The sequence below is a fragment of the Hemitrygon akajei genome, unplaced genomic scaffold, assembly GCF_048418815.1.
Source record: "Hemitrygon akajei unplaced genomic scaffold, sHemAka1.3 Scf000079, whole genome shotgun sequence".
Classification (NCBI taxonomy): Eukaryota; Metazoa; Chordata; class Chondrichthyes; order Myliobatiformes; family Dasyatidae; genus Hemitrygon; species Hemitrygon akajei.
In genome coordinates, this window is record NW_027331965.1 from 3,793,800 (window position 1) to 3,937,978 (window position 144,179).

A 144,179-nucleotide genomic window follows, 5' to 3' on the forward strand; every position below is an offset into this window, starting at 1 on the left:
GGAGTCGAAAGTGAAGATTGGAAATAGACCGTACCGTCTGATCTGCCTACTCTGCCTAGTTACGTCCGCCCTCATCGTGACAGTGGCCGGTCTCTCGATCTATGGTGAGTGGAACGGTCTCCGGAGGGAGTCAGACCGTAAATAAAGAGAGTGGAATATATTGAGTTTGTAAGACACAACAGTGAAACCAACACCTCCTTACCGTAACAACGATGGAAGAGGGCGGCATACATTAAGATTAGGAAGCAAGGATTAGATGGGTTTATTGCGGAACATAGGGTAGCAAGAAAAGAGATGAAGAAGAGGCTGTGGACAGAAAGAAGGAAGCATCAGAACGCCTTGGTGAGTAGGATAAAGGAAAGCCCCAAGACATTCTTCAATTATGTGAAGAACAAAAGGATGACAGTAGTGAATGAAGGACTGATTACAGATACAGGTGGGAAGATGTGCCTGGAGACTGTGGAAGTTAGCGAGGTCCTCAATGAATACTTCTCTTCAGTATTCACCACTGAGAGGGAACTTGATAACTGTGAGCACAATATGAGGGAGTTTGATGTTCTGGAGCATGTTGATATTAAGGAAGAGGAGCTGTTGTATTTGTTAAAATATATTAGGACTGATAAGTCCCCGGGGCCTGAAGGAATATTCCCCAGGGTGTTTCACTAGGGGAGAGAATAGATTGCTGAGCCTCTGGCTAGGATCATTATGTCATCATTGTCCACGGGAACGGTACGGGAGGATTGTGGGGAGACCAATATTGTCCTCTTGTTCAAATAAGGTAGTTGGGATGGTCCGAGTAATTATAGCTCCGTGAGCCTTAAGTCTGTTTTGGGAAAGCTGTTGGAAAACATTGTTAGAGATAGGACTAATGGGTATTTAGAGAATCATGGTCTGATCAGGGACAGTAAGCATGGCTTTGTGAAGGGCAGATCGTATCTTACAAGCCCGATAGCGTTCTTTGAGGAGGTGACCAGGCATATAGATGAGGGTAGTGCAGTGGATATGATCTACATGGATTTTAGTAAGGCATTTGACAAGGTTCCACGCTGGCTTACCTGCAGAAGGCAAAGTGTCGTGGTGGAGTGAGTACATTCGGATTGGAGGGCCGTGACTAGTGGTGTTCCAGAAGGACCGGTTCTGGTACCTCTGCATTTCGTGATGTTATTAAAGACATGTATTTGGGGGTAGAAGGGCGAGTTGCAAGTTTGCAGACGACACAAAGGTTGGTGGTGTTGTGGATAGTGTAGAGGATTGTCGAGGATTGCAGGGAGACATTGATAGGATGCAGAAGTGAGCTGAGAAGTGGCAGATAGAGTTCAACCCGGAGAAGTGTGCGGTGGTACACTTTGGAAGGACAAACTCCAAGGCAGAGTACAAAATAAATGGTAGGATACCATTTGTGTGGAGGAACAGGGGGATCTTGGGGATCATGTCCACAGATCCCTGAAAGTTGCCTCACAGGTAGATAGGGTAGTTAGGTACGCTTATGGTTGTTAGGTTTCATAAGTCGAGGGATAGAGTTTAAGAGTCGCGAGGTAATGATGCAGCTTCATAATCCTATGGTTCGGCCACACTTGGAGTACTGGTGCCCAGTTCTGATCTCCTCACTGTAGGAAGGCTGTGGAAGCGACAGAAAGGTTACAGAGGAGATTTACCGGGATGGTTCCTGGTTTAGAGAGTATGCATTATGATCAGAGATTAAGGGAGCTCGGGCTTTACTCTTTGAAGAGAAGGAGGATGAGATGAGACATGATAGAGGTATACAAGATAATAAGAGGAATAGATAGAGTGGACCGCCAGCGTCTCTTCCCCAGGGCAGCACTACATGTTCTCACAAGAGAACATGGCTTTAAGGTAAGGGGTGGGATGGTCAAGAGGGATATTAGAGGGAGGTTTTTTTAATCAGAGAGTGGTTGGCGCGTAGAATGCACTTCCTGAATCAGTGGTGGTGGCAGATACACAAGTGATATTTAAGAGTATACTAGACAGGTATATGGAGGAGTTTAAGGTGGTGGGTTATATGGGAGGCAGCTTTTAAGTGGTCGGCACAACATTGTGGGCCGAAGAGCCGGAAATGTGTTGTAATATTCTATGTTCTGTAACACGGACACACCCCAATCCGTAATAAAAACACGGCCTTTATCATAACACAATCAGGACTCATGCTGACACCGACACGCCATTCACCATAACAGCAACAATGCTGTTACCGTAGCACGATCACGACCTTCAACGAGACGCAGATGCACTCCTGACCGCGACACTGACACGACCATCGCCGTGACTCACATGTGGCTGTCACACTGACCGCAACGTACCCCTCACTGTAGTATCGATGTGCCCCTGACCATGTCACTGATAAACTCCTGAAGCGAAACCGACACACACCTCACAGTGACACCGACACGCTCTTCACCGTGACACTGAGGTACCGTACACCGTGACACCTTCACACTCCTCAGCGTTATCCGCTCTGCACCGCATCGTGACAAAGACTCACACGTCACTGTAACACCACTTACCGAGACAGTATCACCCTTCAACATTACGCCGATGCACCGCTTACTGAGGCAATTACCCTCAGCTCACCCTGACGCAGGCAAACCCCTCACCAGATACCGACAGCTAAATTCCCAATGACATCGACATAGAACTCTCCGTTGCACCGGCACACGCCTCAGCGTGTCACTCTCACACAGACCGTGGCCATGACATTTCTCTCACCGTGGCACTGACATACCCTTCACTTTGCGACCAGCACACTCCACGCCATGACACCGTGACACGTCATTGTGAAACGGTACACCTCCCGCCGGGGCGCAGAATCTCCTATGACAGTGACACCGACACATTTCTCACAGCAACTCGGACATACCCCGCACGATACTGACGCAGACCCCCATGGTAACAGCAAAATCTACTACTGGACGTTGATTATTCCCCGTAGCGTGGCACAAACACGCCCCTCAAGGTGGCGCCGACGCCTGTCACTGTGTCCACAGGAAATCGTTCACTGTGTCACCCTTCAGCGTGACACTGACACAACACTCTCTGTGAACGGTTCGGTAGCGTGACGCTAAATCACGTAAAGGCTAACCATTCTTCACCATCTCTCTCAGTATCACAGATCCGTCAGTCTAAGATCACCTCCGACCGAAACTACCATGAGTTGAACTCAACCCTTCAGTCCAAGCTTTCTGCGCTCAACTCTAATCTGTTCGTTCTTAAACGACAGTTCACTGAGATGGAAACGAAGTACAGATCTGTCAACCAAACCAAGGCTCAAATCTGTGAATTGTTGACCAGCAGAAGAGGTGAGGCATCATCCCCCTCTTTCACCCACTCCTCATCACAGGGCTGGCATGGAGAGAGGAAGCGCCACTCAGTGCTTGACATCGGGAGTGTGTGAAGGGATGGTATGGAGGGTGATTCACTCTGTGTTTGAGCCGGTGAGTGTGTGATGGGCTGCGTGGAGGAAGTTTCACTCTGTTTCTGACCCCGGGAGTGTGTGATGGGGCTGGGTGGAGGAAGTTTCACTCTGTCACTGAGTCAAGCAGAATGAGATGGGACGTTGTGGAGGTGGATTCACTCTGTGTCTGACTACGGGATTGTGAGACGTAACATTACAGCTTCACTCTATGTCTCACTCCGGGAATGTCTGATGGGACAGTATGGATCCAGATTCATTCTGTCTCACTCCGGGAATATCTGATGGCACAGTATGGATCCAGTTTCACTCTTTGTCTGACAGCGGGATAGTGTGATGGGACGTTGCCCAGAGAGGTTCACCCCATCTGTGACCCCTAAAGTGTGTTATGGCACCGTGGAGAAAGTGTTTCACTTTAAATCCGTGAGTGTGTGACGGGACGGTGCAGCTTGGGCCTCACTCTCTGTCTGAATCCGGGAGTGAGTGATGGGATCGTGGAGAGACAGCTTCAGTCTGTGTCTGATTCCTGGACTGAGTGATGGGACGGTTCAGAGAAAGCTACACTCTGTGACTCGGCAGGAAGTGTGTGATGGGACGTTAGGAGGGAGATTCACACTGTGTTAGACTCGGAAGTGTGTGATGGGTCCGTGTGGAGGCAGCTTCCCTGTATGTCTATCACTTTGCTGTGTGGTGCGTTGAGAATCACTCTCCCTCTGACATTTGTCGTGTGTGCTGAGGGAGTTTATTTCCGTGTCTGACCGCTGGAGTGTGTGATGGGGCCGTGGGGAGATTAACAGTGCATCTGACCAAGGCTGTGTGTGACTGGGCTTTGTGGAAAGATCTACATTCTGTTCTCTTACCCAGGGAGTTTTCTCTCCCCTGCAGTTTATTATGGACTGGCTAGCATCGATTAAAACCCATAGTCAGGAGATGTGGCGTTTCACTTGGATAGAGGAGTATATATAATGTTCCGGGTGACCCAGTTCTGTTCTGTTGAACTGATTCAATTTGGACTCCGGAACAATTATGTTGAGTTTGTAAACATTTTGTGTAATAAAGCCACTATTTTCTCACCTTTACCTACTCTCCCAGTTTTATGGTAACCCTGGTTCTTCACAGTTGTGATCTAGTGGAGGGAGCATCACTCCGGGCCTGACTGTAGAAATGTCAGATGGGGTTGAGTGGAGGGAGCATCACTATGTCTCGGTCGCGGGGATTTTGTGATGGAAAATTATTTACCCTGTGCCTAAAGCAACGGGTATGTGCTGGGACTGCTTTTTCAGATCCTCACTCTGTGTCTGATCCCGGGAACTTCTCTGCATGCCTGATATCGGGTTTTCTGATGGGACAAGGCAGAGGGAGATTCACTGTGTCTCAGACCTCAGTTCTGCTTACGAAAAGTGGCCCACTAGGCACTCGCATTCCACGCCCGGCTCCATGCCAGCGAGCCGGGCTTCTTACCCATTTAAAGTTTGAGAATAGGTTGAGATCGTTTCGGCCCCACGGCCTCTAGTCATTCGCTTTACCAGATAAAACTGCGGGTCCTCTCGTCATTCGCTTTACCAGATAACACAGAACTTCTCCGTCCTGCTATCTATATCAACCAACGCCTTTTGTGGGGTCTGATGAGCGTCGGCATCGGGCGCCTTAACCCAGCGTTCGGTTCCTCCCGCAGCGCCAGTTCTGCTTACCAAAAGTGGCCCACAAGGCACTCGCATTCCACGCCCGGCTCCAAGCCAGCGAGCCGGGCTTCCTACCCATTTAAAGTTTGAGAATAGGGTGAGATCGATTCGGCCCCACGGCCTCTAGTCATTCGTTTTACCTGATAACACAGAACTTCTCTGTGCAAATGAACCAAACCATGCGTGATAGGATGGTGTGGAGGGAGATTGACTCTGTGACTGAACCCGGGAGTGTGTGATGAGACGGTGTGGAGGGGGATTCCCTCTGTGTCTGACACCGTGAGTGTGTGATGGGACGGTGTGGAGGGAGATTCACTCTGTGTCTGACCCCGGGAGTGTGTGATCCGATGGTGCGGAGAGAAATTCACTCTATCTCTGATCTTGGGAAAATATGAGGCAGTGAGGAGGGTACTTCACACTGGGGCAGTGTGGAGGGTAATTCACTGGGCGCTTAAACACCCCCCAACCCACCGGGTGTTGCGATGTATAAGTACGGATGGATCTTCACTGTTACTTATTCCTGATTTCCAGAGCAAACCTGTCCCAAGGACTGGATCACTAACAAAGATCGGTGTTATTACGTATCCACGTTTGGAACATCTTTGAACACATCAATGCAGGAATGCTCAAACCGGAATTCAAGGCTCTTAGAAATCAATTCAAAGAATGAAATGGTAGGTCTCACACCTCGAGAAGATCCCACAGTAACAAAGGAGTCATCACACTCTCCCGGGGTCAGACACAGAGTGAATCTCCCTTCAAACCGTCTCATCACACAATCCTGGGGTTAAACACACAGTGAATCACCCTCCACACCGTCTCATCACACAATACTGGGAATCTCCCTCTGCACCGTCCGATCTCACACTCTCGTAGTCAGATACAAAACGAAGCACCCTCCGCACCGTCCCACAACTCACTCCTGTTGTAATAAACTGAGAGTGACTCCATCAATGGTTTTCAAAACTCGGCAATAATGAAATAAATTTAATTTCACAGAACTTTATAGCCCCCTTTCTTGTCGACCGAAACCGTGCATACTGGATTGGAAAATGCGAAGACGGGTGAGATTTTGACTGATCTGGATGAAGAAACATGGGGAATGATAGTGGACGTAATATACCTGGGCTTTCAGAATGTCTTTGATAATGTCCCACAAAGGAGATTAGTGGGCAAAGTTAGAGCACGTGGTATTGGGAGTAGGGTACTGATATGGATAGAACATTGGTTGGCAGACAGGAGACAAAGTGTTTGGATTAACGGATCCTTTTCAGAATTGCAGGCAGTGAGTAACAGTGTACCTCAAGACTCGGTCCTGGGACTGCAGCGATTTACAATAGACAATAAACAATAGACAACAGGTGCAGGAGTAGGCCATTCGGCCCTTCGAGCCAGCACAGCCATTCAATGTGATCATAGCTGATCATTCACAATCAGTACCCCGTTCCTGCCCTCTCCCCATATTTCTCGACTCCGCTATCTTAAAGAGCTCTATCTAACTCTTTCTTGAAAGCATCCAGAGAATTGGTCTCCACTGCCTTCTGAGGCACAGCATTCCACAGATCCACAACTCTCAGGGTGAAAGAGTTTTTCCTCCAATCTGTTATAAGATTATTAAGGGATTGGACACGCTAGAGGCAGGAAACATGTCCCCGATGTTGGGGGAGTCCATAACCAGAGGCCACAGTTTAAGAATAAGGGGTAGGCCATTTAGAATGGAGTTGAGGAAAAACTTTTCCAACTAGAGAGTTGTGGATCTAGGAATGCTCTGCCTCAGAAGGCAGTGGAGGCCAATTATCTGTATGCTTTCAAAGACTTATGTAGAGCTCTTAAATATAGCGGAGAAGGCAGGAACGGGTTACTGATTGTGGATGATCAGCCATGATCACAGTGAATGGCGGTGCTGGCTCGAAGGTCTGAATGACCTACTCCTGCACCTTTTGTCTTTTGTCTATTGACGTAGAGTTGACGGGAGAAAATGGGACTAGTTTACGGACTGAAGGAGGTTTGAGGGAACAGGGAGGGGGATTGGGAATTGTCTGTAGACTGTTCGAACTTGTCGGGAGGTGATGGTACAATGATAATTTTTTGGGGACCGACACATGTCTGCCGGTGAAGGACAGGGCAGGGTAATAGATTAATTTGCGGACTGTAACGGGGCTGTGGGAAGGACCAGTACCCTGGGATTAGTTTGGTGACCGACGCAGGGCAGTAGTGAGAGCGCGATGCAGTGGAATTAGTTTGAATTCTGGCACGAAGCTGTGGGGAGGTGGAGCGGCAATGGGATTAATTTGGGCACAGACACATGACGAGAGTGGGCCTATTATAGAGTTCATTTCGTGTCTGCCACAAGTCTGTGGGGAGAGGGTGGGACACTGTTATTTTTTGGGGAATGAAACAGATTTGTGGGCGGGGGAGCGTACGTCAGTTGGATTCGTATGAGGACTGAAACAGGACTGTGAAGAGAAAGTGGGTCAGTGAGATTAGTCTGGCAATAGACCGGAGGCTGCGAGGGGTCCCTAGTGTTGTGGCATTAGTTTAGAGACTAACACGGGGCTGTGGGGAACGAGTGTGTTAGTGTGATTATGTTGGGAACGGTCTCAGGACTGAGGACACTCTTCCTCTCTCCCTTTTTACACCGACTCTCTTGTCCTTTGCTCTGCCGCCTCAATTACACACATTCTGTCTACCCCCTGCCATATCCCGTACGTTCTCTACGCCCCTCTGCGTCTCCGTGAAACTGTCTTCCCGCTAAACCATATAAGCATATAGCCATTTAACAACTACAGCACGGAAATAGGCCATCTCGACCCTTCTAATCCGTGCCGAACGCTAACTCACACCTAGTCCAAATGGCCCGCACTCAGCCCATAACGTTTCATACATTTTCTGTCTATATACCTATCCAATTTTAATTTAAGTGACAATACCGAACCTGCCTCTACCACTTCTACTGGAAGCTCGTTCCACACAGCTGCCACTGTATTAGTACAGAAATTCCCCCTCGTGTTACCCTTACACATTTACCCCCTACCTCTCAACTCATGTCCTCTTGTTTGAATCTCTCCTACTCTCAATGGAAAAAAGCCTATCCACGTCAACTCTATCTATCCCCCTCATAATTTTAAATACCTCTGTCAATTCCCCCCTCAACCTTCTACGCTCCAAAGAATAAAGACCTAACTTGTTCAACATTTCCCTGTAACTTATGTGCAGAAACACAGGTAACATTCTGGTAAATCTAACAAATTTTCTCTGTACTTTTGTTGACATCTTTCCTAAAATTCGGTGAGTAGAACTGTACATAATACTCCAAATTCGGCCTTACCAATGCCTTGTACAATTTTAACATTACATCCCAAATCCTATACTTAATGCTCTGAATTACAAAGGCCAGCATACCAAAAGCTTTCTTCACCACCCTATCCACATGAGATTCCATCTTCAGTGAACTATGCACCATTATTCCTACAACACACACAAAATGCTGGTGGAACCCAACAGGCCAGGGAGCATCTGCAGGAGAAGCACTGTCGATGTTTCGTGCCGAGACCCTTCATCAGTATGTTTCCTTTCAGTTTGTCTTGACGAAACGTCTCGGCCTGACACGTCAACAGTGCTTCTTCTAAAGATGCTGCCTGGCCTGCTGTGTTCCACTAGCATCTTGTGTGTGTTGCTTGAATTTCCAGGATCTGCAGAGTTCCTCGTGTTTAACCATTAATCCTAGATCACTCTATTCTACTGCATTCTTCAATTCCCTACCATTTACCATGTATGTCCTATTTGGATAATTCCTACCAAAATGTAGCACCTCACACTTATCAGCATTAAACACCATCTGCCATATAACCATATAACCACATAACAATTACAGCACGGAAACAAGCCATCTCGGCCCTTCAAGTCAGTGCCGACGCTTACACTTACCTAGTCCCACTGGCCCACACTCAGCCCATAACCCTTCATTCCTTTCCTGTCCATATACCTATTCAATTTTACATTAAATGACAATACCGAACGTGTCTCTACCACTTCTACTGGAAGCTCATTCCGCACAGCTACCACTCTCTGAGTAAAGATATTCCCCCTTGTGTTACCACTAAACTTCTGCCCCCCTAAATCTCAACTCACGTCCTCTTGTTTGAATCTCCCCTACCCTCAGTGGAAAAAGCCTACACACGTCAACTTTATCTATCCTCCTCATAATCTTAAATATCTATATCAAGTCCCCCCTCAACCTTATACGCTCCAAAGAATAAAGACCTAATTTTCTCACCCTTTCCGTGTAACTTAGATGCTGAAACCCAGGTAACATTCTAGTAAATCTCTGTACTCTCTCTATTTTGTTGATATTTTTCCTATACTTCGGTGACCCGAACTGTACACAATACTCCAGATTGAGCCTTACCAATGTCTTGTACAATTTTAACATTACATCCCAACTCCGAAACTCAATGCTCTGATTTATAAAGGCCAACATACCAAAAGATCTCTGCACCGCCCTATCTGCATGAGATTCCATCTTCAGGGAACTATGCACCATTATTCTTAGATTACACTGTTCTACTGCATTCCTCAACACCCTACCATTTACCATGTATGTCCTATTTGGATTATTCATACCAAAATGTAGCACCTCACATTTATCAGCATTGAATTCCATCTGCTATCGTTCAGCCCACTCTTGCTACTGGCCTAAATCTCTCTATAAGCTTTGAAAACCTACTTCATTATCCACAACGCCACCTACCTTAGTATCATCTACATGCTTACTAATCTAATTTACCACCCCATCATCCAGATCATTAATGTATATGAAAACAACATTGGACCCAGTACAAATCCCTGTGGCACACCACTAGTCACCGGCCTCCCTGACAAACTGTTATCCACCACTACTCTCTGGCATCTCCCATCCAGCCACTGTTGAATCCATTTTACGACTTCAATATTAATACCTAACGATTGAACGTTTCTAACAAACCTTCCGTGCGGAACCTTGTCAAAGGCCTTACTGAAGTCCATATAGACAACATCCACTGCTTTACCGTCGTCAACTTTCCTCGTAACCTCTTCAAAAAATTCAATGAGATTTGTCAAACATGACCTTCCACGCACAAATCTATGCTGACTGTTCTGAATCAGACCCTGTTTAGCCAGATAATCATATATACCATCTCTTAGAATAATTTCCATTAACTTTCTCCCCACTGACGTCAAACTGACAGGCGTATAATTGCTAGGTTTAATGAGGTTAATCGCTGTTTTATCTGTATTGAAACTTTTTAACCCTCTTTGATAGAAAAGCGGCCTCTGGTCTCCTGTATCACGTGACCTCTGGAACTCCCGTCTGCACTCGTTGCACACCGAAAGGAATGAATTATCCTTGCAATCGTGATCGCAGATTCATCTGCGAGAGGTCTGCACCTTTGTGCCCGGCTATAGCTGAAAACCTCCAGGGTCTTTGTTAACAGCCCATGGGGGCGTCTGAATTACGTCTCTATTATCTCGTTCTTTTCCTTATCTCTCTTCCACTCTCCCTCCATCCATCATTCCGAATTCCCACCTCACCCTCACTACACCTCCCTGCTACTCCATTCTCCAGATAACGACAAACATCTACCATCAATCCCCTTCTTGTCATTCCGCCTTCCCTCCCCGCACTTTCCCAATCACCCCAGCTCTCTCTCCACCCCTCTCCGCCCACTATTTCCTCGCACTTTCTCCGCCCGCTCTTTCTCCGCTCTCTCTACCCACCATTTTACCCTTTCTCCTTCTTTCTCCCCTACCCCACTCAGACTCTCCTCTCCCCGTTCTCTCTACACACTCCGTCTCCCTGACCTCTCTCTCTCTTTCTCCTTCTCACCCACTCTCAACACCGCCCTGAACCGTCTGGTATTCGATACCCCGCAACCTAGGTAAAAGTCTGTGTGCGTGCTCTCTGACTCTGCCTCTCCTGGGTTTCTGCAACGCTGTAAGTTTAGATCTACGCTCCTGGGAATAAAGTACCAACCTTCCCTCCCTCTCTCCATAACTCAGACCCTGGAGTCGCTGCAATATCCCCGTAAATCTCCCTCTGGGATCTTTCCAGCTCAGTGGCATTTTTCCTGGAACAGAGTGCGGCCTCACTGACGTATTGAACCACTGCAACGCGAGCTCCCGACTCCTTCACTCAGTGCCCTGAGTAGTGACGGCCAGCGTGCAAATCGTCCAGTCCACCCCGTGGGATGTTTTCCACCGGAATCGCTATTTGCTTTATTATCTGAAACTAATACGGCCTAGAATCTGTGCTTTTTGCTGCATCCGTGCGGCGTAATTTAAAATTAATGTAAATTAGACATATTAATGAATACCGCAAACACGCCGCTCATTTGTTCAAAGATAACAATTAATGTAAAATGCAAGAAATTAATAAATACAGCAAAAATGTCGAGTTAGTGCGTTCAAATATGTGATGGTGTAGAGGAAGAAGCTGTTCCTGAATGGTTGTGTGAGGGGGTTTTAGACTCCTGTGACTCCTCTCTGATGTAGTAACGAGCAGAGAGCCTCTCCAGTCTGGTGAGGGTCCTCCGGGATGGATACCGCCTTCTCGAGGCGTCGTCTTATGAAAATGTCCGCAATAGTGGGAGGGGTGAGACGGTCAGAGTGTTGGCTATAACCCTCTGAGGCCTCTTGCGATTCTGTTCGTTTAGCCTCCCCACCAGGAGGCGATCCGACGAGACAGAATTATCTCCATCGTACATCGAATGAAATTTCCCCATCTTCAATGACAGCTCTCATCTGTCAAACTCCTAACGCTGTGCTCCCTTCTGTAACGAGACAGCTATGGATGGTGTTGAACACAAATGCAGAGTGAAGTCCGGAACTGACTCAGACTCGAAATAAAGTCGACGGCAAGAAACCAATCGAAGGACAGCACAGACAGTGGTACTGGAAACGCAACTCTTGCGATTGAGCACTGAGTGCTCAGCTAGTGCCCTTTAACGATAGACTTCCATAGCAACGTCTGGAGTTAATACTTGCATCGACTCGAAGTAAACTAGACGGCACCAAACCAATCGAAGGACATCACACACAGTAGGACTGGAAACGCAACTCCTCCGGTTGAGCACTGAACACTCTGCAAATCTCTGGTGAGACCGCGCTTAGAGTATTGTGTTCAATTCCGGTCACCTCGTCATAGGAAGGATGGGAAGCTATGGAGAGGGTGCAGAGGAGATTTACCAGGATGTTGCCAGGTTTGGAGAACAAGTCATATGAAGGAAGGTTTGCAGAGCTGGGTCTAAAAAATTATGAGAGATATAAATAGGGTGGATAGTCAGTACCTGTTTCCCAAGGCACCAATAGCAAACACCGGAAGGCATATGTACAAAATTAAGGGAGGGAAGTTTAAGGGAGACGTCAGGGGTACGTTTTTTACACAGAGGGTTGTGGGTGCCGGGAATGACTTGCTCGGGATGGTGGTGGAAGCTAAAACATTAGGCGCATTTAAGAGCCTCTTGGACAAGTACATAGAATAAAGAAAAATGGAGGGTTATGGGGTAGTGTGGGTTTAGTACTTTTTTTTAAGGATTATATGGGTCAGCACAACATGGAGGGCTGAATGTCCTGTACTGTGCTATTGTGTTCTCTGGTTCAGTGGTTCTATGGAGTGCTCAACAAGAGGCCTTTAAGTACAGACTTCCAATGCAGGAATGTGTCAGGGAATAATTGCCAGTCTGAGTCCAAGAAGGAAAGTGACGTCACCGTTCTCTGGGAAATGGAGTTGCGGGAACTTGCCTGCCTGCCCTGTTCGGTCGAACACATAACACCTTCGTGTTTGCATGACCGTGCAGGGCCCAATGTAGACCCTCTGATTTACTGACAGCCAGGAACCCAGGAACTTCAAATGATTACATACGTCGTAGCAGCCTCATTAGACCATCGAATTTGCTCCCCATTTCATCATCGCTGATCCATTTCCCTCTCAGCCCTAAATCTCTTGGCATCTCCCTGTCTCCGTTCATCCCCTGACTAATCAGGAATCTATCAAACTCTGCCTTCAATATACCCAAATGGCCGGGTCTCTACGGCGGCCTGCGACATTCAATCCGGCAGATTCACCACGCGTTGGCTGAGAAAATTCCTCCTCATTTCCTTTCTGAAAGATATCCCTCTATTCTCAGGCTGTGTCCCCTGGTTCGAGACTCCCCTCCAATAGGGAACATTCTCTTCACATCCATTCTGTTATAGGCTTTCTCTATCCTTGAAATGTCAATAAAGTCACCCCTCATTCATCTGAATTCCAGCGAGTACAGGCCCCGGAGCATCACACCGCCGTCATATGACAAGCCGTCCAATCCGGGAATCATTTTCCTGAACCTCCTTTGAATACTTTCCCATATGAGCACACATTTAGTTCGATAAGGGACCCAAACTGCTCATAAATCTCCAAATGTGTCCTCAGAGTTCCTTATTGAGACAGAAAACTCCATCCTTGCTTTTAGATTCTAGTTCTCTCGAAATTAATGTGTGGGGGTAAACTACATATGAGATCTGACCGCGAGTGCGTGACGGGACGAGGAGAAAGTAGTTTCACTGTGTGTCTGTACCAGGGAGAGTCTGATGGGACCGTGTGGAGAGGTGTCTGACCACGGGAGTGTGTTGTGGAGAGCGTGACTCATTACCTGATTCGGGGAATGTGTGATGGGATAGTATGAAGGAAGCCCCGCTCTGGGTCTGACTGACGGAGTGCTGGACTCATATAATCTTGGCGTTGGGACAGACTCTGATCAGAGATTGGGAGCGGGGGAAATGAGTGCACTAGAAACCAGCGCCTCGCGTTTCTTTGAACAACAATTAGGGTATCAGAGGTGGAGAGACCCGATGCGATAGCGCAAGGTACCACGAATTCAATAAAACCGTAAAACAAACGACACTTCGTTAAACTTCACTCTTTATTCATAGCATGATATGGGGGGAGTTACAGACTGATCTCCCAAAGAGACAGTCCAGACACTGCCCACCCCCGAACACAATTCTACACAATTTATAACATTGATCATTACAGGAAATATTATAATTACGCGAGTTAATACAGTTTTGGAACAGTTTCGATCGCATGCCAAGATACAATTAGATATAAAATAATTTTTGGTTTGCTATTATTATTTTTGCTAAGGCCAGCCTGGTTACAACTTAACTCGCTGATATTGGCACCTCCCCCGACACTTCCCCCTTCTCTCGAACGTTCTGTCCCGTAGTTATACCTTGAGATGCCCCTTCTATCAATCTATACCCATATTTACTTATGCTCAGCACTTTTAGAGAACAATGCCTAGTGCGTCACCTGTTGCCGGGCAGAGTTTCTTTCTGACTGGTCAGTCACATAAGGTACCTATAAGACAATTGATCATAAACTAATCATACCCCTTAATCCATTCCTCCATCTACCGATCCCTCTACCTAAGTTTACCTTTCCCTTCATCATTCCCCCTTTTAGCATTCCATGATACCAACTGCACGGGCGTCGAAAAGGACATCAGCATCAGCCTCTCCGTGACAATTCTGCAGCCAGTATTTAGGCAGATCATTATCACGCTACGCACAAAAATTATAACAATGAAAATAATCAGCCCGTTCAGTAGATAAGCCCCACAAGATACTCCTAGCAACCATCCCAACCAGCCCTCTCCTGTCTGTGGACCTTGCCTGAAGTCATCCAGTTGTTTCTTAATAGACTGAATAGCCTGAGTTACATTTTCGGACTCATCAGTAACATGGGTAATGTATTTGTCTCCGACTATGGCGCAAACCCCTCCCTGCTGGGCCAGCTGGTAATGCATAGCATACCTGGTTTGCTCTGCACAGAGTCGTAACTCCACCATTTCCCTGTTAACAGCCTGCAGGCCTTCCACCGTACACTTTCCCAATGCCGTTAGCCCACAAATGAGGTAGTAACGTTTCTATGCAGCTGTGACTCCCGCCGAACCCCCTAGAGAGAGAGTGTGTACAGGAACCCATAGCCCAGAGAAGAGCCCAGAGTAACAGAATTCCTCCAGTCAGCACATAATTCCTTACTCACAGCTCGAGCTATCAGTCGTCGCCAAATGTGACCCTTCTGGGGGCAGAGTGTGGTCCAATGGTTCCTACCGCAAAGAGGGTAGGTAGAGTGGTGTGGCCGTAGTATAGGTGCCGTTAAACAGGAACACACATCCTGTCATGGCCCGGTAGCTGAATTCTCACGGATTAATTTCTGATCACACATGAGCTCTCCTTGGGATACAGGGATGCGTATTCAAAAGTCTCTGAACCAGCTGACATGAGTCCCATTACAATATCCACACACATACTGAATTCCCCAAGTGAGGGGCACACATTGTTCTTGGATACATTTGCAAGAGAAGATTCCCTTGTCTATCTTACATCGGCGGTCCAAACAATGTCTCTCCAGGTAAGGTGTTTCCCGGGGTACCCTGGCGGAAAAGCATCCCCATCCCTTCCCCGTGAAACAGGAGGGATAATACTTGGTGCTTTTACAGAGTGAACTAGGTACTCACTCTACCCTGCCCCCCGTGACACGCCGTTCACGAGTCCCGAAACACTCAGGGGACCCGGTATTGTCAGCACCTACGCCCATTTTCTTAATGAAGTATCCCCCAGCCCCTCTACGAAACTTTTCCTCTATCCTTTCCATTCTGCCCTTGATCTATCCTCCACTATTAAGTTATCCTTAGCCCAGGTTAGCCCTGATGGGCTAGCTACAAGCGGTGCTTCTACAGATTATACCGAATGGCATCACGCAGTACGGTTACGGTGCAGACGTTTATGTGTTTGATCAAGCAAGTTGTCCTCTAAGGAATCAGTTGCAACAGACAATAAATAAATGAGTTCATACATAGTTAATTGCGGCCAGGGAGCCATCTTTTACAGTCCCTGAGATGTATCCATCGTTCCTGGCCTTGTACTTTAACTACCGTCGGTGTTTGCAATATCATCTGGAATGGTCCTTTCCACCAGGGCCCAATCCCTGATCAGTACCGTATCTCCAATTTTCAGCTCCGGCCACTCCGCTCCTTGCCCTCCGGAACACTGAAGGGTATTCTTTACCTGGGAGTGGAGAAACTTTAGAGAGGACGTTAATTGGTGAAAGTACTTCTGCACTTTATCCCCCATGACATTAATGTCAGCATCCCATGGGTTCCATCCAGGACGCCCATAAACTATTTCAGCTGCAGATACCCCTGTAGTGGAATGTGGGATCATTCTCATAGGGTATGAAGCTAACGGAAGGACCTTCAGCCTGCTCAGTCCGGTTTCGGACATTAACTTAGTCAGTTTATTCTTCAGGGAGCCGTTAGCCGGATCCACTATTCCTGCAGCCTTCGGGTGGTAGGACAGTGAAACTGCTGTTCAATGTGCAGCATCTCGCATAGCTGTTTATTTATTTGCCCCAGAACATGAGGGTCATTGTCCGAACTTATCTGTCTGGGTACCCCAATTCCTGGTATAATTTCTGTAAGTGACAACCTTACCACCGTGGATGCTTTATTATTGGTGGTCGGAAAGGCTTCAATCCGTCTACTGAACACATCTACAATCACTAAACAGTACTTAAGACAGTCTACACTGCTCAATTAAATCAGTAATTATGACAGTTTACACGCGGTGATTCAATAAAATCAAGCTGAATGCATTCAAAAGCACCACTTGGCAAGGGAGGGGGGGCGGTTTCCTGGGGCACATTTTACTCCCTTTCCCGCGTGTGTCTTTTGGCGGATCAAACAGGCTTGTATCTTTGCCGTGGCCGCCTCCTCCAGCCTTGGGTGCCACCAGGTGCGGAGCAAAATATTACCCATTCCCTCCTTGCCAAGGGTGGTGTGTCCGTACACAGGCAATCAATAAGCAGCGGTAACAAAGCATCAGGGATACAAACTTGGCCATCTGGGGTCTGCCAGAGGCCGGTGGACACCGAATGCGCACATCCGTGTGTCTTCCAGGGTTGCTTTTTCTGAATCAGGGGCGTCCCCCTGGAGCTTTCGAACTGTAGCCCTGCCTGGAGTGTCCGGCACTGGTGGCTATTAAGTCGTGGTGAAAGCTAATCACTCAGCAGTGGAAACTATGGTAGTCCCCTCCTGTGCAGCCTGTTTAGCTGCCAAGTCGGCCCTGTTGTTGCCTTTAGTCACTGCAGAGTCGTCTATTAGGTTACCCAAACATTTAATAACGGCCAATTTTTCGGAGAGGAGTATAGCCTGGAGGAGATTCTTTACATACGTGGCATTCTGGATGGGGGTCCCACAGGAGGTGAAATATCTTCGGCTGTGCCCAGAGTTGTCCAAAATCAAGGGCCACCCCCAAAACGTGTAGCGAGAGTCTGTATAAACATTGGCCCCTTTGTCCTTAGCTAAAATACAGGCGCGAGTGAGAGCAAAGAAGTTTGCTTTTTGGGCAGAGTCTGGGGGCTGGGGAGCGCCACCTTCGAGCTGGGAGGGTTGCCGGCTACGGCACATCCGCAGAGGCATTCCCCGGTCCCAGAAACTGTGGAGCTGCCATCCACGTAAAGGGTAAACTTTGCCTCTGAAACAGGTTGCATCTGAGAGGTCAGGGCATGGTCGTGACGAAATCTGAAGGACTATTCCAAAGTGGACTGTTCCAATAAAAGAATAAAAGTGTGTGTGAGAGAGAGAGAGAGAGAGAGAGAGAGAGAGAGAGAGAGAGATGAGAGAGAGAGAGAGAGAGAGAGAGAGAGAGAGAGAGAGAGAGAGAGAGAGAGAGAGAGAGAGAGAGAGAGAGAGAGAGAGAGAGAGAGAGAGAGAGAGGGAGAGAGAGAGAGAGAGAGAGAGAGAGAGAGAGAGAGAGAGAGAGAGAGAGAGAGAGAGAGAGAGAGAACAGCTTGTGTACTAATTCAGCAGCAGGGATGAGAGAGAGAGTCTGTGAGTTGCCTTTCGAAACTGAAAGGCGGAGCTAAATGACGGACAGCTGGTGGTCCGCACTGCTGAAATATATACAAGCTGATTTGACTTTTCAGTCAGACACACAAGACACACAGGAGACACACAACTCCAGAGGCATGGGGGACACTGGTGGGCTTTGTGTGCCCACAACAGGTGTGGGGATGTTTGCTCACACTGTGGACAAAGGAGTGTCCGGTGGAACGCTATCGGTGTGTACAACCCTGGTCTGGGTTGACAGCGTTACCGTGGAAGACCGGCATCCCCCTTCCTATCGTCACAAGTTAGTGACTTTTAAATCAGTGGAGGATCGGCACCGGCACTGGAACATAAATCAACACTCTATCCCCCTCTCCCCAACTCTACTCAAACCAAATTCCAGAACTGAACTGATTACTTACTATCCCACCCGTAAGACTGTATCAGCTAACCATCTGAGCTGGAGAAGCTTGGAAACTTTATCTACTCACCTATATATGCATATACTCTGCTAGTCTGCTTTCCTTATCTTGTTTGATATTACCTTACTCACGTAGTTACTAATAACATAGAGTTTATAAACGGAAGACTCAGACTCCATGTGTGTCCATTTCTGCTGGTTCTTTTTAACCCGTTACGGGGTACGGAACACACGCGCATTCTGACCTGTTGCATCGGCGCCTAGCGTGGATGCTGCACCGCACGAGGGCGCCAGAGGCCAGAGAAGGGTGTGGACACCACCGGCTCCATCACGGGCACAAACCCTCCCCAGCATCGAGGGCAGCGGTGAGAAGGCGGGATCCATCACTGAGGCCGATCACCCGGGAACGGGCGCCCTATTATTCATTTCCATCATCAGAGAAGAGGCGCGCGAGCCTGCAAACTCAATGACCCAGGAACAGCTGCTTCCCCCCCACCAGCATATTTCTGAACGTATGAGTACCGCCTCGACAGTTTTGCAGCATTTATTATCTTTTTGCATCCTACATTAATTTTCCATTCTTGCGACGTACAGATCCTGCAAAGATACAAATCTCAGGGCGGATAAGTCACGGATAATGAGTCAGCTGGTAAACTTGCGAAAACACTGATTTGATGCTGGGAGAAGGAGGGAAGAAAGTGTGGGGAAGAAAAATGGGGATGAAATAGAGGGAGATGACAGGAGTGGAGTTGAGGAGACGAGTTTGGAGATTTGAGCGTAAATAGAGAGTGAGATGCCGAGTAAGAGTAAGAGAGAGGAGAGTAGGGTAGAGGCGAGGGGCAGAGTGGATGGGTTTGTCGGAGTCGGGGAGAGCGCTGGAATTGGGGTAATGTCCTTGGATTTACGTCAGCTCCACGGGCTGTTGACAGAGATCCCGGATCTTCACAGGAATATCCAGACACAAAGATGCAGACTTCTCACAGATGAAACGGTGCTCATCATTATTACAACTTCGAAACCAAGATTTACATTCACCGCATTCGAACTTTCCAGTGTTCACCTTGTACACGACGTTCGAGGCCGCTTCCCTGTCAAGGAGGGATAAATATTTTCAAACGGGACAACACAACTCCAGCAGACAGTCCTGTGTCAGTGCACAAAATATTCCAATGACTCAATCTCTACTCACCGACAGGCGACAGTCCCCAAAATAATCCCCCTGACTCAGTCTCCCCTCACCGACCGGTGTCAGTCCCCAAAATACTCCCACTGAATTAGTCCTCTCCTCACCGACCGGTGTCAGTCCCGAAAATACTCCCACTGGCTCACTCTCTCCTCACCGACCGGTGTCAGTCCCCAAAATACTCCCACTGACGCAATCTCTCCTCACCGACAGGAGTCAGTCCCCAAAATACACCCACTGACACAATCTCTCCTCACCGATCGGTGTCAGTCCTCAAAGTACACCCACTGACACAATCTCTCCTCACCGACCGGTGTCAGTCCCCAAAATACTCCCCCTGACTCAGTCTCTCCTCACCGACCGGTGTCGGTCCCCAGAAATACTCCCACTGACTCAATCTCTCCTCACCGACCGGTGTCGGTCCCCAAAATAATCCCACTGACTCAATCTCTCCTCACCGAAAGGTGTCGGTCACCAAAATAATCCCACTGACTCAATCTCTCCTCACCGACCGGTGTCAGTCACCAAAATACTCCCACTGACTCAATCTCTCCTCACCGACCGGTGTCAGTCCCCAAAATACTCCCCCTGACTCCCACTCTGCTCACCGACCAGTGTCAGTCCCCAAAATACTCCCCCTTACTCAGTCTCTCCTCACCGACCGTTCAGTCCCCAAAATAGTCCCCCTGACTCAGTCTCTCCTCACCGACCGGTGTCAGTCCCCAAAATACTCACCCTGACTCAGTCTCTCCTCACCGACCGGTGTCAGTCCCCAAAATACTCGCCCTGACTCAATCTCTCCTCACCGACCGGTGTCTGTCCCCAAAATACTCCCACTGACTCAATCTCTCCTCACCGACCGGTGTCAGTCCCCAAAATACTCCCACTGACGCAATCTCTCCTCAGCGACAGGTGTCAGTCCCCAAAATACACCCACTGACTCAATCTCTCCTCACCGACCGGTGTCAGTCCCCAAAATACTCCCCCTGACTCCCTCTCTGCTCACCGACCAGTGTCAGTCCCCAAAATACTCCCCCTGACTCAGCCTCTCCTCACCGACCGGTGTCAGTCCCCAAACTACTCCCACTGACGCAATCTCTCCTCACCGACCGGTGTCAGTCCCCAAAATACACCCACTGACCCAATCTCTCCTCACCGACCGGTGTCAGTCACCAAAATACTCCCCCTGACTCAGTCTCTCCTCACCGACCGGTGTCGGTCCCCAAAAGTACTCCCACTGACTCAATCTCTCCTCACCGACCAGTGACGGTCCCCAAAATAATCCCACTGACTCAATCTCTCCTCACCGACCGGTGTCCGTCCCCAAAATACTCCCACTGACTCAATCTCTCCTCACCGACCAGTGTCAGTCCCCAAAATACTCCCACTGACTCCCTCTCTGCTCACCGACCAGTGTCAGTCCCCAAAATCCTCCCACTGATTCAGTCTCTCCTCACCGACCGGTGTCAGTACCCAAAATACTCCCCCTGACTCAATCTCTCCTCACCGACCGGTGTCGGTCCCCAAAATACTCCCCCTGACTCAATCTCTCCTCACCGACCGGTGTCTGTCCCCAACATACTCCCACTGACTCAATCTCTCCTCACCGATCGGTGTCAGTCCACAAAATACTCCCACTGACTCAATCTCTCCTCTCCGACCGGTGTCGGTCCCCAAAATACTCCCACTGACTCAATCTCTCCTCACCGACCGGTGTCTGTCCCCAAAATACTCCCACTGACTCATTCTCTCCTCACCGATGTGTGTCAGTCCCCAAAATACTCCCCCTGACTCCCTCTCTGCTCACCGACCAGTGTCAGTCCCCAAAATACTCCCCCTTACTCAGTCTCTCCTCACCGACCGTTCAGTCCCCAAAATAGTCCCCCTGACTCAGTCTCTCCTCACCGACCGGTTTCAGTCCCCAAAATACTCCCCCTGACTCAGTCTCTCCTCACCGACCGGTGTCAGTCCCCAAAATACTCGCCCTGACTCAATCTCTCCTCACCGACCGGTGTCAGTCCCCCAAAATACTCCCACTGACGCAATCTCTCCTCACCGACAGGTGTCAGTCCCAAAAATACACCCACTGACTCAATCTCTCCTCACCGACCGGTGTCAGTCCCCAAAATACTCCCCCTGACTCCCTCTCTGCTCACCGACCAGTGTCAGTCCCCAAAATACTCCCCCTGACTCAGTCTCTCCTCACCGACCGGTGTCAGTCCCCAAACTACTCCCACTGACGCAATCTCTCCTCACCGACCGGTGTCAGTCCCCAAAATACACCCACTGACCCAATCTCTCCTCACCGACCGGTGTCAGTTGCCAAAATACTCCCCCTGACTCAGTCTCTCCTCACCGACCGGTGTCGGTCCCCAAAATACTCCCCCTGACTCAATCTCTCCTCACCGACCGGTGTCTGTCCCCAACATACTCCCACTGACTCAATCTCTCCTCACCGTTCGGTGTCAGTCCACAAAATACTCCCACTGACTCAATCTCTCCTCTCCGACCGGTGTCGGTCCCCAAAATACTCCCACTGACTCAATCTCTCCTCACCGACCGGTGTCGGTCCCCAATATACTCCCACTGACTCAATCTCTCCTCACCGACCGTGTCAGTCCCCAAAATACTCCCCCTGACTCCCTCTCTGCTCACCGACCAGTGTCAGTCCCCAAAATACTCCACCTTACTCAGTCTCTCCTCACCGACCGGTGTCAGTCCCCAAAATACTCCCCCTGACTCAGTCTCTCCTCACCGACCGGTGTCAGTCCTCAAAATACTCCCACAGACACAATCTCTACTCACCGACCGGTGTCAGTCCCCAAAATACTCCCCCTGACTCAGTCTCTCCTCACCGACCGGTGTCCGTCCCCAAAATACTCCCACTGACTCAATCTCTCCTCACCGACCGGTGTCAGTCCCCAGAATACTCCCCCTGACTCCCTCTCTGCCAACCGACCGGTGTCAGTCCCCAAAATACTCGCCCTGACTCAATCTCTCCTCACCGACCGGTGTCTGTCCCCAAAATACTCCCACTGACTCAATCTCTCCTCACCGACCGGTGACAGTCCCCAAAATACTCCCACTGACGCGATCTCTCCTCACCGACAGGTGTCAGTCCCCAAAATACACCCACTGACTCAATCTCTCCTCACCGACCGGTGTCAGACCCCAAAATACTCCCCCTGACTCCCTCTCTGCTCACCGACGATTGTCAGTCCCCAAAATACTCCCCCTGACTCAGTCTCTCCTCACCGACCGGTGTCAGTCCCCAAACTACTCCCACTGACGCAATCTCTCCTCACCGACCGGTGTCAGTCCCCAAAATACACCCACTGACCCAATCTCTCCTCACCGACCGGTGTCAGTCCCCAAAATACTCCCCCTGACTCAGTCTCTCCTCACCGACCGGTGTCGGTCCCCAAAAATACTCCCACTGACACAATCTCTCCTCACCGACCATTGTCGGTCCCCAAAATAATCCCACTGACTCAATCTCTCCTCACCGACCGGTGACCGTCCCCAAAATACTCCCACAGACTCAATCTCTCCTCACCGACCAGTGTCCGTCCCCAAAATACTCCCACTGACTCAATCTCTCCTCACCGACCAGTGTCAGTCCCCAAAATACTCCCCCTGACTCCCTCTCTGCTCACCGACCAGTGTCAGTCCACAAAATCCTCCCACTGACACAGTCTCTCCTCACCGACCGGTGTCAGTCCCCAAAATACTCCCCCTGACTCAATCTCTCCTCACCGACCGGTGTCGGTCCCCAAAATACTCCCCCTGACTCAATCTCTCCTCACCGACCGGTGTCTGTCCCCAACATACTCCCACTGACTCAATCTCTCCTCACCGATCGGTGTCAGTCCCCAAAATACTCCCACTGACTCAATCTCTCCTCTCCGACCGGTGTCGGTCCCCAAAATACTCCCACTGACTCAATCTCTCCTCACCGACCGGTGTCGGTCCCCAATATACTCCCAGTGACTCAATCTCTCCTCACCGACCGTGTCAGTCCCCAAAATACTCCCCCTGACTCCCTCTCTGCTCACCGACCAGTGTCAGTCCCCAAAATACTCCCCCTTACTCAGACTCTCCTCACCGACCGGTGTCCGTCCTCAAAATACTCCCCCTGACTCAGTCTCTCCTCACCGACCGGTGTCTGTCCCCAAAATACTCCCCCTGACTCAATCTCTCCTCACCGACCGGTGTCTGTCCCCAAAATACTCCCACTGACTCAATCTCTCCTCACCGGCAGGTGTCAGTCCCCAAAATACACCCACTGACCCAATCTCTCCTCACCGACCGGTGTCAGTCCTCAAAATACTCCCACAGACACAATCTCTACTCACCGACCGGTGTCAGTCCCCAAAATACTCCCCCTGACTCAGTCTCTCCTCACCGACCGGTGTCCGTCCCCAAAATAATCCCACTGACTCAATCTCTCCTCACCGACCGGTGTCAGTCCCCAAAATACTCCCCCTGACTCCCTCTCTGCTCACCGACCAGTTTCAGTCCTCAAAATACTCCCACTGACTCAATCTCTCCTTACCGACCGGTGTCAGTCCCCAAAATATTCCCCCTGACTCAGTCTCTCCTCACCGACCGGTATCAGTCCCCAAAATACTCCCCCTGACTCAATCTCTCCTCACCGACCGTTGTCTGTCCCCAAAATACTCCCACCACTCCCTCTCTGCTCACCGACCAGTGTCAGTCCCCAAAATACTCCCCCTTACTCAGTCTCTCCTCACCGACCGTTCAGTCCCCAAAATAGTCCCCCTGACTCAGTCTCTCCTCACCGACCGGTGTCAGTCCCCAAAATACTCCCCCTGACTCAGTCTCTCCTCACCGACCGGTGTATGTCCCCAAAATACTCGCCCTGACTCAATCTCTCCTCACCGACCGGTGTCTGTCCCCAAAATACTCCCACTGACTCAATCTCTCCTCACCGACCGGTGTCAGTCCCCAAAATACTCCCACTGACGCAATCTCTCCTCACCGACAGGTGTCAGTCCCCAAAATACACCCACTGACTCAATCTCTCCTCACCGACCGGTGGCAGTCCCCAAAATACTCCCCCTGACTCCCTCTCTGCTCACCGACCAGTGTCAGTCCCCAAAATACTCCCCCTGACTCAGTCTCTCCTCACCGACCGGTGTCAGTCCCCAAACTACTCCCACTGACGCAATCTCTCCTCACCGACCGGTGTCAGTCCCCAAAATACACCCACTGACCCAATCTCTCCTCACCGACCGGTGTCAGTCCCCAAAATACTCCCCCTGACTCAGTCTCTCCTCACCGACCGGTGTCGTTCCCCAAAAATACTCCCACTGACTCAATCTCTCCTCACCGACCAGTGTCGGTCCCCAAAATAATCCCACTGACTCAATCTCTCCTCACCGACCGGTGTCCGTCCCCAAAATACTCCCACTGACTCAATCTCTCCTCACCGACCAGTGTCAGTCCCCAAAATACTCCCACTGACTCCCTCTCTGCTCACCGACCAGTGTCAGTCCCCAAAATCCTCCCACTGATTCAGTCTCTCCTCACGGACCGGTGTCAGTACCCAAAATACTCCCCCTGACTCAATCTCTCCTCACCTACCGGTGTCGGTCCCCAAAATACTCCCCCTGACTCAATCTCTCCTCACCGACCGGTGTCTGTCCCCAACATACTCCCACTGACTCAATCTCTCCTCACCGATCGGTGTCAGTCCACAAAATACTCCCACTGACTCAATCTCTCCTCTCCGACCGGTGTCGGTCCCCAAAATACTCCCACTGACTCAATCTCTCCTCACCGACCGGTGTCGGTCCCCAATATACTCCCACTGACTCAATCTCTCCTCACCGACCGTGTCAGTCCCCAAAATACTCCCCCTGACTCCCTCTCTGCTCACCGACCAGTGTCAGTCCCCAAAATACTCCACCTTACTCAGTCTCTCCTCACCGACCGGTGTCAGTCCCCAAAATACTCCCCCTGACTCAGTCTCTCCTCACCGACCGGTGTCTGTCCCCAAAATACTCCCCCTGACTCAATCTCTCCTCACCGGCAGGTGTCAGCCCCCAAAATACACCCACTGGCCCAATCTCTCCTCACCGACCGGTGTCAGTCCCCAAAATACTCCCACTGACTCAATCTCTCCTCACCGACCGGTGACAGTCCCCAAAATACTCCCACTGACGCAATCTCTCCTCACCGACCGGTGTCAGTCCCCAAAATACTCCCCCTGAATCCCTCTCTGCTCACCGACCAGTGTCAGTCCCCAAAATACTCCCCCTGACTCAGTCTCTCCTCACCGACCGGTGTCAGTCCCCAAACTACTCCCACTGACGCAATCTCTCCTCACCGACCGGTGTCAGTCCCCAAAATACACCCACTGACCCAATCTCTCCTCACCGACCGGTGTCAGTCCCCAAAATACTCCCCCTGACTCAGTGTCTCCTCACCGACCGGTGTCGGTCCCCAAAAATACTCCCACTGACTCAATCTCTCCTCACCGACCATTGTCGGTCCCCAAAATAATCCCACTGACTCAATCTCTCCTCACCGACCGGTGTCCGTCCCCAAAATACTCGCACTGACTCAATCTCTCCTCACCGACCAGTGTCAGTCCCCAAAATACTCCCCCTGACTCCCTCTCTGCTCACCGACCAGTGTCAGTCCACAAAATCCTCCCACTGACTCAGTCTCTCCTCACCGACCGGTGTCAGTCCCCAAAATACTCCCCCTGACTCAATCTCTCCTCACCGACCGGTGTCGGTCCCCAAAATACTCCCCCTGACTCAATCTCTCCTCACCGACCGGTGTCTGTCCCCAACATACTCCCACTGACTCAATCTCTCCTCACCGATCGGTGTCAGTCCACAAAATACTCCCACTGACTCAATCTCTCCTCTCCGACCTGTGTCGGTCCCCAAAATACTCCCACTGACTCAATCTCTCCTCACCGACCGGTGTCGGTCCCCAATATACTCCCACTGACTCAATCTCTCCTCACCGACCGTGTCAGTCCCCAAAATACTCCCCCTGACTCCCTCTCTGCTCACCGACCAGTGTCAGTCCCCAAAATACTCCCCCTTACTCAGACTCTCCTCACCGACCGGTGTCAGTCCACAAAATTCTCCCCCTGACTCAGTCTCTCCTCACCGACCGGTGTCTGTCCCCAAAATACTCCCCCTGACTCAATCTCTCCTCACCGACCGGTGTCTGTCCCCAAAATACTCCCACTGACTCAATCTCTCCACACCGGCAGGTGTCAGTCCCCAAAACACACCCACTGACCCAATCTCTCCTCACCGACCGGTGTCAGTCCTCAAAATACTCCCACTGACTCAATCTCTCCACACCGGCAGGTGTCAGTCCCCAAAATACACCCACTGACCCAATCTCTCCTCACCGACCGGTGTCAGTCCCCACAATACTCCCACTGACTCAATCTCTCCTCACCGACCGGTGTCAGTCCCCAAAATACTCCCCCTGACTCCCTCTCTGCTGACCGACCAATTTCAGTCCTCAAAATACTCCACCTTACTCAGTCTCTCCTCACCGACCGGTGTCAGTCCCCAAAATATTCCCCCTGACTCAGTCTCTCCTCACCGACCGGTATCAGTCCCCAAAATACTCCCCCTGACTCAATCTCTCCTCACCGACCGTTGTCTGTCCCCAAAATACTCCCACTGACTCAATCTCTCCTCACCGACCGGTGTCAGTCCCCAAAATACTCCCACTGACACAATCTCTCCTCACCGACCGGTGTCTGTCCCCAAAATACTCCCACTGACTCAATCTCTCCTCACCGACAGGTGTCAGTCCCCAAAATACACCCACTGACTCAATCTCTCCTCACCGACCGGTGTCGGTCCCCAAAATACTCCCACTGACTCAATCTCTCCTCACCGACCGGTGTCCGTCCCCAAAATACTCCCACTGACCCAATCTCTCCTCACCGACCGGTGTCAGTCCTCAAAATACTCCCACTGACACAATCTCTCCTCACCGACCGGTGTCGGTCCCCAAAATACTCCCACTGACTCAGTCTCTCCTCACCGACCGGTGTCAGTCCCCAAAATAGTCCCCCTGACTCAATCTGTCCTCACCGACCGCTGTCGTTCGCCAAAATACTCCCACTGACTCAATCTCTCCTCACCTACCGATGTCAGTTTACAAAGTACTCCCAACTGACCTTCTCTCTCCCCACATACCTGTTCCAGTTTCTAAAATAGTCTCACTGACCCATTCTCCGTGACCCTGTGTCAGTCCCCGAATGATCCTTTGCCCAACTTTCTACCCTCAGGGCATTTTCAGTCCCCAAAATAATCCCACGATCACACTTTCTCCCCACAGTTCCCTGTCACACCCCAACTTACTCCCAGAGCCACAGCCTCTCCCCACTGTCCAATGACAGTCCCCAACATACTCCCAAAGACCTCTTCACTCCCCATGGAAACTGGTCAGTCCCCAAAGATGTCCTGTTGCTTCAATCTCTTCACAGCCCGGTCTCTTTCCCCAAAATACTCTCACTTCCTACTCTCACCCATCAGCCCTGTGCCTGTCCCCAATATAATCTCACTGTCCAACCTTCTTCCTGCAGACCTGTGTCATTCACCAAAACACTTTCGCTTTCCACTCTCTTCCCACAGTCCATGTCAGCCCACAAATTAAACCAACTGTCCGCTCTCTATAAAGGGACCGTGTTGGTCACAAACTAATCGCATTGCCTAATCTCACCCCACAGACTCGTGTCAGTCGAAAATTAATCGCAGTACCCCATTCCCTGTCCACAGTGCCCAAATACTCCCACCGACATATTTTCTCCCCACTGACCTACAGAACACAGTCGGCGAAACACTCCCCCTTTCCATATTCTTCACACAGTCTGCGCCGGTCAACAAATTAATCGCACTGCCCAGTCTCTTCCTACGGGGATACCAGGCCACAGAATACTCCTACTGCCTTACTCTCTCCCCATAGACCCGTTTCTGTCCCTAAAATATCCGCAGTGACCCACCTCTCACCACTGAATTGAGGCAGCACCCAAAAGCTCCCCTTAACCAGCCTCCCCCACAGACATGTGTCTGTCCTCAAAATTAATCCCACTGTCCAATCTCTTTCGAGAAACAGTCATGACCCCAAATCTCACCCCGCTTTGCATGTTCCAATCCAGTATGAACCGTCTTGTCCGCGGACACGGTTGTTAAAAAAATTCTGTGAAATTAATTTGCAATCATTAATGATAGAATTCGATCACAATGTAAGGAGCGTCACTCCGTGTCTGACCGCGGGAGACTGTGATCGGACGGTGTCGAGGGAACTTCACTCTGTGTCTGACCCCGGGAGTGTGAGATAGGACGGTGTGGAGTAAGATTCACTCTGTTTCTGACCACAAGAGTGTGTGATGGGACCGTGGGGAGGGAGCTTCACTCTGTGTCTGACCCAGGGACTGTGTGTTGGGACGGTGTGGAGGAAGATTCAATCTGATCTGGATATATTATCTGTCCATCTGACACATACCTCTTCCTCGTCTGAATTTATTTCAAGAAGTTTTGAATCAGCGATGGAACAGAGTTGCTTCGCCCACTCGTAAGAACTTTTAAACGAGGAAATCAAATAACACAGGTCTTCATTTCTGATCCAATCCTTGGAACATGTTTGCTCTGGAAATCAAAAACAAGAACAGTGAATTGCTCATTACATCCGCTGAGTGTCAGATGCAGAAAGAGAAGCCCTCCACACAGTCCCATCACATACTCCCGGGGTCAGACACAGAGTGAATCTCCCTCCACACGGTCCCATCACACACACCAGGGGTCAGACACAGAGTGAATCTCCCTCCACACCGTCCCATCACACACTCCCGGGGTTAGACACAGAGTGAATCTCCCTCCACACCGTCCCATCACACAATCACGGGGTCAGACACAGAGTGAATCTCCCTCCACACCGTCCCATCACACACCACCGGTGTCAGACACAGCGTGAAGCTCCCTCCACACAGTCCCATCAAACAGTCTCGGGGTCAGACACAGCGCGAAGCTCCCACAACACTGTTACATCACTCATTTTGGGGATTAGAGCTTCTTCGCTCGTCCTGTGAACGCCTGTGGCGCCGCAATAACGCACTCCCGGGTTCAGACAGTAGGTTCCTTGACGCACTGCCAGCGTTCGGACACCAGGTGTCACTCTCGCCGCACGTCTCAGCACACATTCCTGAGAGCAGCCGGAGACTACACCCTCCCCTCCCTCTCTGCCTTCTGATTAGGTGCGGCGAAATTTGTGATATTACCTCACCATTTCTTCTGCTCAGCAGTTGGCAGATTTCAGTCTTGGTTTGGTTGAGATTTTTGCACTTCATTTAGAGGTCATTGAATTTGCCTCGGAGATCAGTTTCCGTTTGATGCTGATCAGAGAGATCAGAGCTCAGGACGGAGAGGATGTTTTCCAGGACCAACAATTTGTTTTCAAGGATGGAGCGCTTGCTTTCGAGGACAAACAATTTGTTTATGAGGATGGAGACGTTGTTGTTGAGGGCCGAAACATTCCTGAGACAGGTCCTTGGATCCAGTCGGGAATCTCGGATTTCCTGGTTTTAAGGGTTGAGTTCAGCTCGTGGAGTTGCAGTTGATGCTGAGTCCTGTCCATATCCTGATATTTTTCCAAAAGACTCTGGTCCTTTTTGAATGGAGGCGATCAGACGCTGACGGATTGGTAACACTGAGAGAGATGGTGAAGGGGGTGTCGGAGTCACGGAGAATAGTGTTTTGGTGCTACAGTGAGCGGTGTGTCGGTATCACGTTGAGGGATGTGAGTGGGAATAACAGGATCCTTTTCTGGTCGGCTGCCAGTGACTGGTGGTGTTCCCCAGGAGTCGGTGTTGTCACCGCTTCTGTTTAAGCTGAATAGCAATGATTTAATGATGCAATCACAAGATCACAGGACAAAAGAGCAGAAATAGGCAATTCGGCTCACTGAGTGTGCTCTGCCACTCCACCATGAGATAAACCATTCTCCCGTCTAGTTAAATTTTCCGGCTTTTTCCCCATATCACCTGATACACGGACTAATTAGATACCTATCAATTTCCTCCTTAAACAGCTTAAATGATTGGGCATCCACAGCTGTATGTGGCAACGAATTCCACAAATCCACGACCCTCTGGCTAAAGGAAATTCTCAACAACTCTGTTTTAGTTAGGTACCCTCTATTTCTAAGACGGTGGCCTCTTGTCTTGGCCTCAACCACCAAGGGAAACAGCCTTTCCACATCTACTCTGTCCAACCCTTTCAACATTCATTTTTTCTTGTAGATATTTCATCTAATTCTGCTCTACCGTCCCTCTACCTAGCTTACTTTTCCAAACAACTTGAGCCAGTTCCTCTCTCATACCACTGTAATTTCCTTTGTTCCACTGTAATATCGATACAGCTGATACCAGCTTCTCCTGCGCAAAATTGAAACTTCACTCAGTCAGATTATGATCACTACTTCCAAGGGGTCCCATTACCTCTAGTTTCCTAATCACCTCAGGCTCATTACACAGCACCCAACCCAAAACAGCCGATCCTCTGGTGAACTTATGGTCAAGCTGCACCAAAAAGCCATCCCATAAGAATTCTACAAAATCCCTCTCCTGAGACCCAGTACCTTCCTGACTTTCCCAATCCACTTTCATATTAAAATCCCCCATGATTATCTTGATATTTATCTTCTGACACTTTTTTTTCCAATTTCCGGCTGTAAATTGTACTCCACATTCCGGCTGCTGTTTGGAGGACTGGATATAACGGCTATTAGTGTATTTTTACCCTTGCCATCTCTAATCTCGACGCATAAGGATTCTACCCTTTCTGAACCTATAGTCCTTCTTTCTAGTGATTTGATACCTTTGCTTACTATCAGCGTCACGCCACCCCCTTACCGACTTCCTATCTTCCCTATACACTGTGTATCCTTGGATATTCAGCTCCTAATCACACCCATCATTTAGCCATGACTCGGTGACGGCCACAATGTCTTATCTTTTAACCGGTAGCTGTACAACAAGATCGTTCACTTTATTTCTAATGCTGTGTGCATTTAAGTACAGTACATTTAGATCAGTATCTGTTACCGACTTTGCTATATTTCTATCGCACAGCAAATTCTCCTGTCTATTCACCTGCCTGTCCTTCTTCCCATCTTTGCTGCACAGTATCTTTGACTTATTTCTATTTTCCTCTTCTTCGACCCTAACACGCTGGTTTTCTTCCCCTTGCCAGGTTAGTTTAAACCCTCCCTAACCGCTATATGAAACAATCCCGCCAGGATATTAGTACCGTTTGAGTTCAGGTGTAACCCATCGTTTCTGTATAAGTCATACCACCCCCAAAATAGATCCCAATGATCCAAGAATTTGAAGCCCTGCCCCCTGCACCAGTAACTTAGCCACACATTCATCTGCTTAATTCTGCTATTGTTACAATCATTAGCGCGTGGCTCAGACAGTAATCCTGAGATTATTACTCTGGAGGTCCGGCCTTTCAATTTTCTTACTAGCTCCCAGGAATCATCCTTCAGCACATCCTCTCTTTTTCTGTCTAAGTCCTTGGTAGCAAAATGTATCAAGACTCCTGGCTGCTCGCCCTCTCTCCTCTGAATACTCTGGACCCGATCTGAGTCATCCCGTACCCTGGCACCAGAGAGGTAACACACCATCCGTGTATCCATGTCCGGCTCGCAGAATCTCTTGTCTGTTCCCCTCACTATTGAATTCTCTATAACTACTGAATTTCTCCTCGCTCTCTTGATCACTGCACTGGGCAGATTGCCAGAGTCCGGTTCGCGTTGATTTTCCTCTGTTAAGTCAACCTCTCCAACAGTATATAAAATGATATATCGATTTCTGAGGGGGGGGGGGCTGTCACAGTGTAACGAGTCCACTATCTCTCTATAGGTATTATCAATCACCTCCTCACTTCCCCTAATTAGCTGAAGACCATCAAGTTGCAGCTCCAGATCCCTAACACTGTCCTTAAGGAGCATCATCTCAATGCACCTGGTGCAGATGAAATCCTTGCAGAGTCTGGGAGTCTCCCAGGGTCCCCGCATCTGGCACTCCATGCACAACACTAATCCCTGATGCATACCTCTAATGCTACTGTTATTGCTAAATATAATTTATTAATAACGATCGCAGGAAGTCTTTTCCCGTTTTCGCCTAACCCCGTTGAGCGAAAGCCCTATCACTCTGCACCCTCCCACTCCACGTCGCGCACCAACACTGCCCGCTGGATATAACGATGTTCTTTTTAAGACTTCCGCTCTCTGAGTTCACGCGCCTGCGCAGTCGTGCCTCTTTTAACCCAAGTAGTTAAAAAAATTCTGATTTTCTCCCGAAAAACGGCTACTTACCCTGCTGCCTGCTTGCTGTGAATCGAAAACAAAACGTTGAAGATCGCTTCCCTTTTTAAAACTTCCGCGCTCTGATGCGCTTGCGCAGTCGTACCTCTTTTACCCCAAGTAGTTAAAAGTAATATCCTTCAACTTGACTGCCAAAGGAACCTCACGTCTTCTCTTAGCCCTCCTGATTTATTTCTTAGGTATTTTCTTGCACTTTTTATACTCCTCAAGCACCTTATTTGCTGCCTGTTGCCTAGACCTGTCATAGATGGCTCTCTTCTTCTATATCAGATTTCCAATGTTCCTCGAAAACCAAGGTTCTTTATTCTTATTCATTTTGCCTTTAACCCTGACAGGAACATACTTACACCACACTCTCAAAATTTCTGCTTTGAAGGACTCCCACTTGCTAATCACATATCTGCCAGAGAACAACCTGTCCCAATCCACGCTCTTTAGATCCTGTCTCATTTCTTCAAATTTGGCCTTTTTCCAGTTTAGTACCTCCGCCCGAGGACGAGATCTATCTTTATTCATGATCAAGTTGAAACTAACGGCGTTATCATCACCATACACAAAGTGCTCCCCTACACACACTTCCGTCACTTGTCTTAAATTGTTTCCAAATGGGAGTCCTAATGTTGCTTCCTCTCTAGTTGGTACCTTTACATATTGATTTAGAAAACTTTCCTGAACACATTTTACAAACTCTAACCCGTCTATACCTTTAACTGAATGGGAGTGCCAATCAATATGTGGGAAATTAAAATTCCCTCCTATCAAAAATTTATGTTTCCTGCAGTTGTCTGCTATCTCTCTGCTGATTTGCTCCACCAGTTTTCGCTGACTTATGGTGGTCTATAATACAATCCCATTAATGTGGTCATACCTTTCCTGTTTCTCAGCTCAGCTCCAACCAAATGGCCTCGGTAGACAAGCCCACTAATGTCCTGCCTGAGCACTGCTGTAACATTCTCCCTCTCCAGCAATGCCATCACCCCTCCCTTCATCTCTCTGCGTCTATCAAGTCTGAAACATCGGAACTCTGGAATATTAAGCTGTCTGTCCTGCCACTCCTGTTGCCAAGTTTCACTAATGTCTACAATGTCATAATTGCATGTGTCAATCCACGCCCTCAGCTCGTCAGCCTTCCCCACAATACTCCTCGCATTGAAATAGACACACCTCAGAAGCTTATTACCACCACACACAACCCTTCTATTTGGGAATTTGCATGAACATTTAACATCATTTATTTTCACCACCCCTCCACTATCTGCTCTGCCATTCTGGTTCCCATCCTCCTGCAAATCTCGTTTAACCTCCCCCACCCCCCTCCAATAGCTGGCAAAGCCCCCTGCAAGTATATTGGATACCCCTGTAGTTTAGATTTAACACCTCTCTCTTCTGCGTACCACCTGCAGCAGAAGAGGTCCCAATGATCCAAAAATCTGAAATTCTGCTCCCTACTCCAGTTCTTCAGCCGCGTGCTCATCTTCCAGAGCATCACGGGCACGTGACGCAGGTAGCAATCCTGAGATGATTGCACTCAAGGTCCTGATTTTAACTTGCTACCAAGCTCTCTATACTCATTCTTCAGGACCTCATCAATCTTTCTTCCTACGTCATTGGTACCGATGAGAACCATGATGTATAGCTGCTCACCCTCCCACATCACAATGCTGTGCACGAGATCACAGACATCCCTGACCTTGGCACCCGGGAGGCAACAAACCATCCGGGAGTCTCTGTCGCGACCACAGAACCTTCTGTCTGTACCTCTGACTATCGAGTCCTCTATCACTACCGCTCTACCTTTTTTTCCACCCTCCCTTCTATACCCCAAAATACTCGCACTTCCCACTCTCACCCCACAGATCAATTTAAGTCCCCAAGGTAAACCCACTATCTGACTCTCTCCACACAACACCTGTCGGTCCCAAAAATACTCGCACTTTTCTCTCTCTCACCACAGCCGCGTGTCAGTCTCCAAAGTATTTCCACTGCCCAACCTTCTCCCTAAAGACCTGTGTTAATTCAACTGCACCCTCTCTACCAACAGCCCGTCTAGTTTCCCAAACTAATCCAATTGCTCACCTCCCCCAACAGATCTATGTGTCCCAAATTTTTCCCAGTGCCGCACTCCTTCCCAACAATGTCCGTTCCCAAAATACTCCCACTGACGCATTTTCTCCCCAGAGACCTGCGTCAGTCCCCAAGCCAATCCAACTGCCCATGCACTTGCCCGCAGACCTTTCTCTGTCTCAAAAAACGTCCCCAATTCCCAAACTGTCCACTCAGTCCTCTGCAGTCCGCAAAATAATACCACAGCACACAACATTGCTGCAGTCTGTGTCAGCCCCAAACAAAAGTCAGTGCCCACTCACTTCACGCAACTTGGATCAATCTCCAAACTAATCCCACGACCCACTCTCTTCTCAAAAAGTTGTTGGGCTCCAAATCTCACTTGGATTTGCAAGTTGCAATCCAGTACGAATTGCCATGGTCGCGGACAGATTTGTTAACAAAATTCTGTGAAATTAAATTGCTATCATTAATGATTGAGTTCGAGCAAGATATACTGAACAACATTTTATTTCTGACCCCGGGAGTGTGTGATGGTACACTGACAGAGTGAAGCATCTTCCACAACATCCTTTTACTTTCATTTAAAGTAAAATTGGATAGGCATATGGACAGGAAAGGAATGGACGGTTATGGGCTGAGTGCAGGTCGGTGGGAGTAGGTGAGAGTAAGCGTTCGGCACGGAATAGAAGGGCCGAGACGGCCTGTGGATTTAAACTCCACTGCGGATCTTTCTATTTCTGGACTTCTTGGATCTGCAATCCCTAGTCGTTTGCCTAGACTAATTGTTAATCCTCTTATTAGACACACTCTGAGAATATGGGCCTAGTTTAGAAAATGTTATGGTCTTCATGCTTTCTCCCTTTCTAGTCCTATCTTGCATAATCATCTTTTCTTTCCTTCTGTGCAAGATTTAACATTTCATGATTTGTATAGAATTGACATTAGGCATTTTGAAGATCTTTTCATTGATAATCGATTCGAAACTTTCCAACATCTTTCTACAATATTCAATCTACCTACTGCCCACTTCTTTAGACACCTTCAAATTAGACATTTCATTAATCCTTTGTTATCCAATTTTCCTGCGATGCCTGAAAAAAACGTTGTGGACCTTTCTCTTTCTATTAATCCATTGGGTAAAGGCTTAATACATTTCATTCGTGATAAATTAGTGCCCCGACGGTGTGCCCCTTTTAGTAAAATTACATTGGATTGAGAACATGACTTAAATGTTTTAAGTTTAATCTGATGCAGATTGGAACTCAATTCTCAGGTCAGTTAATTCAACTTCTCTTTGTGCTCGCACTGTCTTTTACAGTTTAAGATTGTACATAGGGTTCACATGTCCAAATCTAAATTGTCCCGATTTTACCCTAACATTAGTCCTGTTTGTGATAAGTGTAAAGGTGGCGAGGCTTTTCGTATCCATATGTACTGGGCCTGTCCTAGTCTGGAGAATTTTTCCAGAGAGGTTTTCTTAACCTTATCACATATTCTGATTTGCCGGTTAGAAACTAATCCTCTGATTAGACGAAGGGTCTCGGCCCTAAACGTCGACAGTCCTTCTCCTTATAGATGCTGCCTGGCATGCTGTGTTCCACCAGCATTTTGTGTGTGTTGTTATGTATCCAAGCTCTCAGTTCATCACCTTTGTTCCTGATGCTTCTTGTATTGAAGTACACGCACTTTAGCCCTTCTACCTTACTCGCTTTACACCCTTTATTCTGCTTCTCTTTACTCAAAGCCTCTTTATATATTAGATCTGGCTTTATTCCATGTACTATACTTGCAGTTCTCGCATGACCTTTATCCTCCTCCAACTCTCTATCTGCTCTAACACTTTGGTTCCGCTCCCCCCTATAAATCTAGTTTAAACACCCCCAGCTGCACTAGCAAACATTCCCGCAGGGATACTAGTCCCCTTCCAGTTCAGCTGCAACTCGTCCCGTCGGAATAGGTCCCACCTTCCCTGGAAGAAGGCCTGTTATCCAGAAAAATGAAGCTCTCCATCCTGCACCAACTCCTTAGCCAGGTATTTAGCTGCATTATCTTCCTATTTCTAGTCTTACTAGCACGTGGCACTGGTAGCAATCCTGGGATTCAAACCCTGCCGGTCCTGTCCTTCAACTTTCCACCTAACTCCCTAAACTCTCTTTGGATGACCTCATCCTTCTTCCTATCCACGTCATTGGTCCCTACATGGACCACGACATGTGGTTGCTCACCCTCCCTCCTGAAAATACTGGGAACTCGATCGGAGATATCGCGGATCATGCCACCAGGGAAGCAACAGTCCATCTGAAATTTTTGATCTCTCCCACAGAGTCTCTTATCTGCCCATCCTAATTATTGAATTTCCTATCACCACTGCTCTCAGCAATTCCCTCCTTCCCTTCTGAGCTCAGGGTCCAATCTCGTTGCCAGAGACGTGAGCACTGCAACGTGTCCCTGGTAGGTTAAACCCACCAACAGTTGTCTAAAATGGTATACTTATTGTTGATGGGACTGGCCACAGGGGTGCTCTGCTCTTCCTGTCTATTCCCCTTCCCTCTCCTGACAGTCACCTAGCTAACTCTCTCCTGACTCCTAGGGGTGACTATCTCCCTGAAATTCCTGTCTATTTCTGCCTCGGTCTTACGAATAATCCGAAGTTGATGCAGCTCCAGCTCTAGTTCCCGAACACAGTTTGTCAGGAGCTGCAGCTGGATGCACCTTTTGCAGGTGTAGTCATCAGGGACTATTGTGTTTGCCCTGACTTCCCATATCACGCAAACGGAGCACTCGACTGCCCTAACTGCTGCCTCCATTACCTACTTGTAAGGTAATTAAATTAATTAAAGGAGCTTACCCGGCCTTACCTCTCTGGGACCAAGCTCGTCCTCAGTCTCCGCTCCCCGAAGCCTCTACAGCCAAAGTCTTCCTACTCTCTCTCCCACTACTCTGTCGCTCGCTCCGTTAATCTGTTCACTTGTTAAACTCTCCCGCTGTCTCAGAGGCCGATCTTCACGCGTTTGCGCAGACGTGCCCCATCCACACTGCCGAAGAAATGACATCCCCTCTCAATCTGCTCGCATTATAAACTCTCCCGCTGTCTCAGAGGGAGAGTGATTCTCCCTCTACAGCTTCTCAACACATCCCAGAGCAAAGTGTCAGACACAGAGGGAAGCTGTCTCCACACAGTGCCATCACAAATTCTCGAGTTTAAGACAATGTAATTTCCCTTTTTACATCTCATCACGCACTCCCGGAGTCAGGCACGGAGTGAAACTCCAGCCACACCGACCCATCACACACTCTCGGAATCATACACAGACTGAAGCTGTCTCTCCACGAACCCATCACACACTCATGGATTCAAACACAGAGTGATTCCCCCTCTGCAACCTCCCATCACTCACTCCCGGAGTCAGACACGGAGTGAAACTCCAGCCACAACGACCCATCACACACTCCCGGAATCATACACAGACTGAAGCTGCCTCTCCACGAACCCATCACACACTCCAGGATTCAAACACAGAGTGATTCCCCCTCTGCAACCTCCCATCACTCAGTCCCGGAGTCAGACACGGAGTGAAACTCCAGCCACAACGACCCATCACACACTCCCGGAATCATACACAGACTGAAGCTGTCTCTCCACGAACCCATCACACACTCATGGATTCAAACACAGAGTGATTCCCCATCTGCAACCTCCCATCACTCACTCCCGGAGTCAGACACAGACTTAAGCTCTCTCTCTCGACCAACCCATCGCACAGTCTAGATCAGACATAGAGTGAAGCCCCCACTGCACCGTCCCGTCACACACTCCCGGAAACCGAGTGGAACTCTCTCTCCACCGTGCCATAACACACTTCAGGGGTCAAACATGAAGTAAATTTCTCTGTGCACTGTCCCATCACACAATCGTGCTATCAGACACAGAGTGAATCCAACTCCACAACTTCCCATCACACACTCCTGGATTCAGTGATAGATTGAGACTTCCTCCACGCAACTCAGTCACACACTCACCGGGTCAAACACAGACTGAATCACCCTCCATACCATCTCTTCACACATTCAACACAGAGTGACTCTTCCCCTCACTATTCCTGCCCTGTGATGAGGAGCGGGTTAAAGAGGGGGATGATGCCTCACCTCTTCAGCTGGTCAACAATTCACAGAACTGGTGACGAAGATCGTTGTGCATTTGTTTAAGAATGGACAGATTAGATTTGATCGCAGAGAAATTCTTGAGACAGGATCTCCGGGAGAGATTCAGGTGGGAATTCTCCGATATAACCATATAAATATATAACAATCACAGCACGGAAACAGGCCATTCCGGCCCTCCTAGTCCGTGCCGAACTCTTAATCTCACCTAGTCCCACCTACCCGCACTCAGCCCATAACCCTCCACTCTTTTCCTGTCCATATACCTATCCAATTTTACCTTAAATGACACAAGTGAACTGGCCACTAATACTTCTACAGGAAGCTCATTCCACACAGCTATCACACTCTGAGTAAAGAAATACCCCCTCGTGTTCCCCTTAAACTTTTGCCCCCTAACTCTCAAATCATGTCCTCTCGTTTGAATCTCCCCTACTCTCAATGGAAACAGCCTATTCACGTCAACTCTATCTATCCCTCTCAAAATTTTAAATACCTCGATCAAATCCCCCCTCAACCTTCTACGCTCCAATGAATAGAGACCTAACTTGTTCAACCTTTCTCTGTAACTTAAGTGCTGAAACCCAGGTAACATCCTAGTAAATCGTCTCTGCACTCTCTCTAATTAATTGATATCTTTCCTATAATTCGGTGACCAGAACTGTACACAATATTCCAAATTTGGCCTTACCAATGCCTTGTACAATTTTAACATCACATCCCAACTTCTGTACTCAATGCTGTGATTTATAAAGGCCAGTGTTCCAAAAGCCTTCTTCACCACCCTAACTACATGAGACTCCACCTTCAGGGAACTATGCACTGTTATTCCTAGATCTCTCTGTTCCACTGCATTCCTCAATGCCCTACCATTTACCCTGTATGTTCTATTTGGATTATTCCTGCCAAAATGTAGAACCTCACACTTCTCAGCATTAAACCCCATCTGCCAACGTTCAGCCCATTCTTCTAACCGGCATAAATCTCCCTGCAAGCTTTGAAAACCCACCTCATTATCCACAACACCTCCTACCTTAGTATCATCGGCATACTTACTAATCCAATTTACCACCCCATCATCCAGATCATTTATGTATATTACAAACAACATTGGGCCCAAAACAGATCCCTGAGGCACCCCGCTAGTCACCGGCCTCCATCCCGATAAACAACTAACCACCACTACTCTCTGGCATCTCCCATCTAGCCACTGTTGAATCCATTTTATTACTCCAGCATTAATACCTAACGACTGAACCTTCTTAACTAAACTTCCATGTGGAACTTTGTCAAAGGCCTTGCTGAAGTCCATATAGACTACATCCACTGGCTTACCCTCGTCAACATTCCTCGTAACTTCTTCAGAAAATTCAATAAGGTTTGTCAAACATGACCTTCCACGCACAAATCCATGCTGGCTACTCCTAATCAGATCCTGTCTATCCAGATAATTATGAATACTATCTCTAAGAATACTTTCCATTAATTTACCCACCACTGATGTCAAACTGACAGGTCTATAATTGCCAGGCTTACTTCGAGAACCCTTTTTAAACAATGGGACCACATGAGCAATACGCCAATCCCTCGGCACAATCCCCGTTTCCAATGACATCTGAAAGATTTCCGTCAGAGCTCCTGCAATCTCTACACAAACTTCCCTCAAGGTCCTGGGGAATATCCTGTCAGGACCCGGAGATTTATCCTCTTTTAAATCTCTTAAAAGCGCCAGTACTTCCACCTCTTTAATTGTCATAGGTTCCATAACTTCCTTACTTGTTTCCCACACCTTACACCATTCAATATCCTTCGCCTTAGTGAATACCGAAGAGAAGAAATCATTCAAAATCTCTCCCATCTCCCTCGGCTCCACACATAGCTGACCACCCTGATTCTCTAAGGGACCAATTTTATCCCTCACTATCCTCTTGCTTTTAATATAACTGCAGAAGCCTTTCGGATTTACTTCCACCTTATTTGCCAAACCAAACTCGTAACTTCTTTTAGCTTTTCTAATCTCTTTCTTAAGTTTCCTTTTACATTCTTTATATTCCTCGAGCAATTCCTTTACTCCATGCTGCCTATATCTATTGTAGACATCCCTCTTTTTCCGAACCAAGTTTCTAATATCCCTTGAAAACCATGGCGCTTTCAAACCTTTAACCTTTCCTTTCAACCTAACAGGAACATAAAGATTCTGTACCCTCATAATTTCACCCTTAAATGACCTCCATTTCTCTATTACATCCTTCCCATAAAACAACTTGACCCAATCCACTCTCTCTAAATCCCTGCGCATCTCCTCAAACAATTATTGTGGATTCAAGGGTTGAGTTTAACTCATGGACTTGCAGTCGACATTGGCGTTGTGTCCTGTTCATTTCTTCCCGAAGGAGCTGGTAGTTTGGGTCGGAGGTGATCTCTGACAGACGAATCTGTGCTACTGTGAGAGATGGTGAATGATGTTTAGCGTTTGCAGTGACACGTGAGTCAGCGTCACGCTGCCCAACGGGTCACAGAGAGTGTTGTGTCAGTGTCACGGTGAAGGATTCAGTGATAGAGTGAAACTTCTTCCATGCTGTCCCATCACACTCACCGGGTCAAACACAGAGTGAATGATCCTCCACACCATCTCATCACACACTCCCGATGTCAAGCACAGAGTGACGCTGTCTCTCTCCATGCCTGCCCTGTGATGAGGAGCGGGTGAAAGAGGGGGACGATGCCTCACCTCGTCTGCTGGTCAATAATTCACAGATTTGAGCCTTGGTTTCGTTGACAGATCTGTACTTCGTTTCCATCTCAGTGAACTGGTTACGAAGATCGCTGTTCATTCGTTTAAGAGACTGAGGAATCTGTGATACTGAGAGAGATGGTGATGGATGTTTAGCATTTACAGTGACACGTGAGTCAGCGTCACGTTGCCGAACGGGTCACAGAGAGTGTTGTGCCAGTGTCACGGTGAAGGGTGTCACAGTGAAGGATGTTCCTGTGGCACAGTGGGAGGAATTGGCGCCACCCTGAGGGGCGTGTCTCTGTCACTCTGAGGGGTACATCAATGTCCCGGCGAAGGTTATGTTGATGTTACAGTGGGGGTCTGCGTCAGTATTGTGAGGAGCATGTCAGAGTTGCTGTGAGGAACGTGTCGGTGTCACTGTGATAGGAGTTTCCGTGCCCCGGCGAGAGTCGTGCCGATTCACAATGAAGTGTACTTCCGTGTCACCTCTCCCGAATGTGATCAATTAAGTTGGAGCCATGGGCGTGGGGAGGCTTACCCGAGAGTTATGATACACAGGATCCACGGGGAATTGGCCGTCTGGATTCAGAGTTTCTTATTTTTTGATGTCACGGTGTGGACGTAACGGTGTTATGGTGGGAGCTGTGTCCCTGTCAAGGTGAGTGTAGTATCAGCTTCACCCTGAGGGTCGTGTCAGTGTCACGCTGAGGTAAGTGTCGGTGTCACGGCGCGTTACGTGTCAGTGTCATGGTGAGGTACTTGTTGTCACAGGTTGAGCGGCGAGTCCGTGTCACTGTGAGGTTTTACATTCATGTTTCATTCCACACTATTAGTTTACGGTCTGACTCCAACCGCAGTCCATTCGACTCACCATGTATCGACAGCGCGACCATTGTCACGAAGAGGACGAACGTAACTAGGCAGAGTAGCCAGATCTTACGGTCCGGTCTATTTCCGATGTTCTCGTTCGGCTCCTGTTTATGCGGACCTGTGGAGAGATCATTAAAATAAACAGAAGGAGAAGATGGTGAGAGTGAGAGGGCAGCGATGGGGGGGGGGGGTGTGAGAGAATGGGCTAAAGGAAACGAGAAGAGAAAGGAGAGAAGGAATGGCCGCGTTAGGAGAGGAAGCAATGTTTTGAGTAAATGTTGAGTGGGATGTGTGAGAGAGACAGAGAAAGAGTGGGGAAGAGAGGGGGAGTGAGGGGAGAAAAAGTGGGAGAGAGAGAGGGTAGAGACAATGGAGCGAGAGATGCTGGTGCGAAAGAGCGGAATGAGAGATTGTCACGGATTTATTATTTTTCGGAGCTGTATTATTTTTCGCCCGTTTTGTACCATTTCCACGCATGAGATAAATGACGGTCTTGTGAGCAGAAACATGTTGTGGGGATTTTCGTGGACTCCATTGTGTTTCTTTGTTTTGTGGCTGCTGGCAAGGAGAAGGGCAGCACGGACACGTGATGGTTAGCGCAGCGCTTTACAGCACCAGCGACATGGGTTCAATTCCCGCCGCTGCCTGCAAGGAGTTTCCAATTTCTCGAGCGAGTGGATTTCATCCGGGTGCTCTGGTTTCCTCCCGCAGTCCAAAGACATACTACTGGGGTATGGATCATTTGTAAATCTGGTTGGAAAATGGCAAACGGAGTTTAGCTCAGCAAGTCTCCCCTCTTCACGCCACCGATGTTGTCCAAGGGAAGGGCAAGAGCCGATACAGCTTGGCACCAGTGTCGTCGCAGGAGTTGCCAGATCGGGGTTGAAGGCAACATCGGACTGTCTTAGGGACTCCAGCTCCGGATTTGTCCCCAGGGTTTACTCCCGAAGCCTTTCCCATGATTTGAAGTCAGAGTGTTCCCTCTCTGGATGGACAGCCTTCCCAGGCTGACGAGCTCAATCTACCCGAAGCGCTGGTGTTAAGGCGTCAGGACCCGCCATCACCGCTTCTCCTGTGGGTTAGTGTGTGGTATTTTCCTTTGGGGCGATAAATGTGAAGGGACAGGAGACAGTTAACGACAGAACCCTTAACTGTCGACAGGGAAAGGGATCTCGGGTTGATCACGCTGTTCAATGGAGAGATAAAGAGTTGACTGCAGACGGGCCTTTGACAAAGTCTCTCTCATGGGAGATCCATTCACAAGATTGTGATGACCGGGATTCACAGTGAATTGGGAATTGAGTTTCCGCATTTCGCCTACCAAGGTGCAGCATTTTACGTTTATCCGGGTTAAACACCATCTGCCATTCCTCCATTCCGTAACAGAAACCGATCCATGTCCTACGGAATTCTCTGCAGGTCCTCTAAACGAACCCAACACCCATCAATGTATCATCCGCAAACATAGCAAACAACCCATCTACATTCTCATCCAGATCGTTCATATACATATATAACCATAAAACAATTACGATAACGAGACAGGCCATCTCGGCTCTTCTACTCCGTTCCGAACGCTTACTCTCACGTGTTCACTCAGCCCATATCCCTCCATCCCTTCCCTGTCCACATACCGATCCACTTTACTTCAAATGGCGACATCGAACCTGCTTCCACCACTTCCACTGGAAGCTCGTTCCGCACAGCGACCACTTTCTGTGTGAAAATGTCCCCTCTAAACTTTTGCTCCTTAACTCTCAACTCATGTCCTCTTGTTTGATTCTCCCCTGCTCCCAATTAAAAAATAAACCTATCCACGTCATCTCTATCTATACCTCTGGTAATTTTAAATACCCCTATCAAACCCCCTCAACCTTCTACGATCCAAAGAATAAAGGCCTAACTTGTTCAAACTTTCTTTGTAACTTAGGTGCTGAAACCCAAGTAACATTCTCGTAAATCTCCTCTGTACCCTCTCGATTTTGTTGACATCCTTCCTATAGTTCGGTGACCAGAACTGTGCACAATACTCGAACTTTGTCCTCACCAATGCCTTGTACAATTCTAACATTACATCCCAACTCCTTTACTCAATGCTCTGATTTATAAAGGCCAGCATACAAAAAGCTTTCTTCACCACCCTTTCCACATGAGATTCAACCTTCAGGGAACTGTGCACCATTATTCCTAGATCACTCTGTTCTACTGCATTCCTCAAAGCCCTACCATTTACCAGGTATGTCCTATTTTGATTAGACCTATCAAAATTTAGCACCTCAAACCTATCAGTATTAAACTCCATCTGCTATCTTTCAGCACGCATTTCTAACTGGCCTAAATCTCCCTGCAAGCTTTGAAAACCTGCTTCACTATCCACAACGCCACCAATCTTAGTATCGTTTGCATACTTACTAATCCAATTTACCACCCCATCATCCAGATCATTAATGTATATGAGAAGCAACATTGGACCCAATACAGATCCCTGAGGCACACCACTAGTTACCGGCCTCCAACCTGACAAACATTTATCCACCACTACTCTCTGGCATCTCCCATCCAGCCACCGTTGAATGCATTTTACTGCTTCAATATTAATACCTAACAGTTGAACCTTCGTAACTAAGCTTCCGTGTGGAACCTTGTCAATTACTTACTGAAGTCCATAGAGACAACATCCACTGCTTCACCGTCGTCAACTTTCCTAGTTACCTTTCCAAAAAATTCACTAAGATTTGTCAAACATGAAGTTCCACTCACAAATCCATGTTGACTGTTACTAATCAGACCCTGTTTATCCAGATAATTTGAAGTAATCCATATATACATCACAGATAGGAGAGATCCCACCCACATCCATAGGCAAAGGTCACTTCATTAGAGTAGGACAAGGTTACTCAATCACAGAATGCAGAATAAAGTGTCAAAATTACAGTGAAATTGTAGTGCAGAAGGACTTTAAATTTCAAGAGCCGCGAAGAGGAAGATTTGATGTCAAGAGCACATCTTATCGTATTAGGGGTTCGTTCAATATTCTGATTACTGTAGTGTAGAAGCTGTCCTTGAGCCTCCTGATACATGCTTTCGCATTTTCTCTCCGATGGGAGGGTGCAGTAGACAGAATGTCCGGGGACCCTTGATGATGCTGGGTGCTTTATCGAAACATCGAAACAGCGCTATGTGTAGAAAGAGTTCATGGAGGGGAAGCTGGTTTCGGAGCTGGGCTCAGCTCTTTCCACAACGCTCTGCAGTTTCCAGCGGTCATGGGCGGAGCAGTGTTCATATTTTCAGTAAGGAACCAGGGCGTTTCATGAGAACAGGGAAGTTGACATTGTGAACAGAGAAGAAAATAGAACTTTTTTTTCAACATGATAGAATACTCCGTGTAATGGTATGGGCCCCAGGGGAACTTGATTGACTGATATGTCCGGATTGATAGGCATAATGGATGATTGACAAGTCCCGTATCAAAATCCAGATGGTAGATCACTCTGGAAGATAGAAGAGAGGAATGTAGAGAGAGACGAAGAAGAAATGGAGCAGTGAGATTGGGCGGGAGAGGGAAAGATAGGGAAAATAGACCAGAGAAGGGGGAAGGAGATGACAGGTGACGTGAGACCCAGGTAGATTTTTCGGGCGGATTTGACTGTGGAGGACAGACCAGGAACTGGCACTAGATGTACCATACAGAGGCTTGAGCAAGGCTATTAACAAGGGCTCAGATGAGAGACTGGTGTGAGGATGTTTTGGAACCGAAGCAGATCTCTCTGACCGATTTCATTAAGGAGGACTGCTCAGTCCGACGTGCTGGATGTAATGTACATAGAATTTAACAAGAACCCAGATGGTATACCGCCCTGGGGATGGTGTGCGACGCAGGGAGGGATGGTTGATTCGGTATATATTTGGCTCAGCGATATGGGACAAAGTTTAGAGTTGCAGTCCATTTCTCAGACTGGAATCCCGTCACTAGCGTTGCCCAAGGGTGGTCGGTGGTGGGACCAGTGATCTTTGTCAATTATATCGTCCATTTATTGCAGATTATACAATACACGGTAGGTGAGTTTGCAGACGACATTAACGTTGATGGCGTTTTAAACAGTGAAGACAGTTACCTCTTACAGTGGGATCTCGATTCGCCGGGGAAGTTGGCTGAATAGGAGCACTTGCAATTTAGTTGGAACTATCGTATTTCAGGAGGGCAAACAACAGGGTAGGACTTGGACGGTCAAAGTGAGGAAACTTGCGATATGTTAAAGAACGGAAGGACGCAGGGCTACAGGTACACGGTTCCTAGAAAGTGGAGTCACAGGTACAGGGACCGTTGAGAGTGTTGCAAAACAGAGGGACCCTGAGGAACAGAGACCATCCAGCAGAGTACAGAAACAGGCCTACAATGTTGTCCCGAATGCCCTCCTTCTGGTATGATAATTTCGACTTTGGAAAAAGGAACTGTCTGTCTACTCAGTCTATGACTTTTGTGATCTTAGAAACCTCTGTCGGATCTCTCGTTCAACATCTTCGGAGGCTATCCAAGGCCTTCGAATCCTCTCAACAATGTGGTGAACAAAATTAGGTATAATATTCCGGATGCAGCCTTAACAGTCATTTTGATGAAGTTGCAACATAACTTCTGACTTTTGAAACCAGTGTCCTCAATGATAAAGTCATGCGTGTAATGTGCCTGCTTAACACAGATCTGGGGGGCAGTGATCACCGCTCCCTGACATTTAGCATTATCTTGGAAAAGGATAGAATCAGAGAGGACATGAAAATATTTAAATGGGGAAGGGGAAATTATGAGGCTATAAAGATAGAAATTGCGGGTGTGAATTGGGATGATGTTTTTGCAGGGAAATGTACTATGGACATGTGGTCGATGTTTAAGGATCTCTTGCAGGATGTTAAGGATAAATTTGTCCCGGTGGGGAAGATAAACAATGGTTGATAAGTGAAGTGGAAAATCTAGTCAGGTGGAAGAAGGCAGCATACATGAGGTTTAGGAAGGAAGGATCACATGGGTCTATTGAGGAATATAGGGTAGCAAGAAAGGAGCTTAAGACGGGGCTGAGAAGAGCAAGAAGGGAGCATGAGAAGGCCTTGGGGAGCAAGGCAATGGAAAACTCCAAGGCAGTCTTCAATCCTTCAATGTGAAAAACAAAAGGATGACAGGAGTGAATGTAGGACCGATGAGAGATAAAAGTGGGAAGACGTGCCTGGAGGCTGTGGAAGTGAGCGAGGTCCTCAATGAATACTTCTCTTCGGTGTTCACCAATGAGAGGGAACTTGATGACGGTGAGGACAATATGAGTGAGGTTGATGTTCTGGAGCATGTTGATATTAAGGGAGAGGAGATGTTGGAGTTGTTAAAATACATTAGGACGGATAAGTCCCCGGGGCCTGACGGAATATGCCACAGGCTGCTACACGAGGCAACGGAAGAGATTGCTGAACCTCTGACTAGGATCTTTATGTCCTCGTTGTCCACGGGAATGGTACCGGAGGATTGGAGGGTGGCGAATGTTGTTCCTTTTTTTAAAAAGGTTAGTAGGGATAGTCCAGGTAATTATAGACCAGTGAACCTTACGTCTGTGGTGAGAAAGCTGTTGGAAAAGATTCTCAGAGATATGATCTATGGGCATTTAGAGGATCATTGTCTGATCAGGGACAGTCAGCATGGCTTTGTGAAGGCCAGGTCGTGCCTACCACGCCTGATAGAGTTGTTTGAGGAGGTGACCAGACATATAGATGAGGGTCGTGCAGTGGATGTGATCTACATGGAGTTTAGAAAGGCTTTGACAAGGTTCCACACGGTAGGCTTATTCAGAAAGTCAGAAGGCATGGGATCCAGGGAGGTTTGGCCAGGTGGATTCAGAACAGTCTTGCCTGCAGAAGGCAGAGGGTTGAGGTCGAGGGAATGCCTTCAGATTGGAGGGTTCTGTCTAGTGGTGTGCCACAAGGATCTGTTCTGGGACCTCTACTTTTTGTGATTTTTATTAACGACCGTGATGTGCGGGTGGAATGGTGGGTTGGCCAGTTTGCAGACAACACAAAGGTTGGTTGTGTTGTAGATAGTGTAGAGGATTGTCGAAGATTGCAGAGAGACATTGATGGGATGCAGAAGTGGACTGAGAAGTGGGAGTTGGAGTTCAACCCGGAGAATTGTGAGCTGGTACACTTTGGGAGGACAAACTCCAAGGCAGAGTGCAACGTAAATGGCAGGACACTTGGAAGTGTGCAGGAGCAGAGGGATCTGGGGGTACGTGTCCACAGATCCCTGAAAGTTGCCTCACATGTACATAGAGTAGATAAGAAAACTTATGGGGTTTTAGCTTTCATAAATCGAGGGATAGAGTGTAGGAGAAGCGATGTAATGACGCAGCTCTATAAAACTCTAGTTAGCCCACATTTGGAGTACTGTGTTCCGTTCTGGTCGCCTCAGTATAGGAAGGATGTGGAAGCATTGGAAAGGGTACAGAGGAGTTTTACAGGATGCTGACTGATTTGGAGAGAATGGATTCAGATCAGATACCAAGCGAGCTAGGGCTTTACTCTTTGAAGAAAAGGAGGATGAGAGGAGACATGATAGAGATGTACAAAATATTAAGAGGAATAGGCAGAGAGGACAGCCAGCGCCTCTTCCTTAGGGCACCACTGCTCAGTACAAGAGGACGTGGCTTTAAGGTAAGGTGAGGGAAGTTCAAGGGGGATATTAGAGGAAGGTTTTTCACTCAGAGAGTGGCTGGTGCGTGGAATGCACTGCCTGAGTCAGTGGTGGAGGCAGATACACTCGTGTAGTTTAGGAGACTACTAGACAGGTACATGGAATAATTTAAGGTGGGTGGTGGTTATATGGGAGGCAGGGTTTGAGGGGTCGGCACAACAGTTTGGGCCGAATGGCTTTTAATGAGCTGTACAATTCTATGTTCTACGTTCTAAGTCCTTAACCTTGGATAGTGACATTGGAACCCAATCTTCCTCTGAAAATCAAAACTGTTTAGGTTCCTGGTTTTAAGAGTGTTCTATATCTTAACACTTGTCCGATCAAATCGCAACATGTCACACTTCTCTGTGTGAAACTCCACCTGCCATTTGTCCAACCCATAGCTTTAACTGATACATATCCAACTGGATTTTGAGGTGAAATTTTGAAGGTACTGAATCTTTATGTTCCTGTTAGGTTAAAAGGAAAGGTTAAAGGTTTGAGACAGCCATAGTTTTCAAGGGATATTGGAAACTTGGTTCGGGAAAAAAGTGAGATCTACAATAAATATAGGCATCATGGAGTAAATGAGGTGCTCGAGGAATATAAATAATGTAAGAAGAATCTCAAGAGAGAAATTAGAAAGGCTAAAATAAGAAAAGAGTTTGGTTTGGCAAATAAGGTGAAAATAATTCCAAAGGGTTTCGCCAGTTATATTAATAGCAAAAGGATAGTAAGGGATAAAATTGGTCACTTAGAGAATCAGAGTGAACAGCTAAGTGTGGAGCCAAGAGAGATGGGGAAGATTTTGAACAGTTATGTTCTTCGGTATTCACTAATGAGAAGTATACTGAGTTGTGTAAGGTAAGGGAAACAAGTAGGGAAGCTATGGAAACTATGGCTATTAAAGAGGAGTACGGACTGGCGCTGTTAAGGAATATAAAAGTGGATAAATCTCAGAGTACTGACAGAATATTCAATAGGACCTTGACGGAGGTTAGTGCAGAAATAGCAGGGGCTCTGACAGAAATATTTCAAATGTAAGTAGAAGCGCGAATGGTGCCGGGGATTGGTGTATTGCTCATGCGGTTCCATTGTTTCAACTGGATTCTAAGAATAAACCTGGCAATTACAGGTCTGTCAGTTTGACGTCAGCGGTGGGTAAATTAATGGAAAGTATTCTTGGAGATGGTATATATGATTGTCTGTATAGACAGGGCCTGATGAGGAACAGTCAACATGGATTTTTGCGTGGAAGGTCATGTTTGTCAAATCTCATTGAATTTCTGAAGAGATTCCTCGGAAAGTTGACGCGGATAAACAGTGGATGTTGTTTGTATGGATTTCAGTAAGACATCCAGAGATACCGATCACTTCATGGTACTGACGCAACGTAAATCAATCACAGAATGCAGAATAAATGGTCACCGTTACACAGAGAGTGCAGTGCTGACAGAGAATAAGGGGCCATAGCAAAGGGTAAGCAGATTGCGAGGTCAACAGTATATTTATCATGGTAGAGGACAGTTTAATAGTCGGATAACTGTGGGGTAGAAGTTGTCCTTGAGCCTAGTGAGACATGCCTTCGCACCTTCCCTCCGATGGGCAGGTGCAGAAGACAGAATGGCCGTCGTGACTGGAGGTGGTTCTGTGATGGTGCTGGTTGCTTCATCGATGCGCCAGGATCTATGGACGGAGTTCATGGAGGGGAGGCTGGTTTCGGAGCTGGGCTCAGCTCTTTACACGACGCTCTGCAGTTTCTTGCGGTCACAGGTACTGCAGTTTCTATATTTTTAGTGAGGATCCAGGGCGATTCACGAGAACAGGGTAGTAGACTTGATGAATAGGAAACTCAATAAGGCATTTAATGTTTCCAATTAGTGGGCTACTCTAAATCGGAAGTGTCAGTATTACAGTTGAACAAAGGAAACTATGGAGCCATGAGGGAGGAACTAGCCAAGGCTGACTGGAAGGATGCACAAGCCCGGATGACAGTGGAACAACAATGGCAGGAATTTCTGGGAATAATACAGCAGGTGCAGCATCAGATCATTCCAAGGCGAAAGAAAATTTCTAATTGGAGTAGAGGACGACCGAGGCTAACAAGGGAAGTGAAGAACAGTATAAAAATCAAAGAGAAGAAGTATAATATAGCAAAGATGAGCAGGAAGCCAAAGCACTGGGAAACGTTCAAAGAGCAACAGAAGATAACTAAAAAGGCAATAAGGGAAGAAAAGTTGAGGTACGAAGGTAAGCTAGCAAAGAATATAAAAGAGGATAGTAAACGTTTCTGTCGGTATGTGAAGAGGAAATATATTAGTTATGACCAAAGTTGGGCTCTTGAAGACAGAACCGGTTGAATTTATTATGGGGAACAAGGGAATGGCAGAAGAGATGAACAGTTGGATCTGTCTTCACTGGGGAAGACACAGGCAATATCCCAGACGGGATTGGGGTATATCTCAATGCAGGAAGCTTTAAGGAAATGCGGTTGAGCTGAGGGAATGAATCAATACAGTGTATTATGAGATTGTAGCCATTGCTGAGAATTCTGTGCAGGAAGAGCAAGCAGGAGAGCACGATTTTTCGATGTGAGAAGGCAGAAGGAATTAAAGGAGGAGGGGTGACATTACTAGGCTTAGAAAATGTTACCGCAGTGGACAATCAGGACAGGCAAGATAATTCGTCTAAGTGAGGCTTTATGGGTGGAAATGACGAACGAGAAATGCATGACAATGTTATAACATATATCATAGAATAGTACACACAGTACAGGCACTTCGGCCCACCCTTAAACCCTGCTTCTCATATAACTCTCCACCTGAAATTCCTCCATATAGCTGTATAGTAATCTCTTAAATTCCACTAGTGTATCTGCCTCCACCACTGACTCAGGCAGTGCACTCTACGCACCAACCACTCTCTGAGTTAAAAACCTTCCTCTAATATCTCCCTTGAACTTTCCACCTCTTACCTTAAAGCCATGTTCTCTTGTATTGAGCAGTATTGCCCTGGGGAAGAGGCGCTGGTTGTCCAATCTATCTATTCCTCTTAATATCTTGTATACCTTGTCATGTCTTCTCTCATCCTCCTTCTCCCCAGAGAGAGAGAAAAAAAAAACATAGCTCCCTTAATCTCTGATCATAATGCATACTCTACAAACCAGGCAGCATCCTGGTAAATCTTCTCTCTACCCTTTCCAATGAATCCACATCCTTCCTATAGTGAGGCGACCAGAACTGGACACAGTACTCCAAGTGTGGCCTAACAGTTTCATAGATCTGCATCATTACCCGTGACTCTTAAATTCTATCCCTCGACTTATGAAAGATAACGCTCAGTAATCTTTCTTAACTAACCTATCTACCTGTGAGGCAACGTTCAGGAATCTGTGGACATGTAATCCAAGTTCCCTCTCTCCTCCACACTACCAAGTATCCTGCCATACACTTTGTACTCTGCCTTGGAGTTTGTCCTTCCAAAGTGTACCACCTCACACTTCTCCGGGTTGAACTCCATCTGCCACTTCTCAGCCCATTTCTGTATCCTGCCAATGTCTCTCTACAATCTTCAACAATCCTCAACACTATCTACAACACCACCAACCTTTGTGTCGTCTGCAAACTTGCCAACCCACTCTTCTAACCCCACATCCAGGACATTAATAAAAATCACAAAACGTAGAGGTACCAAAACAGATCCTTATGGGACACCACGAGTCACAATCCTCCAATCTGAATGTACGCCCTCCACCACGACGCTTTGCCTTCTGCAGGCAAGCCAATTCTGAATCCACCTGACCAAACCTCACTGGATCCCATACCTGCTGACTTTCTGTATAAGCCAACCACGTAGTATTTCAGGAAGACAAGCCAGGATGGACATTCACAGTGAAGAGGATGAACCCCGTGGAGTGTTATAGCATAGAAGGACCCAGGGATACTGGAAAATGGTTCCCAGAAAATTAGGTCAATGTTAGATAGGGCGGTGAACGAGTCTAGAGGTCACTTTGCAGTTGTGCACGACGTAGGGTAGGCGCACCTTGGAGTATAGTGTTCAGGTTTTGTCCACCTGCTCTAGGTGAAATGCCACTGAGCAGCAAAGTTTGCAGAGGGAGCTTTACGGGGATATTCCCGAGAATCGAGGGACTGAGTTATGGAGATAATTCGGGCAGGTTAGGATTTTATACCTTGGAATTCATGGGTGACCTTACAGAGGTTTATAAAACCAACTGGGGAAAGACAAGGTGAATGCGCAGAGCCATTTTCTATAGACTTGGAGAATTGGGGAACAGAGCGCACAGTTCTGAGGTGACAGCAGAAAGAGATTTAACTGCGGACCAGAGTGACATATTTTTTAAGCAGACGGTGCTCCGTCTATGGAACGTACTGCCAGGGAAATGGTCGATGCAGAATGATTATCACAATATAGCACGTATAGCACGTGACCCCTTCAAAACGTGAAATCTGACCTGCCTGAGCAGTCATTGACATTCTTCCTGGTCTCGGCGCCATAGGAGGATTTTCTTCCTGAGCGATGGGAATTTCCTTTTGGCGAATGTTCAGCTGAGAGTAGGTGGGGTCCAGACCATCTGGAACAGAATGGAAGGGAATGTGAGAGAGAGACAAATCAAGGGCAGGAGACGGGTAGAGAATGGTGAGGCGGAGTGAGAGACAGGGAGAAAATCTGAAGAAGATGAGGATGTGAGCAGAGAAACACGTAGAGACTGAGCAGCAGATGGATGGATGGAGAGGGGAAATAGGGTGAGAGATAAAGCCGATGGACGGGAAAATGGGAGAGAATGGGGAGACAGAACGAGGAGAGGAATTCAACAGGCAGTGTGGATGGAGAAGAAGGAAAGGGACGGGTTGCACTTTAACAGGCGGGGGACCAGCATTCTCACAGGTAGGTTTGCCACTGCAACACGGGTGTGTTTAAACTAGTAAGTGGGGGGAGGGGAGGGTACGAACTCGAAATATAAGGATACAGTTAAAGAGAAAGAGTGAAACAGAAAACGTAAGAAAGACAACAGAATTAAAGGGGAAGAAAGCTCAGGAAGGGATCGCAGAGTATGGCCAAGTGTTATAGGGGTCCGTGTGAGAAGCGAGGGGAGTGATGAATGAAAAGTATTATATATGAATGCACGAAGTATAAGAAATAAAGTGGATGAGCTTGAGGCTCAGTTCGAAATTGGCAAGTATGATGTTGTAGGAATAACATAGACATGGCTGCAAGAGGGCCAGGGCTGGGAAATGAATATTCAAGCGTTTACGTCCAATCGAAAGGGCCCGCAGGTGGGCAGAGGGGCTGGGGGAGGCCCTACTGGTGAGGAAGGAAATTCAGTCCATTGCGAGGGGTGACATAGAATCAGGAGATGTAGAGTCAGTATGGATAGAACTGAGAAATTGTAAGGGCAATAACACCCTAATGTGAGTTATCTATAGGCCCCCTAATAGTAGCCAGGATATAGTGTGCAAGTTGAATCAACAGTTAAAATTAGCATGTCGCAAAGGTAAAACCACCGTTGTAATGGGGGATTTCAACATGCAGATAGACTGGGAAAATCAGGCTGGCACTGGCCTCCAAGAAAGGGGGTTTGTGGAGTGCTTCCGAGATGGATCCTTAGAGCAGATTGTACTGGAGCCTACCAGGGAGAAGGCAATTGTGGATCTAGTGTAGTGTAATGAACCGGATTTGATAAGGGAACTCGAGATAAAGGAGCCATTAGGAGGTAGTGACCATAATATGATAAGTATTAATCTACAATTTGATAGGGAGTAGGGAAAAAGGGATGTGTCAGTATTACAGTTGAACAAAGGGGACTATGGAGCCATGTGGGGCACAGACGATATGGATGCGCAGAGTCCTTTTCTGTAGACTTGGAGAATCGAGGATCAGAGCGCACAGTTCTGTGGTGATAGCAGAAGGAGATTTATGTGCGGAGCAGAGTGACATTTTTTTTAAAGCAGACGGTGCTCCGTCTGTGGAAGGAACTGCCAGAGGAACTTGTCGATGAGGATGCATTAACACTTGTACAGTTGTGCGTACATCATGTGACCCCCCTGAGAATGGCATCATCAATGTGAACTCTGACCTGCCTCTGCAGTCACTGACATTTCTGCTGGTCCAGACGCAATAGGAGGATCTTCTTCCTTAGCGATGGGAAGTTCATTTTGGAGAAGGTTCAACTGTGAGTAGGCGGGATCCAGATAATCTAGGAGAGAATGCAAGAGAATGTGTGAGAGAGGCAAATAGAAGGGCAAGGGACAGGTAGAGACTGCGGGGGGGGGAGTGAGAGACAGGTAGAAAATATGAGGGAGAGGATGTAGTGAGTGGAGAGAGACGTGAAAATTGAGCAGTAGATGGGGGGACGGATGGAGACAGGAAATAGGGTGACAGATGAAAGCGATGAACGGGAAAATGGGAGAGAATGGGGAGGCAGAACGAGGAGAGGAATTCGACAAGCTGTGGGGAGGGAGAAGAGGGAACGAGGTCATGAGTGAAGTGGCAGTGAGAAGAGTAAGAGCGTTATCGAAAGAGTCAGGGAGAGAGGGGCAGAGTGAGGGGAGAAAATGGCAGAGGTTGCGAGAGGGACAGAAGGAGAGAGAGACAATGGGTGAGAGAGGGGAAAGAGAGAGGGTTAAGGTTTTATTATTTTGGTCGTGGTTGTACTGTTGTTTGCAACGCTTGTTTTGTCAAACATTGGAAATATGACGGTCTTTTGGGGATTAAAATGTTCTGGGGATATTCGCGCTCCACGGTGGTTCTTTCTTTCCTAGCTGATTTTAAGAAGAAGAGCGGTAGGTAACGTCGTGACTTACAGTACCAGAGACCAGAGTTAAATAAATCTCAATAAATTTTTTTAAAAAGATGAATCACATGGTTGATTATCATTTACATATACAAGTGGCTGTTTGTGTTTTGTGATGTCAATGACTGCTCTGAATGAAAATGGAGATGGCTGACTGCTAAAATTAGTAGACCCTGCCACCATAGGATTTAGGAGCAGAAGGAGGTCATTTGACCCATTGAGTCTGCTCCGCCATTCAATAATGGGGTGATCCAATTCTCCAGCAATCCCCACTCCCATTCCTTCTCGCCATATCATTTGGTATCTTGGCTAAGCTAGAACCTATCTATTTCTGCCTTAGATTCATCCAATGACTTTTCCTCCACAGCTCTTTGTCGCATCAAATACCGCAGATTTTCCAACCTCTAACTAAAGTAATTTCTCCCTAATATCAGTTCAAAAAAGAAGTCCATCAATCCTGAAGTGTCCATCGTGCCCTCTTGTTCTCGACTCCCCTACCATGGGAAATAACTTTGCCGTATGTAATCCGCTGAGTCCTCACAGCATTTGGAATGTTTCTATGAGATTCCACCTCATTCTCCTGAATTCCTGGTATACAGCCCAAGAGTTTCCGGACATTCCTCATACGGTACCCTTTCATTCCTGGAGTAATTCTCGTGAATCTTCTCTGAAACCTCTCCAATGACGGTATATGTTTTTTTTTAAAATAAGGAGCCCAAAACTGCAAACAATACTCCGTGTGGTCTCACGAGTGCCTTATAGAGCCTCAACATCTCATCCCTGCTCTTATATTCTATACCTCTAGAAATTAATACCTGCATTGCATTCGCCTTCTTCGCCATTGACTCAACCTGGAGGTTAAAGTTTAGAGTATGTTCCACCAGGACTGCCAAGTCCCTCTGCATTTCTGCATTTTGAATTCTCTCTCCATCTAAATAACAGTCTGCCCGTTTATTTCTTCCGAACAAACTGCATGAACGTAACCTTTCCAACATTGTATTTCTTTTGCCACTTCGTTTCCCATTCCGTTAAACTATCTACGACTTTCTGCAGGATCTCTGTTTCCTCAACTCTTCTCGTTCCTCCACCTGTATTCGTGTCAGCGGGAAATCATTGACATTCATCACAAAAAGCAGCGATTCCAGCACCGAACCCTGTGGAACTCCACTGGTAACCGGTAGCCAGACAGAATAGGATCCCTTTCTTCCCAGTCTCTCTTTTCTGCTGATCAGTCAATGCTCCACCCACGCTAGTATCTCCCCTATAATTTTCTGGTCTCTTCTCTTCCTAAGCAGCCTCATGTGCGGCACCTTGCCAAATGCCGTCTGAAAATCCAAGTTCACCATGTCTACTGCATCCCGTTAGACTACCCTGCTTGTAGTTTCCTCAGTAAAATGCAGTAGGTTAATCAGGCAGGATGTTCCTTCCAGGAAACCATGCTGGGTTTTGCCTACCTTATCATTAGACTGCAGGTATTCCGTAAACTCATCTATAGATTCCTTTCAGCTGCATCCCACCCTTCCTAAATATCTGAGTAGCATCTTCAATTTTCCAGTCATCCGGTACAATGCCAGAATCTATCGATTCTTGAAAGATCATTGTTAGTGCCTCCGCAATCTCGCCAGCTACTTTCTTCAGAACCCGAGGGTGTATTCCATCGGGCCCAGTAGATTTATCCACCTTCAGACCATTAAGCATTCTGAGCACCTTCTCATTCATAATTTTCACTGCACAAACATTCTTGAATGTCCGCATACTGCAGACTTATTCAACTGTGAAGTCGGACGTAAAATATACATTCAGTTCCTCTGCCATCTCTGCGTGTCTCATTAGAATATCCCGGGCATCATTTTCTATTGGTCCAAAATCTACCCTTGACTCTCTTTTACCCTTTAAATACATAAAAAAACCTTGAGCATTTTCTTTGATATTAGTCACCAGCTTCCTTTCATAATTCATTGTTTTCTTCTTAATGACCTTCTTAATTTCCTTCTGAATGTTTTCAAAAGCTTCCCAATCCTCATATAATATGCCTGATGCAGCCTAATAAAGACAAAAATCCTATATGCCTTCATAAATCCCTGTCAGTACGCATGGCCACGAGCAATGACATTGCACCACAAGATCCCTCTGATAATCAACACTGTTTTGGTCCTTGTCTTTAATAGTGTGTTATCAGTTACCATTTTACTTACCAAAGTGCAAATTGTGCGTTTGTCCGGGTTAAGCTCAATCTGCCATTTCCCCAACCCATATCTGAAACCGATCCATATCCTACTGCATTCATTGCAGATCTTCTACGTGGTCCCTAACACCACTCACCTTCGCATTATGTGCAGACTTACCAACCCTCCATCTACATTTTCAATCATATCATTTATTTTCATCAGCAACAGGGCAGGTCTCAGCAACATCCATAGATACAGAACACTTCGCTGGAATATAACGCGGTACATCAGTCACAGAAAGTGACAGAGTAAAGCGTCACAGTTACAGAGAAAGTGCATGGAGGCACGCAATAAGGTTGAAGGGCCACGAGGTGACGATTGTGAGGTTAAGCGTACCTGATATTCTAATACGGGACCGTTCAATAGTCTGATAACAGTTGAATAGAAACTGTCCTTGAGCCGAGTTACAGCTATATAAAACCATGGTTAGATCCTACTTGGAGCACTGTGTTCACTGTGGGAATACTATAGAGAGAGTACAGAGTAGATTTACAAGGATGTTGCCTGGATTGGCTAGCGTACCTGATGAGAATAGGTTGAGTGATCTTGGCTCTTTCTCCTCAGAGAGACGGCGGATAATAATTGGCCTGATAGAGGAGTTTAAGATCAGAAGAGACATTGATCACGTCGATAGCCAGACGCTGTTTCCCAGAGGTGTAATGGCTAACACGACGGAACAGAGTTTTATGGTGCTCGGAAATAGGTGCCGAGGGGGTGACGGGGTAAGACTTTCACACAGAAAGTGGTGAGTGCGTGAAATGCACGGCCGCCGACGGTGGTGGAAGAGAGTGCAATAGGGTCAATAAAGAGCTTCTTAAATAGGCTCATGGAGCTTAAAAAAATAGACGGCTCTGCGCCATAGAAATTCCAGGCAGTTTATAGAGTAGTTAACATGGTCGGCACAACATTGTGGGCCGAAGGGCCTAAATGTGCTGCAGATTTCTATGTTCTAGTGAGACATCTTTTCCCATGGGGTGGGTGTAGAAGACAGCATGACCGGGTAGTGGGGTTGGATTTTTCATCACGATGACAGCAGGAAGTATAATCAGAGTTCCTGGAGGGGAGGCATTTTGCCGAGATGTGCTCAGCTGTGTCCACAGTGTTCTGCAGTCTCTGGTTTCCGAGATGTGCTCAGCTGTGTCCACAGTGTTCTGCAGTCTCTGGTTGCCGAGATGTGCTCAGCAGTGTCCACAGTGTTCTGCAGTCTCTGGTTGCCGAGATGTGCTCAGCTGTGTCCACAGTGTTCTGCAGTCTCTGGTTTCCGAGATGTGCTCAGCTGTGTCCACAGTGTTCTGCAGTCTCTGGTTTCCGAGATGTGCTCAGCTGTGTCCACAGTGTTCTGCAGTCTCTGGTTTCCGAGATGTGCTCAGCTGTGTCCACAGTGTTCTGCAGTCTCTGGTTTCCGAGATGCGCTCAGCTGTGTCCACAGTGTTCTGCAGTCTCTGGTTGCCGAGATGCGCTCAGCTGTGTCCACAGTGTTCTGCAGTCTCTGGTTTCCGAGATGTGCTCAGCTGTGTCCACAGTGTTCTGCAGTCTCTGGTTGCCGAGATGTGCTCAGCTATGTCCACAGTGTTCTGCAGTCTCTGGTTTCCGAGATGCCCTCAGCTGTGTCCACAGTGTTCTGCAGTCTCTGGTTGCCGAGATGCGCTCAGCTGTGTCCACAGTGTTCTGCAGTCTCTGGTTTCCGAGATGTGCTCAGTTGTGTCCACAGTGTTCTGCAGTCTCTGGTTTCCGAGATGTGCTCAGCTGTGTCCACAGTGTTCTGCAGTCTCTGGTTTCCGAGATGTGCTCAGCTGTGTCCACAGTGTTCTGCAGTCTCTGGTTTCCGAGATGTGCTCAGCTGTGTCCACAGTGTTCTGCAGTCTCTGGTTTCCGAGATGTGCTCAGCTGTGTCCACAGTGTTCTGCAGTCTCTGGTTTCCGAGATGTGCTCAGCTGTGTCCACAGTGTTCTGCAGTCTCTGGTTGCCGAGATGTGCTCAGCTATGTCCACAGTGTTCTGCAGTCTCTGGTTTCCGAGATGCCCTCAGCTGTGTCCACAGTGTTCTGCAGTCTCTGGTTGCCGAGATGCGCTCAGCTGTGTCCACAGTGTTCTGCAGTCTCTGGTTTCCGAGATGTGCTCAGTTGTGTCCACAGTGTTCTGCAGTCTCTGGTTTCCGAGATGTGCTCAGCTGTGTCCACAGTGTTCTGCAGTCTCTGGTTTCCGAGATGTGCTCAGCTGTGTCCACAGTGTTCTGCAGTCTCTGGTTTCCGAGATGTGCTCAGCTGTGTCCACAGTGTTCTGCAGTCTCTGGTTTCCGAGATGTGCTCAGCTGTGTCCACAGTGTTCTGCAGTCTCTGGTTGCCGAGATGTGCTCAGCTATGTCCACAGTGTTCTGCAGTCTCTGGTTTCCGAGATGCGCTCAGCTGTGTCCACAGTGTTCTGCAGTCTCTGGTTGCCGAGATGCGCTCAGCTGTGTCCACAGTGTTCTGCAGTCTCTGGTTGCCGAGATGTGCTCAGCTGTGTCCACAGTGTTCTGCAGTCTCTGGTTTCCGAGATGCGCTCAGCTGTGTCCACAGTGTTCTGCAGTCTCTGGTTTCCGAGATGTGCTCAGCTGTGTCCACAGTGTTCTGCAGTCTCTGGTTTCCGAGATGTGCTCAGCTGTGTCCACAGTGTTCTGCAGTCTCTGGTTTCCGAGATGTGCTCAGCTGTGTCCACAGTGTTCTGCAGTCTCTGGTTTCCGAGATGTGTTCAGCTGTGTCCACAGTGTTCTGCAGTCTCTGGTTTCCGAGATGTGCTCAGCTGTGTCCACAGTGTTCTGCAGTCTCTGGTTTCCGAGATGCGCTCAGCTGTGTCCACAGTGTTCTGCAGTCTCTGGTTTCCGAGATGCGCTCAGCTGTGTCCACAGTGTTCTGCAGTCTCTGGTTTCCGAGATGCGCTCAGCTGTGTCCACAGTGTTCTGCAGTCTCTGGTTTCCGAGATGTGCTCAGCTGTGTCCACAGTGTTCTGCAGTCTCTGGTTTCCGAGATGTGCTCAGCTGTGTCCACAGTGTTCTGCAGTCTCTGGTTTCCGAGATGTGCTCAGCTGTGTCCACTGTGTTCTGCAGTCTCTGGTTTCCGAGATGTGCTCAGCTGTGTCCCCAGTGTTCTGCAGTCTCTGGTTTCCGAGATGTGCTCAGCTGTGTCCACAGTGTTCTTCAGTCTCTTGCGCTCAGGGGCGGAACAGTTTCTATATGAGGATTCAGGAACCCGGACGGTTCATGAGAGCAGGGTGGTAGATGTGATGTGTGGGGAACTCAATAAGGCGTTTAATGATTCCACTTTGTTGGCTACTCTGCAGATTGGTGTGGGACCCAGAGAGATTTGACTGACTGGTTTGTGCGGATGTGTAGGCATAATGTACGCTGAATTTAACAAGTCCAAACCCGAGGTCCCAGTTGGTAGATTGTTCTGGAAGATGGAAGGCAGGGAGGTAGGGAGAGACGGAGAAGGAACGGAGCAGTGACAGAGGGAAGAAGAAGGGAACATTGGGACCGTGGAAGATAGAAGAGACAGGGAGATTCTGGATTATATGAGACCCGAGGTGAATTGTTGGGCTGATTTAACCGGGGATGACAGGTCAAGCACTAGTAGTGTATGTATCGTATTTAACATGGCTATTAACAAATGCTCAGATGGCTATCTGCTCTGGAGGATGATGTGTAATCGAGGAGATATATCTGACTAACTGGATTGCGGTGGACTGGTTAAGTCGGGATGGTAGATGTACTGTACCCATATTTTAACAGGGTCCCATATGGTATATGCTCTGGAAGATGTGCGCGACGCAGGGCCGGATGGCTAACTGGATATAGAAATGGCTCGGTGTCCGCAGCAAAGCTTTAATGTTGCAGTTCTTTTCTCAGACTAGGCGCCCGTCGCGAGCTGAAGGAAATGCTATTTAAATCGGATATGTGATAGTTATCGTATTTCTGTAAGACAGCCCAGGGTTGGAATTTCACAACGATCCGGAGGAACACTGAGGAGTGTTGGAGAACAGAATGACACGCGGTCCAGGAACACGGTTCCCAGAAAGTGAAGTCACAGCTAGACAGGACGGTGAAGAATGCGCCTGAACGCAGACCTTCATCAGAGTGTCACCGAGTACAGGAGTCGGGCGACCATGTTGCAGTTGTACAGGATGTCGGTGAGGTCGCACGTGGAGTACGGTGTTCAGTGTTGGTCGTCCCGTTCCCGGAAAAATGCCATCGAATTGGAAATGAGTGCACGGGGAGATTTACGACGACGATGCCGGGACTCCAGGGACTGAGTTCGGGAAGGAGGTTGGGTTGATTGCGACTTTATTCCTTGTAGCGCAGGCGTGACCGTTCAGGGGTATATAAAACCACGAGGAGGACAGACAGAGTGAATGGGCGCAATTATTTACCCTAGACCTGGACAATCGAGGGCCAGAGCGCACAGGTATAAGGAGAGAGAGGAAAAAAGATTCAACTGGTGAGCCGATTGATAACCGTTTGTTACCCAGATTTTGGTCAGTCTGTGGAACGAGCTGCCAGGGAATTGGTCGATGCAGATGAATTATCACTATATATAACGTATAGCACGTGACCCTTCAAAACGTGAACTCTGACCTGCCTGAGCAGTCATTGGCATTTCTCCTGGTCTCGGCGCCATAGGAGGATTTTCTTCCTGAGCGATGGGAATTTCATTTTGGCGAAAGTTCAGCTGAGAGTAGGTGGGGTCTAGACCATCTGGAACAGAATGGATGGGAATGTGAGAGAGAGACAAATAGAAGGGCAGGAGACGGGTAGAGAATGGTGAGGCGGAGTGAGAGACAGGGAGAACATTTGAGGAAGATATGGAAGTGAGTAGAGAAAGACGTGGAGACTGAGCAGCAGATGGATGGATGGAGAAGGGAAATAGGGTGAGAGATAAAGCCGATGGACGGGAATATGGGAGAAAATGGAGAGACAGAGGCAGTGTGGCCGGAGAAGAAGGAAAGGGACGGGTTGCACTTTAACAGGCGGGGGACCAGCATTCTGACAGGCAGGTTTGCCACTGCAACACGGGGGCGTTTAAACTAGTAAGTGGGGGGAGGGGAGGGTACGATCTGGAAATATAAGGATACAGTTAAAGGGAAAGAGTGAAACAGAAAACTTTAGAAAGACAACCGAATTAAAGGGGAAGAAAGCTCAGGAAGGGATCGGAGACTATGACCAAGTGCAATAGGTATCCGTGTGAGAAGCGAGGGGAGTGATGAAAGAAAAGTATTATATATGAATGCACTAAGTATAAGAAATAAAGTCGATGAGCTTGAGGCTCAGTTGGGAATTGGCAAGCATGATGTTATAGGAATAACATAGACATGGCTGGAAGCGGGCCAGGGCTGGGAAATGAATATTCAAGCGTTTACGTCCAATCGAAAGGACAGGCAGGTGGGCAGAGGGGCTGGGGAGGCTCTACTGGTGAGGAAGGAAATTCAGTCCCTTGCGAGGGGTGTCATAGAATCAGGAGATGTAGAGTCAGTATGGATAGAACTGATAAATGGTAAGGGCAATAAGACCCTAATGTGAGTTATCAATAGGCCCCCAAATAGTAGCCGGGATATAGTGTGCAAGTTGAATCAAGAGTTAAAATTAGCATGTCGCAAAGGTAAAACCACCGTTGTAATGGGGGATTTCAACATGCAGGTAGACTGGGAAAATCAGGCTGGCACTGGACCCCAAGAAAGGGAATTTGTGGAGTGCGTCCGAGATGGATCCTTAGAGCAGATTGCACTGGAGACTACCAAGCAGAAGGCAATTGTTGATCTAGTGTAGTGTAATGAACCGGATTTGATAAGGGAACTCGAGGTAAAGGAGCCATTAGGAGGTAGTGGCCATAATATGATAAGTATTGATCTACAATTTGAGAGGGAGTAGGGAAAATGGGATGTGTCAGTATTACAGTTGAACAAAGGGAACTGTGGAGCCATGAGAGATTGGGAAACATTTTAAGGAGCAACAGAAGATAACTAAAAAGACAATACGGGGAGAAAAGATGAGGGACGAAGGTAAGCTAGCCAAGAATACCGAGGAGAATAGTAAAAGGTTCTTTAGGTATGTGAAGAGGAAGAAAATATTTAAGACCAAAGTTGGGCCCTTGAAGACAGAAACGGGTGAATTTATTATGGTGAACAAGGAAATGACAGACGAGTTGAACAGGTACTTTCGATCTGTCTTCACTGGGGAAGACACAGACAATATCCCAGATGTAATAGTGGCCAGAGGACCTAGGGCAACGGAGTAACTGACGGAAATCCACATAAGGCAGAAAATGGTGTTGGGTAGACTGATGGGACTGAAGGAAGATAAATACCGAGGGCCTGATGGTCTGCATGCCAGAGTACTTAAAGAGGTGGGTCTAGAAATCGTGGACACATTCGTAACCATTTTCCAATGTTCTATTGATTCAGGATCAGATCCTGAGGATCGGAGGATAGCTAATGTTATCCCACATTTTAAGAATGGAGGGAGAGAGACAACAAAAAATTAGCCTGACATCAGTGGTGGGGAAGTGCTGGAGTCAATTATAAAAGATGATATAGAGGCACATTTGGATAGTAGTAACAGATCGGTCGATTCATCATGGATTTACGAAGGGGGTATCATGCTTGACTAATTTCTGGAATTCGTTGAGGATATAACTATGAAAATGGACAAAGGAGAGCCAGTGGATGTAGTGCATCTGGGCTTTCTAAAAGCCTTTGATGAGGTGCCACATAGGAGAATAGTGGGAAAATTAAAGCACATGGTATTGGGTGTAGGGTACTAACATGGATATAAAATTGGTTGGCAGAAAGGAAACAAAGAGTAGGGATTAACGGGTCCTTTTCAGAATGGCAGGCAGTGACTAGTGGGGTACCGCAAGGCTCGGTGCTGGGATCGCACCTATTTACAATATACATTAATAATTTAGATGAAGGGATTAAAAGTAGCATTAACAAATTTGCAGATGACACAAAGCAGGGTGGCAGTGTGAAATATGAGGAGGATGTTAAGAGAATGCAGGCTGACTTAGACAGGTTGGGTGAGTGGGCACATACATGGCAGATGCAGTTTAATGTGGATAAATGTGAGTTTATCCACTTTGGTGGCAAGAACAGGAAGGCAGATTACTATCTGAATGGTGTCAAATTAGGAAAAGGGGAAATACAACGATATCTAGGCGTTCTTGTACATCAGTCAAGGAGCACAAGCATGCACGTACAGCAGACAGTGCAGAAAGCTAATGGCATGTTTGCCTTCATAACAAGGGGAGTTGAGTAGAGGAGCAAAGAGGTCCTTCTGCAGTTGTACAGGGCCCTGGTGAGACCACACCTGCAGTATTGTGTTCAGTTTTGGTCTCCAAATTGGAGGAAGGACATTCTTGCTATTGAGGGAGTGCAGCGTAGGTTCAAGAGGTTAATTCCGGAAAGGCGGGAATGTCATATGTAGAAAGATTGGAGCAACTGGGCTTGTATACACTGGAATATAGAAGGATGAGAGTGGATCTGATTGAGACATATAAGATTATTAAGTGATTGGACACGCTAGAGGCAGTAAACATGTTCCCGATGTTGGTGGAGTCCAGAAACAGAAGCCTCAGTTTAAGACTAAGGGGTAGGTCATTTCGAACTGAGTTGAGGAAAAGCTTCTTCACCCATAGAGTTGTGGGTCTATGGAATGCTCTGCCTCAGAAGGCAGTGGAGGCCATTTCTCTGGATGCTTTCAAGGAAGAGTTAGATAGAGCTTTTAAAGGTAGCGGAGTCAAGGGATATAGGGAAAAGGCAGGAACGGGGTACTGATTGTGGATGATCAGCCATGATCACAGTGAATGGCGATGCTGACTCGAAGGGCTGAATGGCCTACTCCTGCACCTATTGTCTATTGTCTATTGCGGACAGGAGTAAGGCGGTCATGTTGCAATTGTACAGTACGTCGATGAGGCTGCACTTGGAGTACGGTATTCAATGTTGGTCATCATGTTCTCGGAAAGATGCCATAGAACTGGAAATGAGTGCTCGGGGAGATTTACGGCCACGTTGCCAAGACTCCAGGGATTGAGTTAGGGAAAGAGGTTGGCTTGATTGCGAATTTATTCCTTGTAGAGCAGGGATGACCTTTCAGGGGTATATGAAGCCACGAGGAGCACAGACAGAGTGAATGGCCGCAATTATTTCCCCTAGATTTGGAAAATCGAGGGCCAGAGCGCACAAGTATAAGGAGACAGGGGAAATGGATTCAACTGGTGAGCCGATTGATAACCGTTTGTTACCCAGATGATGGTCAGTCTGTGGAACGAGCTGCCAGGGAATTGCTGGAGAAGAATATATTACACACATGGCCATTTGGCAGTATGACATGTGAGTCCTCCAGAATGACGTCGTTGTTGCATCACTGACCTGCTTGTGTATTGGTGAGGCGTTCGACTTTCCGAATGTTCAGATCGGTGTAGGTGGAGGTCAGATCGTCTGCGAGAGAGAGATAGACAAGGATGAGATTGCGCGATAGAGAATCGGGGACAGTGAGGTGTAGAGGGAAGCGAAGAGAGCACAGAGACGTGGGGGGGGGAAATGGTTAGGGACAACGAAAGGGATGAAGGGAGAGGGAAGAGAGGGAAGCGAGACAGGGAGTACAACGACAGAGCGAGTGAAATGGATTAATTGAATTGTTGAGAGGGGGCGACTGAAAAGTGGCGATGGATGGGAAAATGGAGCAGAATTGGGGAAAGAGAACGAGGAGAAATAGGATAGAGAGGGTAAAGTGAGTTAAGGGGAGTGACGTAGTATGTGCGGAGAGTAGGATTAAGAGGCGAGGCAGACTGGTGAGAGAGTATAAAGTGAAGGGTAGTGAAATGTGTGGGAGAGAGGATGGAAGAGTCAAAAGGAGCGAGAGAGTGAGGGAAAGAGTGCAGAAGGAGATCCAGAGTTGAAGTCCGGGGGAGGGTGACAAGAGAGGAGAGGATTAAGATAGTGAGCAATGAGAGAGGGAAGAGTTAATGGGTATAAACGGGTAGAGAGATGCTGGGAGATAGTTAGAGAGCGGACAGAATAATCACGCGAGAGGGAGACAAAAGAGGAGAGAAAGAGGGAGAGAAAGGGACAGAGTGGGAGAGAGGGAATAGTGGGATAGATAGCGTGAAAGACAGGGCAGGGAGAGAGGGGGTACGGAAGAGAGAGAGGTTCAAGGAGGGATAGAGAGGGGAGGGGGCGTTAGAGGGGATCGAACGAGAGAGAGCAGCATGGGGAGAATAGTTAGAGCGTAAAGAGAGGGGGTGATGAGTGACAAGGGGCAGAGTGAGGACAAGAGAGGGGAGAGTGGATGAAATGGGAAAAGAGGGATAGAGGGGAGAAGAGAAGGGAAACAGAAGAATGAGTGTGAGAGGGAAAGTGAGAGAGAAGGGGGAAGAGATATGGTTGTGCAGAGTGAGGGGGGGATGAAAAAACTAGAGGGGATTAAAAATATATTTTCGGGGGCTCCCTCATCACCATATCTCTCATTGCCCTCTCTAAACACCACCCTTCCCACGGTGCTGCTTATTCACCTGCCATCCCACAGCGCTCCCTCCTTTCGCCGTCTCAGCGCTCCCCACTCAGTCACCCTTCCACCCCACCGCCCCGACCACGAGACTTTCACAACACTGCCCCCCATGACATTCCGTCCTCCGACATCACACTCTCTACACCCCACTCCACAACACTGCCCCCATGACATTCCGTCCTCCCACATCACACTCTCTACACCTCACTCCACAACACTGCCCCCCGTGACATTCCGTCCTCCCACATCACACTCTCTACACACCACTCCACAACACTGCCCCCCGTGACATTCCGTCCTCCCACATCTCACTCTCTGCACACCACTCCACAACACTGCCCCCCATGACACTCCGTCCTCCCACATCACACTCTCTACACACCACTCCACAACACTGTCCCCCATGACATTCCGTCCTCCCACATCACACTCTCTACACCCCACTCCACAATGCTGCCTCCAGAATGCTCTCCTATGCCGGTTGCTGAACGTTACCCTTCCCAAAGCACGCCAGCATCACTGACGCCCCCACCTGCTCTCATTGCTCCCTCCTAGTCGCCGGTCCTGCGCCTTCCCTCTAACATATTCTCAAACAGCGAATCATTAGGGTCAGCTGTAAGTTTGCCCTGAGGTCTCTCGACAGGAATGGGCAAACTACATGAACACAGTCAAGGCAACAACGATGAAACTGACTTCCATCTCTACGGACCTGGGGCACAGAGAGGGTCTGGGCTTTAGGCTCCACGTACGATACATCAGGTTCAGAAATTGGCTGAGGCTCCCTCATCATCGACTCAGTCAAACACAGAGTGAATCTCCCTGTGCAGCGTCTCACAAGTCCTGGGCATAGACACAGAGTGACGCTCCCTCCCCAATGTGCCATCACAAACCCCCAGGGTCAAACGCAGAGGGGGTTTTCATCCACACTATCCAACACACGCTCTCGGAGTCAGACTCAAATTGAAACTCCCTCCCTCCGTCTTTCAGCCCCACTCACCTCGGGAAGGTGCCCCTGAGCCAGTATTTGTGCGTTTCATATTCATGTAAGTCTCGCTGTCGTCCATCCTGTCGAGGATCCTCTGCGTCTCTGAGCTCAGGAAGGAGAAGTAACCGTTGTCAGAGTAAGCCCGTTTTGATAACTGAGTCAGACCGACACCAAAAAACACAAGCTGAACAGCTAAAAAAGAGAGGAAGCGAGAGCTGGGGTGGGAGAGGTACCGTGGAGAGGGGATGAGAGTGCGAGAGAATGGCCCGCAGAGATGGACTTCAATAAAGCCTTTGACAAGTTCCCACATGGGAGGTTAGTTAAGAACATTCATTTGCTAGGTATAGATGGTAAAGTAGTAAACTGGATTCGACATCGGGTCAATGGGAGAAGCCGGAGAGTGGTAGTGGATGATTTCTTCCCTGAGTGGATCCCTGTGACTAGTGGTGTGCCACAGGGATCAGTGCTGGGTCCATTGTTACTTGTCATCTATATCATTGATCTGGATGATAATGAGGTACATATTGTGTACAGTTCTGGTCACCGAATTATAGGAAAGATATCAATAAATTAGAGAGAGTGCAGAGACGATTTACTAGGATGTTACCAGGGTTTCAGCACTTAAGTTACAGAGAAAGGTTGAACAAGTTAGGTCTCTATTCATTGGAGCGTAGAAGGTTGAGGGGGGATTTGATCGAGGTATTTAAAATGTTGAGAGGGATAGATAGAGTTGACGTGAATAGGCTGTTTCCATTGAGAGTAGGGGAGATTCAAACGAGAGGACATGATTTGAGAGTTAGGGGGCAAAAGTTTAAGGGAAACACGAGGGGGTATTTCTTTACTCAGAGAGTGATAGCTGTGTGGAATGAGCTTCCTGTAGAAGTAGTAGAGGCCAGATCAGTTGTGTCATTTAAGGTAAAATTGGATAGGTATATGGATAGGAAAGGAGTGGAGGGTTATGGGCTGAGTGCGGGTAGGTGGGACTAGGTGAGATTAAGAGTTCGGCACGGACTAGGAGGGCCGGAATGGCCTGTTTCCGTGCTGTGATTGTTATATGGTTATTATATGGTTATATGGATCAGCAGATTTGCTGATGATACAAAGATTGGAGGTGTAGTGGACAGTGAGGTAGGTTTTCAAATCTTGCAGAGGGATTTGGACCAGCTGGAGAAACGGACTGGAAAATGGCAGATGGAGTTTAATACAGACAAGTGTGAGTTGCTGCATTTTGGATGGGAAAATCAAGGTGGAACATACAAGGTATGAGGAGTGCTGTTGAATAGAGGGATCTGGGGATACAGACGGGCCTTTATAAATCAAAGTATTGAGTATAAGAGCTGGAATGATATGATGCGGTTGTATAAGGTATTGGTGAGAACGAATTTGCAGTATTGTGTGCAGTTTTGGTCACCTAATTACAAGAAGGATATTAATAAATTTGAAAGAGTGCAGAGAAAGTTTAAAAGGATGTTACCGGGACTTGAGAAACTAAGTTACAGAGTATGATTGAATAGGTTGTGACATTATTCCCTGGAGCGTTGGAGAATGAGGGGTGATTTGATAGAGGTGTATAAAATTATGATGGATATAGAGAGAGTGAATGCAAGCGGGCTTTTTGCACTGAGGCCAGGGGAGAGAAATAAAACAGAGGTCATGTGCTAAGGGTAAAGGTGGACAAGTTTAAAGGGGACATTGTGGGGGGGCTTCTTCACGCAGAGAGTGGTGAAAATGTGGAAAGAGCGGACAGATGATGTGGTAAATGCGGGCTCACTTTTAACATTGAAAACCTGGACAGGTACATGGATGAGAGGTGTATGGAGGGATACGGGCCAGTTGCAGGACCGTGGGACTAGGCAGATAAATGGTTCGACACAATCACGAAGGGCCAAAAGGTCTGTTTCTTTGTTGTAATGTTCTAAGGTTCTATGGTTCTATGGATCAGCCACAATCAAATGGTGGAGCAGACTCGATGACCCAAATGGTCTAATTCTGCTCCTACATCTTACGTTCCTATCATATGTTTCTTTTGTTTTATTGTGGAAAAACTAAATGTTGTTGCTAAGCTTGACTAGCTGAAGACTGAGGCCCCGAAGGCCACAGGATCAGATGCAGACGCTGCTCTGCTTGTTCGAGCTAACAAAAGTTTGCAAAGTTTCATTCCAAGAGTGAGGTAATGTTAACTTTTCTCCGACACTGTCGTGGTAATGGAGGAACTGAATTTTCTTGTAAGCCCTTTCTTTAGCTTTTACAAGAGTTTTGAGTTCCCTTTTCGGCCAAAATTGAATGCTTCTTGAGTACTGAGAACTTCTTCATTTTTGGAACACACATGTCCTGCACCTTCCTCATCTTTTCCTAGAAACGAAAGCAATTGCAGCTCTGCTGAAATCCCTTGCAGATATGCTTGGAGAAATGTCAGATGAGTTGAACCTGGGCAATAGAAAGATATAACACACTCTTAAAGACAAGACAGTGTCGATGAGCAGAGGGATCTTACGGTCCGTGTATGTAGCTCCATGAACGTGGCTCCACAGTTTGCAGACGATATGAGGATCAGTGGAGGGGCAGGTAGTTTTGAGGAAGTAGACAGGCTACAGAAAGGCTTGGACAGGGCAAAGAAATGGCAGATGTACTGCTGTGTTGAAGTATGTATGGTCATGCACTTTAGGAGAAAATGAAAGGGTTGACTATTTTCTAAATGGAGAGAAAACACAGAAATCAGAGATTCAAGGGGACTTGACAAGGTCACAGGATAAGATGCAGAGGCTGCCTTGCTTGTGCGAGCTGACAAAAGCTAGAAGCATTTCATACCAAGAATGAGGTAATGTTAACTTTTTTCCAACACTGTTTTGGTAAAAGAGGAACTGACTGCAGACGTGCAGTTCTAATTTTGTGCACCGACCAGAAGCATTCGTAGACTGTCTGATATCTAACAAGTACTTCTTGAAATCACTCACTGAAAATATTTGACTGTTGGCTATTGACCAAAATTCACTGTATAAATTTAAGACATAACCTGACATTGGCGGAGTCGTAAGACAACGTGATCACCTATTCAAGGATTACCCGTACACCGATGTCTGTGTCTTTATTTCTGTTTGATCCCAGAATAAATTCTTTTACAGTCCAATTCGGTAAAACAGGGTAAATCCTTCGGGAGTAATGATGTGGGACCCAAGGAGAGATGACCGGCTGATTTGATTGTGTAGGAGCTATTTTTTGTATTGGTATGTGTAATAAACATAGACATGTCCATTAAGAATATCCCAGATGGTGGACGCCCTAGGAGATGGAAGATTGGGAGAGACGGAAATGAACTGTACTGGTGAGAGAGGGGAAGAGAAGCGGAGATTTGGAGCGTGGAACATCGAAGGGAGGGAGGTATCAGATGGCGTGAGACCCAGGGAGAGTTGTTGGTCTGATTTGACCGGGGAAGGTAGATCACGCACGGATAGTAGATGTGACTGTCATGGAATTTAACAAGGCTTTTGACAAGGTCTAGTTTGCAGACTACATTGGAGGATGATGTGGAACCCGCAAACACCTCTCTGAGCAGTTTGATTGCATTCAGCAATAGGGCGGTTTGCATGATAATGTACAAGGAGCTGTGAATAACCTTGCCGAAGAGAGTAATGTTGGTGGCGTTGTCTCTAACTATCTACACGATCAATGCCTCTCATCATTTATACACCTCTGTCAGGTCACCTCACATCATCCGTCGCTGCAAGGAGAGAACTCCGAGTTCACTGAAACTATTACTAGACGGCATGATCCCCAATCAGGGCAAACTCCTTGTAAAGCTCCTCTGTACCATTCCTATAGGTTCCACATTATTCTTATAGTGTGTTGACCAGAACTGAGCACAGTTCTCCAATGTAGGTGGGGGGGGGGGTCAGACCGGCGTGCTATAGGTAAGTAACATTACCTCTCGCTGTTGAACTCAATTCAACGGTTGATGATTACCAATGCATCGTATTCTTAAACACAGCGTCAAACTGCGCAGCCGCTCTGAGTGTCTGATGGACTCGGACTCCAAGATCCCTCTGATCGTCCACACTGCAAGGTTTACCATTAGTAATATATTCTGCCATTATTTTAAACCTACACAAATGAACCACCTCCCACTTACCTGGGTTGAACGCAATCTGCCACTTCTCAGCCCAGTTTTGCATCCATAAGACCATAAGACAAAGGGGCAGAAGTCCGCCATTCGGTCCATCGAGTCTGCTCCACCATTTTATCATGAGCTGATCCATTCTCCCATTTATTTCCACTCCCCCGCATTTTTACCTTATCCTATGATGCCCTGGCACCTCAGATAACTATCAATCTCTGCCTGAAATGCACCCAGTTACTTGAACTCCACTGCCGCCCGTGACAACAAATTCCACAGATTCACCACCCTCTGGATAATGAAAAAATATATTCGCATCTCTGTTCTGAATGGGCGCCCTTCAATCCGTAAGTCATGTCTTCTCGTAATATACTCCACCACCATGGGAAACGACTTTGCCACATCAACTCTGTCCATGCCTTTTAACATTAGAAATGTTTCTGTCAGTCCCTTCCCTTATTCTTTTAAACTCCAAGGAGTACAGTCCAAGAGCGGTCAAACGTTCCTCATGTTTTAACCCTCTCATTCCCGGGATCAATGTAGTGAAGCTTCTCTGAAACCACTTCAAAGTCAGCTCAAACTTTTTTTAAATAAGGATCCCAAAACTGCATACAGTGCTCCAAGTGAGGTCTTTCCAGTGCCTTATAGAGCTTCAACATCGCATCCTTGATCCTGTACTTTATTCATCTAGAAATAAATGTCAACATTTCATCTGCATTCATCACCACCGATTCAACCTGAAGGTTAGCATTAAGGGTATCCAGCACGAGGACCCCCAAGTCCAGCTGAATCTCAGAATATTGAATTCTCTCCTTATTTGAATTATATTCTGCCCGTTTATTTAACCATGTAACCATATAACAATTACAGCAGAGAAAAAGGCCATCTCGGCCCTTCTAGTCCGTGCTGACGCTTACACACATCTAGTCCCACTGGCCCGCACTCAGCCCATAAGCCTCCCTTCCTTTCCTGTCTACATACATATCGAATTTTAATTTAAATGACAATACCAAACCTACCTCTACCACTTCTACTAGAAGCTCTTTCCACACAGCTACCACTCTCTGAGTAAATAAATTCCCCTCGTGTTATCCTTAAACTTTTGCCCCTAAACTTTCGACTCATTTCCTTTTGTTTGAATCTCCCCTACTCTCAATGGAAAAAACCTATCCACGTCAACTCGATCTACCCCCCTCATAATTTTAAATACGTCTACCAAGTCCCCCTCAACCTTCTACGCTCCAAAGAATAATGACCTAACTTGATCAGCCTTTCCCTGTAACTTAGGTGCTGAAACCCAGGTAACATTCTAGTAAACCTTCTCTGTACCCTCTCTATTTTGTTGATATCTTTTCTATGATTCGGTAACCAGAACTGTACACAATACTCCAAATTCGGCCTTACCAATGCCTTGTACAATTTTAACATTACATCCCAACTCCTATACTCAATGGTCTGATTTATAAAGGACATCATACCAAAAGCATTCTTCACCACCCTTTCCACATGAGATTCCACCTTCAGGGAACTATACACCATTATTCCTAGATCACTCTATTCTACTGCATTCTTCAATGCCCTTCCATTTCCCATGTCTGTCCTATTTGGTTTATTCCTACCAAAATGTAGCTCCTCACATTTATCAGCATTAAACTCCATCTGCCATCATTCAGCACCCTCTTCTAAATGGCCTAAATCTCTGTGCAAGCTTTCTTCTACCAAACTGAATGACCGTGCACTTTCCAACATTGTATTTCATTTGCCACTTATTTTCCCATTCTCACAATCTATCCGTCTCTCTGCAGACTCTTTGTTTCCACAACACTACCTGCCCCTCCACCCATTTTGAATCATGAGCAAACTTTGCCAGATAGCAATCTATTACATAATCCAAACCGGTGATATACAACGTAAAAAGAAGCGGCCACTACCCAGAGCTCTGTTGAACGCCAAAGGTAACCGGCAGCATACCAGAATGGGATCCCTTTATTCACACTCTCTGTTTCCTGCCAATCAGCCAACGCTCTATCTACGTATGTAACTTTCCCGTAATTCCATGGGCTCCTGTCAAGCTCTTAAGGCACGTCCTGTCCTTGACGAAGTTATGCTAAACATATTATAGCTCCCCAAATGTGCATAAATCCTGCCTCTTAGGATCTTCTCCATCAACTTACCAACCACTGAGGTAGGAATTGCTGGTCTGGAATTTCCTGGGCTGCATCTACTCCCTTTCTGGAATAAAGGAATAATATCCGCAACCCACCAATCCTCAGGACCCTCGCCCGTCCCCATTGATGATGCAAAGATTATCGCCAAAGTCTCAGTAACCTCCTCCCTTACTTCCCAGAGTAGCCTTGGGTACATCTCATAGGATCCCAACGACTTATCCAAATGATGCTTTCCAAAATATCGAGCACATCCTCTTTTTTAATATCTACGCGCTCAAGCTTTTCAGTCTGCTGCAAGTCATCACAACGATCACCAAGATCCTTTTCCATAGTGAGATCTCACTGAGATCTAACACCTGACCAGGTTAGTTTTCCAATAACAAATCAAGAAGCTTCTCGTCCTGCAGGCTTATCTACATATTGTGTCAAGAAACCTTCCTGAACACACCTAACAGACTCCATCCCTTCTAAACCTCTTGCTCTAGGGAGATGCCTATCGATATTTGGGAAATTCATATCTCCCATCGGGACTACTCTGTTATTATCATACCTTTACAGGATTTGATTCCCTATCTGCTCCTCGATATTCTTGTTACAATTTGGCGTACTTTACACCCAGTAAAGTTATTGAAACTTTCCTGCTCCGAATCTTCACCCTAAGAATCTCCGAGATAATTTCTCAATGGCGTCCACATTTCCTGCAGCTGTGTCACTATCTCTGATCGACAGTGCCACGCCCACACCTCTTTTGCACCCCCCCCCCCGTCCTTTCTGAAACATCTAAAGATCGGCAATTGAAATATCCATTCCTGTCTCTGAGCCATCCAAGTCTCTGTAATGGCCACCACATCATATCTCCAAAGGATTACTTCGGCTGCTTGAACGGGGCACGACTGCGCAAGCGCGTGAATGTCGGCCCGTGAGGCAGCGGGAGTGTTTAAAAAGCAACAGGAGCGGGGAACGCAGTGGAAGAAGACAGAGTATGAAGGCTTTGGCTCCAGAGGACTAGCTTGCTCGCAGTGAGGTAAGGCCTGGCAATCTCCTTTAATTAATCTAATTATTTTAGGAGTAGGTAATGGAGGCAGCAGTTAGGGCAGTCGAGTGCTCCGTTAGCAGGATGTGGGAAGTCAGGGCGTGCACAAATGTGCCTGATGACCACACCTGCAAAAGGTGCATCCAGCTGCAGCTCCTGACAAACCGAGTTATGGAACTGGACGTGGAGCTGGATAAACTTCGGATCATTCGGGAGGCAGAGGCAGAAATAAACAGGAGTTACAGGGAGATATTTACCCCGAAATGTCAGGAGGCAGGTAGTTGGGTGACTGTTAGCAGGGGGAAACGGAATAGACAAAATGAGTAAAGCACCCCTGCGGCCTTTTAGTGAGATAGGTGCAAAGTTGAAGGACAGGACCTCCATGCTTGCAATCTCAGTATTGCAACCCGTGCCACGTACTAGTAAGGCCAGAAACAGGAAGCGAATGCAGCTGAATACGTGGCTAAGGAGTTTGTGGAAGAAAGATGGCTTCATGTTTCTGGACAATTAGGCCTTGTTCCAGGGAAGGTGGGGCTTGTACCGACGGGACGGGTTGCACTTGAACTGGTGGGGGCTAACATCCTTGCGCGAATGTTTGCTAGTACTGCACCGGGGGGTTTAAACTAGATTTGCAGGGGGAGGGGAACCAGAGTGTTCGCGCAGATGGTGAGGTGGAGAAGGATAGAGGTCATGCGAGAGCTGCAAGTACAGTGCATGGAGTAAAGCCAGATCTAGCATTTGAGGAAAGAGAAACAGAATAAAGGTTGTAAAGATAGTTAGGTAGAAGGGCTAAAGTGCGTGTACGACAATGTAAGAAACATCAGGAACAAAGGTGATGACAAATTGCCCTTACAATTTCCAGTTCTATCCATACTGACTCTACATCGCCTGTTTCTATGTCACATCTCGCAAGGGACTGAATTTCAATCCTCACCAGCAGAGCCACCCCACCCCCTCTGCCCACCTGTCTGTCCTTCCGATTGGACGTTTACGCTTGATTATTCATTTCCCAGTGAAAAGTGGCAGATACGTTCACCTCGGGGAAATGTGAGGTGGTATAATTTGGAAGGACAAACTCAAAGGCAGAGTACAAATGGGAGGATACTTGGTAGTGGAGAGGAGCAGAGGGATCCGTGGGTACGTGTCCACAGATACCTGAAAGTTGCCTCACAGATAGATAGGGTAGATAAGAAAGCCTATGGGGTGTAGGCTTTCATAAGTCGAGGGATAGAGTTTTAGAGTCGCGATGTGGAGATGCAGCGCTATAAAACCCTGGTTAGGCCACACTTGGATTATTGAGTCCAGTCTGGTCGCCGCACTATAGGAAGGATGTGGAAGCATTGGGAAGGGTACAGAGGAGATTTACCAGGATGCTGCCTGGTTTACAGAGTATGCAATTTGATCAGAGATTAAGGGAGCTAGGGTTTTACTCTCTGGAGAGAAGGAGGATGAGAGGAGACATAATAGAGGTGCACAAGATATTAAGAGGAATAGACAGAGTGGACAGCCAGCGCCTCTTCCCCAGGGCACCACTGCTCAATACAAGAGGACATGGCTTTAAGGCAATGGGTGGGAAGTTCAAGGGGGATATTAGAGGAAGGTATTTTTTTTCACTCATTGAGTGGTTGGTGCGTGGAATGCACTGCCTGAGTCAGTGGTGCAGGCAGATACACTAGTGAAAGTTAAGAGACTACTAGACAGGTGTATGGGAGAATTTAAGGTGGGGTTTATATGGGGGGGCATTGTTTAAGGGTCGGCACAGCATTGTGGGCTGAAGGGCCTGTAATGGGTCGTTCTATTCTATGTTCTATGTTGTAACATTGCCATAAATTTCTTATTCATCATTTCCACCCGTAAAACCTCACTTAGTCGAATTTTCTTGCCTGCCCTGACTGTCCACTGCAGTACAATTTTCTCAGCCTAGTAATGTCACCCCTCATCCTTCAATTTCTTCCTCTTTCTCACGACTAAAAATAGGGAAACCCGAAATATCGTGCTGTCCTGCTTGCTCCCCCGACACCCAATTCTCAGTAATGTCCACAACTCAAGTTCAGCAACTCTCCAAAAAACTCTCATGCACAGTCCTGACAAACCTTCCCGCTGGGATATCAGTTCTCCTCTAGTTTATGTGTAAACCGTTTTCCATCTCTTCTATACAAATCCCAACTTCCATGGAGAAAAATTCTATGATTCCAATTTTCGGAGCTCTCCCACCCACACCACGTGCTAAACTGTATGGTTGTCATATATCTGGGCACAATGGGGCGGGTAGTGGTCCTCTCCTTTAATTTAATAGCTAAATCCCTGACCTCACTTTGCAAAACCAGCTTCCCATTTGTACATATATGCTACTCACATATCCACTTAAGAATCATAGAGAAGGAATGTTGTGCTGAGAAAAGGGAAGGAAAGGGAGGAGAGTCGGGCCACGGAAAGGGTGTTCAGATTGCAGCCGTTGGAGCTGAACATATGAGTTACCATATTTTGCTCCCTATCTCGGATTGGAGTCTGCTTAAACGCCGAAATCCACTGACCCATGACTAGTACTCAGAGACAGAGCGAGAATCCCTCCATACAATCCCATCGCACACTCCTGGAAACATACACTGAGTAACGCTCCCTACGCAACGATCCATGGCCCAGAGTGTAGCTCCCTCCACATTGTCCCAACGGACACTCGGGAGACTTATACGGAGTGAAGCTCCGTCCACACCGTCCCAACACACACTCCCAAGGTCAGATAACCAGCGAAGCTCTCTAAATATTATCCCATCTCACTCTCGGGGTCAGACATGTGAAGTACCTCCCGCATCACAGCAACACACTCTACCGGAGTTAGCAAAAGTACGAAACCCTCTCCCTCCTCCGTTCTCCCCACTCACCAATACCCAGATTTTCGGCTTTCCAGTAGTCTTGAATCGTGCGTGTCTCTCGGAGATGGTGTGTGTCTGTGTGTGAGTGGACTGTGTGCTGCCGTTGGAGGAAGGAAGGGGAGGAGAGAGGAGGCCAGGGAAAGGGTGGTGAGAATGCAAACACTGATGCAAGTGGTGTGGAATCACATGACCGGCCTGTGCATGCAGAGTTGTGGAGAGTTTCAGATCCTGGCGATCGATATCCATGGGACGGGGGGAGGTGAAACACCAGCCATCATCTCTCCCCATCATACTCTGCACAATTGCCTGTGTCACAGAGTGGGAGAAGAGTGGAGGGACGACGTAGATGGGGAGCGTTTAGCGGGTGGAGTGTATCACCGAGATGGAGGAGGGGCGTATGTGTTCGTACGGGATGATGGAGACGGCGAAGTGTACAGGAGGGGGTTTGGGTCACGGAGACGGGGTTTCTTGGAACGCAGGAATGGTTGACGGAGAAGGGAGTGGTGTACTGGAGACGGGGAGTAGTGCAGGAAACAGAGAGTTTGACGGAGTTGGGCAAACGTTTTGCCGAAGGAGGGTGTTATGCATACTGAGTGGTGTTTTCGATTGTTTTCGAATTACAGTGCAGATTAACCTTCTCCAAATATGTCCTCTCTATCACACCCTCGGCTTCCCGAATGACCCTGAGTTCATCCAGTTCCATTTCCAACTCCTCAACGCGGAGTGTTAGAAGCTGCAGCTGGATGCACTTAAGACCATAAGACCATAAGACAAAGTAGCAGAAGTCGGCCATTCAGCCCATCGTGTCTGCTCCGCGATTTATTTCTTCATGAACTGATCCATTCATCCATTTTGTCCCACTTCCCCCGCCTTCTCACCATAACCTTTGATGCCCTGGCTACTCAGATACTTATCAATCTCTGCCTTAAATACACCCAATGACTTGCCCTCCACTGCCGCCCGTGACAACAAATTCCAGAGGTTCAACACCCTCCGGCTGAAAAACAAAATAAGAAACCCCCCCACCTCGGGATACCACTTTGCCACATCCTCTCTGTCCATGTCTTTCAACAGTCGAAATGTTTCTATGAGGTCCCCCCTCATTCTTCTAAACTCCCAGGAGTACAGTCCAAGAGCGATCAACTGTTCTTCATACGTTAACCGTCTCATTCCCGGGCTCATTCTAGTGTATTTTCTCTGAACTCTCTCCAACGTCAGCGCATCCTTTCTTAAATAAGGAGGTTAAAACCGAACACAGTACTCCAAGTGAGTACTTACCAGTGCCTTATAGAGCCTCAACATCACATCCCTGCTCCTATACACTATTCCTTTAGAAACAATAGTCAATAGACAACAGGTGCCGGAGAAGGCCATTCGTCCCTTCGAGACAGCACCGCCATTCACTGTGATCGTGGCTGATCATCCACAATCAGTATCCCGTTCCTGCCTTCTGCCCATATCCCTTGACTCGGCTATTTTCAAGAGTTCTATTTAACTCTTTCTTGAAAGCATCCAGAGAATTGGCCTCCACTGCCTTCTGAGGCAGAGCGCTGCATAGATCCACAACTTGCTGGGTGAAAAAGTTTTTCCTCAACTCCGTTCTAAATGGCCGACTCCTTATTCTTAAACTGTGGCCTTTGGTTCTGCACTCCCCCATCATCGGGAACATGTTTCCCGCATCAAGCGTGCCCAATCCCTTAATAATCTTATATGTTTCAATCAGATCCCCTCTCATCCTTCTAAATTCCAGTGAATACAAGCCCCGTCGCTTCAGTCTTTCAACACATGATAGCCCCGCAAACCCGTGTATCAACCTCGTGAACCTACGCTGCACTCCCTCAATAGCAAGAATGTCCTTCCTCAAATTTCGAGAAGAAAACTGAACACAATACTCTAGGTGTGTTCTCACCCGGGCCCTGTGCAACTGCTGAAGGATCTCTTTGCTCCTCTATTCAATTCCTCTTGGTATGAAGGCCAACATGCTCCAACATATCCTCCTCATATTTCACACTGCCACCCAGCTTTGTGTCATCTGCAAATTTGCTAATGTTACTCTTAATCCCTTCATCTGAATCATTAATGTATATTGTAAATAGCTGCGGTCCCAGCACCAAGCTTTGCGGTACCCCACTAGTCACCACCTGCCATTCTGAAAAAGACCCGTTAATCCCTACAGTTTGTTTTCTGTCAGCCAACCAATTTTCTATCCATGTCTGTACACAACCCCCAATAACATGTGCTCTAACTTTACCCACTAATCTCCTATGGACCTTATCAAAGGCTTTCTGAAATTCCAGTTACACTACCCTGTCCATGTTCATAGTTGCATCCTCGAAATTCTGCAGAAGATTAATCTTTCAGGTTCAGACAATAGGTATGACGCCCACCATATCAACCCAAGACACAGCACCAGATCGGAAACTGAGCAAGTCTCTTTCTCTCTCTCTCTCTCTCTCTCTCTCTCTCTCTCTCTCTCTCTCTCTCTCTCTCTCTCTCTCTCTCTCTCTCTCTCTCTCTCTCTCTCTCTCTCTCTCTCTCTCTCTCTCTCTCTCTCACACACACACACACACACAGTTGAGATTAGGAGCGGGGAATGGGGGATGTCACCTCACTTTTCATGCTGGTCAACGTTGGCAGAATAATTTGCTCTCGGTGATAGAGCTGTTGTGGTTGAGATTAAGGGGAATGGGGGATTTAACCTCACCTTTCCTGCTGGTCAACGTTGGCAGAATAATTTGCTCTCGGTGATAGAGCTGTTGTGGTTGAGATTAAGGGGAATGGGGGATTTAACCTCACCTTTCCTGCTGGTCAACGTTGGCAGAATAATTTGCTCTCGGTGATAGAGCTGTTGTGGTTGAGATTAAGGGGAATGGGGGATTTAACCTCACCTTTCCTGCTGGTCAACGTTGGCAGAATAATTTGCTCTCGGTGATAGAGCTGTTGTGGTTGAGGATGCAAGTATTCCTGAGACAGGTGGCCTGGCAGAGGTCCCGAAGGGAATTCGCGATTATCCTGGATTCAAGGTTCGAATACAACTCAAGGCCTTTTAGTCGATATTGGCACCGGGTCCTGTTCATCTCCCAAGATATTGTTCCCCAAGAGTCTGACAGTCTCATTCGGAAGGGATCAGAGAGAGGCGAAACTCTGACAAGAAGAAAAGAGAAATTTACAAATGTTTCGGAGGGCTAGGTACTGTTAGAGATCTAGAAGATTATAAGGCTAACAGGAAGGAGCGTACGAGGGAAATTATGAGAGCCAAAAGTGGCCATGCGAAGTTTTGGCGGCAGGATTAAGGAAAACCCCCAGGCATTCTACAAGTACATGAGGAACAGGAGGATAAGATGTGAAAGAAAATGACGTATCAAGTGAGGCAGTGGAAGGGTGTGCATGAGACCGCAGGAAATAGCAGAAGTACTTAATGAATACTTTGCTTCAGTATTCACTATGGAAAAGGATCTTGGTGATAGGAGTGCTAACTTGCAGGAGACTGAATAGCTAGAGATTGTGGATATTAAGAAAGAGGATGTGCTAGAGGTTTTGGAAATCATCAGGTTGGATAACTCGCCGGGACCGGATGAGATGTACCCAAGGCTACTCTGGGAAATAAGGGAGGAGGTTGCTGAGACTTTGGCGATGATCTTTGCATCCGAGTCCACAGGACGCTCAAAGCAGCTGTGCAAGTTGACTCAGTGGTTAAGAAGTCGCATGGTGTATTGGGTTTCCTCAATCGTGGAATTGAATTTAGACGAGAGGTAATGTTGCAGCTATACAGGAACCTGGTCAGACCCCACTTGGAGTACTGTGCTCAGTTCTGGTCGCCTCACTGCAGGAAGAATGTCGAAACTATGGAAATGTTACAGAAAAGATTTACAAAGATGTTGCCTAGATTGTGGAACATGTCTTGTGAGAATAGGATGAGTGAACCGGGCCTTTTCTCCTTTGAGCGACGGATGATCAGAGGGCACCTGATAGAGGTGTACAAGACGATGAGAGGCATTGATAATGTGGATAATCAGAGACTTTTTCCAGGGTTGAAATGTTTGCCACAAGAGGACACGGGTTTAAGGTGCTGGGGACTGGGATCACAGAAGATGTCAGGGGTAAGTGTTAGACGCAGAGAGTGGTGAAAGTGTGGGATAGGCTGCCGGCAATGGTGGTGGAGGTGGATACAATAGTCACTTTTAAGAGACTTTTGTATAGGTACATGGAGCTTAGAAAAATAGAGAGATATGTGCAAGCCTTGTAATTTCTAAGGTAGGGACATGTTGGGCGCAACTTGGTGGGCCGAACTGTCTGTATCCTCCTGTAAGTTTTCTATGTTTCTATATTTCCACCCATAAAGCCTCACTTAGACAAGTTGTCTTGTCTGTTCTGACTGTGTTTTGTAGTTTATGTGTAAACCGTCTTCTATCTCTTCTGTTGGCATCTCACGTTCCTTGGAATAAACACAATGAATTCTGAACCCCTCCCATCTGCACCGTAGCTTGGGCCACGTGCTAAACTGTATGGTCTTCCTGTGTCTGGGCACACTGGGACGGTTGATGGTCCTGTCCTTTAATTTAATAGCTAAATCCCTGACCTCACTCTGCAGAACCACCTCCCATACATACCGATTTCATTGGTACTTATATGGAACAGGACGCCGAGCTGCTCACTCACCCACTTAAGAATCATAGAATATTTTCGCAATTGCGATTGAGCCTCTTTCTATTGCACTTATGTCAACTACATTATTTCAAGGTGTTAGGAGAGGGGTCATAGAACATTGCCATTGAAATCCTCTCAATTCACATCTAACCCTGTCGTGCTGTCCACCCTCAAAATGTTTAATCAATTTCGCTGCCACTATACGTTCACATCAGTTCAGTTTTTGGCCCCGTTCATAGAAACCATCTATTCTTCCCTCCACACTCGATTCAGTTTTAAGACAACGGGGTTTGAAATGTCTTATGCGCATTAAGGATGTGAGCACTGATAATATATATAATAGCTTTGATAACCTGTGCAGTAAATATGGCCTTCCACATAATTAATTTTTCAATATCTGCAGATTTTCCACTTTGTCAAGGAAAATGTTTCCTCTTTTCCTGATCTATCACCTGCTATGTTGTGGGACAACCTCACTCTTAGCTTTAATAATAAAGAAAGGGATGATCTCTGTACTATACTCTCAGTTGCTGTCTTTGTGAGTTCAAGATCTAAACAAAACTACGACTAGCTGGGAGGATGACCTTGGTGTGGATCTGGCTGAGGGATATTGGGCAAAAGCACTGAATAGGGTTCATTCCTCGTCATCATGTGCTAGACTCGGGCTCATACAATTTAAAGTTTTACACAGGGTACATTTAAGTAAAGCCAGGCGTGCTGACATATATCCTGGGAGAGACGCTGTCTGTGACAGGTGTTCCTTCTCTTCGGCTGGTTTAGTGAATGCATTTTGGTCTTGCCCTCGGCTTGATGGCTACTGGGTACTGGGTTTTAAAATTATCACTGAGGTTTTGGGGTGCCACTGAGACCTTGCCCGCTTATAGTTGTATTTGTAGTGGCAGATTATGTTTTGGATTTAAATGCAAGCCAGTTGGATATCATTTCACTTACATTGCTTTTGGCCAGCAGGAGAATCTTGCTGGTCTGGAAATCTGCCGCTCCCCCATCTACTGCTGCTTGGTTAGAGGACGTAATGTTTTTTTTTCTGAAATTAGAAAAGATTAAATTCACTCTGAGGGAGTCTGTGAGAAAGTTCTATTCGAAATGTGGAGCTTTCTTGTCATATTAACACGCATGTGGTTTACATCACAGGGTGGTTGATGAATTGTAATATGAGTGTATTCTGGATCATCTGAGATGTTGTAGATGTGTGTGGGAATTTGTCTTGAAGTAGTGTGGGGGTGTGACTGTGAAATGTCCGTACTTGTATTTGTGAAGTGTTGTATTTAAAATACATTAGATGTCATTGCATGTTCGGGGAAGGCAGGTGAGGGGAGATTTGTTTAGGGGTAAGATACAAAAGCAAAATGGAGGAAAATATAATCCATTATGTATTCTATATTGTGCCGTTCCTTCAGTAAAATATATTATAAAACAGAATCATAGAGAAGGAATGGTGTGCTGTGAAAAGAGGAAGGAAGGGGCGGAGAGTGGGGCCACAGAAAGGGTGTTCAGATTGCAGCCGTTGGAGCAGAACGTGTTAGGCACCATTTTCCTGCTCCCTCAGTTTGCTTGAAGTCTTCTTAAACGCCGAAATCCACTGCCCCATGTCCAGGATTCACAGACAGAGCGAGAATCCCAACATACAATCCCATCACACACTCCGGGAAAACTACACTGAGTAACGCTCTCTCCTCAATGATCCATTACACAACCCCGGGATCATATACAGAGAGCAACTCCCTCCATATTGTTTCAACAAACACTCCGGGGTCACACACAGAGTGAAGCTGCATCATAACCGTCCAAACGCACAGTTCCTGGGTCGGATAACAAGCGAAGCTCCCTAAATATTATCCCATCACACTCCCGGGGTCAGATATGTGAAGTATCTCCCGCACCATCGCAGCACACCCTACCGGAGTCAGCAAAAGTATGAATCCCTCCCCTCCTCCGGTCACCCCACTCACCAATACCCAGCCTTTCGGCTTTCCAGTAGTCTTGAATCGTGTGTGTCTCTCGGAGATGGTGTGTGTGTGTGAGCGGATTGTGTGCTGCCGTTAGAGGAAGGAAGGGGAGGAGAAAGGAGGCCAGTGAAAGGATGGAGAGAATGCAAACACTGATGCAAGTGATGTGGAACACGTGACCGGCCTGTGCATGCAGAGTTGTGGAGAGATTCAGATCCTGGTGATCAATATACGGTGGAACGGGGTGATGTGTAATACCAGCCATCATCTCTCTCTCTCATGCTCCCCACTATCGTCTGTGTCACAGAGTGGGAGGAGAGTGGAGGGACGGCGTAGATGGGGAGCGTTTAGCGGGTTGAGTGTATCACGGAGACGGGGCGGGGCGTATGGGTACGTACGGGATGATGGAGACGGCGAAGTGTGCACGAGAGGATGTGGGTCACGGAGACGGGGCTGCTTGTAGGCGAGGGATGGGTAACGGAGACGGGGCGGGGAGATGTGTACGTACGCGATGATAGAGCCGGCGAAGTGTGCAGGAGAGGGTCTGGGTCACGGAGACGGGGCTGCTTGTAGGCGAGGGATAGGTGACGGAGACGGGAGTGGTGCACTGCAGTCTGTGTGACGGTGACTGGGAAGTGCAGGAGTAGGGTGACTGAGTCGAGGAGTGGTTTAGGAGAGGTAGGGTGTTATGCATACGGGGCGGACTGTATTCGAGTTACAGTGCAGGGCCTGACTCTGTGTTGGTATCGTTGAGTGGTGAGATCCTGCTGTGGTGCAGAGCCTGTCAGTGTGTCAGTGTCACGATGAGGGGCGTGTTCATGTCAGATGTGGGTTGTGGCAGTGACACCGAAACACTTTCAGTGTCCCATTGAAGAACATCTCCGTGTCACAGTGAGGGTTGTGTGTCTTGTTCATAGCTTATGCAAACGGTACTGTCCCGCCTGCAATCACGTCTCACTGATATCTGCCCTGTCAGGCTTAGAGACATTGACCCCTGACCTGGGCGCATCTGCCCTTCAAACAATACTTCCTGCATTGAAGGGCAGATGCGCTCAGATCAGTGGTCACCCTACTCCCTCAGAACATGACTTTTTCAGAAGTCCTAGCAACATCTGTCCCAACAACCACTCAACTCACTGTAATGGCTTTCTTATTTACATGTCCCTGCAACCCTACTTTATACCACCACTCTCCCTTCTAATGGCAAACTTTACCGCTGGGATATTAGTTCAAGTCCAGTTCAGGTGTAAACTGAGAAAATTGTTCATGGGAGAGGAAATGAAGGATCTGAGCAAGGTGGGGGCGGCGTGGTGTGGCCTCCAGGCAGGTGTCGGTGCTGCTTCCAGTGTTCGCTCGGCAGAATACAATCCGTTCTGTGAATAATTGCAGATTACAATGCATAAATGTCTGTGTGTGAGTGAGTGTGTGTGTCTGCGTGTGTGCATGTGTTTGTGTGTGTGTGTGCGTATGTGTGTGTGTATATATATATATATATATATATATACTTAATGCGTGAATGCACTTACAGATACTCTATATATGCTTACTATCTGTTTTTTATACATATTATGTGAGTTTCAACTCGAACTCTTTAGCCACATATTAAACAGAATATTCTTTCTAATTTTATTCACACGTGCACATACATAAGTTCGGACAATCGGCACCATTTTCCTACTTATACACAGGTGACGAGAACGACAGCATACCATCGAGGAGGCAGAGTGGAGGAGAGAGAAGGGGAGAGGGAGCTCTTCAGAGTGTGAAAAGAGAACCGTGGGAAGGGATGGAGGAGAGGAATATAGACGAAGGATTGAGAGCGGAAGATAAACAGGGGGAGAAAAAGAAAAAGAATGGAACGAAGAGAGAAAACATTGAGGGCAGGAGGGAATGTCGGAGGGATTTGTGTCACTCATACATAACTTGTATTTCCCGGGAGTTATGCATCCACCGTTGGTTCATGGTTTGGACGTTGGTCTGTTCCTGCTCATCGCCGGGGCTCCAGGCCTTCAGTCCGCGAGAACCCACGAGCCCACGTCAAAGCCCGAACACACACCGAAGTGAGTGAGTTCACACCGCCCTCCGAGTGAAGTTATCTCGTTTCATCCACAGGGTTTCCTCGCCTCCCGCATCCAGTAGCCCTTCTTCTCCCTATCTCTCTCTCACTCTCTCTCTCTTTCTCTCGTTCTCCATACTTCAATCACTCTCCCCTTTCCCCACCATTTCTCTCTCTCCCTTTCTCTCCTACATTCCTCCCTTCCTCGCATTAGGAGAAACTGGAGACATCGTCCATTCGTTCTCGTCTCAGCTCCCAGTGGAACAAATTTCCTGCTTCGATCATATCTATCTCTTTTTTAATCTGATTCTCTAAGATCTCCTCTCTTTCTTTGGATTCCAGTGAGTAGAGTGCCAGGCGACTCAGTTTCTCCTCATATTCTCCCCCCCCCCCCCATCTCTGGAATGAACCTGGTGAGCCTCTTCTGCACCTCCTCCAAGTCCAGTATATCCTTCCTCAAGTAATGAGACCAGAACTGCCCGCAGCATTCCAGGTGTGGCTCCACCAGGACCCTGTAGAGTTCCACCATAACCTCCCTGCGCTTTAGTTCAGCCCCTCTCGTAATGAAGGTCAGGATTTAATTTGCCTTCCTGACAGCCTGCTGCCCCTGCAAACCAAACCTTTGTGATTCATGCAGAGGAATTTGAAACCCCCTCTGCACAGCAGCACGCTGCAATCTTTTACCAATTAAATAATAATCTGCTCTTCTGTATTTTTTCCTGCCAAAGTGGATGACATCCTATTTACCAACATTGTATTCCGTCTGCCAGACCCTCGCCCACACAACCTATCTATATCTCTCTGTAGACTCTCAGTATCTTCTGCACAAATTGCTTTTCCAGTCAATTTAGTATCATCAGCAAACTTAGGTACACGACACTCGATCCTATCTTCCAGACCGTTAATGCATATCGTGAACAGTTGTGTACCATCAGCCATCTTCGGGACACTATACCCGGACCTCTCTTCCAGATCGTAAACATATATCGTGAGGAGTTGTGGGACCAGAACCGACGCCTGCGGCACACCGCTCACCACCGATTGCCAAACAGAGTCACCCCCATGTATCCCAGCTCTCTGCTTTCTTCCAATAAGCCACTCCTCCATCCATGCGAATCCCTCCCGCATCCATCATTCAGTGAGCCACTCCTCCACCCATGCGAATCTCTCCCGCATCCATCATTCACTGAGCCACTCCTCTACCCATGCGAATCTCTCCCGCATCCATTATTCACTGAGCCACTCCTCCACCCATGCGAATCTCTCCCGCATCCATCATTCACTGAGCCACTCCTCCACCCATGCGAATCTCTCCCGCATCCATCATTCAGTGAGCCTCTCCTCCACCCATGCGAATCTCTCCCGCATCCATCATTCAGTGAGCCTCTCCTCCATCCATGCGAATCTCTCCCGCATTCATCATTCAGTGAGCCACTCCTCCATCCATGCGAATCTCTCCCGCATCCATCATTCAGTGAGCCACTCCTCCACCCATGCGAATCTCTCCCGCATCCATCATTCAGTGAGCCACTCCTCCACCCATGCGAATCTCTCCTGCATCCATCATTCAGTGAGCCACTCCTCCACCCATGCGAATCTCTCCCGCATCCATCATTCAGTGAGCCACTCCTCCACCCATGCGAATCTCTCCTGCATCCATCATTCAGTGAGCCAATCCTCCACCCATGCGAATCTCTCGCCCACCCGTCATTCAGTGAGCCACTCCTCCACCCATGCGAATCTCTTCGCATCCATCAGTCAGTGATGCCTGCAACATCATACCTGCCAATCTGCAACTGTGCTGCGAGTTCATCTTCTTATTCCGCGTACCGTGTGCATTCAAATATAACACCTCCAGTCCTGCATCCATCCTCCACCATTCTGTCCGCCTTCTACTGTGCAACTGATTCCACTGACTACAATTTTGCCCTGTCAATAGCCTCTTCTCACTACACATTGCCTCTGTTTGTAAACCAGTAAACTCATCTTCAACAGAATTATCCGCCTTCCCTCCGACCCTTCAGTCATTAAAATTTATGGGTGTTAGATGATCTATACTGGGCCCAACACTGGGCCCGCTTCACTTTGTCTCTCTCCGGAATAGGTCCACGGCGGGTGAAATCTCAGTTGCTCTTCTCTGGACCTTGGACCATCTGGACAAAAGCAATACCTATGCCAGGCTGCGGTTTATCGACAACAGCTCAGCGTTCAGTTCTAATCAAAAAGCTCCAAACCCAGAGGAAGATGTCTCCCTCTGCAACGGAATGTTTAACGTCAACTTCGGGAAACCACAGTCAGTGTAGATCGGTCATAGCATTTCAGATCTACAGGTGCTTTTGAAGACAGATTCGGGAACTGGACAAAGCAGTTGCGGAAGGATTACAGTGAGGGGAAGTGTATGGTCATGTACAAGAAATAAAAACATTGACGATTTTCAAAATTGGGAGAAATATTAAATGGCTGCGGCGCAAAAGGATTTGGGATCCTCGTGCACTATTCCCTGATGGTTAATTTACAGGTGGAGTGGTGGTGAGGGAGGGAAATGGAAGGTTAGGTTTCAGTTCCAGAAGACGAAAATATAATTTCGCATGCACGAGAGCAGATATTTTAAGGTGTTTGGATGTAGGTACAGAGGAGATGACAGGGGTAAGTCGTTTTACGCAGTAGTGGTGACAGCGTGGAGTGGGCTACAAGCCACGGGGGTGGAGGCAGAAACGATTAGGGTAATTTAAGAGACTACTGGATAGGTACATAGAGCTTGGAAAAATAGGCTATGGGTAACAATGGGCAATTTCTGAGGTAAGCACATGTTCGGCACAGCTTTGTGGGCCAAAGACCTGCATTGTGCTTTTGGTTCTCAATGTTTTATTTTTCTTTCTTTCTTTTTCAATCATTTTATTAAGTTTCAAATAGGTAAACATAACAATAATGATAATGAGACAAAGAGATCAGGGTTACATTAATAGCGGGCAACATGTACAAACACAGTTTCCAAGTAACAAGTGTAGTTTAGCGTCCCAATCTCTTAGTAACTAACCATGAAACAAATATTTTATCGAGAGAAAAAAAAACCCTAAACTATATAAAAATCTAAACTAAAAGAAAAACAAACAAACAAAGATTGGGCTGCCATATTTCAACGCCTAAAATTATGATTTTTTGTTAACTCCGCTCCATGAGACCTGAGCAAAAAATTACTAAAGAAGGATACAGAAAGTGTCAACGTACATCATAAGAAAATATTGAATAAGTGGCCTCCAAGTTTCTTCAAATTTAACCGAAGGGTCCATAGTACCACTCCTAATTTCTTTTTCAATATTCAACATGCTTTCGTTTGGGAAAACCATTGAAATGTGGTAGGGGGATTAGAATATTTCCATTTAAGTAAAATGGATCTACTGGTTAGTAATGTAACAGATGCAACTGAACGACAAGCTGTTGAGGATAAATGACAGGAGTCTATTACTGTTAGTCCAAAATAGGATGAGGTTGTAAATCAACACGCAGAACTACTGAAATAACATCATTCCAATATTTTCTTATGAGAGGACAAGACCAGAACTTACTTGTCAAGGAAACTACTTCAGTATTTTATGTATCACAAACAGGATTTATGTTGCAGTAAAAACGAGCTAACCTATCCTTGGACATATGAGCCCTATGAACCACCTAAAATTGTATCAAATCGTGTCTGGCACACATTGAAGAAGTATTAACTAGTTGAAGAATTGTCTCCAATTTCTCTGTAGGTAAATACATTTGAAATTCTCTTTCCCACTCACTTTATATTTTATCGAAACGACCTAAGCATATTTTCATAATTAAATCATAAACAAATGCTATGAAGCTCTTCTGATATGGATTGAAACTTGTTTTTTTTCTATAACTTTAATTTGATGCGATATCGGAAAAGGTAACTAAGGTAGCGTTCAGAATATTTCTAATCGGTAAATATCTGAAAAAGTGCGATCTAGGCAGATTATATTTATTAGACAACTGTTCAGAAGACATAAAACAATCATCCATGAGTAAATCACGAAAACATGTTATTGCTTTTGTTTTCCGTCAAGCGAAATTACACATTCTGGAGTATTAAATGAAGTAGTCAATACAATGTTCATTAACCTAAAATATGAAAATAGTGAATAACGATTTTTAATATATCATGTCAGATCCTCGGAGATAATTTGTTGCAAATCTTCTCTGATCTAATTGCTAATATTTTGGAAAATGTTTTAGAATCCACATTCAACATAGATATAGATCTTTATGAACCAAATTCAGTGGGATTCTTGACTTTCTTTTAGGAGCTAAAAAAATAGATGCTACAGAAAAGGATTTTAGTAATCTACTTACAAATGAAGCTTCTTTAAAAATTTTACATAACCAGGGATAAAGTAAATCCGAAAAAGGTTTTAAAATTGAGATATACACCCATCCGGGCTAGGTGGTTTACCAAAGTTCATCGAAAAAAAAGTCTTTATTTATTTCCTCTTTAGTTATGGGTGCATCTAATGCTAAACGTTCATCAGTTGGTAATTATGGAATATTCAGTTTCCTTAAAATTTCATGCATTATGGTAGGGATATCAGGAAATTCTGATCCGTAAAAAAAATTGTATCAATTTCTTGAAAAGATTAATTAATTTCATCATGATCAACTATGTAAATACCATCCCGTCTACGACCTTTATTAATCTGACGTTTCGCCAAAGCAGCTTTCAATTGGTTAGCTAGCAATTTACTTGACTGATCACCATGTATATAAAATTGACTCTCAGTTTTAAGTAATTTGCTTTCAATCGGCGATATTAATAACAAACTATGTTGGATCTGAAGTTCAACTCTCTCTTCATAAAGCTCTAGATTGGGAGCAATATAATATTTTTTATCAATATATTTAATTTTATCGACCTATACGTATTTCACTATTAATTCATTTTTTCTATCAATTCTGCAGACTATGAAATTATTTTCCCCACGGATATATAATTTAAAGTTATTCCTTAATATCGCACTGGAAATTTCTTCCATTCAGTGAGTTGAAAAGAAAAATGCAATCTGTTCGGTAATAAAATTAGCACAATTTAAATACTGAAGCAAAATAGACTGAACCGTCATTGTCTGGTACTAAAAGTTACATCGATTAATTTAATTCATTATTTCGAAGGCGCGTGATCGGAAATGGCGAATGCATCATACGTGCAGGCGGTGACAGACGAAACTAATCGAGGATCAATGAAGTAATCGATTCTAAAGTAATTATGATATAGATGAGAAAAATGATATACAAGAGAAAATGATGTATATTAGGATGTAAAAAACCTCCAAATTTCTAAAAATTCCGGAGACAGCTAAAATGAATTAATAAAAGTTGCAGATTTGTTTGGAAGTACCTAATTGGGCGCAGGCCTATCCTCATAGGATTCAGACAACAATTAAAATCTCCGCCCACTATTAACATATATTCATTCTAATTTGGAAGAGATACAAACAAATCCTTAAAGGATTCAGGGTAGTCAGTATTTGGTGCATAAATATTAACCAAAACTACTTTTTGATTATAAATTAAACCAGTAATTAATCGAAATCTACCATATGGGTCTGAGATTGGATCATAATGAACAATTGAGAGCGAGGAGTCCATAAAAATGGAAACGCCTTTCACTTCGGTCGAGAGATAAAATGAAACTGTTTTCCTTTCCAAAATCTAAAACAACCCTGATTGCTCCCCTTCCTCACATCAGTTTCCTGCGCAAAAATAATCTGAGCATTCAATCTATGAATAATTTTTAAAATCGTATTCCTTTTAACTGGATGATTCACACCGTTCCTGTTCCATGAAGGAAAGTTAATAATATTATCGATTTTTAATAATAGACCATATAGCATGTAAAGGGTTAACCATATTGCAAAGGAAACTCATGAAACAGGAAGAGAGAAAAAAGTTTAAAGAAGAACCGGAAGTTATGAAACTACGTACATTTTGGTAGTTTCAAATCAGCCCAAATGAAAAATACTAAACTGCAAATACCCCCTCCGCCCCAAGAAGGACCCGAAACCTGTCCAATAGACAGTCAGAGAACTATCTCAAAACCTCCCTACCACCATCTGTCTTGACGGCAAGTTTCCAAATTTAATTTTATTTAAAAAATACCCACAGTCAAAACATTGCGAAAGGAATGCCAAAAGCAATTTAAAAAAAAAACAACCATCTGCAGATCATTTTAAAAGACAAGGTCTTAGCAAGCGAAGCAGATTACGAACTTAATATTATTTCAATAAAAAACAAATAAATCGCCAAGTCAGAGTCTTAATAATTTTCTAACCGAACAAGTAAAATAAAAAAAGTCAAATTAATAAAGGAGAAGGAAAGGTATTTGAACATAGACACGTAATAAATCTCGTTAATCCAAAACAAAGTACCAGAAGAATCAGCCCCAAGGGCAAAGGTTAACGAACTTGAAATGTCCCGAATCTATAAGCTGGTTAATTAACCAGATGTATGCAAACATAAATGAACGGAAAATTTATTAAACATCCGTGCTCAAACAATGCTCCTCAAGAAATTGCTGTGCGTCATACACGGATTTAAACCGTTTAATTTATCAGGCAACACAACCCTTGAACGAGCGGGGTATAGCAGAGCCGGTCGGAAATTCCTTCGGTATAATTCCGCCATCACCGACTTAAAGCACAATCTTTCTGGCATTACCGGAGGACAATGATCATCAACCAGACGAAATTGAGATTTTGATGTGCAATGATTCCTTTCCGATGGGCAATTCGAATTAAGTGCTTCTTAGTACTCACATAGTGAAATTGAAGAATCACAGGGGTTGCAGTTTTAAATCTGTCGACGGTTTTGGACTTAATTCCCGATGTACACGGTCGAGTACCGGGGCGGAAAAAAAGACCTCCGAGCCAAAAACCTCGATTAAGGATTGAGAGAAAAAAATATTAATAAGGATACCGCTCTCAAAGTCTTCACTGAGTCCTATTATTCGCAAATTCTTTTGCGACCTACGACTCTCCAGATCGATAAGCTTGGGCTTTGTACTGCTCCAATGGGTGAGTGGTCGAAGTTAATTTCTTTTCCAAAGAATTCAATCCGGAATCTCTCTATTTTCCAGTTTCAGTAAGCTCCAAAATTTGCCATTGTTGTTTTTTCGGTCTCCTTTTCGAGTGTTGCCAGTTTACCTTGTTACGTACCCCGTAACTGGGTGTCTTACCAACAAAGATAGAAGTATCCGTTGGAGTCTGGTACTATTTTCAAAACAGTGTTTTTTAGTAAAATATACAAATCAATGTCAACAATGCAAATATACAGATAATACACGTTATCAATACTAAACCTAAAAGTGTGGGTATAATAATAATCAATAATAAACAAGCTCTATCGTTGTCTAGCGGATAATGAATTATCATGGGAAAGTATAATGTTCAGTTCTGTTCATGTAGGCTGAGGTAGTTGTTGGTTCTTTTGTTGTAACCGTTGGAAGGAGGGAGGGAGAGAGAGAGAGAGAGAGAGAGAGAGAGGAGAGAGAGAGAGAGAGAGAGAGAGAGAGAGGAGAGAGAGAGAGAGAGAGAGAGGGGGAGAGAGAGAGGGAGAGGGAGAGGAGAGAGAGAGAGAGAGAGAGAGAGAGAGAGAGAGAGAGAGAGAGAGAGAGAGAGAGAGAGAGAGAGAGAGAGAGAGAGAGAGAGAGAAAGAGAGAGAGAGAGAGAGAGAGAGAGAGAGAGAACGAGCAAACTGTGACAGCCAGTCAAACCTTCCTTTACGTTCTTGACTTCTTGACCCGTCGAGGTGCTGTGCCATTCAGGTATGACCCCTCTGTCCTTTAGCTAGACCGTTCTTCTATGGTGGACTCGTCACCCAGGCAAGGGCGGACACTCACACAAGCCCCCATCGGCCTCGCTATAAACACTGTGAGTTAAAATTGACCGATCCTTCGTTCGGTCTCCGATGCCGCACACTTTCTCGTGGGTTCCAACACTTAAGCAGTGCTCACTAGTGTGTCTCTTGGTGCGTCTCCCGGTGTGTCTGAGGGGTGTCCCTACTTTTATCCCTACTCAGGGGGTCTCAGGTGTCAATCAGTTTTGAATGGCTTAGCCCATCAAACCAGCCCACTCCGGCTGTCCACTGAGGAATTTTAATGAACAGAATGGTACCAAGTAAACAGACCTCTCCGGAGCCATAATTCTTACAGGAGACATAATATGGTGGAACAACAAGTCTCTTCCTCCCTCTGTTATCTCGCCCTTGTCTGAAGCAAATGTTCCAGTCCAAGTATGCTTTTGTTCCATCTCTTTCTCTCTCATTAGCAGCCTGGCAACAGTAACGGTTTGTAATTCTCCCAGGGGAGGGGGACCTGGGCAACCCTGCACCCTTCAGCCCATCGGAGCTGTTGATCCTTCGCTCCCCTTTGACAGAACTTCCAAAGCTGCGAATTTCTTATCCAGCTTTTCATCCGAAAGATCCGAGATTGACTGCAAAGTGAGTTGAGGCTGTTTAGGTTGCTCGAAGACACCTTCTTTCTTCCCACTTCCATTACCGGTTTCCTTTCCTGCGGCTGATGCCTTTCTTCCTCTGCTCGTCAATTCTGTCCATTAAAATTCAGAATTAAAGCACAGAAAGGTGTTAAAACACTTTGATATAGATCATAAAAGTGTGGTAAGGAAATTGAAAAATGACCGGAGCAGAGCCAAAATGTGACCTGCTCCATCTAGAGCCACCAAGAGAGTCGGGTTCCCGATGTTTCAATGTTTCTATAAATGCAAGGATTTAATTTGTAGGCTTCAAAAGACTCCAGTGCTGCCTAATCAGGGGTATTATGAGTAGAGTTGTGCCCCTTCGATGAGAAAGGATGTGCTGAATTTGGAGTGGGTTCCACCGGGGTGAACGAAAATGATTCCGGAATTGAAACGCTTATCACAGGAGGAGCGTTTGATCTGGGTCTGTACTCGATGGATTTTAGCAGAATGAGGGGTGACGTCATTGGAGCCTATCAAATGTTGAAGATCCTCGATAGAGTAGGTGTCGAGATAAGGCTTCCGAAGATGTGGGCGATACTTAAACTAGCGAGCATGGCCTCAGGACGGAGGGATTTCCATTTACAACGGAGAGTGGGAGGGATTTATTTTGCCAGAGAAGGGTGAGTCTGTGGAATTCGTTGCCACGGGTGCCCGTGGAGAAGAAGTTACTGGACATATTTCAGTCAGAGTTTGACAGGGATTCAGCCAATTTGATCAGCCAATATCAAATAATGGAACAGACCCGATGGGCCAAATGGCTTAATTCTACCACTACCCAATATTTGATGTCTCTGGGAATCTGGGTGTCAGCATCTCAGAGCATCTACATTAGACCCAACACATTCAGGCAGATGCGAAGAAGGTGTCATGTTCCCTACCAGACAGCTTCAGACATCCAGGTGGCGGAGAGTAGTAAGGTGTCGCTTTCCATTTAAGATTCGGACTACCATTTATTTTCTGCCAATCTTCCTTCAGGGAATGTATGTCCTTAAAGGCCTCGCACTGAGCACTCAGTTCGCAATCGTAGGAGATCCATGTCTTGTACTGCTGTTTGTGACTTTATCTTTCGATTTCATCACTGTTGTCCTGTTTATTTCAAGTCTAAGTCGGAGTGTGTTCTAGAATTTAATCGCCACTTGCTTTCATCACCATCTATGGCTCTCTCCTAACAGAAGGGATTACAATGTTAGGAGTTTGAGGAGATGTGGTCTCTCATTTACAAACCATAGAACATTACACCATATTCCTCCCTACCCCACTCATTCATGTACCTGTCCAAGTTTTCTTAAATGTCAAAAGTCAGCCCACATTTACCACTTCATCTGGCAGCTCATTCCACACTCCCACCACTCTATGCGTGACGAAGCACCTCCCCTAATGTTCCCTTTAAACATTTCCCCCTTCACCCTTAACCCATGACTTCTGTTTGTTTTCTCCCCTAGCCTCAGTGGAAAGGGCCTGCTTGCATTCACTCTAGCTTTACCCATCATAATTTGATATACCTCTATCAAATCTCCCCTCATTTCACGACTCTGCAGAGAATAAAGTCCAAACCTATTAAACCTTTCTTTGTAACTCAGTTTTCAAGTCTCGGCAATGTCTTTCCAAATATTTTCTGCACTCTTCCCTAAGAGTAATGAATACCCTAACTGTAATTTGGTGACTAAAACTGCACAAAATACTGCAAATTCGGCCTCACCAATGCCTTATACATCCTCACCATTACATTCCAAGTCTTATACTCAATACTTTGAATTATAAAGGCCAAAAGTACCAAAAAACTCTTTGCTACCGTATCTACCTGTGAAGCAACTTTTAGGGAGTAATGTATCTGTATTTCCAGATCCCTGTTTTCCACTTTACTCCTCGGTGTCTTACCATTTGCATTGTGTGTTCTACATTTTTTTTCCTTCCAATGTGTAATACCTCACACAACAGTTCATCTGCCATTTCTTTGCCCTGGCTAAGTCCTTCAGTAGCCTGACTACTTCCTCAAAACTGCCTGCCACTCCACTTATCCTCATACGGTCTGCAAACTGTGTAGCCACGTTCAGGGATCTATGAACACGGAGCCCCTCTGCTCATCGAAACAGTTTTCTCTTTAATAGTGTGCTGTATGTTTGTATTTGTCTGGGTTGAACTCCACTGTCATTTCTCCCACCATATCTGCAAGGGATGTCAGCACAGCGGCAATGGCTTTAATTGCTGGGGAAACAAAAGCTGAGGAAGGTGCAGGACATGTGTATTCCTGCACCTCACAAGGAAACTCAAGGCTGTTGTAAAAGCTAAAGAAAGGACATAGAGCAGTTTATCCCGGAATCAAACAGAAGTAAAGACACAGACATCGGTGTACGGTTACACCCTTGAATAGGTGATCACGTTACCCTACGACTCCGCCAAAGTCAGGTTTTATCTTTAATTTATACCGCGAATTTTGGGCAACAGCCAACAGCCAAATATACTCAGTGAGCGATTTCAAGAAGCACTTGTTGGATATCAGCCAGACTACGAAGGCTTTCGTGCGGCGCACAAAATCAGAACTGCACATCTGCTGTCAGTTCCTCCATTACCAAGACAGTTACGCAGAAAAGTTAACATTTCCTCATTCTTGGCATGAAATGTTGCTAGCTTTTGTCAGCTCCTACAAGCAAGGAGTGTCTGCATCTTATCATGTGCCTTTCGTGGCCTCAATCCTCAGCTAGTCAAGTTTAGTAACAAAATGTAGTTTTTGCACAATATAACAAAAGTAACTTATCACAAAAACGTAAAAGTTAGGAGCAGAATTAGACCATTTGGGCCATCGAGTCTGCTCCACCATTTCATGGAGGCTGATCCATAAAACCGTAGAACCATAGAACATTGCATCACATAAACAGGACTTCTGGCCCTTCTTGGCTGTGCCGAACCATTTATCTGTCTGGTGCCACGGACCTGCACCTGGCCCGTGTCCCTCCATACACCTCTCATTCATGTACCTGTCCAAGTCTTCAATGTTAAAAGTGAGCTCGCAATTACCATATCATCTGACCGCGCATACTACACTCCCACCACTCTCTGTGTGAAGAAGCCCCAGCTCCCCCCCCCCCCCCACCAGTCCCTTTAAACTTTTCCCCCTTCAATAGTAATAATTGTAATAGGAATCCGTTAGTCACCTGAGACCATGGATTTGCGCCTTGGAAGGTTTTTTTTCCCAGGGCGCAGACCTGGGCAGTGTTGTATGGGAGACCGGCAGTTGCTCAGTCTGCAGGCCTTCCCCGCTCCACGCCACCGATGTTGTCCAAGGGAAAGGCACTAGGACCCAAGCAGTTTGGCACCGGTGTCGTCGCAGAGCAATGTGCTGTGAAGTGCCTTGCTCAAGTACACAACACGCTGCCTCAGCCGAGGCTCGCACCTGTGACCTTCAGATCACTAGACCGATGCCTTATCTACTAGGCCACGCGCCAAACCCTGCACCCTTAACCCTGGTCCTCTTTTTGTTTTTCTCCCCCAGCCTCAGCGTAAAAAATCTGTTTGCATTCACTCTGTCTATACCAATCATTTTATATACCTCTATCAAATCTCCCCTGATTCTTCTAAGCTCCAGGGTATAAAGTCCAAACCTATTCAACCTTTCTCTGTAACTCAGTTTCTCAAGTCACGGCAACATCCTTGTAAATCTTCTCTGCACTCTTTCAACCTTATTAATATCCTTCCTGTAATTTTGGTGAATAAAACTATACACAATACTCCAAATTCTGTCTCACCAATGCCTTCAACAACCTCACCATGACATTCCAAATCTTTTACTCAGTACTTTGATTTATAAAGGCCAATGTACCAAAAGCTCTCTTTACTACTGTATCTACCTCTGAAGCTACTTTTAGGGAATTATATATCTGTATTCCCCGATCCCTGTTTTCCACTGCACTCCTCGGTGTCTTACCATTAGCATTGTATGTTCTACCTTGTTTTTTCCTTCCAAAGTACAATACCTCACACAGTAGTTCATCTGCCATTCGTTCGCCCTTTCTAAGTCCCTCAGTAGCCTGTCTACTTCCTCAAAACTACCTACCACTCCACATGTCCTCATTTGGTCTGCAAACTGTGTTGCCACGGTCAGGAATCAATGAATACCGAGGGCAAGATCCCTCTGCTCATCGACACATTTTGTCTTTAAGGTTGTGCTATATCTCTCTATTTATCCGGGTTGAACTCCACTGTCATTTCTCCAACCATGTCTGCTAGGGATGTTAACAGAGCGGCAATGGCGTTCGTTTGTAGGAAAAAAAAATGAGGAAGGTGCAGGACATCTGTATTCCAAAAATGAAGAAGTACTCTATTATCATGACGTGTTCAATTGTGGCTGATTAGGGAACTCAAGGCTGTAGTAAAAGCTAAAAAAAAAAGGCACACAGCAATTTATCCCGGGATCAAACAGAAATAAAGGCCCAGATATCGGTGTACGGTTAACCCCTGAATAGGTGATCACGTTGCCCTACGACTCCGCCACAGTCAGATTATATTTTAGATTAATGCAGTGAATTTTGGGCGATAGCCAACAGACAAATATACTCAATGAGCGATTTCAAGAAACACTTGTTAGTTTTCAGCCTATCTGCGAATGTTCCCGTGCGGTGTGCAAAATTAAAACAGCACATCTGCTGCCAGTTCCTCCATTGCCAAGTCAGTGTGGGATAAAAGTGAACATTACCTCATTCTTGGTATGAAATGCTGCTAGATTGTGTTAGCTCACACAAGCAAGGCAGCGTCTGCAGCTTATCCTTTGGCCTTCGTGGCGTCAATCTTCAGCTAGTCAAGCTTAGCAACTGCATTTAGTTTTTGCGCAATAAAACAAAAGTAATTTATCATAAGAAAGTAGGATTCAGGAGCATAATTAGACTATTTGGGCCATCGAGTGTGCTCCAACATTTCATGGAGGCTGTTCCATAGAAAAATAGAACCATAGAACATTGCATCAAATAAACAGCTTTTTGGTCCTTCTCAGCTGTGCCGAACCATTTATCAGTCTGGTCCCAGGGACCTGCACCTGGCCCGTGTCCCTCCATGCACCTCTCACCCATGTACCTAGCAGAGTCTTCAATGTTAAAAGTGAGCCCGCATTTACCACATCATCTGACCGCTCATTCCACACTCCCGCCACTCTCTGTGTTATGAAGCCTCCAATTTTCCCTTTAAACATTTCTTCCTTCAATAGTGATAATAGTAATGGACATTCGTTCGTCCCGTGAGACCATGGATTTTCACCTTTCAAGGATTCCATGGCGCAGGCCTGGGCAGAGTTGTATGGGAGTCTGGCAGTTGCCCCAGCTGCAAGCCTTCCCATCTCCTCGGCACCGATGCTGTCCAAGGGAAGGGCACTAGGACCCAAGTGGTCGTTTGGAACCGGGGTCGTCCTGAGAGAAAAGTGTTGTTCAAGGACACAACATCAATGCATCAGCTGAGGCTCGAATCAGAGACCTTCAAATCAACGGACCGATGCCTTATCCACTAGGCCATGCGCCAAAACTTTCACCCTTAACCAATGTCCTCTTATTTTTTGATACCCTAGCCTCAGGGGAAAAAAAAACCTGCTTGCATTCACTCTATCTATAATTTTATATACCTTTATCAAATCTCCCCTCATTTTTCTACGCTCCAGGAAGTAACTCCTAAACTATTCAACATTTCTCTGTAACTCAGTTTCCTAGTCCCGGCAACATCCTTGTAAACCTTTTCTGCACTTTTTCAAACTTATTAATATCCTTCCTGTAATGTGGTAGACAAAACGGCACACAATACTCCAAATTCGGCCTCACCAATGCCTTATACAACCTCACCATAACATTCCAACTCTTATTCTCAATACTTTGATTTATAAAGGCCAATGTACCAAAAGCTCCCTTCACTACCCTATCTGCCGGTGACGCCACTTTTAGGGAATTCTGTATCTGTATTCCCAGATCCCTCTGTTCTACTGCACTCCTCAGAGCCCTACCATTTACCTTGTATTTTCTACATGTTTCTTTTTTTCCTTCCAAAGTGCAATACCTCGCATCAGCCATTTTTTCAGCTGGTCCAAATCCCTCTGTAAGCTTTGAAAACCTTCCTCACTGTCCACCACGCCACCAATCTTTGTATCATCAGCAACATTTCGGATCCCATTTACTACATTATCATCCAGATCATTGATATAGATGCCAAATAACAATGGACCCAGCACTGATCCCTGTGGCACAACGCTAGTCACAGGCCTCCACTCAGGGTAGCAATCCTCCACTACCACTCTCTGGCTTCTCCCAGTGAGCCAATGTCTAATCCAATTTACTACCTCACCATGCATACCCAGCGACTGAATCTTCCTAACTAACGTCCCGTGAGAAAACTTGTCAAAGGCAATAACCTCCCATGCGGGACCACGGCTGGGTTATCGAGAACCAGACGGTGCAGGATTGAGGTGAGAGTGGGTGAAAAAGAGAAAGGGAGAGAGAGAGATCATGGAGACGGAGGGTTTGGAGAACCGGGAGGGGAGAGTGAGAGAGGTGAGAGAGGTGAAAGATATGGGCAGAGGGAGAAGAAAGTTCGCATTAATAATGGGAGGTGAGGGGGTAGAGAGAAATGTAGAGGCAGTTGGAAAGAGCGGGACGGGGGAAAAGGTGAGAAAGAAGGGGATGGACAGGGAGTGAGATTTGTCGGTGTGGTGGGGAGAATATAGTTGCTACAAGAGGAGGAGAAAGAGTAGGAGGGACATAACATTTCAATTCTTATACTCGATACTTTGATTTATAAAGGCCAATGTAACAACAGCTCATCTACGTTTGTACTTGTGACGCCACTAGTAGGGAATTATATATCTTTACCCCCAGATCCCTCTGTTCTACTGCACTCCTCAGTGTCCTGCCATTTACCTTGTATGATTTAACCTTGGTTTGACCTTCCAAAGTGCAATACCTCACACTTGTCCGCATTAAACTCCATCTGCCATCTTTTCAGCCCATTCCTCCAACTGGTCCAAATCCCTCTGTAAGCTTTGAAAACATTCCTCACTATTCACTACCCCTCCAATCATTGTATCAGCAGCAAATTTGCTGATCTAATTTGGCACTTTATCATCCAGATCATTGATATAGATGACAAATAACAATGGACAGAACAGTAATCCCTGTGGCACACCACTAGTCAGAGGCTTCCAGTTAGAGAAGCAATCCTCCACTACCTGACTTCTCACATTGAGCTAATGTCTAATCCAATTTTCTACTGCACTATGTATATGTAAGGAGTTTCTTCTTTCTTTATGTTGCTGCGACTGCGTCCTAGCTAAGGTAAAGGATATGGAATTGTGTTCATTATCTCGTTTGGAGATATGATGTGGTGGCCATTACCGATACTTGGATGGCTCAGGGACAGGAATGGTTACTTCAAGTGCCGGGTTTTAGGTGTGTCAGAAAGGACAGGGAGGGAGGAAAAAGAGGTGGGGGCATGGCACTGTTGATCAGATATAGTGACACATCTGCAGAAAAGTTTGACGCCATGGAGGATCTTCCTACGGTGTCTCCGTGGGTGTAGATTAGGAACAGGAAGGGATCAATAACTAAACTGAGTGTTGTTTTTTATAGGCCGCCCAGTACTAACAGGGATATCGAGGAGCAGATAGGGAAACAGATCGAGGAAATGTGGAATAATAACAAATATGTCGTGATGGGAGATTAAATTTCCCAAATATCGATTGGCATCTCCCTAGCGCAAGGCGTTTAGATGTGGTGGAGTTTATTAGGTATGTTGGAAGGTTTCTTGACACAATACGTAGATAAGCCTGCACGAGGAGAGGCTACACTTCATTTGGCATTTTGAAATGAACCTAGTCAGGTGTCAGATCTCTCAGTGGGAGAGCATTTTGGAGATAGTGAACATAATTCTATATCCTTTGCAATACCATTGGAGAGAGATAGGAACAAACAAGTTAGAAAAGCGTTTAATTGGAGTAAGGAGAATTATGAAACTACCAGGAAGCAGACTGAAAACTTAAATAAACATGTTCTCAGGGAAAAGTACAGAGGAAATGCGGCAAATATTCAGGGGATAGTTGTGTGGAGTTCCGTATAGGTACGTTCCAATGAGACAGGGTATTTATGGTAGGGTACAGGAACCGTGATGTACAAAGGCTGCAATAAATCTAATCAAGAAGAAAAGAAAAACATTTCAAAATGTTGTGTGAGATAGGAAATCTATAAGATTATAAGGCTAACAAGAAAGAGCTTAAGAAGGAAATTAAGAGAGCCAGAAAGGACCATGAAAAATTCTTGGCGGGCATGATTAAAGAAAACCCTATGGCCTTCTACAAGTACGTGAAGAATAGGCGGATAAGCCGTGAACGAATAGGACCTATCAAGTGTGACAGTGGGCAAGTGTAATGGAAGCGGATGAAATAGCAGAGATACTTAATGAATACTTTGCTACAGTGTTCACTATGGAAAAGGATCTATGTGATAGTCGTGATAACTTGCAGCAGACTGAAAAGCCTGAGCATGCAGATATTAAGAAAGGTGTTGAGCTGCAGATTTTGGAAAACATCAAGTTCGATAAGTCACCGGGACCGGATGAGATGTACCCTAGCCTACGGTGGGAGGTGAGGGAGGAGATTGCTGAGCTTCTGGCGATGATGTTTGCATCATCAAGGGGGACGAGAAATGTTCTAGAGGATTGGAGGGTTGCGGATGTTGCTCCTATATTCCAGAAACGGTTAGAGATAGCACAGGGAATTATAGTCCAATGAGTCTTACCTCAGTGGTTATTAAATGGATGGAGATATTCCCGAGAGGCAGGGTTGATGAACATTTGGAGAGGTTTAACATGATTGGAATAGTCTGCATGGTTTTGTCAAGGGCAGGCCGTGCCTTACGAGCCTGTTTCAATTTTCTGAGGATGTGACAAAGCACATTGAAAAAGCAAGAGCAGTGGATGTGGTGGACATGAATTTCAGCAAGGCATTTGATAAGGTATCCCTGGAATGATTATTGAGAAAGTAAGGAAGCATGGAATCCAAGGAGGAACAAATGAAGGAATAAGTGAAGTGGATGAGGAAATATGTGGGAAGATGAGCAAATAAAGCGGTTCAGGTCAGAAAAAGAAAGATGTAGAGGAGACAGGAAATTGAGATGGGAGGTGCGTGACAGGGAGGTCGTTGAGGTGGGGGAGCTGAGTTGGACAGAAGGAGCCAGTGTTAGGCGAGGGTGGGAGAAGGAAGAGAGGGACTGAGGGAAACGAAATGAAGAGTAAGCGTAGGACATGGAAGGAGGAAGGTGTGTTGGGAGAGAACGGGAAGCTCGGAGGCAGGATGGGAGGAGGAGTGGAGACTGGACAGGAGAGATGGGCCGAAGGAGATGAAGGTGGTCAGTCGGAAGGGATGGGGGAATACATAAAGCATCTGTAAATGTGTAGGAACATCTGCGTGTCAGAGTGACAGGGGTGTTGGTCGTGGAGAGAAGAAAAAGAGAGGGGCAGATGGGGGGCAGAGTGGAGTAAGACAATGGGGAAGAGGAGACAGTGGGGCAAAGTTGGGCGAGAGGAGGGAGAGAAAAGAACAAGGGTGGAGGAGGGGAAGAAGATATGATAGAAAGTGAGACAGCATAGTGGGAGGGAAAGGGGAGAAGTAAAAGGGGAGAATGGAAAGCGGAGAGTGGGGGAAGCTAGTCGATGGAGAACGAGAGAAAGAAACAGATAATGCACGGAATAAGGAGGGAGAGAGAGAGAGTGCGCCACTGGACGAGGAAAGCGAGGTAACCCTGTGGAGGGAAGGAGATTCGGGGTGAATTGTTCACCTCACTCGGAGGGACGGTGTTCAATCATAGTCATGAGCAACGGCAGTGGGAACGTTCAATGCTCAATACAGGAACCAGCTGGAGTTGCATCTGTCCCGCATTATTGAGGCTCTGTCTGAGTGACAAAATCCCTCGGTCCTTCCCTTTTTCCTCATTCCTGCACTCCGTTTCAACTCAACTTGTTCAAATTCTTTCCTTTCTCTGTCCCGCCTTCTATTCCACATTCCTTCAGTCCTTCCAGAATTCCATCCTCCATCCCCACCGCGCTCTCCATCCTTCCTCTCCTCCTCTCCGCTGTCTTGTTCCATCCTAACATCACTCTCTTACCTCCGTTCACCGACCAAATAACTCTCCAACTCTCCGCACTTCAAGTCTCACCCTCTCCGCTCATTTGTCCCCATATCCATCACTCCTTCCTCCCTCCTCTCTCCACATACCCCTTCTCACTCTCCCTTCGCCCAAGTCTGTACATTGTCACTCAACTATTTCTCCCCGGCACCAAATCCTCCCCTCTTACTCCCCACTCTCATTATTCTTCCCTCAGCCACTCTAATTTCTCTCGACCACCCTCTACAACACCCTCAATCCCTCTGCTCCCCGCACTTCCTCCCACTGCTCTCGGTTCCTCAATTCATCAGCTCTTCATCCTGCGTTGGTTGGTACCTGTCTAACCCACTAGTTAACACAGGCTTCCACTGACATCGGTTGCGTCCACTGTCTGAGCTCAGAGACGCAGAGAATCCTCGGCAGGATGGACCGGAGCGAGATTTACATGAATGTGAAGTTGGGAAAAACGGACTCACGTTCTCCTTCCCGAGGTGAATGGAGCAGAGAGACAAGCAACAGCTCAATGCTGCAGCTTATACCCGGTAAGTGTAATCGGACGGGTGAAGGGAGCTTCACACTGTATCTGACCAAGGGAGTGTGTGTTGGGACGGAGAGGAGGCAGATTCACTCTATGTCTGACCCCGGGAGTGTGTGCGCGGACGGTGTGGAGGGAGATTCACTCTGTGTCTGACCCCGGGAGTGTGTGCTGGGACCGTGTGGAGGGAGATTCACTCTGTGTCAGACACCGGGAGTGTGTTATGGGACGGAGAGGAGGGAGCTTCACTCTGTGTCTGACCCCGGGAGTGTGTGATGGGACGGTGTGGAGTGAGCTTCACTCTGTGTCTGACCCCGGGAGTGTGTGTTGGGACCGAGAGGAGGGAGCTTCACTCTGTGTCTGACCCAGGGAGTGTGTGATGGGATGGTGTGGAGTGAGCTTCACTCTGTGTCTAACCCCGGGAGTGTGTGATGGGACGGAGAGGAGGGAGCTTCACTCTGTGTCTGACACCGGGAGTGCCTGATGGGACGGTGTGGAGGGAGATTCACTCTGTGTAAGACACCGGGAGTGTGTTATGGGACGGAGACAAGGGAGCTTCACTCTGTGTCTGACCCCGGGAGTGTGTGAATGGACGGTGTGGAGGGAGATTCACTCTGTGTCTGACCCCGGGAATGTGTGATGGGACGGAGAGGAGGGAGATTCACACTGTGTCTGACCCCGGGAGTGTGTAATGGGACGGTGTGGAGGGAGATTCACTCTGTGTCTGTCCCCGGGAGTGTGTGATGGGAAGGTGTGGAGGGAGCTTCACTCTGTGTCTGACCCCGGGAGTGTGTAATGGGACAGTGTGGAGGGAGATCCACCCTGTTTCTGACCGGCGGGGTGTGATGGGACGGTGTGGAGAGCTCTTCACTCTGTTTCTGACCCCCGGGACTGTGTGAAGGGACAGTATGGAGGGAGCCTCACTCTGTCTCCAACCATCGCTGCCTGTCCCTAGCTGAACCTGATGTATCGTACGTGGAACATAATTTCAAGACCCTCTCGGCGTCCCGGGTCGGGACAGATCTAGGTCAGTTTCATCTTTGTTGGTATAAACCTGTTTAGCTGATATGTCCAATCATGTCGAGAGATCTCAGGGCTAAAGTTCTGTTACCATCATGATTGCCTGTTTGAGCAGAAGACGGAGGGAACGCGTGGGAGAGACGCAGGGGGGGTGAACTCTGTGGGGGGACGGTGTGGAGGGTGCCGTGATGGAGTGAACACCCTGGGAGGGGCGGTATAGAGGGAGTGCAAAAGCCTGGCTTGAGGACAGTTTGCTGTGTGAAGGGTCGGTGAGGAGAGGTGGTATGGAATGTACCTTGTGGAGGAAGGCGCGATGAGGAGCGGGCGCCGTGGGATATGTGTGAGCGCCATGTCGATGGGTGAGGAGTGTCATAGTTGGAGGGACGGTAAGGGGGGGGAGCGCGGTATAAATCCAGAACCGCTCTCTCACTTTTCTTAACCTCACTCTCTTTTCCTTCTTTCCCCTTCTCTCCCCTCTCTCACCTCTTCACACCCTCTCCGCTCTAACTCTCTCCCCTGCTCTCTCTCCATGTTGTCCCCTTCTCCTCGCCCTCTCTCATTGCCCCATCTTCCTCACGTCTCTCCTCTATCACAGTCACGGTCTCTACTACTCTCGTTCTCCCCCTCGCGCTCTTTCCCTCCCTCTCCGCTCCCTCTCATCCTTCCCCGTCCGCCCCTCCGGTCTTCCAACCTCGCTTTGTCCCTAAATTTACCCCTCAACTCCCCTCGCGTCTTCTCCTCCTCTCTATCTACGCCTCTCTTCCTTCCCCGACGCTCTCTCCCCTCGTTCATCTCTCTCTCTCAAATTCTCTTCTTCTCTCTTCCCCATACCTCCCACTTTTCTCCTCCCCTTCCCTCCCCCTTCTCAGCCCCCCTCTCTTTCGTCCTCACTCACACCTCTCCCTGCCTTCTCACTGTTGCAGACTCTCTCCGCTGTCCCTCCCCCTCTATCTCCGCCTCTCCCTCCCCATTCTTTATCTTACATCTTCCCGCCCATCGCCCCGTCGCTAACTCTCTCTCTCTCTCTCTCTCTCTCTCTCTCTCTCTCTCTCCTCTCTCTCTCTCTCCTCTCTCTCTCTCTCTCTCTCTCTCTCTCTCTCTCTCTCTCTCTCTCTCTCTCTCTCTCTCTCTCTCTCTCTCTCTCTCTCTCTCTCTCTCTCTCTCTCTCTCTCTCTCTCTCTCTCTATCCCTATCCTATCGCAATCTCCACCTCTACTAGCTTCCCGATTGTCCCCGACCACTCTCCTACAAACCTCTCTCTACCTAGCCCTTCTTTCTCCCCATCTCCCCACTCTTCCCTTCTGCCCCACTCTGTGTCCCTCGATCCACCCTTATTCCCTCCCCTCACTTTCACTTTTACCCTCTCTCGCCGCTGTCTACCTCCTTCTGTCTAACAGCCGCTTCCGCCCTCATCACTCTCCTTCCACGCCTGCCACTCTCACTTAAATCCTCTGCCCTTTGTCTCCAATATCCCCGGACATGAGGGACGTCTGTGCTCGTTCACCCTGCCTGCGCCCCTTGAGGTTTTATACAACTCTGTAAGGTCACCCTTGCGATCCATGGATTACAGTCCCGACCTGCCCGACCTCTCTCCATGCCTCACTGCTCCGAGTCCAACATCCTTGTAAACCGTCGAGCACAGTGACCTTTCCTATATCAGGGAGAACAACACTGAACAAGAGCGGCGTCACTGTACATCGGCAACGTGACCTCCCGGCTCCTGTACCATTATCTTCCAGAGCACTGTACCATCTGAGACCTTGTTAAAGTCTAGGTAGATTACATCTACTCCCCGTGCCTGATCTGTCCTTCCCGACCACATTAGCCCAACAACTCTCGCTGGGTCTCAGGCCATCCAATATCTCTCTTTCTACTCCATCTTCCTCCCTCCGTATCACCCCCTCCCTCCCTTCCTCTCTCATCGCTCCTTTCTTTCTCTGTCTCTCTTCCTCTCTTCCATCTACCAGAGTGTTCTACCATCTGGGATCTTGTGAAAATATTTTTTAAAGTCAGTGTACATTTTATCAATTCATCAGGACAAACAGGTCCTCCGCAATCAAATCGGTCAGTCTAATCGCCCCTGGCTCCACCCCCTTATACAGAGCAGCCTAGCAGTAGCTCATTGAAGTCCCTATCCATCACGTCTAGTACACTGTCCTAATCAGCCGTTCTGCTCTCTTACACCAAAGATGGAAATCTGACATGTTCTGTCCGTGTTAACTGTCTTGCTTCTTGCTGTCTCCTTGAAGCAGCCAGCATAATCATATTCCCCCACCCCACCCAGCCGGACTCCCTCCCATCGTGAAGAAAATTACGAAAGCACGTCGCACCAGTCTCAAAGACGGTTTCTGCCCCGTTTTAACGGATCATCGAACGGTCCCCTAGGGCGATCAGATGGACTCCTGACCTCACGATCTACCTCGTCGTGGCCCCTTGCACCTTATCGTTTGCTTGCACTGCCCTCTCTCAGAAACTGTGGCGTTTTGTGCTGCAGGACATCTCCTGTTCAAACATAGAAAACATACAGCACATTACAGGCTCCTCGACCCTCCCACGTCTCTATTGATGATGCAAGGATAATCAACAGAGCCTCAGCAATCTCTTCCCTCGCCTCCCACAGTGGCCTGGGGTGTATTTCGTCCGGTACCGAAGCTCCATTACATCCTCTTTCTTAACATCTCCATGCTTAGGCCTTTCAGTTTGCTGCAAGTTATCACTACAGTCACTAAGATAATAAAGAATTGTATTCATTAAGTATCTCCTATTGTCTTATTAAATATGTATTGCGATCTTATGGTCGTATGGTATCTCAACAGCTGAGCCAGCTGAGTCGAAAGTGAATATCGGAAATAGACCATATCGTCAGATCTGCCTACTCTGCCTAGTTACGTCCGTCCTCATCGTGACAGTGGCCGGTCTCTCGATCTATGGTGAGTGGAACGGTATCCGGATTGAGTCAGAACATAAATAAAGAGAGTGGAATATATTGAGATTGCAAAACACAACAGTGAAACCGACACCCCCCTTACCGTAACATCGATGGAAGAAGGCAGGATACATGAGGTTTAGGAAGCATTCTTAAGGCATTCTTCCCAAGGCATTCTTCAATTATCAGATGGGTCTATTGAGGAACATAAGGTTGCAAGAACAGAAATGAAGAAGGGATTGTGGACAGTAAGAAGGGAACAAGAGAAGGCCTTGGCTAGCAGGGTAAAGGAAAACTCCAAGGCATTCTTCAATTATGTGAAGAAAAAAAGGATGACAGGAGTGAAGGCAGGAGCGATTAGAGATAAAGGTGTGAAGATGTGCCTGGAGGCTGTGGAAGTGAGCGAGGTCCTCACTGAATACTTTTCTTCTGTATTCACCAATGAGAGGGAACTTGATGACGCTGACGACAATATGAGGGAGTTTGATGTTCTGGAGCATGTTGATATTAGGGAACAGGAGCTGTTGTAATTATAAATTACATTAGGCCGGAATAAGTCCTAATATAAGTCCTCATAAGTCCCCGGTACCTGAAGGAATATTCCCCAGGCTGCTTTACGAGGGGATAGAAGACACTGCTGAACCTCTAGCTCGGATCGTTATGTCCTTTTTGTCCACGGGAATTGTCCGGGAGGATTAAAGGGCGGCGAATTTTTCCCTCCTGTCCAAATAAAGAAGTAGGGATAGTCCGGGTAATTATAATCCAGTTAGCGTTACGTCCGTGTTGGAAAAGATTCTTAGAGATAAAACCTATGGGAATTTAGAAATAATGGTCTGAACAGGGACAGTCAGCATGGCTTTGTGAAGGGCAGATCGTGTCTAACAAGCCTGATAGAATTCTTTGAGGAGGTGACCAGGAATACATATGAGGGTAGAGCAGTGGATGTGATATACATGAAATTTAGTAAGGCATTTGACATGGTTCCACACGGTAGAGTTTATTTAGAAAGTTAGAAGGCATGGGATCCAGTGAACCCGACCAGATGGTTTCAGAATTGACTTGCCTGGAAAAAGCCGAGTGCCTTGGTGTAGGGAGTACATTCCGATTGGAGGCTGTGACTAGTGGTGTTCCACAAAGATCGGTTCTCGTACCACTGCGGCAGGGACGGGGCAGGAAAACGAACCCAAGTGCAGGACTCTGACACGGAGGCAGGATCAGGAGGCAGAAGCTCCGGAGCGAGCGAAGAATCGAGACCAGGCTGAGTCAGGACTAGGGAGGCTTGATTCAGGAAGAGTTACGGGGTTGAAGACTTGGAACAAGGTTCCTCTCTTTCTGAAAGTCGACCAACAATCTGGCAAGGGCTGACCGGAGCTGTCGGGGTCTTATCCTCCGGTGGCTAACGGAAACCAGGTGCTGGTGATTGAGAGGAATTGGGAAAGATTGGGAATCAAGTGTAGAGATTAAGGACCAATTAGGGAGGAAAGGGAAAAGGTGGGAAATTCCAGCCAGGGCCATGACTACAAATGATTTTCGTGATTTTATTAACGACATGGATGCGAGGGTAGGAGGACCGTTTGGCAAGTTTAGGGACGTCAGAAAGGTTGGTGGTTTTATGGATAGTGATCAGGATTTTTGAAGATTGCAGAGACTTCGATAGGATGCGGAAGTGGGCTGAGAAGTGGCAGATGGAGTTCAACCCGGAGAAGTGTGAGGTGGTACACATTGGAAGGACAAACTCCGAGGCAGAGTACGAAGTAAATGGCAGGATACTTGGTAGTGTGGAGAAGCAGAGTGATCCGGGGGTACATGTTCACAGATCCCTGAAAGTTGCCTCACCGGTAGATAGGGTAGTTAAAACGATTATGGTTGTTAGCTTCCATAAGTCGAGGGATAGAGTTTAAGAGTCGCGAGGTAATGATGCAGCTCCATAAAGCTCTGGTTAGGCCACACTTGGAGTACTGGTGTCCCGTTCTGATATCCTCACTGTAGGCCGGCTGTGGAAGCGTTAGAAAGTGTGCAGAGGAGATTTACCAGGATGCTGCCTGGTTCAGAGTGATGCATTATGATCAGAGATTAAGGGAGCTAGGCCTTTACTCTTTGGAGGGATGGAAGATAAGACAAGACAAGATAGAGATATACAAGATATTAAGAGGAATAGATCGAGTGGACAGCAAACACCTCTTCCCCAGGTCACCACTGTTCAAAACAAGAGGACATGGCTTTAAGGTAAGGGGTGGGATATTCAAGGGGGATATTAGAGGTAGGTTTTTTACTCAGAGACTGGTATTTGCGTGGAATGTACTGCCTGAGTCAGTGGTGGAGGCAGATACACTAGTGATATTTAAGAGCCTACTAGACAGGTATACGGAGTAGTTTAAGGTGGTGGGTTATATGAGAGGCAGCGTTTATGGGGTCGGCACAACATTGCGAACCGAAGGGCCTGAACTGTGCTGTACTATTCTATGTTCTATAACACGGACACTCCGCAAACCGTGATAAAAACATGGCCTTTACCGTAACACAATCAAGACTCATGCTGACACCGACACGCCATTCACCATAACATCAACAATATACTTACCGTAGCATGGTCACGACCTTAAACGAGACACAGATACGCTCCTGATCGTGACACTGTCACGACCATCGCCGTGACACACACGTGGCTGTCACACCGACCGCAACGTACCCCTCAATGTAATATCGACATGCCCCTGACCGTGTTACAGATAAACTCCTCAATCGACAACGACACACATCTCACAGTGGCACCGATACGCTCTTCAGCGTGACACTGAGGTACCGTACACCGTGACACCTTTACGTTCCTCAGAGTGATCCGCTCCGCACCGCATCGTGACAAAGACTCGCACGTCACTGCAACGCCCCTTACCGAGACAGCATCACCCCTCAACATAACGCCGATGCACCGCCCACCGAGACAAAAACCCTGACACAGGCAAACCCCTTAACAGATACCGACAGCTAAATTCACAATGACACAATGACATCGAAGTAAAACTCTCCGTTGCTCCGACACACACCTCAGCGTGTCACTCTCACACACACGCCATGACATGTCTCTCACCGTGGCACTGACATACCCTTCTCTTTGCGACCAGCACACCCCACACCATGACACAGTGACACGTCATTGTCACCTCCCGCCGGGGCACAGAGTTCCTATCACAATGACACTGACACGTTCCTCACAGCAACTCAGACATGTTCCGTTCGATAATGACGCAGACCCCCATGGTAACAACAAAACCTTCACAGGGACAATGATATAGCCTCTAGCGTGACACAGACACATCCATCAAGGTGGCGCTGACGCCTCTCACTGTGCCCACAGCATATCATTCACTGTGACACCTTTCACCGTGACACTGACACAACACTCTCTATGAACAGTCGGTAGTGTGACGCTAACTCACATAAAGGTTAAACATCCTTCACCATCTCTCTCAGTGTCACAGATCCGTCACAAGTTCACTGAGATGGAAACGAAGTACAGATCTGTCAACGAAACCAAGGCTCAAATCTGCGAGCGTTTTACCTGTAGAAGAGGTGAGACATCATCCCCCACCTTCACCCGCTTCTCATCGCAGGGCAGGCATGGAGAGAGGAAGCGTCACTCTGTGCTTGATATTGGGAGTGTGTGAAGAGATGGTATGGATGGTGATTCACTCTGTGTTTGACCCGGCGAGTGAGGTTGGACAGTGTGGAGGGAGTTTCCCTCTGTCACTGTATCCAGGAGATTGTGATGGGACGTTGTGGAGGTGGATTCACTCTGTGTCTGACAACGGGATTGTGAAATGTAACATTACAGCTTCACTCTATGTCTCACTCCGGGAATGTCTGATCGGACAGTATGGCTCCAGCTTCACTCCGTGTCTGACAGCGGGATTATGTGATGGGACAGTGCTTAGGCAGATTCATCCCATGTCTGACCCTTGAAGTGTGTTATGGCACCGTGGATAGAGCGTTTCATTCTGAAGTCGGGAGTGTGCGACGAGATAGTGTAGCGGGGGCTTCACACTGTGTCAGAATTCCAGAGTGAGGGATGGGACGGAATAGAGGAAGATCCTATGTCTGAATCCGGGGGTGTGTGATAGGACAGTGAGGATGAAGCTTCACTCTGTGTCTGACTCCCAGAGTGTGTAATGAGATTATAGAGAGAGAGAGAGAGCGTCAGTGTCTGACTCCGGGAATGTGTGAGTGGACAGTGCAGAGGGACGTTCATTCTATGTGACAGCGGATTGTGTGATTGGATGTTGTGGAGCGTGACTGAACCCGTCAGTGTGCCATGGGAGAGCTTCCGCGGAACTTCGCTTTGTGTGTGAGCACAGCAGAGTGTGATGGGACGGTTGAGAGCGAGATACACTCTGTGACTCGCCAGGAGGTGTGCGATGTAAGGAGAGCGTAAGGAGGGAGATTTATACTGTGTTGGGCTCGGGGATGTGTGATGAGACAGTGTGGAGGCAGCTTATCTCTGTGACGGACCCCGGGAGTGTGTGATTGGACGGTGTGTAGGGAGCTTCGCTCGTTTTCAGACCCCTGTGTTATTTGATGTCACCGGGTAGAAAGAGCATCATAATGTGTCTGACCAAGGGAATATGCAGCGGGATGGTGCAGAGAGTGTTTCATGTCCTGTCTGAGCACGGCGGGTTTGTTGGGGTAGTGTGGAGGGAGGCTCACTCTCCACAGGTGAGGGTGTGATTATCGGGAGGACTGCATGATGGGAGAGCATGCAGTGAGCTTCACTCCATGTTTGACCCAAGGAGTGTTTGATAGCGTGGTGGAGTGAAAGATTCAGTCTGAGGCTGACCCCGGTCGTGTGTAATGGGACAGTGTGAAAAGAGTATCAGTCTGTGTCTGAGACTGATAGAGTATAATGAGTCCGTGAGACAACAGCTTCATTCTTCTTCTGTCCCCGAGAGTGTGTGACGTGACGTTGTGGATGTAACGCAGATTTGTAGTCTGACCCGTCAGGAATGTGTGTGATTGAATGGCCAGCAGGGACCTTCACTCTATAACTGAGACCGGGTGCCTGTGATGGGACGGTGCCGAGGTAGTTTCATTGCTATTCTGACCTCGGGAGTGTGTGATGGGATGGTGTTGGGGGAGATTCACTCTGTGTCTGACCCCGGGAGAATGTGATGAGACGGTGAGGAAGGATCCTCTTTCTGTGTCTGACCCGGGAGTGTATCAAGGGACCGGTGAGGAGGGGGCTTAATTCTGTACTTGACCAGGTGTGTGTGATGGGACGGTGAGGGGGGATCTTCTTTCTTTGTCTGACACACAACGGATGTAATGGACGGTACGCAGGGGAGATTCACTGTTCTTTCTTCCTAACTTCCAGAGCAAGAGTGTTCCCAGGACTGGAACAGAAATGAAGGTGGCTGTTATTTTATATCCACGTTTAACATTTCCAATGATGAGGCGAAACAGTATTGTTCGAAATTTGATTCTAAACTTCTTGAAATAAATTCACCAGAAGAAAAGGTACGTGTCAGATTGACGGAAGATATATCCACACCAGAGTGAAGCTACCTCCACACCGTTTGATCACACACCTCCGGCGTCAGACACAGAGTGAAGCTCCCTCCTTCTAGTTCCAGCACACCCTACCGGTGTCAGAAACGGAGTGAAACTCCACCACACCGTCTCATCACACATTTCCGGGGTCAGAGACAGAGTGAACCTCCCACCGCACCATCACCTTACACACTCCCGTGGTCGGGCACAGAGAGCTCCCACCATACGGTCTCATCACACACTCCCGGGATCAGACGCAGAGTGAGGCTCCCTCCACATCGTCCCATCACATTCTCCTGTGGTGAGACACAGAATCAAGCTCCTTCAACACCATCCCTTGAAACTCTCCTGGGGTCAGACATTAAGGGACGCTCCTTAAATTTTGCTCGAATTCAATCATTAATAATAGCAATTTAATTTCACAGAGTTTTGTTGACAAAGCTCTCCGCGACAAGGCAGCTCATATTGGATTGGACAATGCGAATGCCGGTGAGATTTGGGATCTTGCTTGTTTCAGAGAAGAAAGTGGGTCGTCAGATTGATACTGGTTGCGTCAAGCGAGTGGGCAGTGGATTTTATTTAGGGACTTGCACAAGCTGCGGAAAGGTTGTGTCAGTAGGATTAGTTTCTGATCAGACACGGGTTGCTAAAGAGAGTGGGCATTGGTATGAGTTTGCGGACTGACAAGGGCTGTGGGGATAGAGTGGGTAATCGGAGCATTTTGGAGACAAAGAATGACAATATCGAACCTGCCTCTACCACTTCTACTGGAAGCTCGTTCCACACAGCCACCACTCCCTGAGTAAAGAAGTTCCACCTCGTGTCACCGCTAAACTTTTGCCCCTTAACTCTCAACTCATGTCCTCTTGTTTGAATATCCACTACTCTCAATAGAAAAAAGCCTATTTACGTCAACTCTATCTATCCCCCGCCATAATTATAAATTCCTCTCTCAAATCCCCCCTCTGCCTTCTAGACTCCAAAAAAATAAAGACCTAACTTGTTCAACCTTTCTCTGTAAAACAGGTACTGAAGCCCAGGTAACATTCCAGTAAATCTTCTCTGTACCTAATCTACTTCTTGACATCTTTCCTATAATTCGGTGACCAGAACTGTACACATAACTCCAAATTTGGCCTCAGCAGTGACTTGTACAATTTTAACATTACATCCCAACTCCTATAGACATTGCTTTGATTTATAAATGACAGCATACGAAAAGATTTCTTCTCCACCCTGTCCACATGAGTTTCGACCTTCAGGGAACTCTGCAACATTATTCCTAGATCACTCTGTTCTACTGCATTCCTCAATGCCCTACTATTTACCTGTATGTCCTATTTTGATGAGTCCTACCAAACTGTAGCACCTCACACTTACCAGCAATAAACAGCATCTGCCATCTTCCAGCCCACTCTTCCAGCTGGCCTAAATCTCTCTGCAAGCTTTGAAAAACACTTCATTATCCAGAACGTCACTTATCTTAGCATCATCTGCATACCTACTAATCTAATTTACCACCACATCATCCAGATCTTTAATGTATGTGACAAACAACATTGGACCCAATTCAGATCCCTGATTCGTACCACTAGTCACCGGCCTACACCCTGATAAACAGTTATCCACCATTCCTCTCTGGCATCTCCCATCCAGCCACTGTTGAATCCATTTTACTACTTCAATATTAATACCTAACGATTGAACCTTCCTAACTGAACTTCAATGCGGAACCTTGTCAAAAGCCTTACTGAAGTCCATATAGACAATATCCACTGCTTTACCCTCGTCAATTTTCGTACTCACCTCTTCAAAAAATTAAATAAGATTTGTCAAACATGACTTCCCACGCACAAATCCACGTTGACTGCTCCTAATCAGACCCTGTCTATCCAGATAATTATATATAACATCTTGAAGAGTATTTTCCATTCATTTACCCACCACTGACTTCAGACTTACAGGCCGATAATTGCTAGGTTTACTCGTAGATTCATTTTTAAACAATGGAACCACATGAGCAATACGCCAATACTCCGTCACCATCCGCGTTTAAAGTGATATTTGAAATATTTCTGTCAGAGCCCTGCGATTTCTATACTAACTTCCCTCAAAGTCCTAGGGAACATCTTGTCACGACCCGAAGACTTATCCACTTTTAGATTCTTTAAATGCTCCAGTACTTCCTTTTCTTTAATCATCAGAGTTTCCATAACTACACCGCTTGTTTGCCTTACCTTTTGCAATTCAATATGCATTGGTTAATATCAGTTAATATCGATGAAAATAAATTGTTCAAAATCTCCCCCGTCTCTTTTGGCTCCACACATAGCTGTCCTCTCTGATTGTCTGAGGGACCAATTTTATCCTTCACTATCCTTTTGCTATTAATATAATTGTAGAAACCCTTTGGATTTATTTTCACCTTACTTGCCAAAGGAACCTCATATCCTCTTTTAGCTTTTCTAATTTCTTTCTTAAGATTCTTTTTCCATTCTTTATATTCCTCGAGCACCTCATTTACTCTGTGATTCTGATATTTTTGTAGATATCTCTCTTTTTCCGAACAAAGTTCCAATATCCTTTGAAAACCATGGGTCTATCATACTTTTAGCCTCTCCTTTCAACCTAACAGGAACATAAAGTTTCTGTCCATAAAAATTCCAAATTTATATGACCTCCATTTCTCTATTACCTCCTTTCCATAAAACGGATTGTCCCAATCCACTCCTTCTAAATTTATTCTCACCTCCTCAAAGTTAATCTTTCTCCAATCAAAACTTTCAACCCTGGGTCCTGTCCTATCCTTCTCCACAAATATATTCAAACTAATGGCATTGTGATCACTGGACCCGATGTGATCCCCAAATCATACCTCCGTCACCCTCACAGCAGATCCAACACTGCCCCTTCTCTAGTTGGTACCTCTATGACTTGCTGCAAAAAAACTACACTGCATTCATTCTACAAACTCCAAACCATCCAGCGTTTTTACAGAATGGGCTTCCCAGTCTATGTCTGGAAAATTATAATCTCCCACAATCACAGCCTTGTGCTGACTACAAATATCTGCTATCTCCTTACAAATTTCCTCCTCCAATTCTCGCTCCACATTAGGTGGTCTATGATTGTTAATACTCCTTTCCCCTTCCTCAAATCCCCCCAAATAGTCTCCCTGGACGAGCCCTCTAATATATCCACCTAACAACCGCTGTAATATTTTCTTTGACAAGCAATGCAACATCTCCCCCTCTTGCCTCTCGGATTCTATCACACCTGAAGCAACGAAATCCACGAATACTTAGTTGCCAATCAAGCCCCTCCTGCAACCATGTTTCACCAATTGCTACAACATCATATTTTCAGGTACAGTCCATGTTCTTAGCTCATCCACCTTTCTTACAATCCTCCTAGAGTTAAAATAGATGCATTTAAGAAGCTCTCCAACTCTTCTTCTCTGTTTATCCCTAACGGTGTAAACAACTTTATTATCTTTTTCTTCCTTCTCCCGTGGATCATCGGTCTAAGTGCTCCCCTTCTACATCACCTGCTTATCCTCCCTCACACACACTGTCTACAGGCTTTCTCTATTTGTGAACTGAGCTCCTCTCCACTAGTCTTTTCAAGTTGGTTGCACCCCCAACCATTCTAGTTAAAGTCTCCCCAGTCGCCTTAGCACGCCGACAGGATAATGGGTCCCCTATGATTCAATCCGTCCATTTTGTACAGGTCACACCTGCCCCAACATAGGTCCCAGTGATCCAGAAAATTGAATCCTTGAATCCCGAGATTACCACCTTTGCTGTCCGTCTTCTCAACGCCCTTCCTAACTCCCTATATTCTCCTTTGAGGACCACTTCCCTTTTCCTACCTATGTCATTGGCACCGATATGTACCCCGACCACTGGCTCCTGACCCTCACACTTGAGCATATTCTGGACGCGATCAGAAACATCCTGGACCCTGGCACCAGGGAGAAAAACTACCATCCGGGTCTCCTGATCGCGACCACAGAATCGCCTATCTGTCCCCGTAAATATCGAGTCACTATTACTACTGTCTTCCTCTTCTTTTCCCTATCCTTCTGAGGTACAGGGCCCGACTCTGTGCCGGTGACACGGCCACTGTCTTTTCCCCCAGGTAGGTTGTCCCCCCAAAAGTACTAAATCAGAAGTACTTATTGTCAAGAGGTACAGCCACTAGTGTACTCTCTAGTACCTGACTCTTCCCCTTCCCTCTCCTAACCGTGACCCACCTGCCTGCCGTTCGTGGCCCTTGTGTGACCACCTGCCTGCCGTTCGTGGCCCTTGTGTGACCACCTGCCTTTAACCAATCTGTATCATCTCCTCCCTCTCCCTGACCAGACGAAGGTCATCGAGCTACAGCTCCAGTTCCCTAACTCGGTCCCTCAGGAGCTGCAGCTCGGCGCACTTGGAGCAGATGTGAACGTCCCGGAGGCTAGGAGACTCCAGGACCTCCCACATCCGACACCGAGAACACCCAGCTGCCCTCAAACTCATAATTCCCCCTTTCCTCAAATAACAGGAAAAATTAAAAAACTAAACCTCTCTTGCCTCGCCCGTTTCCTCCGAAGCCCGTTGAGCCTTCACTCTGCTCCCGGCTCACTCCGCTGCTCCGCTGTATATGGCTCTGCCCTTTTTAAATCTTCCCCGCGTCACTGCCCAAATTCACACGCCTGCGCAGTCCCGCCTCTCTGAACTCCGATGAGAAGAAGAAAAAATCAAAATGGCTCCCGCCGCACTCCCGTTCTGATCCTCAGACTTCCTTCTCCGAATGTGGGAACTGACATGGGCTGTGGGAAGACAGTGCGAAGTGGGAGTCTTTTGCTGGTTGATACAGATCTTTAGCGGAAGGCTATGGACTGGAATTATTTTGGGGACTCGCACGAAGCCTTGGGATGATAGTGGGAAGTGCAAGTATTTTGGGGACTAGCAGGGGTCCGTGGGGACTGAGTGGAGATATAGGGCTCTTTTGGGAACTGACACAGGTTGTGGGAGAGAGTGAGGCTGTGGGAATACTTTGTGTCCTGGCACATGTCTGTGGGGAGAGAATGAGGGAGGGGTTTACTTTGGGGACAGACACAGATCTGTGGGGAGAGAATTGTTCAGTGGGAGTACTCTGGGGACTGAGACACGTCCGTGGGAAGAGCATGGGAAGCGGGAGATGTTTTGGTGATTGACACACGTCTCTAAGAAGAGGGTTGAGCAGTGGGATGATTTCGGCGACCGGCACGGAGCTGTGGGGAGAGAGTCAGGCAGTGGGTGTAGTTTGGACTGACACTGATCTGTGGGGTGGGAGTGGTGAGTGTGAGTACTTGGGCAGAAAACACAGGGCTGTGGGGAGACAGAAAAGAAGTGGGAGCATTGAGGAATGACATGGGACCTTGGGAGACACTGAATATTTTGGGGACTGACACGGGCCTGTGAGGAGAAGGTTGGGTACTGTTATTATTCTGGTCTCTGACACAGATCTGTGGCTAGAGAGTGGGTCAAGGGATTACTTTAATGACCTTAATGACTGACACAGGGCTGCAGGGAGAGAGTGTATCAGTGGGAGTATTCTGAAGACTGACACAGGGCTGTGCTGGGAAAGTGGGGATTTGGGAGATGTTGGGTTTCCACAGGTCAATGGCGACGGAGGATATCAGTGGTTTTGGGGACTGACTACTGGAGATGAGTTGAAATTGTTTACCCTTCTTTGATAGGAATGTGGCTTCGTATGTCGTGTACTGGATGAACGCTGGAGATTTCAATTGCGGTGTATGTACGTGGCACAGTCGGCGTAAACCTTGTAGTCAGATTATTAAGCGTTTCATCTGTGAGAAGTCTGCACCTTTGTGCCCAGATATTTCTGAAAAATCCGGGATCTCTGTCAACAACCAATGGGACCGACTTGAATATAATGATAAAACCCTCTTTCTCCTCCATTTATCTTAACCACACTCTCTACCCCTTCCGCGCCGCTGCCCCTCACCCTTACCCTATTCTCCTCCTTCCTTCTATCGCAATCTTACTCACAATCTTGCCCTCTCTTTACCCTCGTCCCTCTAAAGTCTCCCTCCCATCCTTCTCCACTCCCGCTTCATCAGTTTCATCCCCATTTTCCTCACCCCGCTTTCTTGCCTCCCTCTCCCCCAATGCCCCGTTCTGTTCCCGTTCTCTATCTCGATTCTCTATTCAGTCTCTACCCACTCTCCCAATCGCACTGTCTCCCTTTAATGTAACCCAACACGCTCCCCGCTTCTGTTTTTAGCTACTCTCACCTCAATCATATGCGTTAATGTTCTCGATACCCCAGTCCTGGGGAAATAGTGTGCACGCATTCGCCTTATCTGTGTCCCTCGTGTTTTTGTACACCTCTGTAAGGTCATCGAAAAAAGTCTCAGATTTCCCAACCTCGCTACATAACTCAGTCCCTCCTGTCCCGGCAGCATCCTCGGAAATCTCCCTCTGCAATCTTTCCAGTTCGTTGAGATTTTTCTTAGAGCAAGGCAAGCAGAACCGAACTCCATACTCCAAGTGCGACCTGACCGACGTCATCTGCAACTGCAACGTCACCTCCGACCCCCGTACTCAGTGTCCTGACTGATGAAGGCCAGCGTGTCAAATGTCCTGTCCACCTGTATCGCATCTTTTCTACCGGGTTCACGGTCTGTTTTATTATCTGTGACTTAGACCACCTGAGATTTGTTCTTTTGAAGAATCAATAGGCCGCAAATATGTAAAATCAATGTCAAATGCAAAAAGCTAATAAATGCCGCAAAAATGTGGATGTGGTGCTGATGCGTTCAGGAATATGCTGGCGGAGGGGAGGAAAGTGTTCCTGGTTCATTGAGATTTCAGTCTCCTGTTCGTCGTCAACCCGCCTTCCCACCCGACCATCCTCGTCACCGTCATCCAGGACTTCCCCTACAGCCCTCCCCGTTTCTGCCACCACCATCTTCTTCTACGCACCCTGTCTCCATCACCCCTCCGCCCCCTTCACTCCGTGCCGTCTCCGTTATCTCCTCCTTCACCAACAGCTCTCTCCGTCTCCCTTGCGGTCCCTTGGCCACCCGTCCCATTTTTCTGAGGCACAGATAGCAGGGTATGAAATGTGCCGAGCAGTATCGATAGGGTTGTCTTTGTTAGGGGAAGGGAAAGAAGGTACTGTAGACGAGAACGAGATTCCTCGATGTTATGCGGTCGTTATCGTCACCAGTGTATAGGTAGGAAAAGGGAGCTGGCTCTCCAAACTTACGTGTGTGCAGGTGTGGCCAATATTGGAAAGAACATTCAGTTTAAAATGTGGCTAAAAAGTTAGGTTTGGAACGAGGTTCTTCGGATATGTGTATCACTGGGCTGTCTTCATCGGAAGGTGCGACTTCTACCGACGAGACGGTTTCATTTCATTCCAATTCAATTCAATTTAAGTTTAATTGCAATTCCGTCACACATGACCGTCAGGGCCAAACTGGTAAACACAAAGCCAACTGTCACACGAGGCACAAAGCACACATAATGTGTATAAAATAGAAAGACTGCAAGCATATGTAGGTTATCAGTGAAATACTTTCACGGTTTATGTACACTCGCACACAAGCACGCTTGAGGTCATAGGAACTTTAAAATCCACCGAAATCTACAAACTGCAACAGCTGAGCTTGTCTTCTGTCGAGCGAACACTGGGGGCAGCATCGAGTCCTGCCGGGAGGCCGCGCTACACCGCCCCTCGTTGTGCAGCCTCTTCATTTTCTCCGCCGTCGAGCAACTCTCTCAGTTTACACCTGAACCGGAGTGGAACTAATATCCCAGCGGGAAGATTTGTCATTAATAAAGGGGTCGTTGTGGCGTTTAAGCTGGAGTTGAATGGGGGTGATAAGCAGAATGATTGAACAGATAATGGAGTCATTGTTGGGACAGAAGTTAAGTCTTCAGATAAAGTCAGCAAGCAAAATGTTGAGCCCGTTGGGTCTCATGTTGTAAGGTGCGTCCATTTCAGAGCAGTAAGTATTGTACGAAAGGCAGATGAGCTCAGGGTAGAGGCCAACCACTGGAAGCATGATTATTTAGCCATTAGTAAGACTCGGCTGTAGGAGGGGCCGGTTTGTCAGCTCAACATTCAAGTTTATCGCTGTTTTGGTCGTGCTAATGCATATATAATTTAGGCTGAGGCGAGGCTTTAATGGAATAAGCACGGTATGAATTCATTCATGGGGCTACATTATCGACCACCGAACAGTCTGGGGATTTAGAGGAACAGATCAGTGGAGAGTTCGGAGTCTGTTGTAAGAGACATCAGGTTGTGACATCGGCTGAGTTTAACATTCTTGGTATTGAATGTGAGCATCACACTGTGAAAGGACCACTGGGATATTTTCTTAATCAGTTAAGAAAGTTTCCTTAATCAGTAGATAGAAAGTCCCAATGAGAGAGTGCAATACTTGATCTCATCCTATCGAATAGGACACGTCAGGTGTCAGAAGTTTGTGTTGGGGACCACTCTGCATCTAGTGATGGTAATACCATTAGATACAAAGTAATTACGGAAAAGGATAGATGTATCCTCGAGTTAAGATTCTTTTTGAGGTTTATAACAATACGAAACGCAAATCGACCAGATAGCTTGAATCTTTTTCCCTCAAAGTGGAAATCTCTAATACCAGAGGATCTGCATTAAGATGAGAGGGAGTAGGTTGAAAGGAGATGAATTTGGCAAGTTTTTGTTGTCACACAGATTGGCGGGTGATTAGAAAGTGCTGGCAGCGCAGGTGATGGAGGGAATTCCATAGAGGCGTTTAAGTGGATCTTTAACAGGCACGTGTGCGTGCAGGGAATGGAGGGAGACGGATGTTGTGTCGGCAGAAGGAATTCAGTTTAATTGGTATATCACAACTCTTGGACCGAAGGGTCTGGTCTGCTGTGTGATTTACGTTCCCTGCTCTGTAGAACGAGCAGAGTGATTTGAGCTCATCGGGTGGGAAGAGCGGGGTGTTGGGTAGAACAAGGAACTTGAGAAATTATCGACAGACAGCGGGAAGGACCAATTCACAGACGGCACAGGCTGTGAAAAAGACACACACCGACACCATCTGCAAGGGGACACTGAAAAACACCTTACAGTGTTTCTGTGTCACTGACACAACCCTCCTCATGATACGAACACGCCCCTCATCGTCACACCCACACACTGACAGACCCTGCACTGCAACAAGGAAACCTCCTCACTGTGTGCATAACACATATGCACTTCACAAAACCCCTCCCCGAATCCATCAAATACTCAATCACAATACTACTTCTCGTCCCCGTCACCCATTCCCTCCACTCCCGTCTTCGTCACCCGTCCCTCCCTCACAAGCTAACCTGTCTCCGTGACACAGTCTCTACCCTGCACAGATTCTCTGTCAGAGTCATCCACAATATTCACTACACCCCTCCCCGTCCGCGTAACCCATTCCATCACTTAAACACCAACCCTTTTTCATCAACCTCTGCTTCTCCTGCACTACTCCCTGTCTCTGACACACACCCCTTACACACCAATTCACTTTCAGTCAGCCCTCCCTCCCTTCCAGGCTACCACGTCTCCGTGACCTATTCCCTACCCTGCACATGTCCCGTCTCCCTTATCACCTGCCTTTCTGTGTCACCTCCCACGTCTCCGTTACGTCCTCAATCCCTAAAACTATCCCTATCTCGGTCGCCGCCCCTTTCGCCTCCCTTAATGCGTTCACAGGCAATTGTGGGAACTATGAGGGAGAGATGACGTCTGTTGCTACAGCTCGCGCCTTCCACCGGATATCTCTCACCCTTAGCAACAGTAATATTACTTTGGATACTGTCGGAGAGGTGACCTAATGATGGAAAATCGCAGTGGGATCTTTCAAGGAAGGTGCGACATCTACAGGCGAGACAGTTTCACTGCATTTCAATTCAATTCAATTCCAGCGTTAGACATCGGAAAGCGGAAGGAATTGAAGGAGGAGGGGTGAAAATCCTAGGCAGAGAAAAGGTCACCGCCGTGCTCAGTCACGACAGACATGAGAACTCGTCTAAGTGAGGTCCTATGGGTGGAAATGAGGAATAAAAAATAAATGACCATTTTCTTGAAGCGAAATTCTGTATTATGGCGAGACACACAGATAGACCAGACAACTGGCAAATTTTCCTCTAGAGGCGTAGTGTGGGAGGTGAACAGATGCAGGTCTTTCTCATTGCGAAAGACATAGACAGACGAGATAATCTGTACATTTCTCCCCTAGGATAGAAATTTCGAATACACAATACTCCAAATGATCCCGAATTCATCCAGTTCCAGTTCCAACCCTTTAATGCCGATTCTGAGAAGCTGCATCAGGATGAACTTCTCACAGGTGAAGTCGTCAGAGACACTGAGGTCTCCCTTGCGTCCCATATCCTGCAAGAGGAGCATTCAACTCTCTTGCCAGGGATTGCCTACTGCTGTAATTGAAGGAAACAATAAATAAACTGAAAACAAATCCATCAACAGTTTGCCCCTGTCTTACTTCTCTGCTGATGAATCCGCTTTCCTGATTGGTTGTGGTTCAAACAAACGTGAGGCGCGGTCACAACGACTCCGTCAGTCAGACTCAGAGCGAAACAGCCACCTGAACCCCTCTTCCCCTGTGTTTGTCAGTGCATCTGATGTGACAATTAAAGCCGACCATCTCCCTTGAATTCATTAATCTTCAAGCAAAATCCGGAATGTTGAGTTAACTGTCCTGCCCGCCCTGCTAGCACCTCCCATTATTGACTGCAATATCATAATTCCAGACTTTGTCCCAACCTGAGCTCACCTGCCTTTCGTACAATACTTCCTGCTTTGAAAAGTACGCAGCTCAGATCATGAGTCACAGCAGGCTGAACAGTTTGTTTCCTGACTTTGTCTGACGACCTTCTAACATCTGCCCCAAAAACCAAACCACTATCTGTTATGCCAGTTTGGTTTTCATTCCCATGCAACTGTGGTTTAAACCCCACCAATCCCTCTTTTTAAAGCAAACCTCCCGCTTGGATGTTATGTTCAGTTCATCTGAAAACTGAAAGGTTACTCTCTTGGAGAGAAAAATGAAGTGGCTGTACAACGTGAGGCGGTGGGGCGCAGCCTACAGACAGGGGCATGTGCTGCCCCCTAGTGTTCTCCGAATGCTAGAACATACAATTGGATGCACTTCTCAAAGGTGACGTCGTCGGTGTGACTGGAGGTCTCTCTTCCGTCCCATGCACTGCAATGAGAACAGTCAACTCTCTAGCCAGGCATCCCTGCTGCTCTAAACGTGCAATTATAAAGAAGCAAACAATAGATCAACTGAAAAAAAAACAATCATTGCTTTAGCCCTGTCATCCTGTCATGACTTGCTTGACCTTACTAATGAATCAGCTTCATCAGTTGCTGGCTTTACAGAAAATAAAAATAATAATAAACGGGAGGCGCTGTTTTCTTATGGTCTCTCATTGAAGCCTGTCCCATCGCCAGAATTTCATTTGTAGATCATTCGACAGTCAGGCACAGAGCGACGCCCCCTGCACAGCATCACATCACAAACTCTCGGGACAGACACAGAGAGAATACTCCCTCCACACCGTCCCATCACACACTCCTGGGGTCAGACACAGAGTGAATCTCCCTCCTCACCGTCCCATCACACACTCCCGGGGCCAGACACAGAGTGAATCTCCCTCCACACATTCCCATCACACACTCCTGGGGTCAGACACAGAGTGAATCTCCCTCCACACCGTCCCATCACACACTCCCGGGGTCAGACACAGAGTGAATCTCGCTCTACACCGTCACATCACACACTCCCGGGGTCAGACACAGAGTGAATCTCCCTCCACATCGTCCCATCACACACTCCCGGGGTCAGACACAGAGTGAATCTCCCTCCACACCGTCCCATCACACACTCCGGGGGTCAGACACAGAGTGAATCTCCCTCCACACCGTCCCATCAGACACTCCCGCGGTCAGACACAGAGTGTATCTCCCTCCTCACCGTCCCATCACACACTCCCGGGGTCAGACACAGAGTGAATCTCCCTCCACACCGTCCCATCACACACTCCGGGGATCAGACACAGAGTGAATCTCCCTCCACACCGTCCCATCAGACACTCCCGGGGTCAGACACAGAGTGTATCTCCCTCCTCACCGTCCCATCACACACTCCCGGTGTCAGACACAGAGAGAATACTCCCTCCACACCGTCCCATCACACACTCCTGGGGTCAGACACAGAGTGAATCTACCTCCACACCGTCCCATTACACACTCCCGGGGTCAGACACAGAGTGAATCTCCCTCCACAACATCACATCACACACTTCCAGGGTCAGATAACCAGCGAAGCTCTCTAAATATTATACAATCTAACTCCCGGTGTCAGACATGTGAAGTACCTCCGGCACTACCGCAGCACACTCTACTAGAATCGGAAGTACGAAACCCTCTCCCTCCTCCGGTTCCCCCACTCACCAATACCCAGCCTTTCGGCTTTCCAGCAGTCTCGAATTGTGTGAGTCTCTCGGAGATGGTGTGTGTGTGTGTGAGCGGATTGTGCGTTGTCGTAAGAGGAGGGAGGGGATGAGAGAGGACGCTGTGGAGGGAGCTTCACTTTGTGTCTGCCTGCAAGAGCGTATGATTTGACAGTAACCAGCGTGATGTCTAAACCTATGTGTGTGTGTGTGTGTGTGTGTGTGTGTGTGTGTGTGTGTGTGTGTGTGTGTGTGTGTGTGTGTGTGTGTGTGGGAGCTGATTGTGTGCTGCCGTTAGAGGAAGGAAGGGGTGGAGAGTGGAGGCCAGGGAAAGGGTGGTGAGATTGCAAACACTGATGCAAGTTGTGAACCTGGTGGTAGATATCCGATGGAAGGGGGGTGGTGTAACATGCCCTCATACTCCATACAATTGTCTGTGTCACAGAGTGGGAGGAGAGTGGAGGGAGGACATTGATGGGGATGGTTAGCGGGTGCTGTGTGTCACGGAGACGGGGAGCGGTGTATTGGTACGTACGGGGTGATGGAGACGGCGGTGTGTAGGAGAGTGTGTGGGTCACGGAGACGGGTTTGTTTGTAGGCGAGAGATAAATGACGGAGACGGAAGGGTTGGACAGGAGGATGTGTGACGGTGACGGGAGTAGTGTAGGAGAGGGAGAGTTTGACAGTTTCGGGGAGTGGGTTTGGAGAGGAAGGGCATTATGCTTAAGGGGAGAAGTGTTTTCGAGTTAGTGTGCAGGGCGTTACTCTGTTGTAGCATCGTTGAGTGGTGAGTTCGAGCTGTGGTGCAGAGCCTGTCAGTGTGTCAGCGTCACGATGAAGGCGTGTTCGTGTCAGATGAGGGTTGTGTCGGTGACACCGAAACACTTTCAGTGTCCTATTGAAGAACATCTCCGTGTCACTGTGAGGGTTGTGTGTCTCGTTCATAGCTTATGCAAACGGTACTGTTGCAAGCAATCTCGTCTCACTAATATCTGCCGTGTCAGGCTTAGAGGCGTTGACCCCTGACCTGAGCGCATCTGCCCTTCAAACAATACTTCCTGCATTGAAACGTACGCAGCTCAGAACATGAGTGCCAGCAGGCTCAACCATTTGCTTCTTGACTTATTGAGCACTCTTAGTAACATCTGTCCAAACAATCACTCAACTATCTGTAATGGCATTCTTGTTTACATATCCCTGCAACTCAAGTTTATACCACCACTCTCCCCTTCAAATTTCAAACATTACCGCTGAGATATTAGTTCGCTTCCTGTTCCGGTGTACACTGCGGGAGCTGCTCATGGGAGCGGAAATGAAGGAGCTGAGCAAGCTGGGGGCGGTGTGGCACAGCCTCCAGGCAGTAGTCTATGCTGCCCCCCCCCCCCCCCAATGTTCGCTCGTCAGAATACAATCTGTTTTGTGAACAATTGTGGATTGCAGTCGCATTCAAAATGCCCGGGGGGCCTCAAGCTGCATAGCTCTGTGTGTGTGTGTGTGTGTGTGTGTGTGTGTGTGTGTGTGTGTGTGTGTGTGTGTGTGTGTGTGTGTGTGTGTGTGTGTGTGTGTGTGTGTGTGTGTGTGTGTGTGTGTGTAAATAAACCGTTAATGGATTTCACTGATATCCCACATATGATTGCTATTTTTCTAATTTATACATATTATGTGCGCTTTGTGTCATCTGGGACAATTGGTATTACGTTTAACAGCATAGTCCTGGCTGTATTCATGGGCTTTGACTGTATTCTATGTGATGGAATTGCAGTCATACTTCACTCGAAATTAATTGAAATGAAATGAAACAGTTTCGTCTGTAGAGGTCGCACCTTCCATGGAAGCGAGCCCAGTGATACACATACCTGAAGACCGTGTTCCAACCCTAATTCATTAGCCACTTTTTAAAATGAATGTTCTTTCTAATTGTCATTTCCCAATTATCGATTGACATCTCCCTAGAGCAAAAGGTTTAGATGGGTGGAGTTTGTTAGATGTTGTCAGGAAGGGTGCTTGATACAATACGTAGAAAAGACGACAAGGGGAGAGGCTGTACTTGATTTGGTACTGGGGAACAAACCTGGTCAGTTGTCAGATCTCTCAGTGGGAGAACATTTTGGAGATAGTGATCATAATTCTTTCGCGTTTACAATACTATTGGAGAGAGATAGGAATAGACAAGTTAGAAAAGCCTTTAATTGGAGTAAAGGGAATTATAGGGCTATCAGGCAGGAAATTGCAGGATTTAATTTGAAACACTTGTTCTCAGTGAAAAGTAGGAAAGAAATGTGGCAAATAGTCAGGGGATATTTGTGTGGAATTCTGTATCGGTACGTTCCAATGAGACAGGGAAGTTATGGTAGGGTACAGGAACCGTGGTGTATTCAGGGGATATTTGTGTGGAGTTCTGTATAGGCACGTTCCAATGAGACAGGGAAGTTATGGTAGGGTACAGGAACCGTGGTGTATTCAGGGGATATTTGTGTGGAGTTCTGTATAGGCACGTTCCAATGAGACAGGGAAGTTTTGGTAGGGTACAGGAACCGTGGTGTATTCAGGGGATATTTGTGTGGAGTTCTGTATCGGCACGTTCCAATGAGACAGGGAAGTTATGGTAGGGTACAGGAACCGTGGTGTATTCAGGGGATATTTGTGTGGAGTTCTGTATAGGCACGTTCCAATGAGACAGGGAAGTTATGGTAGGGTACAGGAACCGTGGTGTATTCAGGGGATATTTGTGTGGAGTTCTGTATCGGCACGTTCCAATGAGACAGGGAAGTTATGGTAGGGTACAGGAACCGTGGTGTATTCAGGGGATATTTGTGTGGAGTTCAGTATAGGCACGTTCCAATGAGACAGGGAAGTTATGGTAGGGTACAGGAACCGTGGTGTATTCAGGGGATATTTGTGTGGAGTTCTGTATCGGCACGTTCCAATGAGACAGGGTACAGGAACCCTGGTGTACAAAGGCTGTAATAGATCTAGTCCAGAGGAAAAGAAAAGCTAACAAAAGGTTCAGAGAGATTGATAATGTTAGAGATCTAGAGGATTATAAGGCTAATAGGAAGGAGTTTAAGAAAGAAATTAGTTGAACCAGAAGGGGCCATGAGAAGGCCTTGGCGGACAGAATTAACGAAATCGCCAAGGCATTCGATAATTATGTGAAGAGCAAGAGGATAAGACGTGAAAGAATAGGACGTATACCGTGTAACAGTGGGAATGTGTGCTCTGAAGCGGAAGAAATAACAGAGGTACTTAATGAATACTGCACGTTAGTATTCACTATGGAAAAGGATCTTAGTGATTGTGGTGATGACTTTCGGCAGACTGAAAAGCTTGTGCTTGTAGATATTAAGGAAGAGGATGTGCTGGAGCTTTTGTAAAGCATCAAGTTGGATAAGCCGCCGGAACCGGATGACATAGACTCCAGGCTGCAGTGGGAGGCGAGGGAGCAGATAGCTGAGCTTCTGTCGATGATCTTTGAATCATCAATGGGAAGGAGAGATGATCCGGTGGATTGGAGGGTTGCGACTGCTGGTCCTTTATTCAAGACAGGGCGTAGAGATAGCCCAGGAAATTATAGAGCACTGAGTCTTACCTCAGCGGTTGGTAAGTTGATGGAGAGTTCCTGAGAGGCAGGATTTATGAACATTTGTAGCGGTATAAAATGATTAGGATTTGTCAGCATGGCTTTGTGGCAGGTCGTGCCTTACGAGCATGATTCAGTTTTGGGATGGGGGGGGGGGTGGCATTGCTAGTCAGGGAAAGTGTTAGAGCAGTGCTCAGTCAGGACAGATCAGGGGACTTGGCAACCGAGGAGCAAATCTGCAGAGAGATAGCAGAAAACAGACAACTGTAGGAAGCATAAAGTTGTGATAGTAGGGGATTTTAATTTTCCATGTGTTGATTGGGAATGCCATACAGTTAAAGATCTAGAAGTGTTAGAGTTTGTACATTTGTTCAGGACAGTTTTCTAAATCAATATATGGAGGCACCGACTGCAGAGAATGCAATATTAAACCTTCTATAAGGAAACGAGTTAGGACAGGTGACGGAAGTATGTGTGGGGGAATACGTTCTTTCCAGTGATCATGACATCATTCGTTTCAACTTGACAACGGGTAAAAATAGATCAGGTCCTCGGGTTGAGGGTCTTATCTGGAAAATGTCCAAATTTGAAGAAATGAGAAAGGATCGAATAAGCGTGCATTGGGACAGGTTGTTCTCTGGCAAATATGTGATTGGTGATTGGGAGGCCTTCAATGGTGTTATTTTGAGAGGGCAGAGTTAGTATGTTTCTGTCAGTATTGAAGGCAAAGTGAATAAGAATAAAGAACCTTGGTTCTCGAGGGATACTGGAACTCTGATAAAGAAGAAGAAAGAGATGAATAACATGTATGGGCAGCAGGGAGCTTTGAGTTCCCTTTTTGGCCACAATCTTGAGTACTGAGAACTCCTTCATTTTAGGAATACACAAGTCCTGCACATTCCTCAATTTTCCCAGAAACGAAAGCAATTGCAGCTCTGCTGAAATCCCTTGCAGAAATGGTCGGAGAAATGGCAGATGAGTTCAACCTTTAAAAAGACAAAGATATAGCACACTATTAAAGACAAGACAGGTTTGATGAGCTGAGGGATCTTACGGTCCATGTTCGTAGCTCCATGAACGTGGCCCACAGTATGCAGAGGATATGAGAGTAAGTGGACGGGCAGTTAGTTTTGAGGAAGTAGACAGGCTACAGAAGGACTTAGGCAGGGCAACGTAATGGCAGATGTACTGCTGTGTTCAAATATACATGGTCATGCACGTTGGGAGAAAATAAAATTGTTGAGTATATTATGAATGGAGAGAAAGCATAAAAAAAAACAAATCAGATCTTCAAGGAGACTTTAAAGACCATGTGCGGGATTCCCTAAAGGATAATTTGCATGTTGGACATAGAAATCTACAGCACATTCCCGGCCTCTCAGCCCACAATGTTGTGCCGATGATGTAACCTTCTCAGGTTGAGTCTGTGGGGAGGAGGGCAAATGCATGTCAGCATTTCGACTCGAATATAAACGGAAAGGTGGGATGCTGAGACTTTATAAAGCACTGGTGAGGCCTCACGTGGAGTATTGTGAACAGTTTGTGGCCTCTTATGTTAGAAAGATTGTGCTCAAAGTGGAGACGGATCAAACGAGGTTCACAAAACTGATTCCCAGATTGAAGGACGTCATATGAGAAGTGTCTGATATCTCCAGGTCTGCACTCTCTGGAATTTAGAAGGAAGAAGTGTGACCCCATTGAAATCTATTGATTATTTAAATTCTTTGATCGAGTGGGTGTGGAGAGAAAAGTTTCTTTGTTTGGTGATTCAAAAACCAGAGGACAAAGGCTCAGAAGAGCGGCGCGTCCCTTTAGAACAGAGACGAGGAGAAATTACTTCAGCCAGTGAGTGGTGAATCTGTGGATTTCTTTGCCACAGGCGGCCGTGGAGGCCAAAGGTTTCTTTTTGTATATTTATGGCGGAGGTTCTTGATTGGTCAGGGCTTGAAGGAATACGGAAAGAAGGCAGGGGATTGAAGCTCATAAGTAAACTGGATCAGCCACAGTAAAATGTTGGAGCAGACTCAATGGGCCAAATGGTCTAATTCTGCTCCTAAAGCTTACGTTCTTATGATAAGTTACTTTGTTTTATTGTGGAAAACTAAATGCTGTTGCTAAGCTTGACTAGCTGAAGATTGAGGCCACGAAAGTCACAGGATAAGACATAGACGCTGCCTTGCTTGTGTGAGCTAACAAAAGCTAGCAGCATTTCATACCAAGAATGAGGTAATGTTAACTTTAATTCCACACTGACTTGGTAATGGAGGAACTGAGTGCAGACGTGCAGTTCTAAATTGGTGCACCGACTGGAAGCATTCGTAGACTGGCTGAGATCCAACAAGTGCTTCTTGAAATCGCTCACTGAGTATATTTGGCTGTTGGCTGTCTCCCGAAATTCGCGGTATAAGTTTAAGATATAACCTGACTTTGGCGGAGTCGTAAGGCAACGTGATCAGGAATTCAAGTGTTAACCGTGCACCGATGTCTGTGTCTTTATTTCTCTTTGATACCGGGATAAATAAGTGTCTGTACGCCCTTTAGCTTTTACAAGAGCCTTGAGTTCCCTTTTCGGCCACAATTGAATATTTCTTGAGAATTGAATACTTCTTCATTTTTAGGAATACACATGGCCAGCACCTTCCTCATTATTTTTCCTCAGAAATTAAAGCCATTGCCGCTCTGCTGACATCCCTTGCCGATATGGTTGGAGAAATGACAGTCGAGCTCATCCCGGGCAAATACAAACATACAGCACACAATTAAAGTCAAAACTGTTTCGGTGAGCAGAGGAGCCTTCCGCTCCGTGTTCATATATCCCTGAACGCGGCTCCACAGTTTGCAGACGATATGAGGATAAGTGGAGGGGAAGGTAGTTTTGCGGAAGTAGACAGGCTACAGAAGGGCTTAGACAGGGCAAAGTAATGGCAGATGTACTGCTGTGTTGAAACATGTATGGTCAGGCACTTTGGGAGAAAGTAAAATGGTTGACAATTTTCTAAATGGAGAGAAATCAGAAAAAAAAATCAGCGATTCAAGGGGACTTTAAAGTCCTTGTGCGAGATTCCCTAAAGGATAATTTGCAGTTTGCACATAAAAATCTACAGCACATTCCCGGCCCCTCAGCCCACAATGTTGTGCCGATGTTCTAACCTTCTCAGGTTGAGTCTGTGGTGTGGAGGGCAAATGCATGTCAGCATTTCTACTCCAAAATAAAAGGAAAGGTGCGATGCTGAGACTTTATAAAGCACTGGTGAGGCCTCACGTGGAGTATTGTGAACAGTTTGTGGCCTCTTATCTTAGAAAGATTGTGCTCAAAGTGGAGAGGGTTCAAACGAGGATCACAAAAATGATTTCCAGATTGAAGGGCCTCATATGAGAAGTGCCTGATATCTCTAGGTCTGCTCTCACTGGGATTTAGAAGGAAGAAGGGTGTCCCCATTGAAATATATTGAGTATTTAAATTCCTTGATCGAGTGGGTGTGGAGAGGAAATTTCTATGTTTGGGGTGTCGAAAACCGGAGAACAAAGGCTCAGAAGAGCGGCCCGTCCCTTTAGAACAGAGACGAGGAGAAATTACTTCAGCCAGAGAGTGGTGAATCTGTGGATTTCTTTGCCACAGGCGGCCGTGGAGGCCAAAGCTTTATTTTGTATATTTATGGCGGAGGTTCTTGATTGGTCAGGGTTTGAAGGAATACGGAAAGAAGGCAGGGGATTGAAGCTTATAAGTAAACTGGATCAGCCACAGTAAAATGTTGGAGCAGAGTCAATGGGCCAAATGGTCTAATTCTGCTCCTAAATCTTACGTTCTTATGATAAGTTACTTTGTTTTATTGTAGAAACACAAAATGCTGTTGCTAAGCTTGACTAGCTGAACATTGAGGCCACGAAAGGCACAGGATAAGATGCAGACACTGCCTTGCTTGTGGGAAATAACAAAAGCTGGCAGCATTTCATACCAAGAATGAGGTAATGTTAACTTTAATCCCACACTGACTTGGTAATGGAGGAACTGACTGCAGATGTGCAGTTCTAATTTTGTGCACCGCACGGAATCATTCTTGGTCTGGCTAATATCCAACAAGTGCTTCTTGAAATCGCTCACTGAGTATATTTGGCTGTTGGCTATCGCTCAAAATTCGCTGTATAAATTTAAGATATAACCTGACTTTGGCTGAGTCGTAAGGCAACGTGATCACGAATTCAAGGGTTTACAGTAGACCGATGTCTGTGCCTTTATTTCTCTTTGATCCCGGGATAAATAAGTGTCTGTCCTTTCTTTAGCTTTTATAAGAGCTTTGAGTTCCCTTTTCGGCCGCAATTGAAAACTTCTTGAGAATCGAGTACTTCTCCATTTTTAGGAATACACATGTCCAGCACCTTCCTCATTAGTTTTCCCCAGAAGTTAAAGTCATTGCCGCTCTGCTGACTTCCCTTGTAGATATGGTTGGAGAAATGACAGTGGAGTTCAAACCGGACAAAGACAAACAAAAAGATCACTATTAAAGACAAAACTGTTTCGATGAGCAGAGCGGATTTGCGCTCCGTGTTCATAGATCCCTGAACGTGGCTCCACAGTTTGCAGACGATATGAGGATAAGTGGAGTGGCAGTTAGTTTTGAGGAAGTAGACAGGCTACAGAAGGACTTAGAAAGGGTAAAGAAATGGCAGATGAACTACTTTGTGAGGTCTTGCACTTTGGAAGGAAAAAAACAAGGTAGAACATACAATGCTAATGGTAAGGCACCGAGGACTGCAGTGGAAGACAGGGATCGGGGAATGCGGATATATAATTCCCTAAAAGTAGCTTCATATGTAGATACGGTAGTAAAGAGATCTTTTGGTACATTAGACTTTCTAAATCAAAGTACTGAGTATAAGACTTGAAATGTTATGGTGAGTTTATATAAGGCATTGGTGAGGCCGAATTTGGAGTATTGTGTGCAGTTTTGTTCACCAAATTACAAGAAGGATATTAGTAAGGTTGAAAGAGTGCAAAAAAGGTTTGCAAGGACATTGCCGGGATTTGAGAAACTGAGTTACAGAGAAAGGTTGAATAGGTTTGGACTTTACTCACTGGAACGTAGAAGATTGAGGGGAGACATGATAGAGGTGTATATAATTATGATGGGTATAGATAGAGTGAATGCAAGCAGGCTTTTTCCAATGAGGCCAGGGGACAAAAAAAAATAGAGGTCATGGGTTAAGGGTGAAGGGTGAAAATTTTAAAGGGAGCTTTAGGGGGGCTTCTTCACACAGAGAGTAGTGCGAGTGTGGAATGAGCTGTCAGATGAAGGTGTATGGAGGAATATAGTCCAGGTGTAGGTCTGTGGGACTAGGCAGAAAATGGTTCGGCACAGCCAAGAAGGGCCAAAAGGCCTGTTTCTGAGCAGTAATGTTCTATAGTTCTATGGTTTATAAATGAGAGACCTCATCACCTCAAACTCCTAACGTTGTAATCCCTTCTGTTACGAGAGAGCCATAGATGGTGATGAAAGCAAGTGGCGATTAAATTCTCGAACACACTCCGACTCAGACTTGAAATAAACAGGACAACAGTGATGAAATCGAAACATAAAGTCACAAACAGCAGTACAAGACACGGATCTCCTACGGTTGAGAGCTGAGAGCTCAGTGCGATGAACATACATTCCCTGAAGGAAGATTGGCAGATAATAAATGGCAGTCCGAGTCTTAAAGGGAAAGAGACACCTCACTACTCTCCGCCACCTGGATGTTTGACGCTGTCCGGTCGGGAACATGACACCTTCTTCGCATCTGGCTGAATGTGTTGGGTCTAATGTAGATGCTCTGAGATGCTGACAGTCAGATTCCCAGGAAAAACAAATCATTGTGAGTGGCAGATTTAAGCCTCTTGGCCCATCGGGTCTGCTCCAACATTTGATCTTGGCTGATCAAGTTGGCTGAAGCCCATTCAAACTCCGAGCAAAAATATGCCCAGTAACCGCTTCTCCATGGGCGTCTCTGGCAACGAAGTCCACAGGTTCACCCCTCTCCGGCAAAATAAATTCCTCCCACCCACTCTCCGTTGTAAATGGGCATCCCTCCGTTCTGAGGCCGTGTTCTGTAGTTTTAGTATCGTCCCCGCCCCACCTCAGGAAGCCTTATCCCCACACCCACTCTATCGAGGATCTGCAACGTTTGATCGGCTTCAATGTGGTCAAGGAGGATAATCAGCGTTTTTATAGGGTATGGAAAGAAACAGTTTCATTCTAACTCATCGACCGAAGTGAAAGGCGTTTCAATTTTCATAGACACCTCGATCTCATTTGCTCATTATGGTACAATCTCAGTCCATATGGTAGATTTCTATTAATTACTGGTTTACTTTATAAACAAAAAATAGATTTGGTTAACATTTATGCACCGAGTACTGACTATCCTGAATCATTTAAGGATTTATTTGTACCTCTTCCAATTTTAAATGAATACATGTTTATAGTGGGCGGAGATTTTACTTGTTGTCTGAATCCTATGAAGGATAGGTCTGCTCCCAATTTGGTACTTCCAAACAAATCTGCTACTTTTATTAATTCATTTTAGCTGACTCGGGAATTTTAGAAATTTGGAGAGCTTTACATCCTAATGAATATCATTTTCTCATAAATATCATAATGACTCTAGAATCGATAACCTTTATTGATTCCGGTTAGTTTCGTCTATAAATGCGTGTGCGTAAGACGCAATCGCCATTTCTGATCATGTGCCTTTGAAATGATCAATTAAATTAATTGATGTAACTTTTAGAACTAGACAATGGCGGTTCAACACTATTTTGCTACAGGATTTAAAATTTGTTAATTTCATTAAAGAACAGATTGATTTTTTCTTTTCAACTAACTCAACGGAAGAAATTTCCGGTGGAATATTATGGGATACGTTTAAATTATATATCCGTGGGAAAATTATTTCATACTCTGCAGAATTTCAGAAAAAGAATTATTAGTGAAATACGTACATTGGATGATAAGATTAAATAATTTGATAACAAATATTCCATTGCTTCCAATTTGGAGATTTATGAAGAGAGAGTTGAACTTCAGATGCAACATAGTTTCTTAATAGCATCCCAGATAAGAGTCAATTTTGTATACATGGTGATAAATCGAGTAAATTATTGGTCAACTATTGAAAGCTGCTTTGGCGAAACGTCTGACTAATAAAGTTCGTAGACGTGATGTATTTTGACGGTTGACCATGACGAAAATAATTATTCTTAATTAATTAAGTTTATGAACGTTTAGCATTAGATTCACCCATTACTAAAGAGGAAATACAGAAAGCAACTTTTTTCGATGAACTCTGGTAAAGCATCTGACCCGCTTGGGTATATATATGAATCTTAAAAATCTTTTTCAGATTTACTTTCTCCCTGGTTATGTAGAATTTTTGAAGATGCTTTATTTGTAGTTAAATTACCACAATCCTTTCAGGAAGCATCTATTTCTCTAATTGGTAAAAAAAGTCAAAGATCTCACTGAATGTATATCATACAGACCTATATCTTTTTTGAATATGGATTCTAAAATCCTTACCAAAATATTAGCAATTAGATTAGAGAAGGTAATGCCACTAATTGTCTCCGAGGATCAGACAGGATTTAATTAAAATATTTATTCACATTTTAATGTTAGGAGGTTAATGAACATTGTAATCGCTACTTTATCTAATACTCCAGAATGTGTTATTTCGCCTGACGCCCGAAGGCTTTTGAGAAACTTGAATGGGAATATTTATTTATATACCTGACACATTTAATCTGAGCCCAAAATTTATAGCTTGGATTCAATTGATGTATCATACACCTTTGGCTGCTGTGTTTACCAATAATCAGGGATCCTTTTATTTAGGCTTTTTCGAGGTACTGGACAGGGTTGTCTTTAAGGCCTTTACTACTTGTTATTGCCCTGGTGTCCTTGGAAATCGCTCTTCATGACTCATACAATATATTTGTCTTTATTCTTGGGAATGCGATGCATAAAGTATCGCTGTATGCAGATAACCTGTTGCTATATATCCGTAACCCAGAGAAATCCATTCCTGCAGTAATAACACTACTTGCTCAGTTTAGTAGTTATTTTTTCTGGTTATAAATTGAATTTTAATAAGAGTCTGCTTTGCCATTAAAAATGCAATTTTCAATTTATAGACAACCACCTTTTACATTAGTTACTGATTATTTTATTTATTTTGGTGGTAAAATACTAAGAAGCATAAAGACCTATTTATTTTTTTTTAACCTTTAATTGATGATGTTAAACAGCTGTTTATTAAATAGTCCCCATTGTCTTTATCTTTGATTTTTCGAATTAATGCTATTAAGATGATTATTTTATCTAAATATCTGTATCTGTTTTAGGCGGAATCAGTTTTCATTCCTAATTGTTTTTTTTTTATATTACTGATTCTAAATTTTCTACATATATATGGCAGAATAGAGATAGTATTTACAGAAATCAAAAAAGGAAGGCGGTTTGGCTTTGCCGAATCTTGGAGTTTATAATTGTGCAACAAATATACGACATTTAACGCTTTGGACACAAGAGCTGACAATGGTAAATTCAATAATTAAACACACAATACGAATATGATTCCAATTTAGTATTTTTTTGGATTGAGTAAATTTTTCCTGTCATATTCTATTATATCTATTGTTTTCTTTCAACATCAAGACGTGGTCATGCTTTTTTCTTTAATGAAAAGCAAAGGGAATAGCATGTTTTCTTGATTTATTCATGGATGATTGTTTTATGTCCTTTGAAAAGTTGACTAATAAATGTAATTTGCCTAGATAGCACTTTTCAGATATTTACAGATTCGAAACATTCCGAACGCTACTTAAGTTACATTTCTGATATCGCATCAAATTGAAATTACAGAAGAAAAAAAAAGTAAGTTTAAATCCATATCAGAAGAGCTTAATAGCATTTATTTATGGTTTAATTATAAAAATACCCTTAGGTACTTCTGATGAAACATACATTGAGTGAGAAAGAGAATTTCAAATATCTTTATCTACAAAGAAATGGGAGACAATTAAACTAGTTAACACTTCTTCAATTTGTGCCAGAGTTTTTGATACAATTTAATGTAGTTCATTGGGTTCATATATCCATGGATAAGCTAGCTCGTTTTAACTTCCATATAGATCTTGTCTGTGATATATGTTAGTCTGATGTAGCTCACTTGACACATATGTTCTGGTCTTGTCCTCTCAAAGAAAATATTGGAAAGATATTTTTAATATCATCTCAGTAGTTCTGCGTGTTACAACCTCATCCTATTACTGCAAATTGTGGACGAGCAGTGATAGAATCCAGTCATTTGTACTCATCAACATGTCGTTCAATTGCATTTGTTACATTAATAGCCAGTAGATCCAGTTTACTGAAATGGAATTATTCCAACCCCCCTACTACATTTCAATGGTTTTCCCAAACGATAGCATGATTAAACTTGGGAAAAAAAGAAAAAAAATATAGGAGCGGTACTTAGGATGCTTCGGTTAAATTTGAAGAAACTTGGCGGCAATTTATTCAATATTTACTTATGATATAAGCTAACACTTTCTGAATCCTTTTTCAGTAATTTTTTGTTCAGGTATAGAGGAGCGGAGTTAACAAAATATCATAATTTTAGCCGATGGAATATGGCAGCCCATTTTTGTTTTTTTTTAGTTTAGTTTAGTTTTTTTATATAGCTTACGGTTCTTTTTTTTCTCTTCATGGCTGGTTACTGAGAGATTGGGAGGCTAAAACACCCTTGTTACATGGAATCTGTACATGCTGGCCGTTATTAATGTAATCCCGATCTCATTGTACCATTATCATTATTGTCACGTTTACCTATTTGAAACTTAATAAAATGATTGAAAAAGAAAGAAAGAGAATGAAAACATAGAGAAGCTACAGCACAATACAGGTCTTTAACCACAAATCTGTGCCGAACATGTACTTACCTTAGAAATTACCCATTGTTACCCATGGCTGTCTAAGGATATATAAATGAGGGGTGCAGAAGGAGGCAGGAAGTTTTGAGGAGGGAAGGAGGGTAGGAGGGAAAGAGAAAGAGGAATGCTGGGAGGGAAAGGGGAGAATGAGAAGAGAAGGCGAACGAGAGAAAGAGAGAGAGAGAGAGAGAGAGAGAGAGAGAGAGAGAGAGAGAGAGAGAGAGAGAGAGAGAGAGAGAGAGAGAGAGAGAGAGAGAGAGAGAGAGAGAGAATACGTCACTGTACGAGGAAGGCGAGTAAACCCTGCGGAGGGCACGAGTTTCGTAGGGAGGTGTTAACTTCACCCTCGGTTGAGGTTGCTCAGGTTTTACCCTGGGGTCGTGGTTTCTCGCTCACCTCTCTCTCCGCTAAACCCCCATCTACTCCTCTCTCTCCTCCCTCTCTTTTTCCCCACTCTCAACACTCCCCACCCCCAACTCTAATCACTCTGGACAACCCTCTCCCATATCCTCAATCTCTCTCCGCTCCGCACTTCCTCCCCCCTGCTCTGGGTTCCTCTCTTTAACAGCTGTCCTTCTGACGTTTGCGGGTGTCGGTCTGACCGCCTTCTCAACACGGGCTTCCTCTGACAACGGTTCGTTCCTCTTCGTGAGCTCAGAGACACAGAGAGTCCTGAACAAGATGGACGAGGGCAAGACTATAGAGAATGTGGAGTTAACAAAAATGAAGCCACTATCTCCTTCCAGCGGTGAGTGGGGCAGAACAAAAGGAGGGAGAAACTCCATTCTGTGTCTGATCCCGAGTGTGTGCGATCGGACAGGTGAAGGGAGCCTCACTGACTCTCACTGTTCTGTCCCCAGCTGAGTAGATGGGAGAGGCGATGAGGAGGGAGATCTGTTGGAGGGTTAGTGAGCAGCCTGCACTCGGGGCAGGGGAGTGGAAGCAGCGCCGCGCAGGGGCGGAAGGGACAGAGTGCTATGGAATAGGATGAAGAGAATGTTGTGGGAGGTGTCAGTGAAGGGAGAATGTCATCGGCAGGGCGGGGTGGAGGTTGTACGGTTGGAGGGGTGTTGTGGAGGCGACATTGAGAAAGAAGCGCCGTGGATGGGTAGAGAATAGGAAACACCGCGGGAGGAATGCTGACGGTGGAGGAGAGAGGGAGGGGCGTTGGACAATTTTTCTAACCTCACTCTGCACTTTTTTGCTACACTCTATTCCCTTTCTCTCCTCCTTGTCTCTCCCCCTCTCCTTTTTCTTGCACTCATATTTTCTACACCTGTCTCCCACTCTCCCTCTTTTCTACTCCTCTCCCCGCACATCCCTTTTTCCAACTACCTCCCTCTCACTAACCCTCTCTCTCTCTGTTCCCCGGTTCTCGCCCCTCCCTCTCTTTCATCCTCCCTCTCCAATTTCTGTCATCAATTCTCTTCCTATTTTCCCCTTCTCCCTCTACTTGCACCTTATTTCGTTTTGTTTCTTTCC

The 144,179-nt window shown here is 46.6% G+C and overlaps 2 protein-coding genes and 2 long non-coding RNA genes across 5 annotated transcripts in view; 1 reads left to right on the plus strand and 3 right to left on the minus strand.

The window, feature by feature from the left end:
• The window catches only part of LOC140722531 (C-type lectin domain family 12 member A-like), a 15,406-nt gene extending 4,726 nt beyond the window's left edge, over positions 1-10,680 (plus strand). Inside the window, exons 2-6 of the mRNA XM_073037247.1 lie at positions 1-104; positions 3,120-3,314; positions 5,641-5,783; positions 6,109-6,173; positions 10,412-10,680. The exon at positions 1-104 is cut by the window's left edge and continues 13 nt beyond it. Coding sequence (XP_072893348.1) covers positions 1-104; positions 3,120-3,314; positions 5,641-5,783; positions 6,109-6,173; positions 10,412-10,580 — 676 coding nt within the window. The 3' untranslated portion in view covers positions 10,581-10,680. The remainder of the gene's footprint in view (positions 105-3,119; positions 3,315-5,640; positions 5,784-6,108; positions 6,174-10,411) is intronic.
• An 8,304-nt stretch (positions 10,681-18,984) lies between these two features.
• On the minus strand, positions 18,985-63,275 carry LOC140722521 (oxidized low-density lipoprotein receptor 1-like). 2 transcript variants are annotated; one of them, XM_073037240.1, is made up of 7 exons: positions 63,208-63,275; positions 55,655-55,774; positions 42,859-42,975; positions 41,982-42,113; positions 29,138-29,280; positions 28,767-28,831; positions 18,985-19,526 (listed from the first exon to the last, which is right to left on the minus strand). In XM_073037240.1, exons 1-7 carry the CDS (start codon positions 63,248-63,250, stop codon positions 19,340-19,342), a joined length of 807 nt encoding a protein of 268 aa, XP_072893341.1. In that variant the 5' UTR covers positions 63,251-63,275; the 3' UTR covers positions 18,985-19,339. The 2 variants fall into 2 exon arrangements, with proteins under 2 accessions (XP_072893341.1, XP_072893342.1); XM_073037241.1 differs by lacking the exons at positions 55,655-55,774; positions 63,208-63,275 and adding an exon at positions 54,032-54,080.
• Positions 63,276-66,998: 3,723 nt separating this feature from the next.
• On the minus strand, positions 66,999-82,070 carry LOC140722522 (uncharacterized). Its single transcript, XR_012097648.1, has 3 exons — positions 82,011-82,070; positions 69,134-69,223; positions 66,999-67,067 (listed from the first exon to the last, which is right to left on the minus strand). It is a non-coding gene; the product is annotated as an uncharacterized lncRNA (long non-coding RNA).
• A 114-nt stretch (positions 82,071-82,184) lies between these two features.
• On the minus strand, positions 82,185-85,994 carry LOC140722523 (uncharacterized). The gene is made up of 3 exons (XR_012097649.1): positions 85,924-85,994; positions 84,905-84,998; positions 82,185-82,450 (listed from the first exon to the last, which is right to left on the minus strand). It is a non-coding gene; the product is annotated as an uncharacterized lncRNA (long non-coding RNA).
• Positions 85,995-144,179: the final 58,185 nt, after the last annotated feature.

What these genes read in the sequence shown, in the direction of transcription:
- LOC140722521 (XM_073037240.1), bottom strand. Translation starts at nt 63,250, where the DNA reads ATGGCGCCGAGACCAGGAGAAATGCCAATGACTGCTCAGGCAG. An exon ending in GGTCGCGCTGTCGATACATG is followed by an intron (nt 42,114 to 42,858) that starts GTGAGTCGAATG and finishes CATCTCTCTCAG; the next exon opens with TATCACAGATTCCTCAGTCT. An exon ending in TAAATTCAGACGAGGAAGAG is followed by an intron (nt 28,832 to 29,137) that starts GTATGTGTCAGA and finishes TTAATTTCACAG; the next exon opens with AATTTTTTTAACAACCGTGT.